General features: G+C 38.3%; 7 protein-coding genes across 12 annotated transcripts; 4 read left to right on the top strand and 3 right to left on the bottom strand.

The window, feature by feature from the left end:
* Positions 1–9298: 9298 nt before the first annotated feature.
* On the top strand, positions 9299–40484 carry LOC126606787 (uncharacterized). Its single transcript, XM_050274180.1, has 2 exons — positions 9299–10491; positions 39119–40484. Exon 2 carries the CDS (start codon positions 39323–39325, stop codon positions 39995–39997), a length of 675 nt encoding a protein of 224 aa, XP_050130137.1. The 5' UTR covers positions 9299–10491; positions 39119–39322; the 3' UTR covers positions 39998–40484.
* On the top strand, positions 31056–33974 carry LOC126606778 (3-ketoacyl-CoA synthase 20). The gene is made up of 2 exons (XM_050274168.1): positions 31056–31928; positions 33044–33974. Exons 1-2 carry the CDS (start codon positions 31149–31151, stop codon positions 33827–33829), a joined length of 1566 nt encoding a protein of 521 aa, XP_050130125.1. The 5' UTR covers positions 31056–31148; the 3' UTR covers positions 33830–33974.
* Positions 34427–45812, bottom strand: LOC126606779 (armadillo repeat-containing protein LFR-like). Its single transcript, XM_050274169.1, has 8 exons — positions 45578–45812; positions 45056–45225; positions 44668–44810; positions 44307–44560; positions 43817–43922; positions 43593–43731; positions 35007–35152; positions 34427–34890 (listed from the first exon to the last, which is right to left on the bottom strand). Exons 1-8 carry the CDS (start codon positions 45762–45764, stop codon positions 34635–34637), a joined length of 1401 nt encoding a protein of 466 aa, XP_050130126.1. The 5' UTR covers positions 45765–45812; the 3' UTR covers positions 34427–34634.
* A 17764-nt stretch (positions 45813–63576) lies between these two features.
* LOC126609173 (F-box protein CPR1-like) lies at positions 63577–64595 on the top strand. Its single transcript, XM_050277164.1, has 3 exons — positions 63577–63597; positions 63909–64328; positions 64434–64595. The coding sequence occupies exons 1-3, from the start codon at positions 63577–63579 to the stop codon at positions 64593–64595; spliced, it is 603 nt and encodes a 200-aa protein (XP_050133121.1).
* Positions 64596–69075: 4480 nt separating this feature from the next.
* LOC126608980 (F-box protein CPR1-like) lies at positions 69076–72113 on the top strand. Of its 6 annotated transcripts, none has more exons than XR_007618051.1 (3): positions 69076–70437; positions 71089–71163; positions 71608–72113. XR_007618051.1 is itself a non-coding variant. In XM_050277001.1 (2 exons), the coding sequence occupies exons 1-2, from the start codon at positions 69609–69611 to the stop codon at positions 71103–71105; spliced, it is 846 nt and encodes a 281-aa protein (XP_050132958.1). In that variant the 5' UTR covers positions 69076–69608; the 3' UTR covers positions 71106–72113. The 6 variants fall into 6 exon arrangements, 1 of the variants encoding a protein (XP_050132958.1); XR_007618050.1 differs by having other exon boundaries at positions 71089–71306; positions 71616–72113; XR_007618047.1 differs by having other exon boundaries at positions 71089–71306.
* Positions 72114–87951: 15838 nt separating this feature from the next.
* On the bottom strand, positions 87952–90155 carry LOC126608982 (uncharacterized). The gene is made up of 3 exons (XM_050277003.1): positions 89233–90155; positions 88903–89092; positions 87952–88795 (listed from the first exon to the last, which is right to left on the bottom strand). Exons 1-3 carry the CDS (start codon positions 89692–89694, stop codon positions 88215–88217), a joined length of 1233 nt encoding a protein of 410 aa, XP_050132960.1. The 5' UTR covers positions 89695–90155; the 3' UTR covers positions 87952–88214.
* Positions 90156–90532: 377 nt separating this feature from the next.
* On the bottom strand, positions 90533–91030 carry LOC126609172 (uncharacterized). The gene is made up of 2 exons (XM_050277163.1): positions 90886–91030; positions 90533–90801 (listed from the first exon to the last, which is right to left on the bottom strand). The coding sequence occupies exons 1-2, from the start codon at positions 91028–91030 to the stop codon at positions 90533–90535; spliced, it is 414 nt and encodes a 137-aa protein (XP_050133120.1).
* Between the last annotated feature and the right edge of the window lie 35658 nt (positions 91031–126688).

Here is a 126688-nt window from a genome sequence, read left to right as displayed (position 1 = left end):
TACAATCTTTGTTCATGTACAATTCCAACGTTTAAAAAGCAAAATCCAGGTTATTAATAAACCACCATGATGAAAAAGAAAGGATCTTAAGCATCCTGAAGCTTACCCCAAGTCGGGATATCGAGAAACTCGTCGAAGAAGGTAATGAACAATGGCATAGCTACTGTTGGGGCATCGAGACTCCACGATCTTGGACTGAGTTCGAGATCATGACTGGGAAGGTCTTAAGGTGGTGGTCTAGTATGTGTGGTTGTTGCTCCGAGAAAGGGAGAGAATAACAGAGAGAGATGAGAGAGGGTTAGCCATGAGAGAGTTTGAAAGTGAGGGCTTACAGGGAGAGAAATGAGAAAAGAGAGGGAACCGGGGACCAAAAATAGGGGTGGGGCCCACATGGCACACCCAACAATACCAAAAAGCAAACATTTAAAATAAATACCCTAACCAAAGTGAAATAACAAAATTGCCCTCGATGTTTTGTAAAATCCGGGATGGGTCGTTACAACTTCAATCTTCAGACTTTCGAAAATTTTATATATTTCGTACTCTCAAAACACAACTCGGAATTTGACAAATGAAGAATGAGAGAAATAGAGTGGGGAAACCCTATTTCTCAAGAGTAAAAATGTCACATCCCTGCTCGAGGTCCACCCCATCCCGGGCCCGCTCCACTACCGTAGCATGATATTGTCCGCTTTGGGCCCTGACTATGCCCTCGCGGTTTTGTTTTTGGGAACTCACACGAGAACTTTCCAGTGGGTCACCCATCCTAAGATTGCTCTCGCATGAACTCGCTTAACTTCGGAGTTCTGATGGAACCTAAAACCAGTGAGCTCCCAAAATGCCTCGTGCTAGGTAGGGATGAGAATATACATATAAGGATCACTTCCCTGGGTGATGTGGGATCTTACAAAAAATTAACTCTAATTTTCTATTCTTAATGATAATGGTTTCATGAGTTTATATAGAATCCAAGTACTCCTGTTAAAGAGTTATAACTTTTCATCTACAAGTCTACATCATTTGACAAGGAAATGCACCTAAATAACATAACCTTTCTAAGAAATATGGTTAACACGATTTTTCATTCAATTATTAAAATTCTATATAATATAGAATTTCCAACAATCCCTAACATGAATGAAAAATCGGGAAGAATTTGAGAAAACAGGCGGACAAGAAATGCATCGAGAGATATGTCTTTTGGACTTGAACCTACCCTAGTGGATGTGGAAGATCTTTAAATGTTCACCAATCCCCAACAATCTCCAACAATTCCCAACATGAATACTTATTGGGTTTACTTGGTGACTTAGTGGATGTGGAAGATCTTAAATTGTTCACCGCAGCAGTAAACCAAGACAATAAGCAACACACATCACTAATCCTAATATATTACGGTTCATACAGTTGTGCTCATTTTGGTCCTGAACAAATCCCGGATTCATGAGAGCTTTAGAGAATTTAGCCGTTTCATACTCATAGAAGTGACCAACTTGTACTCTCACATAGGAGACCATTGATTAAGAATAGTCGGCTCTATTCCTCTTATTTATAAGATATCATTGTCATTAAGTATAAATATACACCCTAAAACTTCTACAAACAACAAACTTCTTGCACCATAGGAATGAGGTATATAGTGTGTTAACTTCTTTGAATCATGCCCAACCAGTTTGCCTATTAAACTTAGACAATCTACTAAGTTAGGTTTCCTCCCGGTTGATTCATTAGTTATGTTGGCCTTAGCATCATTCCCCTCGATGATCAACTTACTCTCTAGGCAAACCTTTAATAATTGGTACCACTAAGGTTGACTATCTTTAATGGTGTGCACAATCTATCTTATGAAATTATATTTCATATGAGAGTAGTTGTTTCTCAATTTTAAGTCCTCAAAAGTATATATATGTTGGAACTTTTGTAAGTAATTTGCTAACACTAGGAAGTAGACTTCCCCCGCATTTAAGGTATTTGTAAGATGGTCTCTAACCTTGTCATACCTTAAACAATTACTCATTACAAGAGATGACATTTTGATTGTCTCACTCAATTAGCAAATTACATTTCCATTCTTCTTGTGAAAATCTCATATCTCAAAGATAAATAAGCGACCCCCACAATTTTTTCATAATTGTGGTTAATTCATAACTTTATCGTTGAATTGATCACATTTTGTAGTTTAAGAAGTAGGAAATGATCAAGATATAGACTCTATCTATCATCTTAGGCCTTAATATGCCTCACTACTCAGTTCTAGGCAAAGCACTTCTTGGCTTTCATCCTTAGCCTACTTTTAAATTGCCATGGATGACGGATTTGGAACCCTCACAAAGGGAATGTCATCCCCTTTTGAGTTTAGGCTTTGGCCTATCAAAGTGACTATGCAAAGTATTCTAATACTTTCGAAATGTCATTATTTCCTTCAACATAGGTCTTGACCCCCACAATTTAATAGTCATCTTACTAAGAGGAGAGCAACTTCATCCCAAATAATGAAGCTTTATGCCTTGACTAATGGAACATCACCTCTAATGCCACATGTATGCAAGCTTCTTGTACAACGTCAAGTGGTGATTCATGACAAAACTCTTGTAGAATTACTCGACTTTTTGCCAATATTGATGGAGGCCTCTGATATATATAAAAAAAAAAAATTAATGTTGGAATGCCCATATTCACACTCATATGAAATGACCTAAGAGACAGGTGGTATATACATATCAATTCATTTACTCACACCAAACTATGCTTATGAACTTGCCAGAACCACCAACTACACCAATCGAAAATGATTATATTGATCAAAAGCACCGAATGCCTTTTCATGAAATTGTGTTTAGTAAAAAAAAAATTAAATACCAAACTCGCATCCTTGGCAAATCCTATCAAAAGAGCGCCTTAAAGGCAAACTCAAAAAGGGAAAATGCATAGTGCCCACAAGCGTACTTATCTTCGCATATCGAAGATCAAGAGCTTCCCATGACAAGACATTCTGACTATTGTCATATTTCTGCTTGCCTTCTTGTTACATCAGAACAACCATATGCATGAAGCACGCTTCAAGCATTTGTGGAAGTCTTTGCGGTTTCGGCAACAAACATCATATGATGGCTTTTCACCCAAAGATATGTGCTTCTACTCAAATAACGAAGCCAAAATGATGCTATTCAAAGGGCACCATCACAACTACCGAAGGTTACAATATGAGAAAGAAATATCATCTCCATAACCAGTAACCGAATTGTTAAAGTTTGAATGAACCAAATCCATGATCCTACAATGGAAACGATCGTGCCTTTCCGTACGAACTCAGTTCAAATCATACATGGGTTCTCAATTTGTTTCCTTATCTGGCCGGAGATACAAACTGTAAACTGATCAAAGCATATTAGGAGAGTCGCATGCAGTTTCATTGAGTAACCAACTTTTCAATTTGAAAAGCGTAACTACGTAATTATAATTTTAGTGTTTAATTCCAGACAATTTCCACTCATTCTGAAACTCAAATATTTAATCTTGAATCTAACGTAGACAAAATTGACACAACGAGTATCATAAATGTTTATCTAACCGTGTGTCTCAAACCAGACCAATAAAAGGAAGCCACATAGAATCATAACTACCTTTTCTCCAAATGTGTTTATAGCAGAGCGCGCGCGCGCACACATATATATAGATGTACATCGATTTTAGGAACCTGCGTGCAAATATATTAGAGAAGTGTTTCTTTCTTCCAAATGATGGCTAGACTCATTCAATATCTTATGGTGTCAGTTTTTCTACATTATGAGATTTGTCACTTCCATATCATCCAATTGTTCCATAAAGTTTCTATCTTTAGATTGTTGGAGAAATATTAAAAAATATGAAAATAATGCATGAATTACAATAATGATAATCATAAAAAAAATTCACAACATCAATTATGTATGAGATCTAAACAACAAAAGAGACAGTTAGAAGTACTGACAAACTTGGAGATTGAGGTTTGCATAAATGCAATGTCCTAAAGACATACTTTTGCTCATACTCTTGTGCTTGTAGTTCGGTAGGTATCCGTCTCCTAGAATTCAACAATCTATAATCCGAAGTCGAAGCACTTCAATCTTCGCTCATACTCTTGTGCTTTTAGTTCGGTACTCTCAAAACATGACTTGGAATTTGACAAACGAAGAATGAGAGAAATAGAGTGGCGAAACCCTATTTCTCAAGAGTGAAAATTAACTCTAATTTTCTATTCTTAATGATAATGGTTTCATGAGTTTATATAGAATCCAAGTATTTCTTGTTAATCCAAGTACTTATTTTTAAAGAGATGTAACTTTTCATCTATAAGTATACATCATTTGACAAGGAAATGCACCTAAATAACATAACCTTTCTAAAAAATATGATTAACACTATTTTCCATTTAATTATTAAATTTATATAGTACAATATTTTATATTATAATATACAATTTTCAACAATTACTATCATGGATTTAGCTGGTACGATGTTATGACTCTCTTTCAGTGGCAGGAGGATGTACAGGAAACTCAATGCCCCTTGTTTTACAATAGAAATTCACAATTGAAATAAAAAAATAGGAACTCTGGATGAGTTTTTTATTCTCTTCCAATAATGTGTAATTGTTGAGTGATTTTACTAACTATATGCCAGCTACAAGGAGGTGTGAAGAAAACATATTTCAATTATTAAATGTATCGAGCTAAGTTTGCTCAACAAAAAGAAAATCCATTTGGATTTTAAAGGGTTAGCGTCTAAAGGCTGACATAAGGTTTAGCGTCTAAAGGCTGGCATAACCCCACATTTTAAACTGTTTAGTCCAAGTTTGACCGCAAAGCTCTTTGACTCATATGTGAAGAGGCTAGGGGCCCTTAAGGCATATTCCATAAATAAATATATAAAAATGGATGATGCTTACATTTCTCTTTTGGAAATGAACTAATTTTCTCTCTTGCAAACAATGTATTTTCATCATAATTTTTTTTTATAATTGATACTGTTTAATTCCTTAAGATTCATTTGAAGTTCATCTCTATAAAAGATAATTCGAATATGAGTTTATTTAGTCATCCAATGTATCAAATAAATTATCGGTGAAATGACGAAGTAACATATTCATGATTAATCGTCCAATTATTTGATACATTTGAGTGACTAAAGAAACTTCGGTTCCAATGAGTTTTGTAGGATGATCTTCAAATGAATTTTCAGAAATTGAATGGTTCCAATTATAAAATTCCTACAGTGAAGATACGCTCTTTGAAAGTATGGGAATGAGCTCATTCCCTAAAGGGAGAACACAAGTGTTATCCTTAAATAAATTAAAAAAGCTTAAAAGTTTGGAAAAATTTAGGGAGAGTGTTTGCTCACCACCCTTGAGCGATAATGAGCATTACCACCATATTAACTATCGTTGTTGGATGAATGACATTTCATTTGTGTGCTACACAAATCTCGAAATTTATATTCATCATCATCAGTTAATATGGTGGTAAGTATTACCATCACTAACCAACTAGTACTACAGCCTAGTTGTATTCACGATGATTGTGAGGATGTAGTATATTAGTGTTGAGCTCGAAACCTAATTAGTGGTTGACCCATTGTGTGACATGACACAATCCCCCCTCCCTCCTTCCCTTCCCTAAAAGTAGAATATCACGTATATCAGAAATCATCACATTTATATTTTACATCACCACTTAAGGGCGGTGAATGCTGCCAAATGTATGTCCCATTCTAAGATTAGTCTTTTTTTAAGGAAACCGATGATATACCAAGAGATGGGAAAAGTAGACTAATATATAGTATATATCTTGATCATTTTCTTAGGTAAAAAGTTGTCATTAGGTCCCAACAACATATAGCTCGATCAAGTTAACCTGGATACAAAACATCATCGATTTTGACAAAAATTCAGAATAAGACAACAAGATATACCCGGGCAAAGAAGAAAATATTAGGATCATTTCGTGCAAGTCTTAGTTTCTTGTCTACCATCGCTAACATAAACAAAAATAGGCAAAAGTAGGGCCGACTTTATGTGCTTGCATTTCCCAAACCCTAAGTTTTTGCACATGCGTTATGCATACGCATGCACGTTCCTACCCAGCTGCCATATTTGTTTTTTCCAATACGTAAATTACAAGAGCAAGCGGGAGTTAACTGGTCTCTGGGTTGGATGGTTTTTGGTGAGAAGTTTTGTGCATTAAATTAGAGATGAAATGGTTTAAGTTTGTTGAGTGGACCTATCATAGGAACAGGCCACACAAAAGTAAAGAGAGAGGGATGGAGGTATCGGTGACTTACAGGAAGGTCAAAGGTCGCAATTACTTCAATGTATCCGCCACCAGCCTTCTAACTCAAATCCATCGGGACTTCTTCCTTTGATCTTTCTTTTCACACACCACACTTGGCGATTGTGGTATTCCCAGAAGGCCCTTTGGTGAGAGATAAAATACAGAATTGACCTAGCTCAAATGATTAACTTGATAGTATGTATATAGTCAGCCTTATATTTATAGATATTCGTATGTATATTTATGAGTATAGTTATATATTTATTGAATTTGATCCCACGTACTCACGTAGACAGAGTTATTTATTAGATTAGTTAGTAAAGTACGAAACTGATAAAATATATGCACGTGTATTGTTCAGCAACTTTTAAAAAAAAATAGTGAAAACTTCATCGATTATTTAAAATTTAAAACTTTTTCTCTTAAAATATTTATTTAGTCTATTAATTTCAATAATATATATATGTATATATATAAAATAATACATGAATTTTACACAAATAATTTAAGGGAGTAGGATTCTTTCCCTTTTTTTTTCCCTCCCCTTCCCTCCTCTCATATTTGAACGGTCACGGTTAAGCCAAATCAACATTTTATATTAATTTTTTTATAGAAAGAGAAAGACAAAATAGAAAATGTGAGAGGAGAGGATGGAAGGGGATGGAAAGAGAAGGGAGAGAATCCTAGTCCTGTGGATGTGTGAAAAAGATGTATTACATGTAAAGTAAGTACACACATAGTAGGTTTAGCTTAAAAAATAAGAAAAACTAACGAAAAGTCCAAAAAAACTTTTGTTTTAATGAAAAATAACAAATAAAGGTGTAGTGAATAATATCAAAAAAATGTAAAAATGTGATTTTTCGTTAAAAGTGAATAATATCGAAAGTGTTTCGTTAAAACTCCCTTAAAAATATCTATTTTACCGAATTATTTCAAATTGTACAAAGAATAAAAGCATTATGGTGGTCCAGCACGATTGACTGCTAATTAATCTAGCACCAAGATAGTCATCAGTTTAACCACATGATAGACCAACAAGTGGGAGGCCCTATTGCAAAAAGCCTTGGAACAATTAGTGGTGGAACCACTCAACATAAATTTTATTTAATCTTGTAGAGTTCTAATAGAATTTTAACATTCTTCAACACGCCTCTTCATGCAGGGGCACTCTTTGAAATCTCGCCTCCGAATTTCACTGTTTAAATTTGGGTAATTCATATTAAGCAAATTTATTTTATTTAAGTCAATTTTAGAATTTTAGTACTAGATACCAAAGAAGGAGAGTTGGATATCTATAAACTATCTAGAGCAAGGGAAAAGAAGACAAGGGACCTAAACCAAGTGAGGTGCATCAAGGATGAGGATGGAAAGGTTCTTGCTATAGAGAACGCGGTTAAAGACAGATGGAGAGGTTATTTTCATAATCTTTTCAATGAAGGACATGAAATGAGTGCTTCTTTAGGGGAGTTGAGTAACTCAGAAGAGTGTAGAAACTACTCTTTTTATCGTCGAATCCGGAAGGAAGAAGTGGTTGTAGCTTTGAAGAAGATGAAGCATAAAAAAGCAATAGGCCCAGACGATATACCAATCGAAGTGTGGAAACTTTTGGGAGAGACAGGTATAACATGGCTCACTGACCTTTTCAATAGGATTTTGAAAACGAAGAAGATGCCAAATGAGTGGCGAACGAGCACTTTGGTGCCTATCTACAAGAATAAGGGTGACGTACAAAATTGCATGAACTATAGGGGTATTAAGCTAATGAGTCATACAATGAAGCTCTGGGAGAGAGTCATTGAGCATAGATTGAGGCAAGAGACACGGGTTTCGGACAACCAATTCGGGTTCATGCCAGGGCGCTCAACCATGGAGGCAATCTATCTCTTACGAAGATTGATGGAAATATATAGAGATGGGAAAAAGGATTTACACATGGTCTTTATAGATTTGGAAAAAGCGTATGATAGGGTCCCAAGAGACATTCTTTGAAGGATTTTAGAGAAGAAAGGAGTACGAGTAGCATATATCCAAGCTATAAAGGATATGTATGAAGGAGCAAAGACTGCCGTAAGAACTCATGAAGGACAAACCGAAAGCTTTCCCATAACTGTAGGATTACATCAAGGCTCATCCTTAAGTCCTTACCTTTTTGCGTTGGTAATGGATGAGTTAACAGGACATATTCAAGATGATATTCCTTGGTGTATGCTTTTCGCAGACGATATAGTGTTGATAGATGAAACTCAGGAAGGGGTAAATGCAAAGCTTAACCTTTAGAGAGAAGTGTTGGAATCTAAAGGTCTTCGCCTAAGCCGATCAAAGACAGAATATATGGAGTGCAAGTTCAGTGCAAATGGAGGCCAAAACGAGTTAGGGGTGAGGATCGGAGATCAAGAAATACCAAAGAGCGACTGTTTTCGTTACCTAGGATCTATCTTGCAAAAGAACGGAGAATTAGATGGAGATCTCAACCATAGAATACAAGCTGGATGGATGAAGTGGAAGAGTGCATCCGGCGTGTTATGTGACCGCCGTATGCCACTGAAGCTTAAGGAAAATTTTTATAGGACGGCAATAAGGCCGGCGATGCTATATGGCATAGAATGTTGGGCGGTGAAACATCAACACGTACACAAAATGGGTGTAGCAGAGATGAGGATGCTTCGTTGGATGTGTGGGCACACGAGAAAGGATAAGATTAGGAATGAGGATATCCGGGGTAAAGTAGGAGTAGCCGAAATTGAAGGAAAGATGAGAGAAAATCGGTTACGGTGGTTTGGACATGTGCAAAGAAGGCCTACTGACGCTCCGATTAGAAGATGCGACTATGGGACAGAGGTTCAGGGCCGAAGGGGTAGAGGAAGACCTAGGAAAACTTTGGAAGAGACTCTAAGAAAAGACTTAGAGTACTTGGATCTAACGAAGGACATGACACAGGATCGAGTACAATGGCGTTCTAAGATTCATATAGCCGATCCCACTTAATGACTTGGATTTTCCAAGTCTCCAACCGAGAAGTTTTCCTCACTCGGAAAATTAAGGGAACACTACCCCAACCTACATGCTCCACTCAGAAAGCTTCAACATACAAGCTTCAACAAAAGAAAATTCAAAGAACTTAGCGAAGAAGGCTTTGGTGTTTTTAACACAGTACGTTGAAATGAAGGAAAGCTTATTTATTGATATCCCCGATAAGCTACAAATATGTACATATACATGAGTCAAAATAAACACACAAGAGGGAGCCTTCACAAAGGTTGCTTAGGAGAAGTCTCAGCAGTCGGTATAGCCCCAGAAAGAGAAGGCACCGGAGGGGGATCATTTCGAGGCTCAGTACTGGACAGAACCCTAGAAGGAGGAGGCATCAGAGGTTGATCATTTGGAGCTTCATTACGCGGTACAGCCCCAGAAGACGAAGGCAATAAATGCCTTTGGAACAAACCCACAAATCTCTGATGATCAAGTAAAACCTGACCATCAGTTTCCTTCATCTGGTCAAGCTTCCTCTTCATGTTTGTAGCATAGTCATGTGCGAGCCGGTGCAACTGTTTATTCTCATGCTTGAGCCCTCTAATCTCCTGTTTGAGACTCATCACTTCAGCCGCCAATGATTCAACTTGGCGGGTTCGAGCAAATAGGCGTTGGGCCATATTAGACACAGAACCTGCACACTGAACACTGAGAGCCAGCGAATCCTTAACAGCTAACTCATCAGACCGTTTGGAAAGTAGTCTGTTATCTTTGGGAGTGAGAAGGTTCCTGGCCACCACCGTAGCGGTCATATCATTCTTCATCACGGAATCCCCAACGGTAAGAGGACCAGTAGGGGAGACGAAGGATGGGCGCCATATGTTGTCTGGGGAAGGCGGGGCTGCCTCTTCAACAAGGTTCAAGTCAAAACGACGGTCGGAGGGGTCAGACATTTTCAAAGGTGTTGAAGAGAGAAGAGGTCGGACAAATCAAGATCTTAGAAGTGCAAGAATGAAGCTTCTACTGGTGGAGATTCAAGTGTGCTTTGGAACTTAATGCCAGCCCCTATAAAAATCTGCACTTGACGGAGCTTCAGAAATCGAAGAGGCGCCTGCTCAGAAATCGAAGAGGCGTTTGCTTTCTCAAAAGCTGGGCTGCTTAGAGATCACGAGGGTTGATCTCAGAAATCGAAGAGGCGTTTGCTTTCTCTAAAGTTGGGCTGCTCAAAGACCACGAAGGTCGATCTCAGAAATCGAAGAGGCGCTCGCTTTCTCAAAAGCTGGGCTACCCAGAGACCACGAGGGCCGATCTCAGAAATCGAAGAGGCACCTACTTTTCCAGCCTTGTCAGCACCTGTCACACGCACACTCAGCTTTGCGGAAATTATGGGCATTCTGTCGAAGACTTTTGGGGAAGTAGAAAACACATGAATCTTACTGTTCAATCACCCACTTCCCACACGCAACAATAGCTCATGGGTACCACAGATAACTTTGCCAAAGTTCTCTGCCAAAGTTGAGCACGTGAAGCTTGCAGCTCCCACTACATCGCTCTGACCAAGAAGGGTAAAAGAATAGCAAAGAAACAGTACTAACAAAGTTTAGACCCATAAATTTTGAAGGTCTAGCTACCATATTATTACCCACAAGGGTAAAGGAACAGTACCACTGCTGGATAATTGGAAAGTCCCTGTGTGTCAACCTCTGTGCTTCGTGGCAAGGTAGACTAGCAAACATGCCCAACCTTTACTCACATTCGAGAAAACACTCCCAAAAAGATTGCTTGCTCCAAAATCGAAGAGGCACCGTCCTCCGAATCTCGAGAGCCAGACTCCCAACATGACTACTTTCTTAAAAATCGAAGAGAGGGTAAAGGAACAGTACCATTGCTGGATAATTGGAAAGTCCATGTGTGTCAACCTCTGTGCTTCGTGGCAAGGTAGACTAGCAAACATGCCCAACCTTTACTCACATTCGAGAAAACACTCCCAACAAGATTGCTTGCTCCAAAATCGAAGAGGCACCGCCCTCTGAATCTCGAGAGCCAGACTCCCAACATGATTACTTTCTCAAAAATCGAAGAGACTGCTCCCCGAATCTTCGAGAGCCAGACCCCCAGCATGATTGCTTTCTCAAAAATCGATGAGGCATCGTTCTCCGAATCAATCGAAGAGGCGCTCGCTTTCTCAAAAGCTGGGCTGCTCAGAGACCACGAGGGCCGATCTCAGAAATCGAAGAGGTACCTACTTTTCTAGCCTTGTCAGCACCTGTCACACGCACACTCAGCTTTGCAGAAATTATGGGCATTCTGTCGAAGACTTCTGGTGAAGTAGAAAGCACATGAATCTTACTGTTCAATCACCCACTTCCCACACGCAACAATAGCTCATGGGTACCACAGATAACTTTGCCAAAGTTCTCTGCCAAAGTTGAGCACGTGAAGCTTGCAGCTCCCACTACATCGCTCTGACCAAGAAAGGTAAAAGAATAGCAAAGAAACAGCACTAACAAAGTTTAGACACATAAATTTTGAAGGTCTAGCTACCATATTATTACCCACAAGGGTAAAGGAACAGTACCACTGCTGGATAATTGGAAAGTCCCTGTGTGTCAACCTCTGTGCTTCGTGGCAAGGTAGACTAGCAAACATGCCCAACCTTTACTCACATTCGAGAAAACACTCCCAACAAGATTGCTTGCTCCAAAATCGAAGAGGCACCGTCCTCCGAATCTCGAGAGCCAGACTCCCAACATGACTACTTTCTCAAAATCGAAGAGAGGGTAAAGGAACAGTACCATTGCTGGATAATTGGAAAGTCTCTGTGTGTCAACCTTTGTGCTTCGTGGCAAGGTAGACTAGCAAACATGCCCAACCTTTACTCACATTCGAGACAACACTCCCAACAAGATTGCTTGCTCCAAAATCGAAGAGGCACCGCCCTCCGAATCTCGAGAGCCAGACTCCCAACATGATTACTTCCTCAAAAATCGAAGAGACACTGCTCTCCGAATCTCGAGAGCCAGACCCCCAGCATGATTGCTTTCTCAAAAATTGAAGAGGCATCGTTCTCCGAATCTCGAGAGCTAAATACCACAGACCACTTTTTTCAAAGTGCTCTGATAGAGTTAAAACATGTGAAACTGGCAGCTCCCACTACCGTGCTATGACCAAGCAGGGTAAAGGAATAGCATTACTACTTGTTGTTAGGGAGACTCCTATATATGTCGACCTCCATCCCCAACGGACAGGCAGACCTGCAAAAATGCTCAACCCTTCATCATATCTGAGAGGGCACTCCCAACGAAGCCTTTCGAAATATTCAGCTTTCTTTCCCCCCGATAATACCTCTGCAAACAAGCTATACTAGAGCAAGAATATCTCATATCATCAGGGTTAAAAGCAAGAGTATCCCATATCATGCTTTTTCCCTGTCTTTTCCTTTGGCCTTGTTTTTACCTGCAAGACAAGGAGAAAGAGAGCAATCAGTTAGCACTTGGAATCAAGCTTCCAGCCAGGAACGGACTGCCTGGAACCCCTTACCTGATTACTTACCTGGCATTGCTCTCGAGTACTCATCTTCAACATCTTATGTTTCCAGGGAAGATTCCGCATCTGCTTGAGGAACAGATAGGGCAAGTGCGAAGGATACAAGGAAGCATGTGGAGACAAGCGTAACAGCACACGTGCCGATACATCCATTACTCTGTCAAAAGCAAAAGTATCCCATATCAGCAGGGTGGAACGTACTCTAGATTTGATGGACTTGTTTTGACCCTCAAATTCTTCAGTCGGCCTTATACTCTGGAGGAAACCAGAAAACCCTTCAGCTCAGTTCAAGAATAAACCTGTGGAAAGTTACTTCTTCAAAAGCAAAAGTATCTCATATCATCTCTTCTCAGTTTTCTTCTCTTTATCCTTCATGCTGCTGCAAGATGGGGAGAAGGTGAACAATCAGTCGGAGCTCTGATTGCTTACCTTGTCTGTCACCTCTTTCAGCAGACCCCCTAGCTCGGCGACTTGGGGGACTCCTACTACATGGTTTGTATCGCGCTTGACCAAGCCTGAAACTACAAGTAAGCTTCAAGTGAAATTGATACATTACCTTGTGCATCTCCACCAGTTAAAGATACCACCCCTGGATGGAAGAAGAGTACTTCCAGAGAAGATGCCACATCTACCTATGAGACAGATAAGGCAAGTCAAGACGACACCACACTCCGATACTTAGAAGTTTCGTGATTACGAGATCATTCTCCCATAATATTTCCTAATGTCATTTGTACTAAATCATTCACTTGTACTCACTAAAGGAGAGCTTGAACCTATGTACTTGTGTAAACCCTTCACAATTAATGAGAACTCTTCTATTCCGTGGACGTAGCCAATCTGGGTGAACCACGTACATCTTGTGTTTGCTTTCCTATCTCTATCCATTTATATACTTATCCACACTAATGACCGGAGCAATCTAGCGAAGATCACAAAAAGCGACCGTTTTCGCTACCTAGGATCTATCTTGCAAGAGAACGGAGAATTAGATGGAGATCTCAACCATAGAATACGAGCTGGATGGATGAAGTGTAAGAGTGCATCCGGCGTGTTGTGTGACCGTCGTAGGCCACTGAAGCTTAAGGGAAAATTTTATAGGACGGCAATAAGGCCAGCGATGTTGTATGGCACAGAATGTTGGGCGGTGAAGCATCAACACGTACACAAAATGGGTGTAGCGGAGATGAGGATGCTTCGTGGGATGTGTGGGCACACGAGAAAGGATAAGATTGGGAATGAGGATATCCGAGGTAAAGTAGGAGTAGCCGAAATTGTAGGAAAGATGAGAGAAAATCGGCTCCGGTGATTTGGACATGTGCAAAGAAGGCCGACTGACGCTCCGGTTCGAAGATGTGACTACGGGACAGAGGTTCAGGGCCGAAGGGGTAGAGGAAGACCTAGGAAAACTGTGGAAGAGACTCTAAGAAAAGACTTAGAGTACTTGGATCTAAAAGAGGACATGACACAAAACCGAGCGCAATGGCGTTCTAGGATTCATATAGCCGACCCCACTTAGTGGGAAAAGGCTTTGTTGTTGTTGTTGTTGTAGTTACAAAGTTGAATTTCTGTAACTAGCCATTAAAAAGTGGTAGACCTCTTGAGGTCACTTTTAGTGTTTTAAGATAGAGTTCGATCTCACAAGTGTGTAGGCTAAAACCATTTGCGAATCAGAGTTGTAACGAAGGAGAAATAAATGAACAAAGGTAGGGGCATATTGGTAATTTGGCACTTCCATATAAGGCAGGCTCCAACAAAGCTAGAGCAACCCTTTTATCTTGGGAAAGTGGACTCACGTGGCTTGACTCGGCTGCTTCCCTGACCTGGCGACATGACTTGTTTCTGGGCATAGTTTGGACGCCATTTTTTGGCGTTTTTTTGGTGAATTGATCTCGGCTACCACTTGGAAACAACTTCTCTCCTCACTACAAACATTTTCCACCCCAAGTTCACGTCGTTTGGCTGCGTTTGTGGCGGATCAAACCTGTGCATTTTCAAGTTTTCCGATGGCAAGCTCCATTTTTTCGACGAGCACCACCCTTCCTAAGACGTTGTCGACGTCTGGAGCAAAACCCCAGCCTTGGATGGGACGTTTGTGGAAAGGCGGTGTCTTTCCCAACCATCTGCGGCATTTCTCGGCCTATTTTGAGGTTTTACAGCCGTTTTCTTACTTCGATACAGGTATGAATTTTATTCCACTCTTCACAATCTACAAATTGATATAATTTAGGAACATTTTGGTGTTTGCCAGATTCCGGCAATTCGAGGCCGTCGGCCACCACGTGTGGCGGCACATGGCTAGTTACCTGACTTGGTCCTTTTAGGCTAATTTTAATATCCTAAGTCAATTTTTTATATCCATTAGTGTAATTCTGTTGTTTAAACCTAATTCTGTTAAATTGCACAACTGGCTTATCGTCACGAATTTATAGTATGTTATTGTATGTAATATTTGAAGACCTTAGAATGTTACGAATAAAAAAATTCGATATACAGATCCTATGGATTAGGTTACTAGAGTTGTTGATCATATCGTTGACCATAAATGATGATCGACTTTAGTACATAATGTCCCGAATAATTTTTAAATATTGAAATAACATTACTATATATCTGATAGAGAGTGGGCCCATCTTGGTCAGCGAGCCTCCCGAGGGATGTGTGCGAGTGGTACCTTACCGAAATTTACGGGATTATTAAACTTTTGGACTTACTTGGTTAATTTGCATTGAGGGACCATATGGTTATTTGTTTGCCTATGGTCTTGCCTGATTAATTCGTATTGAGGGACCATACACATTATTGGGGGTAACCCTGCTTAGTTAATCCGCATCGGGGGGTCATTGCCTACCTGGTTACATTATTTCCATAGGTGGTTCCACCTGGTTAATCCGCATTGAGGAACCACACTATTGGAGGCATGCCTATGGTCCTAGCTTGTTAATCCTCATTATAGGGTCATTGCCTACTCGATTACTTACTTCCATAAGTGGTCCCGCCTAGTTAACCCACATTGGGAGACCACACCTAAATGCTTATGGTTCCGCCTGGTTAATCTACATTAGGGAACTATACACATTCTTTAGTGGGATTCCGTTGAGTGGCCTGGATACCCTGTCTCGCCTCGATTCCGTTAAGTGGACTGAAATCACATTATATTCAAGATTCCATTGAGAGTTCTGGATACCCTACTTTGCCTCGATTTCATTAAGTGGTTCAGAATCGTATTTTATTCGGGATTCCGTTAAGTGGTTTGTATACCTAGTTTCACTCAATTCTGTTAAGTAGTCCAGAATCATATTCTATTTGGGATTCCGCTGAGTGGTTTGGAACTAGATCCCTATAAATCTTCACAAGTTCTTTTGAGTCGGCTTAGAATGCGGGAACATAGGAGTTGTAGGCTTTAATTGAATTATGACGCTCTAGGCTTAGTTTTCCATGTTTATGAATGATATATTCGAGAACTTTTATGGTTAATTTAGAAAGGCCAATGGATATCTGTGTGACTCCGTTGAGAATTCTTGTGGATTTTTTTATAACTTTATAAAGTATAGTTTATGAATGATATTATTACGATCAGATTGGTTGATTTACTATCAAATTGGTTGATCAACGTGGTTAAAGATTAATATTGTCCATTGTGGTTCTTTGGAATGTTATATGTTATTGATTGCAGTATTGTGTTAAAAAACATTGTGATATATGTGATTGGTGAATGACAATCCTGGTTGTCATATGTTTTCGTTATATAGGTTGGAATCTAGTGAATCATGCTCGTCAAGTTCTAGAAATGGAATGATTGTGAAACTCTATGCTTTCTGTTAGAAAGTGCCATAAGAAACATTAACACTCCTCTAGGAGAACTATGAATGGCTAGATCCCTTCTTAAGGTACATAGGCAGTCTAACACAAAAGTTAAATGCAGTCAAGAAATAAAAAGAAAATACTATGTTATTGGACCATTGGTAGATTTTGGTCATATCTCGAGAGCGAGATATGATAGTTGAATAGGTATTGATGACATCACATATCGATCCTGAGCATATCTTGGCAACATAAGATTCAATATATACAATTTGAATGATCATGGTCAAGGTTGTTTAAAATTGGTATGGTAATTCCTTCGGATCGTCAGAAGGATCTTGCTTTGATAAATATGTTAAAATAAATAAGAGATTTTCCTTATTATAGAAAGATTTGTCAGAATAGAAAAGTAACTAAATAACTTAATCATAATGGAAAATTTATATTTTTAAATGAAACAAATATTATTTACAACTAATTATAAAATAACTAGCTCATGCCAACACTATACATATATGAAAGGACAAATAAGCCAAAATGTGGGTTAATGGCTTGAACAAAATATTTTTATTTTATTTTATTTTTTTATTTATGGCTTGAACATAATTGATATTGTGCTTTAAGGCGTTGAGCCCTTGCATGACGATGTGAGTTCAAACTCCATTGGTAGCTAATTTAACATCTAATTTAACAAATCTATACCAAAAAAAAATCGCATGTTATTGGGTCCTCAAATGTGCCTTGGTGTTGCGACAATGTTCAACTAGACCAGGAATGAACACCACATTAATTAATTAAACTAAAGATCCTAGTTGTAAATGATCACCATTATTAATAAGGGAGGGGAAGATTAACCCATAATATTTAGAGTATATTGTCGTCTAACTCCCTGAACTATTACTCTAATTGAAATTAACCCTCTGAACTATTTGAAATAAGCCAATTAACCCCTTATCAATAAATTATGTCCACTACTCTGCCAAATTCAAAGGCAAATTAGTCTTTTTATTATCACTTCTTACATGTCACTTATAACCACCAATAGAATTATGACAATGTGAAATGGTCCGTTATGTAAACATGTGGTTTCTTTTATGTTTCTTATTATGCTATAAGTTTTTTAATTATGTTTCTTATTATGCTATATGGTTCTTTAGTTTATTGGAGGTTATAATTGACAAGTAAGATTTAATAATTTGCCCTTGAATTTGACGAAATAGTGTACAGAATCTAACTGCAAGGGGTTAATTGGTTGATTTTAAGTAGTTCAAGGGGGTTAATTTACCAAAAAATAATTCAGGGGATTTCAATTGGGGTAATAGTTTAGGGGGTCAAACCGTAGTTCATCCTAATATTTATGTATTCACTAGTACAGATTCAATGTACTCACTAATGAGTATTCTATGTACTCATTTTCTGATTTGACCCAATAAAAAAATCACTTGTTCCTTGATGTTTAAAACCCAAGAAAAATTAATAACATGTCCATTGAACATGTGTTGAAATATTCCTGAACAAAACCAAAAGGTGAATACTCACTGGTGAGTACCAAAGTATTATCCAAGACTACATTAATATAATATCTTAATTAATTAAATTATAAATACAAATTGTTGTAGTCATAATTTACTAAATAATTATGGAGGCCAAAGAGAGGTGGTGTGGCGGCATAGAGAAAAGAGAGAGATGTGTAACTGTGAGGTTTGTTTTATTCCACCTTATTGTGCATTTATTTATAGTAGTACGAAAGGTAAATTCCATACCCCAATAGGATTACAACTCTAATAGGATAATATTTAGTCTAAGAGATATGGTAGAATCCCATAAGGATATCCTAGATATATTAGGATTTACACAATTATATTCATAATCTAATAGAACTGCAATACTCCCCCTTAAGTGTGTAAATACTCAAACAAATGGTGCATTAGGACTTCAGCAATGAAGTAAGTACAGTTGATGAAGTCATCGACACAATGAATGAATGTGAGTCTCAAAACAACGGAAAAATGCATAAAAGGTAAAACTCACAAAACCTCGCTATGGTAAAACCTAATGTGGGATAAAAAACCCATAAACTAAGGAGAAAAGTGAGAAGTTGCATTAAGTCAAAACTATACGTCTTCTGGACACAAGTAGAAAAGCTCATAAAGGTATGACCAACCCAGGATGGGTGCCTCGTCAAAACCTAGTTAGGTAGCAAAGATCAAGTGAGTATACTTCTAGATACTCCCCCTGAGTTTAACAGAACTTTCAAATGAGAATTACAAGCATTGCATATGAATAGTTAAGAAAACCAATTCCTCAAACAAGCTTCTGGAAGGTTGACTTCGACAGTGATGTCGTGTAGAGGTCGACAAAGTTGTCTAGGATCAACTTGCATGACTTCAATCTCCTGATGCTTTGCTGATGTAGATGTAGACGCAATATGTCTTGGTGTTGACTTCGTGGATGTATCATGTCTTGGTCGAGTTGATACATGCAGCATAGTCTTCATGGATCGTCATTGGGACTCAACGATGGATGAAAACAGCAAGTACTTCAAATATGATCAACAAGAGCTCTCAACCATGTCTCACGTGTGCATAGTGAAGTAAGGTGAGTCTTGGAATGGTTCGAAGATTTTGCAACTAAGGTCATATCGTGGATCTCCAAGATATTGCGATATCCCTAACGATAAAGACATAACCATTTGAGGATGTGCCTTGTGCGAGTTTGATAAGTAACCAACATCAACATAACAAACAAGGCAAGCATTATTTCGAGGATCAAAGGGATCATATCCATTCGGGATGTGCTGGGATTAGCCCAATCTGTAGTACCTTTAAGGTAGCGAAAAACGCCTTTAATACCAATTCAGTGGCTGCGTGTAGGTGCAGTGCTGCACATTTACCAATAAATCAACAATGAAGAAGATGTCCTGTCTAATACAATAAGTTAAGTACAACAAAGTGCAAAGTTGAACTCAGATATGGAACTTCGGATTCCATAACCTCTTTAAGGATCTTATTTGCATATAGCGTATGGATACTCAAAAGGTAACACATTCGGGGTGTAGTTCGACTAGTAGACCAAAGTACTGTCAGAACAACGCTTGAACTTTAGGTCAAGGTATAAACGAGTTTTCCCAAGATCCATCGTCTGAAATTCCGTCTTCAGGTCTAAGGTAATTTTCTCAAGCTCTTCCAGAGTCTTAGTTAGATTCATGTCATTTGACATAAACTACAACTTTAGAAATTCTAAATAAGACTTCATAGTTTAACACGCAATGGCATAATTCATATCCTTAACTGATCAAATAATCACTTAGACAGGTATACCACATCCGTCGGATTGCTTCAATCCATAAGTGAACGCCTCCAACAAGTTAAGAGGGTGTTCCATGGTTTGGAATTATTTGAACCAGTCCATGTAATTCTTTGGGAATTAACATGTCAATCTCCGTATCAATATCCCCATGGAGAAAACACTAACCACATTTCATAATGTTGCAATCAATCATAAGGCGTTTGAGAAAAACCTTGCGTCTTAAGGCATGCATCATATTGCATTATTTTATTCATCTCATTACGCTTCATTTCCCACTAGTAACACAACAGCGTTACCTTGGGCAGTGTAGGAACGATAAGTCTAAAACACACTTTGGTAAGGAATTTAACCTGGATTGTGATTTCATTGTCCAATCAGTTCAACGTTGTCACTAATCAACGGAACACGATTCGATATCATCACTTTTCATTTAAGTCAGTACCTACTATATAAGTGAAAAAATCATCGATGATAATCTTATTTCAATTCCATTATCTTATCCAAACTAGTATACTAGACCAAGAGCTTCAAGTCTCGGGAGTAATCCAGATTAATCTCGTAAGATGGAAATGATTTGAGACAGCAAATGAGTGTGGATTCATGTTGTGCCGTGATCTTCCTCTTTTAGGGAAGTGAATCAAATGAACTGAGTGATCTGTCATGCTTCATGTTGAGGTAAATTGATTGGCTATTTATCGGTGTATCGAACCCTCCAACAGAGGCGGCCAAACCATCATTTAGAGGTAGCACATCCTTCAAGGATGTTAACTCGACGTCCGTTAAGTACGTATATCCTTGTAGGCATGTTTGCAGCTGGGATATGATCTCGTCACTTTAGCTAGATCAAAGGAATGCGTCTAGAGTAACATTCTGAAAGCTAGAATACTTGCAGGCATGTTTGCAGCTGGTATATGATCTCGTCACTTTAGCTAAATCAAAGGAATGCGTCTGGAGTAACATTCTGAAAGCTAGAATACATTGCACTTGCTTATCACACTTGTGCAGTACGGGGATTAAGATAAGACATAGTAGGCAACGTTAACGTAAATTCATGCGGTTATATAGGAATGTTTGACGTTATTATCTCCCTCTAACAGCGGGAAGATTGTCTCATTGAAGTGATAATTCGTAAAATGAGCAGTAAAGAGATCGCGTGCAAGGACTCTACAAGAGCTAGTGTGAAGGAGAATCATAATCAACAAAGATTCACATCCTTATGTGAGGACCCATATTGGTACGTTGCGGCGGCGCAACTTGGCACATGGAATGCATACCCAAATGCGTAAGTACAAAACGTCATGTTCACACCCAATAACCAACTGTAACGTTAAATAAGTTGGGTGGTAATGTGCCTTAAGACGGACCAACATAGCTGCGTACAAGATTGCATAGCCCTAGATAGAAACTGAAAGCTTGGTGCATTCACCAAGGTTCACTTATATTGCGTTTTGTGATCACTCTGCGAGGCTGTTTTGGGGTGAACATGGGAATTCGATGTTCAATTATAAACTTAAAATACGTGCAAACTTATCAAAAACCTTCGACATCAATTCTCTAACATTATCCAGCCTTCTAAACTTTATGGGATAATTAGGGTGGTGAACCCTTATAATCAGCCATGAGGTTTAGGAGCAATGTGTGTGGACAAACATGTGACCAGTTTGTCGATTCATGAACCAAAACCAAAAGTATTTATATGGTTTGCATTTTGGTTGGATTAGTCCACATATATTCCCTTAAATCCACTGTTAAAAGAAGGTAATATTGTATCTTTGATAGGGATGATATAGAAATCAAATTTCCCAAATTAGCGGGCTTGGCAAAGTGTGCTTGTAAGCACAAGATCCTTTTTGCGGGTAAAGAGATGTGTCATGGCTTCATTGTTCAACCTAAGTGTCCTAAACGGTTGTGCCAAAGCAAGTAAACTGCTCAATCACCAGGCTCTAGGTCGGCCACATGTGGGTCTCCAAAACTAGGTCGGATTTCTTTTGGAATTTTTGAGATGAACGATTCCATGTACTAGTAGACGACAGTAGGTCGTTGTGACAGTGCATCCCCAAGTCATTCGACTGCAGGCGATGTATATATATGTTGACAATTATATGAAAGAATGCATGTATATATATGTTGACAATTATATGAAAACTTATGCAATATATATAACATAAGGAAAATATAAATGTAGGGGGTTTATGCTTCATGGGGAATGTTTTCATGTTTCATGGTCATTTCAAATATCTTAATTTATTTTAATAGAACCCGATTCGCAGAAAACAACCGAGCCTTTGAATTTTGTAGAAGATCCTTCTCGGAAAGCCGAAATTGCATCTTCAATGAGTTGTATCACGTTGAACATACAAAAATTAAATTGAATCAATAACATGTAGATTTAATAAAATAATAAATTAATCATAAAAAGTATGATTAAAACATACTACTCCCCTGATTGAATATCAAACTCTCTTTAGCGTAGCGTTAAGAACATGCTTATAACGTGTTGTAGGCATAATTTACTGAACAATTATGAAGGCCAAAGAGAGGAGGTGCGGCGGCATAGAGAGAAAAGAGAGAGATCTGTAACTATGAGGTGTGTTCTATTCCTTTATTTATAGTAGTAGAAAGGTAAATTCCTTACCCCGATAGGATTATAACTCTAATAGAATAATATCTAGTGTGAGAAATATGATAGAATCCCATAAGGATATCCTAAATATTTTAGGATTTACACAATCACATTCCTAATCTAATAGGACTGCCAAAAGGTACTGTTTTTATTATTGCCACTCCAAAACCTCATTGTACATTTTAAATATTTAATATTTAAAGAAAAATATAATTACGAGGATTGCACAATAAATTTTTAATGCTGCTAAGCTCATCCCTTTGTCTTATTTTCTCAAACATAACTTAAACATTTAGTTGATAAATTTTCCCTCTTGCAAAATGACCTTGAAGGACCTACACAAAGACTTATAAACAAAATTAAAATTGAAAATGCTAAAAATAAGAACCCTAAAATCACCCCCCGTCGAGAGTGTGCCATACTGATTAAAATTTAGCGACTAAAAATGGATTTGTGGTTGTTCTGCAAACTTTGAAATTGGGTGGGTTCTGGGTGTTGGGGGATGGTTTGAGATCTGCGGGTGCTGGGATTTTTGGGGGAGGGGGGATGGTTGTGTGCTGGGTTGCCGTTGTTTTTACCTTTAGGTTATTTTAGATGGGTGATAGAAAAAGTTCACAAAAATTGTAAGATTAAGGTTATTTTAGGAATAATGGTGGGTGTGGAGATGGTATTTCATTACTTATACTTTTAATGGTGGGTGACAAAATAAGTTGAGTTGAGAGATAAGAAAGGAAGTGGGCATAGTAACACTCTAAACTTTTTGAACTGCGAATAACAAAACATATCCTAAATTGTTTGAAGTGCTACACTCAATGGCGGAGTCAAGAAATAGCTTTCAAAAATCAATCGTACTTCCATTTAAAGATATATTTCAAACTCAAATCCCAAATCTCACATGCATCCATAGCTCTCACTCTAACAAGGAACAAGTAGAGAATATGAAAATACATAACAAATTTCTCTAGCACCAATATGAGTGATTGCTCAAAGGAGAACAAAAAAATAAGGCAATCCAAAGAGAACACTAAAGCAGCAACTACTGCCTCCTCAAAATAGTGCCCCATGTTTCTCACTCTTTGCGTCTGCTTCTCTTTCAAAATGGTAGACCCGACCATGCTCTTTTTCAATGGGTGAGCAGAATGCTTTCTCTGGTGTGGCTCTCATCTCTCTCCTCTGCTCACAAATTGGAGCTGTTGACAAACAGCTCTTCTCTCTTCTGCTGCTGCTCAAAACCAAAAGGCATAAGAAAAGGCTCTACCTTCTCTCCTATTATAAAACCAAAGTCATCAACCTTTCATTTTCTTTATTCTTCAAAAAACCAAAGCAATGCCTTTTCCCATTTTTTCTCTACTTTGCACCAAAAGAAAAAGAGTGGCCCAACAAACTTATTGGGGTCAATGAATCCCATTGCACCCACCTTGGCTTCGTTAGTGGCTACATTTACTATCTATTTGTATTATTTCTCTAATAGAGTAGGGTATACCAACATGTGTGAGTCCTATTTCTACAAGAGAGAGGTACAAATAATTTATATTAGAAGGTAAGAATAATATTTTTGAACCTGAATATCCAGCTTCCGAGTGAAGTAGCTCGTGGTATTCCTCTCTCTCCGCTTTGTCATAGTAGGTTCTGATTTCAATTTTTATTGAGAACACTTTGATATTATCTGGTGGTTTATGTGTGAGAATGTCATTTTTATTTCATGTAAGGCAAATTATGCAATGCCTGCGATAAAAAATGGACGATTATCCCGTATTATAAATGTAGGGGTGTGATATCCACACACCCTCTTTTACTTCTCTCACACCTTTTTAGTTTTCGACCGTTGGATCAGATGAATTGAAGAAGATCAACGGACATAAATTAACAAGGGGTGTGTGAGAAGTAAAAATGGGTGTGTGGATAGCACAACCCTAAATATAATTCAAAATGTAACATAATTATTGTTTTTTTTTTTATTTTGGTAATGTTGGGAGACTAAACTTTGTAAATTAAATGACATGGAAATTATGATTAAATCATTACTTAAGTGTTGATTAACATGCCTATTTTTTAGTGGTGAAACATTATTTAGTTTGCAAATTTAGTCTACCTAACATTACATTTTTTTTTTTGGTGATGCAATTATATAAACCAGCACTTAAGGAAAGAGATTAGTTGTTCAAAATATTGGGATTAGTTGTGGGCCTATACTACATCAACTTCAACTATTCGAACCATCTATTTTTAAGTTGCACCTCATGGATCATCCTTACAAAATATTAGTCAAATCAATAATATTTGAGGCATTTAATTTAGTTCAAAAAAATTGACGAACACTATGTTCCGATAAACATTGAAATATCATGGTGACAATTAAATACACAAATGGTTTATGATTGAACTGTATTTTTGTAAGAATAATCTATGAAATGAGACTTACAAAATAAACGTTTTAGATCGTTAAAATTCGATGTAGTGTAAGTCCCATTACTAATCCTTAATTTTTTAAAGAAATGAAATCCCTTCTCTTACAAGATTTGTAAATGAGAATATAACTTAATTCTATCTATGTTTTCACTCTCTCTCTCTTCACTTGAACTAACCGAAAATACTTTTAAAATGTGAGCGTGAAATACGAAGAAGCTTGCATGTAATTTGCGTGAGTTGTATGGTTTTACAATTCCATCAGTGTCGCACTATATCCCTACTTCTAGAAGTGTAATTAACCCTAAGAAAAAATATTTCCTCAAAAAAAAAAAAAAAAAAAAAAAAAAAAAAAAAACCAATGAAAAAATATATGTATTATCTGTACATATGATCAAGGTTCTAAAAGATATTAGACGCTAATCGGGCGGTGGGTTGGGGCCTAACTCCTAAGCGGAGTCTAGGCGGATTTAATTAAATATATTATATTTCGTGTAAACAAGTATATGTATACTTAAAATATATACAATTTCATCATAAACTACAAAATAGAATGACATATATATTATGAGCTATTGAAATATAATGAAAACATAAGAAACAAGCATATAATGTGTGTTCATTTAAGTATTCAATATGTCTTTTACAATTTATTGAAAAAATAAAATAAAATGCAAAATGAAAGTTACCTCTAAGTGAGTTGCAACCTAGGCAGGTCTTGACGGGTTAGGCGGGTGCCTAGGCGGGCACCTCACTAGGTCTAGGCATCCTTTCTTAATTTTCAAACGCTTAAGCATTAATCAGGGCGGTGACCAGTCGCCTAACGCCTAGACGGGGATTTTTAAAACAGTGCATATGATTATAATTTATATAATGTTCATGGACTATTTTATTTGAGAGAAAGAGAGAGGTGCGGAAAAGGAGGAAGAGAGAAAAGGATTTGAGGAATTTTGTATGTTTAAGTTCTTGTGCCTTTATTTATAGTAAACCGATGATGATTCTTTGCCTTACAAGTTACACAATCTTAAAAGAAAATGATCTTCTAGTATCCCAATTACTAATAATTTTAAAAATCACACGTGCTAGAGGTATGTTCATAACATATAAATGTATATATGTAAAGGATGTGAATATTATTTATAAAAAAATGTTTAATTTATTCATTATGTTGTAGGCATAATTTACTGAACAATTATAGAGGTCAGAGAGAGAGGGAAGGTGCAGCAATAGTAGAGAGAAAGAGAGATGTGTAATTGTGGGTGTATTCTATTTCACCCCATTGTGCCTTTATTTATAGTAGTATGATAGGTAAAAACCTTTCCCTTAAGGATTACAACATTTAATAGGTAATCTACTCCTAATAGGAATATAAGATACATTCTCATATCTACTAGGATTTACACAATCACATTCCTAATCTAATAGGACTGCAACACTCCCCCTTGAGTGTGTAAATACTCAAGTAAATGGCGCATCAGGTCTTCAATGGTGAAGTAAGTACATTTGATGAAGTCGTCGGCACAATGAGCGAATGCGAGTCTCAGATCAACAGAAGAATGCATAAAAAGGTAAAACTCACAAAACCTCACTATGGTAAAACCCAAGGTGGGAGAAAACCTATAGACTAAGGAGAAAAGTGAGAAGTTGCATTAACTCAAAACTATACGTCTTTTGGACACAAGTAGAAGAGCTCACAAGGGTATGATCAGCCCAGGATGGATGCCTTGTTAAAACCTAGTTAGGTAGCAAAAATCCAGTGGGAAAAAATGCTCCTAATCGTAGGGAAAAAGAGTACATTAAGATCAAGTGAGTATACTTCTGGATACTCCTCCTGAGTTTGACATAACTTCCAAATGAGAACTACAAGCATTTGTATATGATAGTGAGGCATACCAATTCCTCGGACAAGCTTTTGGAAGGTTGACTTCGGCAGTGACATCGTGTAAAGGTCGGCAAGGTTGTTTGGGATTGGTTTGCATGACTTCAATCTCTTAATGCTTTGTTGATGTAGATGTAGACGCAATATGTCTTGGTGTTGACTTTGTTGATGTATCATGGTTTGGTCGGGTGGATACATGAGGCATAGTCTTTATGGATCGTTGTTAGGACTTAACGATGGATGAAAAATAGCAAGTACTTCAAATATGCTTAACAAGAACTCCTAACCACGTCTCACTTGTGGCGTAGTGAAGTGAGGTGAGTCTTGGAATGATTCGAAGATTTTGCAACTAAGGTCATATCATGGATCTCCAAGATGATATCCCTAACAGTAAAGACATAACCATTTAGGGATTTTACCTTGTGCGGGTTTGATAAGTAACCTGCGTCAGCATAACAACAAGACAAGCATCATTTCGAGGATCAGGGGGGTTGGATCCACTCAAGATGCGTTGGGATTTGCCCATGTAGTACCTTCAGGGTACGTCTTTAATACCAATTCAGTGGATGCGTGTAGGCAAAGTGTTGTATCTTTACCAAGATCAACAACAAAAGAGATGTCTTGTCTTAATACAATGAGCTAAGAACAATGAAGCGCAAAGTTGAATTTAGATATGGAATTTCAGATTCTATAACCTCTTCAAGGGTCTTATTTGCATATAACGTATGGACAATCATAGGTATACTCAAAGGTAATACATTCAGGGTGTAGTTCGACTGGTAGACCAAAATATCGTCAGAACAATGCTTGAACTTCAAGTCAAAACATAAACAAGTTTTCCCAAGATCCTTCATCTCAAATTTCATCTTCAGGTGCGAGACAGTTTTCTCAAGATCTTCCAGAGTCTTAGTGAAGTGTATGTTAACGACATAAACTGCAACTTTAGCAATTTGGAATAAGACTTCATAGTTTAACACGCAAGGGCATAATTCATATCCTTGACTGATCAAATAATCACTTAAAGGTGTTTGTTAACGACATAAACTGCAACTCTAGCAATTTGGAATAAGAGTTCATGTTCACAAAGTAAATGGTTTACTAAGGGGATTCGGCCAACAAGGCCATCCATGTCAAAATTTTGTTCTTCCAATGGTGTTTGGTGGAGCAAAATTAGTCTCACGTCTTGACTACTTGAATGGTACTCCTTAACAACATTGGTAGGGGCACGAACAGGTGCATAACCAATGGTCTATTCCATTAAGACGGAAACAGATTATGTAGGGTTAAGGTTCGGGAATATTTTCCCTTATTCTTGAAGTTTTTAGGTCTTAGGTACCAAGGATCATGCTTCATACATGATGTCATACCTTGGAAGGCCTTGCTTCTACCATATGTTGTAAAAAGAAACTCGAAATTGGATTGTGAGAGAATATGTCATTCGGTGTATCGCTGCTGAAGCAATGCATCACCATTCAGTAGACTTTGACCGAACTAAGTCGAGCTATTCGGTAGACTTCAGTCGAATTGAGTCTATACCGTTTTTTCATGTTTGTGGTAGTAATCATATCCGAGAATTTGGTAACCTTTCGCTATCTACACTGCTGCTTCAGGGGCAAGTTAGAAATAAGGAAGGACGAGAAAAGTATTCTCCAGTCAAAATTCAATCAGATTTATAAACTTCAGAATTGTACTCATTCAAGGACATAATCATGATGTGCTTTAGGCAATGTTTTTCATGATTAAGTGGTCTATAGAAACGAGTTAAAGAGCCATATAATCCTCGTTCAGGAGGTATTTCCATTTGTAATGCATTGGGCATAAGTTTTCAAATAAAGATCATGGCGGAGGCTTATTCAACTCTTCCCTGCCATTGTTGGCTTCAATGGTTTCTCAGCTTCTTGATATTCAAGTGGAGATTTCACGTCTTATACCCCACATAAAGTGGTTTCTATTATAAACGTCCAAATCAGGAAAATCAAACTTGTGACGGTTCGACAATCCACTGAAATGGAGGGAACAAGATTGTGATTGGTGCTATGGGAATGAATCATCCATAAGCATCAAAGTTAGAACGTTCGAGTTCTAAGACATGGTTGTCATGAAAAAACGTCGGGTTTTCATGGGTGTATTGTTTTATGAAATCTTCGGGTTTCAAAGGCACTAGATTTGAAACTACAAGTTCAATTTAGTTTATGAACGTTTAGTTCATAAAATAAAGGTTCATGCAAGAACACAGAATGCAATATACAACTAAGTGTAGTAGATTTGAGGTTCTTCAGGAACTCAAGTGTGAATGCTTCAAGACTACGAAAGTAAGTCAACGGTTCAAAGTATAAAAATAAATTATTGAATCGTTAATGTCCAAAAGTGATTTTCAGGTCAATAATTTTGGATTCATTATCAGATTAATGGACTGTATGTCACTTTTAATTAATTCAATAGATCGGGACCATTCGGGGTCGATCGTAGAAGCAAAAATAATAATAACATTCGGGTTAAAATTATTTAAAATGCTAAATAATAGCGTTGGGTCGAAAATACCATAGCCCAAAAGATAGGGCTGGGTGCTGTGAGCCAAAGAAGGGGCTCGGGCTGTGTATGGCTGCAAAAGCAACCCACGAAATGGCCTTCAGGCCATTGGCCGAGAGCATGGAGCCCAGCAGCAGCAGCTGTTAACTCTTTAGGCTAAAGAAGGGGCACAGATCAGGCCCAGCAAAATGCTGGTCTGTGGGTTGGGTCCGAGGCAACTTAAGCCCAGCAGCCAAAGGTGCTGGCAAGCAGGTCGAGATTGGGGCGAAGCCCAGTGAGTTCACGGGCCAAGGGACACAGGACAATGGGCTAATATTTGCTGGTTTTGCGCTTAGGGACTGCAAGTCCTATAAACAGAGATAGGCTGAAAGGCCTAGTGGTCTGGATTAGCGCAGTAAAGCCCTAAGGCTGCTGCCGTGAGGGGTCCAAGGTGTCCGCGGTGGTGGTGCCGCAGGTACCCATAGTTTTTCGACAGAATTAGGGTTTGAAAACCCTAAATTTCTTCTAATTTATTTTAAATAATTTGACTTACAAATTCCACATAGCAAATATAATTGCGTAGTGCATGAAACAAATATATGAACATATACAATATATACATCGAAAGGAAAATATAAACATAGGGGGTTCATGCATCATCGGGAATGTTTTCATGCTTCATGGTCGATTCAAATATTTTACTTTATTTTAAGCATACCTGATAGGCAGAAAACAATAAAAGCCTTTGAATTTGTAGAAGATCCTTCTCGAAAGCCGGAATTGCATTTCTAATGCGTTGTATCACGTTCAACATAAAAAAGTTAAATTGAACCAATATCATGTAGATTAATTCAATAAAATAATAAATTAATCATAAAAAAATGATTAAAACGTAATACTTCCCTGATTGAAGAATAAACTCTCTTTAGCACAGCGTTAAGAGCACGCTGATAACGTGTTGTAAGCATAATTTACTGAACAATTATGGAGGCCAAAGAGAGAGGGAAGGTGCAGCAATGTAGAGAGAATAAGAGATATGTAATTGTGGGTGTATTCTATTCCACCCCATTGTGCCTTTATTTATAATAGTATGATAGGAAAAAATCTTTCCCTTTAGGATTACAATATTTAATAGGTAATCTACTCCTAATAGGAATATAAGATACACTCTCATATTTACTAGGATTTACACAATCACATTCCTAATCTAATAGGATTGCAACACATTATAATTTATACCCATGGTTAAATTATTACATGTAACCACTATAATTAATTATCTTGTTGGCCGGTTGGGTAAAGAAATTAAAGATCACACCAAAAAAAATTCACCAAAAAAAACATTAATACTATTAAAAGAGCTCCAAAAAAAATTAGGAGGGAGAAAAGCTACGTGGTTCACCAACGAGTGAGAAATTATTGAGATTACCATGGCATCAATTGACACGTGTACCCATGATGTGTACACTGTTGTGTAGCGTACGCATATACTACTACTGTAGACCCTGCAAAAAATGGCAAAGCAGCAAATACTCGCCAAGAAAGAGGGCAACCTTGGTAATTTGCCCCAAAGAAAGTCCGCCATTTTTCCGGTTGGCAAACATTCAATGCCCCCCCGCGGTTCACAATTAAAAGTTCGTTGGGGTAGTTGCATCCTCCTCCTCCTCCTCTTCTCGTATCAAACATTATATATACATATAAGTACTCCTCAATTTCTCCACCAAAACCTCATAGAAACAGTTTGAAAAACTTCCCCTTCTGTGAGTTTGATTAGTGTAGTGTTTCTGAGGCCAACATGGCGGCACAAAGCCAGAACCAGAAAGGAGAATCGAACTCGGGACCTGAGTCAGCGGGAAGTCGCAAAACTGCGCTTCCTAACTTTCTTTTATCAGTGAAGCTCAAATATGTCAAGCTAGGGTACCACTACTTAATCTCCAACGTCATCTACCTCCTACTAGTCCCTCTCATCGCCGCGGCCTCCGCCCACCTCTCCACGCTCACCGCCAATGACTTCCTCCACTTGTGGCAACAGCTCAAGTTCAACTTCGTCTCGGTCACCTTGTGCTCGGGCCTCATGGTTTTCCTAACCACCGTATACTTCACCACCCGCCCTAGAAAAGTATACTTGGTGAACTTCGCATGCTACAAGCCCGAGCCGGCCCGCACGTGCACACGTGAGATATTCATGGAGAGGTCGAAGCTGACGGGCAGCTTCTCTGACGAGAACTTGGCCTTTCAGCAAAAGATTCTCGAGAGGTCCGGCCTCGGGCAAAACACATACATGCCCGAGGCCTTGCTCCAGGTCCCTCCAAACCCGTGCATGGCGGAGGCGAGGAAGGAGGCGGAGATGGTGATGTTCGGAGCGATCGACGAGTTGCTGGAGAAGACGGGGGTGAAGCCTAAGGATATTGGGATTTTGGTGGTGAACTGCAGCTTGTTCAATCCGACGCCGTCTCTGTCGTCCATGGTTGTGAATCACTACAAACTTAGAGGGAACGTTGTGAGCTATAACCTTGGTGGGATGGGCTGCAGTGCTGGCCTCATTTCTATTGACCTGGCAAAGCAGCTTCTCCAGGTTTGTTACTAACTCATAATTTTCACTGCCTTTTTGCATTTCATCTTTGCTTAGTTAAACTAATACTTCTCTTAATTATCACCGACTATGGATGCCTGTGTTTTATACATGATGACCAATTCACATTAGTACACTAGGTTATAAATGGAATATTACTAAATCATCTTTCTATACCTTTAAGGATCATAAGTTAAAGAGAAGTGTTATTAGCATGTTTAAGATTGCTTTTTAGAATGTTTAAAACTGTTTTTGATTGCGTTTGACATAAAAGCTAAAGGCGTTTATGGATTATAGAAGTGTTTCACTACAAAAACACTTGTCAAATACTTCTTAATGAATTACTTGAATTCTTACCACTTTTAATCGAAGCACTTGTGAACATAAGTGTTTCTTACAAAAGCAATCCCTATATCCAATTTTTTTAACTCTCGTGTGGATAACTAGATTTTTTTTTTCTTTCCAAAGTGGACAAATAGCTAGATTCATTTGCATACGGACACCTCACTTGTACAGATATATTTCACCGAAAAAAAAAATAGAACTATTATTGACATTTAAATATATAAAATTTTGGAATGCGCAATTCAATATTTAGAGAACTATAAGTGAAAAGTAAATATGTCAACTAAAAGTGGTCGATGAATATGCATGTGTTCATAAATACATGTAACAACCAATTAGACCATTCATAAATGAGTAATGGTAGGTAGGGATTAGATGGAATGTCATGCGGGATGTCATAAAAAGTACGCTTTCTGCAGGGCAAAATAAATGGAATTGGATCCTATCCAGATTTACTATAGGATTCTCACATCTTAGTCATTTATTGTGTATCGTGCAATTAAAAATCATCTAATTTTTTTATTTAAAATTAAACACAAATAGTATCTGACGAAAGTTGGCCGACGATGTACGATGAACGGCTAAAATGTGAGGATCCCTAGGATCCCCACAAAGTGAATCTGAAGAGGACCCTCTTCCAAAATAAATAGATCAACTGGAACAGAAAAATAAAGACGTACGAAAAATTAAATTTATTGTTACTTTTTTTATTTGATTGACACTAAATTAGGTAAAATCGTGTCTAAATTTGTACTTAACATGTTGTGTAATAGGTGCACCCCAACTCTTATGCCCTAGTTGTAAGCATGGAGAACATCACTCTCAATTGGTACTTTGGAAATGACCGCTCTATGCTTCTCTCCAACTGCCTCTTCCGAATAGGCGGCGCTGCCATCCTCCTCTCCAACCGGTTCTCTGACCGCCACCGCTCAAAGTACCAACTCATGCACACTGTCCGCACTCACAAGGGTGCAGACGACAGAGCATACAGTTGCGTATTCCAAAAAGAGGACGACACAAAAAGAATCGGCGTATCTCTCTCAAAAGACTTGATGGCTGTGGCCGGAGAAGCCCTAAAAACCAACATCACAACTCTTGGCCCAATAGTCCTACCCATGTCAGAACAGCTCCTGTTTTTTGCTACTTTGGTGGCAAGAAAGGTGTTTAAGATGAAGAACATCAAACCCTACATCCCGGATTTCAAGCTGGCGTTCGAGCACTTCTGCATTCACGCCGGAGGGAGAGCGGTGCTGGATGAGATCGAGAAGAACCTTGAGCTTAGCGACTGGCACATGGAGCCTTCAAGGATGACGCTCTACAGGTTTGGGAACACGTCAAGCAGCTCACTGTGGTATGAGCTGGCCTACTCGGAGGCCAAGGGAAGAGTCAGGAAGGGAGATCGGATGTGGCAGATTGCGTTCGGGTCGGGGTTCAAGTGCAACAGCGCAGTGTGGAAGGCGCTGAGGACTGTTAAACCAGCGAAGGAGAAGAACCCTTGGATCGATGAGATTCATGAGTTTCCTGTTGAGGTGCCTAAAGTGGCAGCCCTCGTTTCTTAACTAAATCTCATATATTTTGCGGAAGCATGTTGTGTGAGTTAATTGTGTGTTTCTGTACGATGGTATATTGAAATGTAATTCTTTCACAATGTTGTTGGCTGTTACATACAATTAAACAAAAATACAACAGATTTGTGGACCAAAATATAGTCTCAAAATTGTCCTACAGTAACACAGAAATCAACAGGGGAAAATGCTTACCACAAAATTTCGACATTCCTATTAAGTCGCAAGGGAACAAGACTCGACTACTGCATTATCTTTGACAGTTCCGGTGTTCTAGTTTACGGATATCTAGTTTTAGCGAAATCTTCCAAAACATTAAGGTAGAACAATGTCTAACTGAGCAAGTGGAAAAAGAAGGCTGCCTAATTCCAAGATTACAAAGAACGAAAACTGTAACCTGCTCTACCTTTAGAGGTTAAGTAAACGACCATAAAATAACTTTTCTTTGGGAATTACATCAAACAAACTCCACAAATATAAACCAGAGTCCCTATCTAACAGGGTCGAATGAAAATAAGCAACCGAATAGAGTGCAGGATATCAGACACATTCTATATAGTATACAACAGAATCAGAGCAGAAACATCCGTATACGCTACACCAGTTTAGTTTCTGATTCAAAAAAACTAAACTTCCATATTACAATAGAGAGTATCCGAATGGGATTACCACTTAAGGATCTGACTAATATTTTCTTAAGACAAGAGTTACAAAGATTAGATCCTAGATTTACTTCTTAGCAGACGAACAACCAAATACATTTATAAAGAGAAAATTCATCATCAGACACAATTCTTAGTTACATGCCCCAAACACCACGGGCTGCTGCCACTTTGCTGTTTGGTCTAGATGTCAGTTCATACAAAATCCTGGCAAAGGTATCGGAATACCTGGCATCTGAGAATACTATTTCAGCAAATGCATTCTCATAAGCTAGCAGCAACGCTCGGTTCTGTGGCTCAGACACAAGGCTTTCCAATATCATCGCAGCTTTCCTGCAAACTTCGGGAACTGGATGGGGTTGCTTGATAACTTTTAACAGTCGATCAATGGCCCTGAAATTGTTTCAGAATAAAATGTCATCTCAAGCAACAAATTTTGATTTTCAAAATGCTGATCAAAATGAAATGATTCAGTATTTTGGATTCTTTTTTAGTGGAAGAGCCCTTACCATCGCTCACTGGCGAGTTTTAGCCTGCAGTCCATATTCACTTCAGCAAGGTTGTAGAGTGCGCCAACTGCAGCCGCTTGGGCCCCATGCACCGTTTGTGCATCTACCGATGGTAAGCTCATAAGATCAACCAATCTCTTGTGTATCTGCAGTGTTCACTCAGCGTCATTACAATTACACCAACAACAACAACAACAAAGCCTTTTCCCACTAAGTGGGGTCGGCTATATGAATCCTAGAACGCCATTGCGCTCGGTTTTGTGTCATGTCCTCCGTTAGATCCAAGTACTCTAAGTCTTTTCTTAGAGTCTCTTCCAAAGTTGTCCTAGGTCTTCCTCTACCCCTTCGGCCCTGAACCTCTGTCCCGTAGTCACATCTTCGAACCGGAGCGTCAGTCGGCCTTCTTTGCACATGTTCAAAATCACCGGAGCCGATTTTCTCTCATCTTTCCTACAATTTCGGCTACTCCTACTTTACCTCGGATATCCTCATTCCCAATCTTATCCTTTCTCGTGTGCCCACACATCCCACGAAGCATCCTCATCTCCGCTACACCCATTTTGTGTACGTGTTGATGCTTCACCACCCAACATTCTGTGCCATACAACATCGCTAGCCTTATTGCCGTCCTATAAAATTTTCCCTTGAGCTTCAGTGGCCTACGACGGTCACACAACACGCCGGATGCACTCTTTCCATCCAGCTCGTATTCTATGGTTGAGATCTCCATCTAATTCTCCGTTCTCTTGCAAGATAGATCCTAGGTAGCGAAAACGATCGCTTTTTGTGATCTTCGCTAGATTGCTCCGGTCATTAGTGTGGATAAGTATATAAATGGATAGAGATAGGAAAGCAAACACAAGATGTACGTGGTTCACCCAGATTGGCTACGTCCACGGAATAGAAGAGTTCTCATTAATTGTGAAGGGTTTACACAAGTACATAGGTTCAAGCTCTCATTTAGTGAGTACAAGTGAATGATTTAGTACAAATGACATTAGGAAATATTGTGGGAGAATGATCTCGTAATCACGAAACTTCTAAGTATCGGAGTGTGGTGTCGTCTTGACTTGCCTTATCTGTCTCATAGGTAGATGTAGCATCTTCTCTGGAAGTACTCTTCCTCCATCCAGGGGTGGTATCTTTAACTGGTGGAGATGCACAAGGTAATGTATCAATTTCACTTGAAGCTTACTTGTAGTTTCAGGCTTGGTCAAGCGCGATACAAACCATGTAGTAGGAGTCCCCCAAGTCGCCGAGCTAGGGGGTCTGCTGAAAGAGGTGACAGACAAGGTAAGCAATCAGAGCTCCGACTGATTGTTCACCTTCTCCCCATCTTGCAGCAGCATGAAGGATAAAGAGAAGAAAAATGAGAAGAGATGATATGAGATACTTTTGCTTTTGAAGAAGTAACTTTCCACAGGCTTATTCTTGAACTGAGCTGGAGGGTTTTCTGGTTTCCTCCAGAGTATAAGGCCGACTGAAGAATTTGAGGGTCAAAACAAGTCCATCAAATCTAGAGTACGTTCCACCCTGCTGATATGGGATACTTTTGCTTTTGACAGAGTAATGAATGTATCGGCACGTGTGCTGTTACGCTTGTCTCCACATGCTTCCTTGTATCCTTCGCACTTGCCCTATCTGTTCCTCAAGCAGATGCGGAATCTTCCCTGGAAACATAAGATGTTGAAGATGAGTACTCGAGAGCAATGCCAGGTAAGTAATCAGGTAAGGGGTTCCAGGCAGTCAGTTCCTGGCTGGAAGCTTGATTCCAAGTGCTGACTGATTGCTCTCTTTCTCCTTGTCTTGCAGGTAAAAACAAGGCCAAAAGAAAAGACAGGAAAAAAGCATGATATGGGATACTCTTGCTTTTAACCCTGATGATATGAGATATTCTTGCTCTAGTATAGCTTGTTTGCAGAGGTATTATCGGGGGGAAAGAAAGCTGAATATTTCGAAAGGCTTCGTTGGGAGTGCCCTCTCAGATATGATGAAGGGTTGAGCATTTTTGCAGGTCTGCCTGTCCGTTGGGGATGGAGGTCGACATATATAGGAGTCTCCCTAACAACAAGTAGTAATGCTATTCCTTTACCCTGCTTGGTCATAGCACGGTAGTGGGAGCTGCCAGTTTCACATGTTTTAACTCTGTCAGAGCACTTTGAAAAAGTGGTCTGTGGTATCTGGCTCTCGAGATTCGGAGAACGATGCCTCTTCGATTTTTGAGAAAGCAATCATGCTGGGGGTATGACTCTCGAGATTCGGAGAGCAGTGTCTCTTCGATTTTTGAGGAAGTAATCATGTTGGGAGTCTGGCTCTCGAGATTCGGAGGGTGGTGCCTCTTCGATTTTGGAGCAAGCAATCTTGTTGGGAGTGTTGTCTCGAATGTGAGTATAGGTTGGGCATGTTTGCTAGTCTACCTTGCCACGAAGCACAAAGGTTGACACACAGGGACTTTCCAATTATCCAGCAATGGTACTGTTCCTTTACCCTCTCTTCGATTTTGAGAAAGTAGTCATGTTGGGAGTCTGGCTCTCGAGATTCGGAGGACGGTGCCTCTTCGATTTTGGAGCAAGCAATCTTATTGGGAGTGTTTTCTCGAATGTGAGTAAAGGTTGGGCATGTTTGCTAGTCTACCTTGCCACGAAGCACAGAGGTTGACACACAGGGACTTTCCAATTATCCAGCAGTGGTACTGTTCCTTTACAGTTGTGGGTAATAATATGGTAGCTAGACCTTCAAAATTTATGTGTCTAAACTTTTGTTAGTGCTGTTTCTTTGCTATTCTTTTACCTTTCTTGGTCAGAGCGATGTAGTGGGAGCTGCAAGCTTCACGTGCTCAACTTTGGCAGAGAACTTTGGCAAAGTTATTTGTGGTACCCATGAGCTATTGTTGCGTGTGGGAAGTGGGTGATTGAACAGTAAGATTCATGTGCTTTCTACTTCACCAGAAGTCTTCGACAGAATGCCCATAATTTCTGCAAAGCTGAGTGTGCGTGTGACAGGTGTTGACAAGGCTAGAAAAGTAGGTGCCTCTTCGATTTCTGAGATCGGCCCTCGTGGTCTCTGAGCAGCCCAGCTTTTGAGAAAGCGAGCGCCTCTTCGATTGATTCAGAGAACGATGCCTCATCGATTTTTGAGAAAGCAATCATGCTGGGGGTCTGGCTCTCGAGATTCGGGGAGCAGTGTCTCTTCGATTTTTGAGAAAGTAATCATGTTGGGAGTCTGGCTCTCGAGATTCGGAGGGCGGTGCCTCTTCGATTTTGGAGCAAGCAATCTTGTTGGGAGTGTTTTCTCGAATGTGAGTAAAGGTTGGGCATGTTTGCTAGTCTACCTTGCCACGAAGCACAGAGGTTGACACACAGGAACTTTCTAATTATCCAGCAATGGTACTGTTCCTTTACCCTCTCTTCGATTTTTAAGAAAGTAGTCATGTTGGGAGTCTGGCTCTCGAGATTCGGAGGACGGTGCCTCTTCGATTTTGGAGCAAGCAATCTTATTGGGAGTGTTTTCTCGAATGTGAGTAAAGGTTGGGCATGTTTGCTAGTCTACCTTGCCACGAAGCACAGAGGTTGACACACAGGGACTTTCCAATTATCCAGCAGTGGTACTGTTCCTTTACCCTTGTGGGTAATAATATGGTAGCTAGACCTTCAAAATTTATGGGTCTAAACTTTGTTAGTGCTGTTTCTTTGCTATTCTTTTACCCTTCTTAGTCAGAGCGATGTAGTGGGAGCTGCAAGCTTCACGTGCTCAACTTTGGCAGAGAACTTTGGCAAAGTTATCTGTGGTACCCATGAGCTATTGTTGCGTGTGGGAAGTGGGTGATTGAACAGTAAGATTCATGTGTTTTCTACTTCCCCAGAAGTCTTTGACAGAATGCCCATAATTTCCGCAAAACTGAGTGTGCGTGTGACAGGTGCTGACAAGGCTGGAAAAGTAGGTGCCTCTTTGATTTCTGATATCGGCCCTCGTGGTCTCTGGGGAGCCCAGCTTTTGAGAAAGCGAGCGCCTCTTCGATTTTTGAGATCGGCCTTCGTGGTCTTTGAGCAGCCCAACTTTTGAGAAAGCAAACGCCTCTTCGATTTCTGAGATCAACCCTCGTGATCTCTAAGCAGCCCAGCTTTTGAGAAAGCAAACGCCTCTTCGATTTCTGAGCAGGCGCCTCTTCGATTTCTGAAGCTTCGTCGAGTGCAGATTTTTATAGGGGCTGGCATTAAGTTCCAAAGCACACTTGAATCTCCACCAGTAGAAGCTTCATTCTTGCACTTCTAAGATCTTGATTTGTCCGACCTCTTCTCTCTTCAACACCTTTGAAAATGTCTGGCCCCTCCGACCGTCGTTTTGACTTGAACCTTGTTGAAGAGGCAGCCCCGCCTTCTCCAGACAACATATGGCGCCCATCCTTCGTCTCCCCTACTGGTCCTCTTACCGTTGGGGATTCCGTGATGAAGAATGATATGACCGCTGCGGTGGTGGCCAGGAACCTTCTCACTCCCAAAGATAACAGACTACTTTCCAAACGGTCTGATGAGTTAGCTGTTAAGGATTCGCTGGCTCTCAGTGTTCAGTGTGCAGGTTCTGTGTCTAATATGGCCCAACGCCTATTTGCTCGAACCCGCCAAGTTGAATCATTGGCGGCTGAAGTGATGAGTCTCAAACAGGAGATTAGAGGGCTCAAGCATGAGAATAAACAGTTGCACCGGCTCGCACATGACTATGCTACAAACATGAAGAGGAAGCTTGACCAGATGAAGGAAACTGATGGTCAGGTTTTACTTGATCATCAGAGATTTGTGGGTTTGTTCCAAAGGCATTTATTGCATTCGTCTTCTGGGACTGTACCGCGTAATGAAGCTCCAAATGATCAACCTCTGATGCCTCCTCCTTCTAGGGTTCTGTCCAGTACTGAGGCTCCAAATGATCCCCCTCCGGTGCCTTCTCTTTCTGGGGCTCTACCGACCGCTGAGACTTCTCCTAAGCAACCTTTGTGAAGGCTCCCTCTTGTGTGCTTATTTTGACTCATGTATATGTACATATTTGTAGCTTATCGGGGATATCAATAAATAAGTTTTCCTTCATTTCAACGTATTGTGTTAAATACACCAAAGCCTTCTTCGCTAAGTTCTTTGAATTTTCTTTTGTTAAAGCTTGTATGTTGAAGCTTTCTGAGTGGAGCATGTAGGTTGGGGTAGTGTTCTCTTAATTTCCCGAATGAGGAAAACTTCTCGGTTGGAGACTTGGAAAATCCAAGTCACTGAGTGGGATCGGCTATATGAATCTTAGAACGCCATTGTGCTCGATCCTGTGTCATGTCCTTCGTTAGATCCAAGTACTCTAAGTCTTTTCTTAGAGTCTCTTCCAAAGTTTTCCTAGGTCTTCCTCTACCCCTTCGGCCCTGCACCTCTGTCCCATAGTCGCATCTTCTAATCGGAACGTCAGTAGGCCTTCTTTGCACATGTCCAAACCACCGTAACCGATTTTCTCACATCTTTCCTTCAATTTCGGCTACTCCTACTTTACCCCGGATATCCTCATTCCTAATCTTATCCTTTCTCGTGTGCCCACACATCCAACGAAGCATCCTCATCTCCGCTACACCCATTTTGTGTACGTGTTGATGTTTCACCGCCCAACATTCTGTGCCATACAGCATCGCCGGCCTTATTGCCGTCCTATAAAATTTTCCCTTGAGCTTCAGTGGCATACGGCGGTCACACAACACGCCGGATGCACTCTTCCACTTCATCCATCCAGCTTGTATTCTATGGTTGAGATCTCCATCTAATTCTCCGTTCTTTTGCAAGATAGATCCTAGGTAACGAAAACGGTCGCTCTTTGGTATTTCTTGATCTCCGATCCTCACCCCTAACTCGTTTTGGCCTCCATTTGCACTGAACTTGCACTCCATATATTCTGTCTTTGATCGGCTTAGGCGAAGACCTTTAGATTCCAACACTTCTCTCCAAAGGTTAAGCTTTGCATTTACCCCTTCCTGAGTTTCATCTATCAACACTATATCGTCTGCGAAAAGCATACACCAAGGAATATCATCTTGAATATGTCGTGTTAACTCATCCATTACCAACGCAAAAAGGTAAGGACTTAAGGATGAGCCTTGATGTAATCCTACAGTTATGGGAAAGCTTTCGGTTTGTCCTTCATGAGTTCTTACGGCAGTCTTTGCTCCTTCATACATATCCTTTATAGCTTGGATATATGCTACTCGTACTCCTTTCTTCTCTAAAATCCTCCAAAGAATGTCTCTTGGGATCCTATCATACGCTTTTTCCAAATCTATAAAGACCATGTGTAAATCCTTTTTCCCATCTCTATATCTTTCCATCAATCTTCGTAAGAGATAGATTGCCTCCATGGTTGAGCGCCCTGGCATGAACCCGAATTGGTTGTCCGAAACCCGTGTCTCTTGCCTTAATCTATGCTCAATGACTCTCTCCCAGAGCTTCATTGTATGACTCATTAGCTTAATACCCCTATAGTTCATGCAATTTTGTACGTCGCCCTTATTCTTGTAGATAGGCACCAAAGTGCTCATTCGCCACTCATTTGGCATCTTCTTCGTTTTCAAAATCCTATTGAAAAGGTCAGTGAGCCATGTTATACATGTCTCTCCCAAAAGTTTCCACACTTCGATTGGTATATCGTCTGGGCCTATTGCCTTTTTATGCTTCATCTTCTTCAAAGCTACAACCACTTCTTCCTTCCGGATTCGACGATAAAAAGAGTAGTTTCTACACTCTTCTGAGTTACTCAACTCCCCTAAAGAAGCACTCATTTCATGTCCTTCATTGAAAAGATTATGAAAATAACCTCTCCATCTGTCTTTAACCGCGTTCTCTGTAGCAAGAACCTTTCCATCCTCATCCTTGATGCACCTCACTTGGTTTAGGTCCCTTGTCTTCTTTTCCCTTGCTCTAGATAGTTTATAGATATCCAACTCTCCTTCTTTGGTATCTAGTCGTTTATACATATCGTCGTAAGCCGCTAACTTAGCTTCTCTGACAGCTTTCTTCGCCTCTTGCTTCGCTTTTCTATACCTTTCACCATTTTCATCAGTCCTCTCCTTGTATAAGGCTTTACAACATTCCTTCTTAGCCTTCACCTTTGTTTGTACCTCCTCATTCCACCACCAAGATTCCTTTTGGTGTGGGGCAAAGCCCTTGGACTCTCCTAATACCTCTTTTGCTACTTTTCGGATACAACTAGCCATGGAATCCCACATTTGGCTAGCTTCCCCCTCTCTATCCCACACACATTGGGTGATTACCTTCTCTTTGAAAATGGCTTGTTTTTCTTCTTTTAGATTCCACCATCTAGTCCTTGGGCACTTCCAAGTCTTGTTCTTTTGTCTTACTCTTTTGATATGTACATCCATCACCAACAAGCGATGTTGATTAGCCACGCTCTCTCCTGGTATAACTTTGCAATCCTTACAAGTTATACGATCCCCTTTCCTCATTAGAAGAAAATCTATTTGTGTTTTTGACGACCCACTCTTGTAGGTGATCACATGTTCTTCTCTCTTCTTAAAGAAGGTGTTGGCTAAGAAGAGATCATATGCCATTGCAAAATCCAAGATAGCTTCCCCATCCTCGTTTCTCTCCCCAAAACCATGGCCACCATGAAAACCTCCATAGTTGCCTGTCTCCCTGCCCACGTGTCCATTTAAATCTCCTCCTATAAATAACTTCTCCGTCTGAGCAATTCCTTGCACCAAGTCTCCAAGATCTTCCCAAAATTTCTCCTTCGAACTCGTATCCAACCCTACTTGAGGTGCGTACGCACTAATCACATTGATAAGTTCTTGTCCTATTACAATCTTGATTGTCATGATTCTATCTCCTACCCTCTTGACATCTACAACATCTTGTACCAAGGTCTTGTCCACGATGATGCCAACACCGTTTCTCGTTCTATTTGTGCCCGAATACCAAAGTTTAAACCCTGAGTTTTCTAGATCCTTTGCCTTACTACCAACCCACTTAGTTTCTTGTAGGCACATAATATTTATCCTTCTCCTCACCATAACTTCCACTACTTCCATAGATTTTCCCGTTAAGGTTCCTATATTCCACGTTCCTAAACGCATTTTGCTCTCTTGAACTCTACCCTTCTGTCCTAGCTTCTTCACCCTCCCCCGTCTAATAGGATCAAAGTACTTCTTTTGTGTGTCCCGGGTAAAGTTGATAGGAGCATATGCTCCCAAACAACTTTGAGTGGAGTCGTTCGAAAAGAAGTTTCTATGGCCCCCTTGCTCATTTAACACTGCATCCGGGTGCCGATGGAGATACAGCGACCCTTGCTCACTTATCACTGTGCTCAGGCCACACAGCGCGCCACTTACGGGTGACGCCCTAGCTTTAGCGCGATTTTGTTCTGGATTCATTTTCATAAGGATTCGACGTGATCATGGAGTGCCGGCTGTCGACTACCTGACGCCCTCCCCCTCCTCCTTTATCCGGGCTTGGGACCGGCCATGTAAGACATAGGCGGAGTTGTCATTACAATTACACCATATTTGCAAAATGTATAAACACTTTTATAACTGGGTAATTTCTGAATATTAACCTGCGGAATAAAGGGAAGAAGGAAGGGTTCATTATCCGGGTTTATGACCAAACGCCCAAGTAACTCAGCTGCAGCACAATGCCATGTTTTGATTACAGATCCCAGCATCCCCATGATGGCTTGAACTGCACGTTTTCCTCTGTTTGATAGAAAATCAATTAATTTGTAAAACAGACTGATAACAAAGAGAGCTTCAGCTCGAAAAAGAAGATCACAATTCTTACGTTATCTTTATGTATGATGGCTTTGATGAGCTGAAAATTCCAAGGTCAAGCAACGGAGCCAAATTTACAACTGTCTCAAGAGCATTTGTCACAAGTTCCTCATCCTCTGTTAACATAGGAAGCATTTGAGTCATTTTACTCCAATATCACAACCACAAAAGCATACTGGAAGGTTAAAAGGTATGAAGCTCAATAGTGAATGAAGCATACTAAAGTCTACAAGATTTACTGCCAGTAACGTACTAAAATAAACCCATCTTTGAAATTGGAAAGCATATACGATCTATACATCCTTAACAACTGAACTACAAGAAGACAATAACACCAGAGAGTTTGTAATTGGATGTTACCTTAACTTTTTAAACATTTATATCACATGCACAGACAATTATACCGGAAAAAGAATTTTAGAGTTGAAACAAGAAATTATACCCTGCAGACGGACTGCAGTGAAGAAATAAGTAATGCCTTCCAATATAACGCTTTTCACCTGTGACATAATCTTCTATGCACTGGAACACTGTTTCCAGGCAATGGCGATGTTGGGCCATAATGACTTCATTTTCTGGCATGAAAGAGAAGTTGCGAATGATATTTGACGCAGCAACAGCACACTGCTGTCTTTCTGCTCGACCTTCTTCATCTAGGTTAAACAGACCATCTTCATCATGCCACCACTCCAAAGAAGAACGAATTTTGGTCACAGTACTCAGCACTGATGCTTCTTGAGTACCGGATCCCAAGCTGCCACATGAATATTTTCCCACAATCAGTTCCTCATATCAAAGACAACTTCAGACACTGAAACCGCAAATTCACTCATGAGAATACTATAAATCTGTAGAGCTTACCCAGGATGCGGGACATTGCCATTTGAACCCAATGCCTCGTACTCATTTCCAAACCCTGTCACAAGCAAATTTGCACCCAGAGTTCTCACTCTCGGAGCCTTTACATGTTCTTTTGGAAGGGCTATATCACGCCAATCATCAATCTGTTATTCACAGAATCCCGACAACATGGCATCAAATGTCAATAGATATTGGCTGGAACAAGATAGTTCACAACTTGGGGAATGCTATTCCACACCCAATTGGTCATCTTCTCTCGTCTGTGTGCGTGTTTTTAAAATAGTAATACTATTGAATTTGAAGTGCTAAATGACCAACTGAGAGCTGCTTAAAACTTGAGCATAAATATAACTATACAAATCAGAAAGCAAAAGAGTTCAAGACATACAACACCGAGTAGAGCATCAAGCAAGCCGGGAATCTTTGCAAGAGGGGTTGTGTCTTTGCGCATGTCATCTTTTTCTTTAAAAGAGAGTAACGTGAGAGTGTTCAATGCCCATGTCAGCTCACTCTTCAAGCCGCTTTGAAGCGCCAGAACTATCCTCTTATTGTTCAGATCTGCAATACAGATGATAAGTATTGACAAGAATGTCGACTCCACAATGCTCGAAAAGGAACTTTTCCCTTCGCGCTACTGATAACAGTTCCAATAAGTATCACAAGAACTTTGACTCCCATTTCGTTGCCGACACTGGTACCGGAATTATTAGCATTACTACAGCTCACCGATCTCAGTAAAGTTCTGAAAAATTGGTACTTCGCTTCGTTTTTTTGTTTTCATTTATATTTCGGCAATTCGCTTTAACCCCAAGAACTTAATAATTACGAGTATCTAAGAACTCATGGGAAAATTGAAACTTTCCAGAATTTTAGATTGAAATGTGAAGTGGTAGGGTTTTCATAAACTGACCGGCGAAGGAACTGTGGACGTGGAGGGAAGGACCAAGGAGAGTCGACGGAGCTACCGTGTCCGCGGCGGCTGCGGCAGCAGCTGCAGCGCTGTTTCCGCCGCTTCCAAACGGGCGGCCTCTCTTCGCCGGCGGCTGCGAGGTTCCGCCACCTCCGCCACTGGACTTGCCTTGCTCCCTCTTCTGCATCTCCCTCTCTCTCTCTCCGGTGCCTGGTCTGGGATCGGATTATAATTTTAGGGCACAGATTATAAATTTTGACCCGGATCCATCCCCGTGAAATTGTTTGGGCTTAGGTGCTTCTTGAGTTATTAGTGTGGGCCTTGACCCACATTAAAATAAAAAAAAGTACCCACGTTTGCAGTCTCTTTGCGCTACTTGACGTTTTTTCTTACATACAATCAATAACTGTTGTAGATGTTTTTGGATTCTAATTCTGTAAATCGTAGATAGATTTGGTTACTTGTTATTCTTTTTGTTTTTTTAATATAAGATTGTATTTACTTGGAGGACAAGTAAACCTCTCCTCAAAACTTAAGGGGGAAGTGGTCAAACTCGAATTTAAGAGGATTTTAAAAGACTTTAAAATCCTAGTGTAGTCGATTAAAATATTTTAAGGAATTTTAGAATTCATGCAAATCTAGATGTAGTCCATTGAGATTTTATTAGAGATTTTAAAGTTCATCCAAATCTAAGTGTGTTAAAAAAAATTAAGATTTTGAAGGATTTCAATAAGTTGTGGATTTTGCCAGATTTGAGAGCAACAAGTATATATAGCCAAGACTAAAAAGAATCAAACCTCACCCCTAGAATTTCAAATCTTTTTCCATATGGGCAATCCTCAAATCCGCAATCTGCATACACCCAGATTATGCAAGTTGTCTACAACCCCGCAATCCGCATAAACCCAAATTATGCAATATGATCAATTGCATTTCAAACCCATTCAAATGCTATCCAATCTTTCTGAATCATCATTGCATCCGGAATTGTAATTTCATACCCAAAATTTTCATTCAATGATTTCTCCTTTCAATTTTAAGATAGCGGTTGGCAGTTCAGTGATGTTTGATGATATCAATTAGATTGATGATGTTGTCTTTCCAAGTCGTGTGATGAGATGTTGAAGAAGGGGCACAAAGACGAAGATGTTTTTTAGTGGTATGGAGAAGGCGGTCGTCGCCGATATAGGTTGGAAGAAGAAAGATTTTTTATTGTATTTTTTAATTATGTTTTAATAAGAATTAACAGTGTTAATGGTCTGTTAAAGACACGTATTGAAAAATTAAATAAAGAGACACAACCGAGACATGCATTTCGGAACAGCAGACCCACTACCATTGAGTAGCGTAGGGCAAGGGGAAAATATTTTTTCTCTTTTTTTATCAACAAAAAAATTATATGAAAATTCACCACAATCCACCAAAATCTACAAACCAAATCCATTCAAATTCTTTAAAATTCATATAAATTTTGTAGGAATCAAATCCTCCTAAATCCTATCAAATCTATCACTTTTAAAATCCTATAAAATCTTTTAAAATCTTAGTTTGGTTGCACCCCATAAACCCCATATGCATAAATGATCTCAATTCAAAACCCTTTTCAAGATTTCAGGCAAACAATGTCAAGTTTTCCACCGGAGCTCGTCGTCGACATCCTTTCATGGCTTGCTCCGGAGGATTTGATACGATGCATGCGTGTTTGCAAAGCTTGGAATGCTTTCATCCGCGGTGAAAACTTCATCAAATCCCACCTCCAACGCTCCATCCAAACCAACTCCACTCGCTTCATTTTACTCACCTCATCTGATTCGGTTTTATTTTCCTTGCCTTTCGGCGGCAAGGAGACGTTCGGGTCAGCCGTCAAGATTGTGCCCGCGCTGAAAGATACGGGGATCTTGAGATTGGGCTAGTCTGTTAATGGTCTGTTTTGCATTCTCAACAAAGAGAATGGGGGCTTTGCTTTGTGGAATCCATCCATCCGAAAGTTGAAGAAGATTCCGCGCAGCACACTTGAGCCGTTGCCACCCCTGGTTTCGGGGCATTCTGCCTTGTATGGATTCGGGTATGATTCCGCTAATGCTGATTATAATCTTGTGGGAGTAATAGAGTTTTACAATTTGAAGAATGTTATTGTGAGTTCTCGTGTTGAACTTTATAGCCTAAAATCTAACTCATGGAAAAGCATCCAAAACATGCCTTGCGATGGATTTAAAGTATATCCAATTTGTTCACGTCGTTTATTGTTTATAAGTGGTGCTCTTTGTTGGCTGATGCATAATAATACAAATCGGTTGATAATTCTATCCCTTGATCTTGCAAGTGAGAAATATCGCCAATTTCCCACCCCATATGTTGGGAATGGCCGCATTTATCTGCTTCTAGATGTCTTGCGAGGCTGTTTATGTTTTTGTGTTAATTACTGGAGCGCCTGACATGATGTCTGGATTATGAAGGAATATGGAGTGGCAGAATCTTGGACTTTTCTTTTTTCTGTTGAGATGGAAGTTCTGCCTATGGGGTTTGATTTACTTTGCAAACTTTTGGCTTTCTTAAAGAATGGTGACCTGGTTCTTTTGACGAATCACAATGGTGGTATTTATTGGTATGACTTAGAGGAAAAAAGTTTCAAACAAGTTGAAATTCATGGTGAACCAAGTACCTACATAGCAACCGTCTGTGTGGGAAGCCTTTGTCTTCTTGATGGCGATTCTGTAGTTGCTAAGAGGCAGTAGCAGGTTGGCTCTACCTTTAAGAAGAGGAAATATTCGAGGAGAGTTTAGGCTCTTGATGTGGTAGTCAATGCAACAAAATATGATCAAAACTAGGAAGGATAGTGGTTAATTGAGCGGCAAGGGTGAATTTTTAGGTGCAGTTACAAACTTACAAGTATGCCAACTTATGCATCTTCCTTTAGACAATGCTTATTGTGAGCGTTGCAATTAATATTTTTCTCTTTATGGTTACACTTTTAGTTGGTGTGTCCGTTTGCAGGTTTGTTTTCAACTTATATCATTATGATTCGGCTCTATTTAGGTAGTTCAAGTCTTTCTTCTATGTGTAGCTAGTCCTCTGGTGTAGGGTTGATCATTGCACTAGTAAATGGAAAATGTTGTTTCAACTTGCCTTCAATTGATATACATGTTTGGCATGCATCATGTTGCATCAGGAGCTATCTTTGTTTGTATTTTTCTCCACTGCTACCATTTGCTTTGTTTTGCACCTCGAAAAAAAGTGCGAGAAATAAGTGAAGGATGGCTGATGTCTAAATGTAGGGAATGTATCCACCACAAGTAAACATTAGAATGACATGCCTTGTCTCTGGCTTGTATGTTAACGCAGTTTTGGTTTTAGGAGATAAGGTAGCACCCACAAATTGTCGAAAAATGGGCTCCATGTAAAATTTAGGTTTGAACTAAACGATCTTTGATTATTTTTGGATCAAGCCCTCTTGACATCCAATGTAAATCTTTCCCTTTTTGCTTCGCATCTGGCTGAACGCTAGCTAGGGAACCATGCCTGTTTCCATTTCCAGTAATTGTTGGCGTAAGGTGAATTTGGTTGTGCAATTACAAGTATGTGAACTTAATTAGTCACTTTTTAGACTAGGCTTATTATCTTTGTAATGGATACTTTTCTTTTGGGTTTTTATCATGGTTGGTCCCAGAAATTAGACCTTCCAATCAAAATGGTTCCGGAAATAAAAAATCCATCAATTTGGTCCCTGATAATGTGTCTTGCAAATCATTTGGTTTTTCCGTTAGCTTTCTGTCAAATTTTTCTGTTAGTGTACTGATGTGACACACTTACCTATCCTTCTATCTTCATCTCCATTAATCTAATTGCAGTTTTGTAACCGACCATATTTTAGGAGAGTACTGCGTAGACATAGGAGAGGACATGCTGTTTGCACTTAGCAATGGCGGATAATGTTTCAACTATGTTGCATTTGATAAATCATTTAGACCTCATTTATGGACCACCCGTTCGTGATCAATTTTGAAAGAAATTAACCAAATTAAAAATCGTTTAATTGTTCGACTCACATTTTTATAATTTCGGTGTTAAAATAAAAAGCGACCTAGAAAATAGATGGTTTAGAAGTTCCAAATGAGAAGGTTGAAGAAATTCCAAATGAAAAGATTGCTCGGATTCCTCTTACAGCCTCGTAATCAAATGCAATGACCATTTCAACAACTAGGCTACTCTTTTCTTTGTGAATCTTTTCCTGCGTTTATCAAACTAATTTTCGATCCTTAACGAGGTATCTAACCAAGTATCTAACGGTTTAAAATCTGGTTTATAGAATTATAGGAAGCCTTAGAAAATACTAGAAAACCTATGATGTCTTTCTTCATGTGCATTATTCATTTTGCTTTAGATTCCATTGCTAAAATTATATGCGATGACTAGAGAGACTCCGGTATTGCCATCACGACTTTAACTTGAACCACACCTCTTCCTCCGCTTGATGAAAAATCAATTCATTTATGGGAGGTCAAGCTAGAACAATAACTGGTCTTTGTAGGTAATGTTTTACAACAATTAAAATTCAGATGCACAATGCACTAACAATGTCAAGTTTCCCAACGGAGCTGGTCGTCAACATTCTTTTGCGGCTTCTGCCAGAAGATTTGATTCCAAGCATGTGTGTTTCCAAAGCGTGGAGTGCTTTTATGGGCGACCAAAGCTTCTTCAAATCACACCACCAACGCTCCATCCAAACCATCTCCACTCGCACCATTTTACTTCACTCATCTGATTTGGTCTCGTTTTACTTGCCTTTGGGCGACAATGAGATGTTGGGGTCAGCTATCAAGATTGCACATCCGTTGAAATAATTGGATGCTCCATTAATGGTCTGGTTTGTGCTCTCAACAATAACCGTACAAGTATTGCTTTGTCAAACCCGTCAATTCAAAAGTCCAAGAGGATTCCCCTCCCAACCTTTGAGCAGCAGCAACCATCATCAGATAACAATCGATGCATAATTCTAACTCTTGATCTTGCTAGTGGGGAGTATCAGAAGTTTGAGACCTCGGTGGACGAGGATGACAATTCTGTAATAATATAAATGGAGGTTTTGGCTGGCTGTCTATGTATTTCTGTAAAATGGTTGGTTTAGACATGACGTTTGGATTATGAAGGAATATGGAGTGATAGAATCTTGGAACCCGTTTTATTCTACTGAGCATGAAATTATGCCTTGGTGGCTTGGGTATTGCAAACCCTTGGTGTTCACGAAGAACGGTGAAATGGTTCTTTTGAAGAAAGACTATCTTGTTTGGCTTGATTTAGAGGGAAAAAATGGCAACCGAGTAGAAATTGGTGGCCTGCCACTTACCTTTGAAGCAATCATTTGCATAGGGAGCCTTTCTCTTCTTAATGGTGATCCCGTGATTGTTGGGAGGCAGCGGTAAGTCCCTTCTACCTCTAATAAAAGGAAAATTTCAAGTAACAGTGAACTAAAGTTACAAATTACAAGTATGTGAACTTATGCTCCTTCCTATGTACTAGCCTACTAATCTTATTGATCTTTTATCTTTGTAATCAATCATGTTCAACTCATATTTTATGGTTTGTCTTCCCCTCTGTTTTCTAATCACTTGAGGTGTTCGTTGTTGATATTTCACGCGTCTATTGTTTAGAGGATTTTTTTTCAACTCATAATAATGTCTTGGTTCGTTGAAAATGCAAGGGTAGAGAACACAATGCTAGTTCATTTGTTAGTTTGCAGGCTGGTTCTCAACTCGTTATCGCTATAATTCACCTTTGTTTTACTAGTCCGAGCCTGTTCTTTATATGTGATCAGTGTTCTAGTGTCCGTACATATTTTAGGACAGTAGTGTGCAGACATAGCTTAGGAGTTGATGTTTGCACTCAGCAATCACATATGTTTTAACTGTGTTGGATTTAATGTATCATGTTAGCCAATAAAGCCATGCAAATCACAGGATCCTATGCATGGTTAGTGATACTTTGATGACTATGGCTGCCCTGCATTTCAAAATTTCGGATTTAGATGGTTCTGTGAATTAGTTGTTATGCTTTTAGACCCCTTCCCTTTTCTGAGAGGACAAACCTTGTATGATAAAGTATTATTAGGATGAATGAATATAAAAGTGCTTCCTTGTACTTAAGACATAGAGTTTGATAGTGGAATACCGATTATCACTGCTATAAGGACCCTATCAAATGAAGAATTATTATTAAGATGGAATCCTTATAGTAGTATTATTGGTATTTTGCCATTAAACTAGAGAAGAAGATTAAGTGAGTATTCAAGTTGGAAGAATCTAGATTGTTTTCAATTGCAATAAATTGAAATTAGTGGGTTTGAAGGTAGAAGTGATGAGACGGATACCCAATCGAAAACTGCATCCTGAATCTCGAACTAACCATTTTGGAGCGGGAATCTAACGACCGATTCCGAACCACAATTTCAGTATTCCTGAATTTCATGACTCCCGAAATGTTTTTGGTATTTCAGGGTTTCCCGATACTGAACCTACATCAAAATCCAAATCATCTAGATTGTGGGTGCAAAAATTAAGGGCCAAGTAACTAGTCATTTCCCATGCATCCTAAACATTGGGGGGGGGGGCTAAAATAAAGCAACATAAAAGGAACATGAAGTGAGATGATAGGACTTGGAGCCCAAGCATTTTATGCCTACAAAATCCTAGAATCCCACCAGAACGAGGGGAGAAAAAAGAAAGAATGATCAGTTGATCATTTTAAACAAAGGCTGACTTGAGCGTCAGAGTATTTTCTTGTAGGTCCCCCTCCTCTCTTATTGATGGCCATCGGAGATGGTGTTATGGGCTTCTTAACGTGATTACAAGATTTACTTGTTGGAGATTGGAGGAACCAAATTTTTCCGCTCCAACGGTTGACATTGTCTGTGGGAATTACACAAAAAGTCACATTGAGGAGCAACAAACACGATATAGTTCCAAGTGACAATGGGGGCATGAGTCAGAGACACCAAATGGATAAATTTTATAATTTCTTTTACAATTCCATGAAATTTATGACCTTTTGTCATTACACTTCGTGCGGTAGCACAAGAAGAAAGGCATTCGTTAACTTCCGAATCTTTACACAAGAATTTCCACTAAAATGTCTTCACAAATTTCAAGTAATTCAGAGTGGTTAACCAAATTTGGTGTTGTTGTATGTATTAGCATTTAGTTATGATATGGCTCACAAACAATCAGAGCGGCGGCATGATTTTAGCGATGACATGTCTTTTGTTCGGTGTGACAAAAAGGGTGAAACCCTTGCCAGCAGTTCAAATGTGGGCCGTCAAATTGGTTGATTTTTCTCCTATTATCTCAACAAGACATTGGAGCTACTTTTAGCATTTGATAGATGAGTCCAACTAAATTTGTTAAGCCTCTAATATGCCGAAAAGGAATCACTCACATTGTTATTGAGTACAGAATAGGGAACAACTTGTTGGTAAGCAGTTGAATGGGATCAAGGACCTTTGACAATGCAAAGTGTTGAAAGTGAAACTAGGCTGAAGTAGCCGTAACTCATTTTCAGCAGCATATGAGCCTTTTCCCTCTGCGGTTCCACTCCACTTCATTGTTGTCTAAATCGCAAAATGAGATGATTGGTTAGTCTCAAGCTTGGAGCCATTAAACAATGCCAAATCAAATGAGCTAATAAAGCCATTAGACACCAATTGAAAATGGAGCATGAGCTAAACCCCAAGCAGGAAAGAATTTCTTTTCTCTTTTATTATCTCAAGGTCATGGCATGAAGTGTGCATTTTTATCATAGCATGTAACAAAATGGTCTGTTAAGACATGTTACTATGGATCTTCTTTAATACAACTTAAGATGAGGGAACAAGTTGCATCCCTTCATAGTTTTCAATTTCACAAAAGAAACTTTCTGTTGTAAAATGTTCAAAACTTTCCAATATCCTAAATACATATCTAAGTTTTCAAGTAGGAACGTATGCAGTCTTACAATTATGCAAAAGTCATATTTGTGTAGTAAATTTTTAATAACCAACAGAGAGAGGCAGGAACTCAAAACAACAGTGCTGCTATCTCTAGTCTGGGTGGTGTGCGATGGTTGTTATAAAAAACATTTACCAAGAGCGAAAATAAAATTATTCACAATTCATGTTTTTATGTATTGTCTACTGAATGGAGCAGATCCAATGGAGGCAAGCAACCATCATTCAAATGCCCAATCCTCACACGGAGCATTATATGTAGGGCATTGTCAAGAGTTATCCGTGGATGAGAAAAGGAAAGAAGCAATGGGCATCTGTTCAATAGCTTGCATAATAGGGGTAACCAATATTCAACTCCAAGGCAAAACAATGGCGGAAGGCCGAATCATGACCAAGTATCATTTCCATGATCGAAGACCGGACTTATGGCACAAGTTAAAGCCTCCAATCTTAGATATTTGCGTGAAGGGATATTTTTACTGATTCTAACATTGCAAGTGTTAGAGGAATTCCTTAGTCACCTAACAAGATAAGACTTTTCTTAACTGTGTTCTAATTTTGACAATAACATCATGATAACAGGAAATCAATGCTATTCATAGGACACACTCTGTTTGGTATATCAACTTAAATGAAAGTTATATACATGAAACTGCATGAAACCATAATATAGAACTATTCCAGACACTGACTTGCAAACAATGTGAAAGTTGACGCAGCTGCTTTGCTTTTGCTTATGGGAGTCGAAGCTCCAATTTGAATATACAAGTTCCCCTTTTATTTCTCCTTTCTTAGCTCTCAGTGCATGTCAGTATGTAGAACTTGATTCAATATGTGTTGAAATGCAAGAACGCAGGCCCTCATTCCTCACTTGAACTATATTCATTACTCATTAATATTTGGATCTGGACTCGTTACTTGCTGATACATTTTAGGGAAGATACACTCTAATGCCTCACTTGAACACCAACACGTTTGGTGTATTTTTTAATTCATGTTCATGTATTTCATAACCTTGGAACGATGCTATCAATATGTATATATGAATATGCAGAGTTGAATTGCTCTTCTATACAGGAGTACGCACAATTCTCATGAAGGGACAAAACTTCTAAGCAAAAGAAAAACACTCTACATCAACTCCAGCGGAGACGAAGTTGCATGGAGGAATGTTCGACCACAAAAATTATAAAGGCAAGACGATAATGATCGATATGCCACCCCGGATCCCCAGTGTTGTGAATGAAAGAAAGCTACATCGCCATGAAGATTTCCCTTGTGCTTGAACGTTATTGTTGGCAGAATTCAGCATGCGGATGTTTAAGGCACGACAAATATGGGTGCTGCACCAACCCACTTATGTGCTAAGGTCCAACTTTTTTCTATTATTACTATAATGATTGCTTATGAATTGCATGATTTATCATGAACTGGAATCTATAAATTTAAGACCGAGGATTGAAGATATAACATTAAGATAAAGTCTCATAATTAATATTGAAAACCCAAGATCGAAGGGGTTGAGACCAAATTAAGATAAAAAACACAAGATTGAATGGGTTGAGACCGAACTAAGATCGAAAACCCAAGGTCGAATGGATTGAGACCAAACTAAGATCGAAAACCCAAGATCGAATGGGTTGAGATAGAATTAAGATCGAAAACCAGATTAAATGGGTTAAGACCGAATTAAGATAAAAAAACTCAAGATCGAATGGGTTAAGACCAAATTAAAATCGAAACTTAAGACCAAATGGGGTCCAAGGGCTCAAAATCGAACACAAATTTAGATAGCAAAACACAAAGATCGTAAAATGGCCGAATGCCCAAGACCAAGGGTCCAAGACCCTAGACCGAATTATGGCTAAGGCCCAAGACCGAGTGTTGAAAACCCGAAACCCATGGTTGAATATCATATAATTATACTACAGGTTAAACTATGATTGTATGACCATGGTCAAATATCATGCGATTATACTAAAGGTTAAACTATGACCGTATGATCATAGCCAACCGTATGATCGTAGATGAAGGCTAAATTATGATTGTGTGATCCTAACCCAAGGCTAAACTATAATCGCAACCGAAGGCTAAACTCATGATGAAATTTCAAGTCACATGATTTTTTGCAAAGAAATATTTTTCCTCTACAAACTAAGATGATTTGTGTTTGCAAAGAAAAAAGGGGGCATTTGTGGGTGCAAAAATTAAGGGCCAAGTAACTAGCCATTTCCCATGCATCCTAAAAATTGAGGAGTGGGGCTAAAATAAAGCAACATGAATCAACCACTACTAAGGAACATGGAGTGAGATGATGGGACTTGGAGCGCAAGCATTTTATGCCTATAAAGGCCTAGAATCCCACCAGAACAGGGGGGGAGGAAAAAGAAAGAAGGATCAGTTGATCATTTTAAACAAAGGTTGACTTGAACGTCAAAGTTTTCTTGCAGATCCCTCTCCTCCCTCATTGATGGCTAGTGGAGATGGCGTTATGGGCTTCTCAATATGGTTACAAGATTTACTTGTTGGAGATTCAAGGAACCGAATTTTTCCGCTCCAACACAAATTGAAATTCAAATCATCCGAACCTACATTAAACCCAAATTGAATCAGAGACAAAGAGACATTGAATTGGTGAAGATTGAAGGTTGAGAGAAAGCCAGAGTGAAGACATAGTCAGATCCACATCTTCTTCTTGACCCGTGCCCCTAATTCGAAACCCCAAGCCCCAATTCGAAACCCCCACACACAGAGAACTGTTGGAGAGAATTGGAGATAGTCTCAGAGAGAGAATCGCAAGAGAGAGAGTATTGGTTGTGTGTGGTGGACAGAGGGTGCAGAGTCGAAGACAGTGTGATCGTGAGGTGGGGATGAAGTATGAGGTGTAGGGGTGGCCGGAGTGGAAAGAGTTTGTTGGATTGAGATTGTAAAAGGGTTTGTGGCTGCTAAGCTTCAAATTCAAGACGGATAGACAGAAAGAGTCTAAGACTCTAACTGAAGGCAGAGATGAGAAAAGCGAAATGAAATGATAGAGAGTGAGTACGGCTAGAAGGTAGAGATGAGACAAAAATTATTCTGAACCAATCCACCGGGTGAAATTAACCCTAACTAATAAATAAACAAATAAAAAAATTGATTCCGTACAGGATTCCCAAACCAATGCATAGCTCAGACCGAATCATGTACTAAAAATTTTGGTATCTATTTGCTATGGAGTCCTGAAATTTCAGTATTATCGATTTGAGAATTTTTCAATATGGGATCATAAATTTTTTTTGTTTGATTTGGGACTTTTGGAAAATATTTCCTGCCCTAGACGGATCTATTGCATTGTATTTAATTAAAAATCAAATCGCTGAACAATATTTTCACGTTACGTTCTATTCACAAATCATTTATTGCTCAAATATGCTCATTCTCCAACATCTCCATTCAAATACTCGATGAACATGTAAGCCATTCCATTCTAAAAGAAAACAACATATAAACCCTAGTTAGAATGAGCTCATATAGGAGCTATATAAGCATTATTTGCGATGATTGTAATCACTGTTATTTACTTAGATGTCCAGTACAAATAGAAATTAGAAAGAACGACATGTTTCTTTTCTGACTTGTCACAAGTTCTAGCAATATATTTGAATGCCTTTATCGTTGATTATGATTACGAATATCTTTGTTCAACCTCTACTTCTTGATTCAACAGATTAAAAAGAGAATAAAAAAAACCATAATCCTTAATTCAAACTGAGCATACGAGTATTCTTGTTTGATCTCTAATCCTTGTTTCCATTTAGCTTCCTCTTGCAAGCTTGTTGGGTTTTTAGTATCTCATAGCAGTTTGTGCTTCTGCAGATACGTGGATTGGATTATAACGCTGCTTCTCTTTTGCTTTACTCTTTGTTGCCAAGGCAATGTCTAACTTTCTGGAGTAGTATGTCTTGGACTCTGGGTGCCAACTGATTTGGATGCATATTGTTTTTTTCTTTCATGGAATGAATGTTCGCGGCAAAAGTATGTGCGGAAGTTATTGATCTTTGTAGAGTGTAGTCTGCATTATCATGGAGAAATGCTGGGTATGCAAAGAGAATATGAGGCTGTTTCGAACTGTCAAAATGACGCCAAATTTCACAAATTATATGTCATCTGCTATCCCGATCGCTCTTGTTTCGATTATTGGTTGATTATGCTGCAATCAGTTAAAAAGTTTGAGCAGGATTATTATTCAGACGAATAACTAAATGTGAATTTGTAAGACATTACAGATTGTTTTTTTTTGGGATCTATAACCCAAAAAGTGCTGAAATTGTTCATGCACACGTTAAAACAAAGTGGATAGTGCAGCTGGTGTGGGCAGTGCACTCGAAAGTAGAGATTATTACCCTTTTATTAGAAATTATTTCCTCTCAATCTTTTATTGGTATTGTATATATAAGTATCAGCGACTCTGTATTTTATGAAAAATCAAACAGAAATATGTAGAAAGATTAACAAATTAAGTGTGCGGAAGAGAACTGAAGGCGGAGGAGAGGTCTCGGTCTCGGAGTGGGAGAATCCACCAAGCTCCTTTGCGTTTCTAATCCGGCATTCGAAAGTTTGAAGGCCCTTGGTTTTTTTATTTTTTAGGGTAAATTACATAGTAATCCTTCAGGTTTGAAGTCTATTACAACCTCATACAACATCTTTAAAACATTTTACTTTCATACCTCACGTACTATTTTATTTCAAAATAATAACTCCGTTAGATTTTCCATCTGTTGATTCGTTAGATACTGATGTGACTGCCAAATGTGTGCCACGTGGCAAATTTTTTTTTTTTTTTTTTTTTAATTTTAAAAAACCTGAATCTTCTAAATTGAAAAACAATTTAAAAAAAAAACCAAACACAAAAGCTGAAACACACCTCCCCGCAACACCTCAAACCCAGAAACCTTATCCCCCCACGACCCATGCACCTCCCTTCCACCACCTCCTCCTCCTCCTCCTCCTCCTCTCTTCTCCCCCATCTTCATCTTCTTCCCCCTGCAACCCACCAAAAAATAAAAAATAAAAAAAATAACCCCTTCAGTTCATCCTCTCCCCTCCTCCTCCTCCTCATCTTCCTCCTCCTCTCTTCTCCCCCATCTTCATCTTCTTCCTCATGCAACCCACAAAAATAAAATAAAATAAAAAATAAAACCCCTTCAGTTCGTCTTCCCCCCTCCTCCTCCCCTATCTTCTCCCCCATCTTCATCTTCTTCCCCCGACCCCTTACCTGCAACCCAGAAAAAAAAAAAAAAAAAAACCCAGATCTCGTCTACGCTGTCATCGCTGGGTTCGTGAGGTGAAAATGGGAGGAATGAGTGTGGATTTAAGGAGTGGGGTGTGTAGAGGGTGGGGGTGAAGAGGAGAAAGGGCTCGGGGATGGTGGTGGTGGGGTGGGTTTTTGGATGGGAGGGGAGGTGAAGAGAGTGGAGGAGAGGGAGGTGGTTGGAAGGCTTGGGAGGGAGAAGAGGGGTGGGGAAAGGTTGTGGGGGTGGGTTTTGCGTTTCTAAGGTTTTTTTTTTAAATTATTTTTTTTGCCACGTAGCACACATTTGGCAGCCACATCAGCATTTAACAGATCAATGAATGAAAAATCTAACGGAGGTATTATTTTGAAATAAAATAGTACGTGAGGTATGAAAGTGAAATGTTTTAAAGATGTTGTATGGGGTTGTAATAGACCTCAAACCTGAAGGATTACTATGTAATTTACCCTTTTTTTTAAATAAATACAAATAAATTGAAATATTTTTAATAATTATTTTTTAATACCTGTTAGACGACAAAAGTTGGCAACCACGTCAGCATAAATGTGAAACTCACATTTTATCATGCCATTACTTAATGAATCATTTTCTCATTAAGATAACAAACAAATTATTTTTATGATTCGGCTTTTTAGCCAAAATGGTCCCTGAGATTTGTATAACACACCACTTTTGTTCCTGAGATTGTCCAACATCCATTATTTTGGTCATTCCGTTAAAAATTCCGTTAAGTATTATGGAGATCTTGGCTGGAAGTTTGGGTAATTTTCAAAGCTTCGTAACTCAATTGTTTCTTAACCAAATTCGACCCATAATATATCAAAATGAAGATACGAAAGTGTAGAACAAGATTATACCTATTTGGAAGACAAATGGTTGCTGGAGATGGCAAAAAAATAGTCTTAAATGTGACTATTCCACCGGAAAACTGGAAAACTCGTCGGAAACTGGGTAAACTTTAAACGTTCATAACTTCTTCAATACTCAACGAAATTGAGTGATTCAAAAATGAAAATCATACTTCTCAATGAGACAAAAAGAATGGTACCTTTCTTGATGGCTAATTCGCTATGGTTTGGCCGAAAACGGCTCGAAAGTGGCTAACTCAAGACCAAGATAACCACTTTCAAACCATTTGTCGGCAAAACCATGGCAATTTAGCCATTGAAAAATGTACTATTCTCTTTTTCGTGTCGAGAAGTATGATTTTAGTTTTCGAATCACTTGATTTCGTTGAGTATTGAAGAAGTTATGAACGTTTAAAGTTTGCCCAGTTTCCAACGAGTTTTCCAGTTTTCCTGCAGACCAGTCATCTTTCAGGTTATTTTCTGGCCATCTCCAGCAACCATTGGGCTTCCAAATAGGTATAATCTGTGTATTTGTAGTCCTAGTCTTTCTCTTACCGTGGATGGTTTTTGTTGTTGTTTGGGCCCAAAATAACAGTTTGGGCCGAGGGAGGTATCACTTTCGGCCCGGGAAGACGTACGGCGAGAAAGTCATGGGGGCTTCAGCTCATGGGCTTCTAGGCCTAGATCGGTTAAATCAGAGTGCAAGTCGAGTCCTAATACAATAGGGACCCTCGACGAGATCAGTAAAACTAGAAGGCGAATCCGGCTCAGTTAAGGACTAGATTCGTAGTCCTAGCAGAAATAGGACTGATTGAGGTAACGTTAATCCGGAGAAGGAAACCTAGTTCGAATAGGATTAGAACTCGGGCTCGGTGTTCTGCTACTATAAATACAAGACATTCAGCAATGGAAAAGCCTCACAAAAATCAATACAAAATTGCCCTGCGCAAACTCTCACAACTTGAGATCTTTTTCTTTTCCTTTTTCGCTGACACATCTTCCGTTGGCATCAACAGCACTGTGGAAGCAACCGGTGATATCTTAAGTCGGCATAGATAGCTCTGTCACCGTAGAGTCGGTCGGTCTCGCAGTATCTTCCGTTGGCATCAACAGCACTGCGGCGAGAACGGTCGACTGCCTATCCAAGTCTCGGTCGAGAAGGGTTTTCGAATCCTTGTTGGTCGAGGTCATCTCATTAGCCCTCTCGGCGAGGTGAGGTGTTACAGTTATTACATTCGGCACATTGTAAGCCGAATTCGGTTCGTGAACTTTGTAAGAAATAGCAGCCTTGTCTTCAGGCTCGAGAACCCAAGAGGCCGAGACGCGTTCCTTTCTCGGCCGCAATCGCAAGACGCAGAAGTCAGTAGCGCGACCCAACGCAGCATCATCAAATTTACTCCTCGGCCGAGCCTCGGCCGACGAGTTGGCACGCCCCGCAATCACCGAAGGACGTAGTTAGCTTAGAATATATTCGGCCTGCGCGCCACGTAGGCTTTGTAATTTCTAGGGTCAACAGTTGTATAATAATGGGGTTTTTTACCTTTAGTCCTTTAAGAAGATTGACATTTGATAAAAACTTGGTGGTAGATTACATATTAATTATAGTCCCTTGATGTGTCTTTAATTCAAATTAATTAATGTGTTTTTTATTAAATGTCTACCATTAAATATTTAAATTCATTAATATATATTTTTTAATTTATTTTTTTACTAAACTTTTTTTAATTTATTAGTTTTATTTAGCATTCTTCAAACTTGAAAACCTCAATTAAGGTACCTAAATGTTAGTATCAATATGTATTATATTGAATTAATGTACCAAAATTTAGTACCGAATATATGTATCAAAATGTATGCACCGAAATGTATCATATTGGATTAATGTACCTAAATGTGTGTACCAAAATGTATGTACTGAAATATATTATATTGAATTAATATACCTAAATGTTTGTATTGAAATGCATGTACCCAAATGTGTGTACCTAAATGTGTGCACCTAAATGTATGCACCGAAATGTATTATTATGAATTTAATGTACCTAAATGAAGAAGATAAAATACATCGAAATATATTGTATAACAAAAATTTGTTTATCTGATGTTTACAACAAAATATATTACGATGAATGAAATAAAAATTAGAATTATAATGAAATATAATTAATGCATTAAAAATATGAAGAAAAAGAGAAATAATTAAAACATCAAAATATAATTAATAAATAAGGTGATTAATGTGTCAAGGGACTAAAATAAGATTTTGATCTTATGTCACATCCTGGGCTCGACTCCGCAATAGCACGATATTGTCCGCTGTGGGTCGCGACCACCCCCTCACGGTTTTGTTTTTGGGAACTCACATGAGAACTTCCCAATGGGCCACCCATCCTGGGATTGCTCTCGCTTGATCTCGCTTAACTTCAGAGTTCCGATGGAATCGAAAGCCAATGAGCTCCTAAAAGCCCTCGTGCTAGGTAAAGATGCGAATATACATATAAGGTTTATAGGATCCTGACCCCTGGGCGATGTGGAATCTTACAATCCACCCCCCTTAGGGGCCCGATGTCCTCGTCGACCTCACCCTTGGGCGATGTGGGATCTTACAATGCACCCCCTTAAGGGCCCGACGTCCTTGTCGGCACACATCCGGCTAGGGATTGGCTCTGATACCAAACTGACACACCCCGACTCGGGCTCCATAATATCCCATGCTCGACTCTGCAGTAACACTATATTGTCCACTTTGGGCCTCGACCATGCCCTCACAGTTTTGTTTCTGAGAACTCACATGAGAACTTCCCAGTGGGCCACTCATCTTGGGATTGCTCTCACTCAATCTCGCTTAACTTCAGAGTTCCCATGGAATCAAAAGCCAGTAAGCTCCCAAAAGGCCTCGTGCTAGGTAGAGATGAGAATATACATATAAGGCTTACATGATCCTCACCCCTGGGCGATGTGGGATCTTACAATCCACTCCTCTTAGGGGCATGACGTCCTCGTCGGCACACATTCGGGCTGGGATGTGACAATTTGGTATTAGAGCCATTTTAATCCCACTTTGTTTTCTATAACTCAAAAGTCATTACTTTACTATCTGAAATTCAAAATTGGCTTCACTTTGCCCCATGAAACTCAATTTTGATATCAGTTTGCCCTTAAACTTGAAAGTTGTCTCTGTAAAACTCAAAACTCACTTCACATTGCTTTAGATATTTTAATTTCTCATGTGAGTTCAATTTGAGTGAGCCAGGCTAATCAATTTTTTTATCTCCTCCATTATTTTTAAACTTAATATTCTCTTATTGTTAATGTAAATACATAATGGAGATTTATAATTAATTTTATTGCACATGTTACGTAGTCATATTGGGTGTTGGTCCCACATGTTTAGGAGAAGACCTATGAGGGCGTTTGTTGCGCCGGACTATCTCAGAATGGACTAGCTTTAAGGACTAAGCTAGACTGGCTTAGACTAGACTAAGCTGGACTAACTTAGTGAAGCATTTGGTGCAGTGTTGGACTAAGAAGCTGGATAATAACAAATTCTAATATTATATTATTTAATATATAAATTATTAATATTTTATTATGATCTAGGTGACCGGAGATGACAAGGAGTCTATTGGGAGTGGTTGTTGAGCATGATGAGGAAGAGAGAGGATAGTGTTAGCTAGTCCCATGGTTATTGGGGGGTCTCGCTAAGACCTTTTAGTAAAGGGTTTTGTCCATGCTAGTCCCCTTTAGTCTCATTAATGTTAGTCCCAGCATGGAACAAACACAATATTGGACTAACAGCTAGTCCAGTCCAGTCAGTCCAATCCCACTTAGTGAGGGCAAACAAACGCCCCTATAAGTTTTAAAGAGTCCACAAGTCAAAGTAAAATGAATTTTGAGTTTCAGGAAGTAAAGTTATGACTTTTAAATTACAGGTGACAAACTGAGATTAAAATGAAGGGTAATACTTAGGAAACCAAATTTTTATACCAAATTTGTAAACAAAATGATGTATCACCAATAAAAAAACAAACAGATTAACTGACACTTAATTAATAATCCAATAATTTATCACCACATCATTTGATTTATAAATTTAATTTAAAAATTTGGTCTCTGTTGCTTTATTCTAAAATGACATTTCAAAGATGGATGTTAAATTATTTTAGAATAATGCAAGATTTTAACATCCATCTTCAGATTTTAACATCCATTTTCAGGTTTGGTCCCTCCCAACCTTTGAGCAACAGCAACCATCATCAGATTTGAGGACGCACACTTACTTTGGATTCGGGTACGATTCAGCTAACGATGACTATAAAATTTTGGGAATTGCTGAGTTTTTTACTTGGAATAATGTTTCTGTGAGTTGTGAAGTCAGTGTTTATAGCCTAAAATCCAACTCATGGAAAAGGATCCAAAACTTGCCTTGCAATGGTTTTGCTATGCATAATAGTGAGATTGTGTTTTGGAACGGTGCTTTGAGTTGGTTGATGCGAGGCAAATTAGATAACAATCAATGCATAATTCTAACTCTTGATCTTGCCAGTGAGAAGTATCAGGAGTTTGACACCCCAGTGCATGAGAATGGCACTTGTGTGATCGATTTGGAGGTTTTAGGTGGGTCTCTATGTATTCCTGTAAATGATTGGTGGTGTAGACATTACGTTTGGATTATGAAGGAATATGGAGTGGTAGAATCTTGGACCCTGCTTTATTCTATTGGGCAGGACAATATGCCTTAGTTGTTTGAATATTGCAGACCTTTGGGGTTCTCAAAGAACGGTGCAATGGTTCTTTTGAAGAAAGACGATGAAGCGCTTGTTTGGTTTGATTTAGAGGGGAAAAATGTCAACCAAGTCGAATTGGTGGTCTGCCACTTACCTTTGAAGCATCCATTTGCGTAGGGAGCCCTTCTCTTCTTGATGGTGATCCCGTGATTGTTGGGAGGCCGCAGTAAGTCCCTTCTACCTCTAATAACAGGAAACTTTCAAGCAACACTGAACAACTACCGAAGTAGGGCATCACCATTTGGTAGGCCTTGACCGAACTGGGTCGATCCATTCGGTGGACTCCAGCCGAACTAAGTATATATCGTTCGGTAAACTCTAGTCGAACTAAGTCTATATTGTTCTCTCACGTTGTGGTAGTAATCTGATCTGAGAATTTGGTAAACTTCCGCTTTCTACATTGCTGTTTTAGGGCTAGTTAGAAACATGGAAGGACAAGAAAAGTATTCTCCAGTCAAAATTCGATCGGAGTTATACACTTCAGAATTGTTCCCATTCATGAACATAATCATGGTGTGCTTCAGGCAATGTCTCACATAATCAGACGGTCCGTAGGAGCGAACTAAAGAGCCATGGAATCCTCGTTCAAGAGGTATTTCCGTTTGTAATGCTTCAAGCATAGGTATTCGAATAAAGATTATGGCAGATGCTTATTCAACTATTCCATGCCATTGTTGGCTTCAATGGTTTCTTAGCTTCTTGATAATCAAGTGGAGATTCACGTCTTGTACCCCACTTAAAGTGGTTTCTATTAGAAACATCCAAATAAGGAAAATCGAACTTGTGACGGTTCGACAATCCACTAAATTGGAGGAAACAAGATTGTGATTGGTGCTATGGGAATGAATCATCCATAAGCATCAAAGTTAGAACATTCAAGTTCTAAGACATGGTTTTCATGAAAAACGTCGGGTTTTCATGGGTGTATTGTTTAACTTTGGGTTTCAAAGGCACTAAATTTGAAACTCCAGGTTCAATTTAGTTTATGAACATTTAGTTCATAAAAGAGAGGTTCATGTAAGAACACATAATACAATATGCTGATTTAAGTGTAGTGGATTTGAATTGCTTCAGGAACTCAAGTGTGAGTGCTTCGGGACTACGAAAGTGAGCGAACGGTTCAAAGAAAAGAAATAATTTATTGAATCGTTAGTTGCCAAAAAATGGACTTTAGGCCAATAATTTTGGATTAACTATCAGATTAATGGACTGCTAGTCAATTTAATTAATTCAATAGATCGTAACCATCCATATTTGATCGTAAAAGCAAAATAATAACGTTCGAGTTAATATTAGCTTGAAATTTTTTGCTTCGAGCCAAGCGATAATAAAATCATAGCTTGATAAGCGTTAACCAATAACATCCCAAAAATTATAGAAGTATGGTTATGAAGCGGGAATGCCAAAAAACAGGGCATTGGGTTCGAAAAAAATGCAGCCCAATTCGGTGGGCTGGTTGTCGTGTGCAAGGCAAGGCCTTGAAGGGCTTAGTGGGCCTCGAGGTAGGCTGCCAAGGCAGCCCATGTATGGCTACAGGCCACGGGCAGAGATATGGGAAGGAACCTCGCAGCCCAAGCTGCTAGTTTTTTAGGTTAAAATAGTGTTGGGGGGGGGTCATGGGCCTAGCACGAGGGCTGGCTTCGATTTGGGCCATGGAAAAGCAAGCCCAGCAACACAGAGGTTGCAGGTGAGTGGGGCGAGGCATGGTGGAACCCAACAAGCGAAATAAACTTGTTGCATATGGGCCGTGGCATGCGGGACAGAGCCCAGCAACTCAAATGTTGCTGGTTTGGGCCAAAGGGCACAGAGCAAAGCCCAACAAAGGCTGCAGGCCGTGCTGAAGTAGGTTGGAGGGATTGCAAGCCCACAATAAACCCTACTAGGCCGAGGCCTAATGTTCGTGCACATGTAGCAAGCAAGAGGGCTGCTGCCGTGATGGTCCATGACGTCAAACAATGTCGTCCCAAGGTGGTAGCGTGGCTGCAAGCCAGCTAACTCGACTTGGTGCTAGTGGCAGCACGGCCCGGCCACGCAAAAAAAAAAAAACCCATATTTTTTTCAATTCTAGGGTTGAAAACCCTAATTGCTTCAAAATTAATTTCAATGCTTTGACTCACAAATTCCACATAGCATAATTGTGTATTGCATGAACAAGTATATATATATATTGACAAAATATATAATTGGAAGGAAAATATAAATATAGGGAGTTCATGCATCATGAGGAATGTTTTTATGCTTCAAGGTTTTTTCAAATATCTTAATTTATTATAAAGGAACCTAATTGGTAGAAAACAACTAAGCTTTTGAATTTGTAGAATATCCTTCTCGGAAATCTGGAAGTGCATCTCCAATATGTTGTATCACGTTCAACACAGAAAAAATAAATTGAATCAATAACATGTAGACCAATTTAATAAAATAATAAATTAATCATAAAAAAAATGATTAAAACGTAATACTCCCCTAATTGAAAAGCAAACTCTCTTTAGCGCAACGTCAAGAGCGTGATGATAACATGTTGTAAACAAAATTTATTGAAGGATTATGGAGGCCATAGAGAGAGAGGTGCGGCAATAGTAGAGAGAAAGAGAGAGATGTGTAATTGTGAGGTTTGTTCTATTCCACCCAATAGTGCTTTTATTTATAGTTGTATTGAAGGTAAATTCTTTACCCAAATAGGATTACAACTCTAATAGGATAATATCTAGTCTAAGAGATATGGTAGAATCTCATAAGGACATCCTATATATGTTAGGATTTACACAATTACATTCATAATCTAATAGGACTGAACATAAACAATTATGTATTTTTTTAAGGGTAAAAGACTGTTTACTACCCTCATGTTTCGTGGTTTTCAACATTTAGTACATCATGTTTTTTTCGTCTCAGAGTCATACCTAAAGTGTAAATTTTGGGACAGTCTCATACATCTGTTAGTCAAACTGTTAAGTTTTTCGTTAACTGTGACGTGGCGCACTGACTGGGCGCCACGTGTCATCCACGTTTTTTTTTTCTTTTCTTTTCTTTTCTTCTTCCTTCTTCCTTCTTCTTCTTCTTCTTCTTCCGACTGTAACTTTCTTTTTTTTTTTTTTTTTTTCTTCTTCCTTCTCCTTCCTACTTCCTTCCTACTTCCTTCCCTTTCTTCCCCTTCTTCCTTCTTCTTCCTTCTCATTCTCCTTCTTCTTCCCGAATCTGGGGAAGCTTTTTTTTTTTTTTTCTCTTCTTCTTCTTCTTCTTCTTCTTCTTCTTCCTCCGAATCTGCCCAGATTCAGTTTTTTTTTTTTTTTTCTTCCTCCTTCTCCTTCTTCCTTCCCCTTCTTTGTTCTTCTTCTTCTTCCTCCGAATTTGGGGGAAGATGAAAGTGTTTTTTTTTTTTTTTTTTGAGGAAGAAGAAGAAGAAGGAGGATGAAGAAGGGGAAGGAAGAGGAGAAGGAGGAAGAAAAAATTGCAGTCGGAGGAAGAAGAAGAAGAAGAAGGAAGAAGGAGGAAGAAGAAGAAAGAAAGAAAAAAAAAAAAAAACAAACTTCCCCAGATTTTGGAGGAAGAAGAAGAAGAAGAAGAAGAAGGAGAAGGAAGAAGAATGAAGGAGGGGAAGGAAGAAGGAGGAAGAAGAAGAAAGAACAAAAAAAAAAAACAAACTTACCCAGATTTCGGAGGAAGAAGAAGGAGAATGAGAAGGAAGAAGAAGGAAGAAGGGGAATAAAGGGAAAGGAAGGAGTAAGGACGGAAGAAGTATATGGAATAAGAAAAAAAAAAAAAAAAAGAAAAAAAAAAAGTTGCAGTCGGAGGAAGAAGAAGAAGAAGAAGGAAGAAGAAAAGAAAAGAAAGAAAAAAGAAAAAAGAAAAAAAAAAAAAAACGTTGATGACACGTGGCGCCCAGTCAGTACGCCACGTCATAGTTAACGAAAAACTTAACAGTTTGACTAACGGATGTATGAGACTGTCCCAAAATTTACACTTTAGGTATGACTCTGAGACGAAAAAAACTTAATGTACTAAATGTTGAAAACCACGAAACATTAGGGTAGTAAACAGTCTTTTACCATTTTTTTAAATATAAGTAGACATTTATTTATATCTTATATAATAAATTTAATTAAAATTAAAAAAAAACTGTCTAGGCTCGATCTAGAAACCTAAGGCCTAGACGCTTAAGCATTAGATCTCTGCCCATCACCCGACTAGTTCCTTTTAGAACCTTGATTGTCACTTTTCTCTAAATTTTAGCTTAAGAGTTCATATATAGCTAGTCGATTAGAGATGCTCTACCGTTAACATTGCAATTTTTAGTGACAACCTCTTATTTCGCAATTGTTGCCATACCCGAGGGGATATGCAATAACCCTTCATCATTTATTTTTAGTTTAGCAAACAGATATTCATGCTCTCTTATTAATTTTGACTATCAAATTAAATAAATTATATGTAAAACAAACAAAAAGAAATTGGAATATAAGAAAATTAAAAAGGAGTGTGTCTATTATTTTTTCTAAAGTATAATCATCATTTAGTTAATAATATTTTCCTTCATTTGTAAAATAGAAATCCTAAAATTAATTCTAGTCAAATGTGAATTTAAACTAGTATCTGCTACCCATTGAAGTTGAAAGTGAGTAATGTTTGACCCTCCTCTTGCTCTGTTGTTCTCCCAAAAGAGGGATCTAACCCTAAACCCAGATTCCATAGCTGATTTCTTCGGATTGTTGGTCCTCCTTCGAACTTTTCAAGTTTCGCCTTCTTCGCCAAACAGGGAAGAAGAACCCTGAAGCCGAATTCCACAGATGAGCTCAAAACCCAAAACCCAAAACCCAGAAGAAGAAAACCATGTCAGAGTCAGACTTCCCACCGGAGATACTGTTCGACATCCTTTCTCGCCTTCCGCCCAAGGATTTGATTTGAATCCTCTGCGTTTCCAAATCTTGGTATGCCATCATCCACGACCATCACTTCATCAAAGCTCATCTCCAACGCTCCATCCAAACCAATTCTGCTCGCACCCTTTTACTCCGATCAAATTCCGCTCTTTGGTCAGATTTCTATTCGCTGTCATTCAACGGCGACGAAGCGTTCGGGACACTTGTGCCAATTGAGCGGCCCTTGAAAGGCCCTGGCGACTACCTTGAGATGTTGGGCTGCTCGGTTAATGGTGTGGTTTGTATTCACGACTGTGAATGTACAGATGTTTGTCTGTGGAACACGTCAATTCAAAAGTTGAAGAAGATTCCCCTTCCAACGTTGGAGCATCAGCCACCATCATATTCCAACAGGTACACTCTCTTCGGGTTCGGGTATGATTCAGCTAATGATGACTTTAAAGTTTTGCGAATTACGCAGTTTGAGAACAGAAAGAGAGAGTCTGTGGATTCCCAAGTCGGCGTTTATAGTCTAAAATCTAACTCATGGAAAAAGATCCAGAGCTTGCCTTGCCATGGGTTTTCTGTTCATAGGCGTGAGATTGTTTTTACCAACGGTGCTCTGTGTTGGCTGATGCGGAAAGATAACAGTCGATGCATAATTCTAATCCTTGATCTTGCCAATGAGAATTATCGGGAGTTTCACACCCCAGTGGACGAGGATGACAATTCTCTTATGAATTTGGTGGTTTTAAGGGGCTCTCTCTGTGTTTTTGTTAATAATAGGAGCAGTAGACATGAAGTTTGGATTATGCACGAGTACGGAACGTCTGACTCTTGGACCTTGCTCTATTCAATTGGTGTGGAAACTGGCCCGGAAACTGTGCCTTGGTGGTTTGATCATTGTGAACCTTTGCGGTTCTCAAAGAACGGTGAAATGGTTCTCTTGAAGAAAGGTGAGGGTGCGCTTGTTTGGTTTGATTTAGAGCAGAAAAATAGTAACCAAGTCTACAGTGGTGGTCTGCCACGTCTCTTTAAAGCAACCATTTGCTTAGGGACCCTTTCTCTTCTTGATGGTGACTCCGTCGTGAGCGAAGAAGGTGGGTTTAACTAAAATGAATCATGCCCTCAAAAATATCTTGTTTCTCTACTGTAAGTTGGAACCTTATGAGTAGCTAATGTCATGCTTCAATTTCCTGCATCTAATGGCTCATGTTCATGGGTTGTTCTGTTTGTCTTCTTGATTGATAAATCGTTTTGCAATATATACACGAAGCCAATGATTTCTGGGGCTTAATTGCAAGAAATAATCTTACCATTGCATCCTGATCCTGTTTTGATCTCGGTTCAGATTTTCGTTTGGGAGATGCATCCTTATCTTTCTTTGTTTGAGTATTCGTCTACTGTGATCATTGGAGTTTGTATATATAAAAGAAGGAGCTACATGGCAAAAATGGATAGAAATAAAGCAACCTCAAAAGCTGTAAAATGATTGCTCAAAGGCTAAATTTTTTGTTAATTAGATATAGCTATATACTTGAATGCTTTTCTCGTTTGATTATGATTACAAATATCTTTGTTCAACCTCTACTTCTTGATTCAACAGATTAAAAGGACGAAAAAAGAACTATAATCCTTGATTCAAACTGAGCGTACGAGCATTCTTGTTTGATATCTAATCCTTGTTTCCATTTAGCTTCTTGCAAGCTTGTTGGGTTTTTGGTATCTCATAGCAGTTTGTGTTTCTGCAGGTACTTGGGTTGGATGATAACGCTGCTGCTCTTTTGCTTTACTCTTTGTTTCCAAGGCAATGTCGACTTCCTGGAGTATGTCTTGGACTCTTGGCGCCAACTGATTTGGATACATATTGTTTTTTTTTTTTCTGACTTTCATGTGAATGAATGTTCGTGGCAAAAGTACGTGCGGAAGTTATAGCCTGCAATGAACATGCATAGTGAAGAAATGCTAGGTATGCAAAAGAGTATGAGGCTGTTTAGAACGGCCAAAATGAAACCAAATTTCACAAATTGTATGTCCTTTGCTGTTCCGATCGCTTTTGTTTCAATTACTGGTTGATTTATGCTGCAATCAGTTAAAAAATTTGAGCAGGATTACGAATAACTAAATGTGAATTATTACAGATTGCTTTTTTGGGATCCATAAGCCAAAAAGTGCTGAAATTGTTCATCCATATCAGCACTGTTTGAAAGTTGTGGATTTTGTTTGCATTGTTTTCTCTCTGACCTGATTTCATTTTCATGAATTCCAAGTTGACCAGACTTCCAAGTTGCGCACAACGAATAAGCATGAAATTGAAGTACGAGTATGGCCGAAACTGAGGGTTATGCCATGGGACAAACAAGGGACTCGCATATTTTGTGCCCGAACCGGAACAAGATGCTACGCTACTGGTGGCAGAGTCAACGGAAAACTTCGAATTTTACCTCAAATCCGATTCAAATTTAACGAAAATCAACGCCGATCTTGAGGGAACTTGCCTCACCTGAGGTAGAAGGGGACGCACTTGTGGTGATTGCAGCTTTGCAAATAGAAAGCGAGCAGGAATCTTCGCAATTTGGGAATGTCAACAAACAAGGTAGCCCATAGGTTGACTCGACTGAGTTTAACGCTGGAAAATTCTGTAACTCGGTTTAAGGAATCCTTGATTCTCTCTTTGAGGATAGCACTTAAGTCATTTTATTCTAGTGCGGACGTTCTTTTCCCCTTAGTCCGGATGTAAATCTCTGACAAGATTTTTATCGAGATCCATTTTATACACACTATCTTCAATAGTTGCATTATATATCAATGTTGTAGCTTTCTACAAAAACATGCAAAATTTACCAAGAAGACAAGTAAACATGAAAAAGAGAGTATGTTGAAACAGGAAGTAACGCCGGTCCTCATTGAAATCGCCAATGTTGACCAGCCGAGTTGCTTTGCTTGGTTGTTGGCCCAAACTAAAACAGAGAGAGCTTATTCCCTGAAACCCAGGCTCCATATCCGTAGCTGATTTCTTCAGAAGAAAAATGTCAGACCTCCCACCGGAGATACTGTTCGACATCCTTTCACGCTTTCACCGCTTCCGTCCAAGGACTTGCTTCGGTTCCTCTGCATTTCTTTAGTTTGGGTCGCTTCATCAAAGCTCATCTTCAACGCTCCATCCAAACCAATTCCGGTTGCACCATTTTACTCAAGTCACGCAACGCTCCTCCGTCAGATTTCTTTTCATCGCCTTTTGACGACAGTGAAACGTTCGGGACAGCCGTGAAAATTGAGCAGCCCTTGAAATGCCCTGACGACTCCACTACAAGACTGGGCTGCTCAACGAATGGTGTTGTTTGCATTTGCAACTACGAGACAATGTTTATAGCCTAAAATCCAACTTATGGAAAAGGATCCAAAGCTTGCCTTGCAGTGGATGCTGCCTTCAACGTTACTGCACTCTACTCACATCAGCAAAGCATCAAAAGATTGAAGTCAAGCATATCTGATTCCAAGACAACCTTGCCTACCTATTCACAAAGTCACTGCTGATGCAGTTTGTGATAGGTTCCTGTTTTCAGGTAAAACTGGATTTGTACACTATAATTATAGGTACGCTAAATTTGACTTACAGCTCCAATTACCACCACAAACAGTGATCACACTGTTTTTCTCCTCTCAATTGTTCGTTTAGTGTTTTATTTATATTTTATCTACATGTGGATGCCATTTGAAGCATTGTGGAAAGAAAGGGCTGTTTTCCTTGCACTGTCTTCTACTTATTACTAGATCTTTCTGGTTATTACTGTTATTTCCACCTGTTGTTGACACAATATCTTGCGTATCAAATTTTCAATTTTTACAAATGTAGGATATCGGCAGTAGAGTTGAGCCAAAAGGATAAAGGGGTAAGTTTCAATAGAGGAAGTTGGATGTTATTTCTAGCCTTTGGGATGAAGTGATAGTTACTATTTGTTGAATACTATTTGTTGAAGTTAGTTGCAGTTGGTGGTCACTTGTCATGCAATGTTGTGTTCGTTTTTTAGATAATGGGAACAGGATTTTGTGTTGGTGTTGTGAATGTTGTATGCATTCAGATCCTCTAAGTTCCAAATGTAGTCATTGTGTCCTTTTTGGTTGGGAGGAAAAACAACACCACAAAGCAGGAAGGTGCAAGTAGTTGGAGTTTTTGCTTTAAACTTTCTGTAAACCAAATGCATGTTCGTGCTGCACGGTACAGCTGACCTACTACAAGAAGAGCTTTTTTACGGATGGGCTAAGATCCTCTCCTTCCAACAAACGACTTGATTGTTGCCTAGCTTGCCACAGGGAACAAAGGTCTAAGGTTGTTGCGAGTTGCGACGGCTAGCATCCATTGTATTCGTCAAAAATGTTATAGAGATTATAAGAGGAGGAGATTTGGGAGTGACAAAGAGGCATTCTTGTGGATTTTTTGAAAACTCAAAGTTTGTCCTGGTTTCTTCTCTTTATTGTAATTTTGGTTGAAATAGAATTCACAACTATAAATCTATTTCGTCTAGTTGCTTTCAGTTTCTGCTTTATTGGAGGAGGTTGGTTCCTATTTCTTATAATGTGCCCTGGATGATATACACACACACACATATATAATGCCCCTTGACTTTGTACACCTCATTATATTACAATTAATATTAATATTTTTATAGTTTTGACATTAATTGTTTGATATTTTATGAGATTTATAATCCTATAAAATTAAAATCCCCCATTATAATACTATTAGAAACGGTTACAATAAAAAAATTCAAACATTTTGATTGAATAAATGGATAAAAACTATGCAAAAATAAGAAATAATAAATGGCAAAAGAATGTATCCATAGTGTTAAAAAAATTGGTACATTTTACAAAAAATTGGTACATTTCACTTATAATAAAGTGGTACATTAATAAATAAGAATAGGTACATTATAAATAAATTAGGGTATAGATAAAAGATTAAAAAATTATGAGTACAAATGAATTTCCTTTTAAATATAGGTGCTAAAAGAAATTAATACATGAATACAAAATAAAACTAAAAAGAAAATACTACAAACTTAAAAAAATGTTGCAAATTAAAAGTGGGTACAAACTAAAAATATAAATATATGATACAAAGTTTAGGCATAAAACATAAATATACTATATGTAATTTTTCTATATTTGATTAAATATACAATGTCACATGACGGTATACACATGAGCATAAACACAAATAAAATTTTAAAAAATATAGGCACAAAAAGAAACTAATATATGGGTACAAATTAAAAATGAAAAAAAAAATTGGTACACACTAAAAATAAAAATAAATGATAAAAAAATTTAGCCATAAATATAAATGTACTAATTGTAACATTTTTAACACTAAAGGAATATATTTAAAAATAAAAATATTTTATTATTCAAATAATTAATGATGTTATTAATACCCAAGGACCTTGATCAAAAATTGAAAATGAATAGGATTTTAATCAATGGAGTAGCAAAAAGAAGGATGTAAACCTAATAACTTTGGATGCGGTCCTTAATTATGAATATTCTTTGATTGAAACCTTGTTGATTTTTAATTTTTGATCGAGGTCCCTGAAATTAATGTGCTAATTTATTTCTATGTACATTACTATATTTTTTAAATTAAAAATTAGAAATTTTAGTTGTTTATATAAATGAGATTTTAAATAAAAAGCCATAATTTGTGGGATCAAAAATATTAAAATATAAATATACTATTGTGTGTGTGTGTGTATAAACATGGGTACATTCGTCAAAATCACCAAAAAAAAAAAGATATTAGGCTTAATAACATTAGTAAATTTCTTCGATTAAACTTGACATTGATGCATTTTAAAATCAAAGAAAAAAGAATGTACCCAAACAAGGTCATCTCTCAAAGTAAGACTTTTGTTGAAGTGTACACATCTTTGGTCTCTCGGTTTCAAGGGTCACCAAACAAGGTCATCATTATCTCAAGGTGTAAAACAGCTATCTTGCCTTTATTTAAGGGAGTTGACGTGATTAGCTTCATAACCAAGTGTTTGGTGTAATCTTCTTGCTTTAAGGATTGGATTAAGCCTAGGTTTATTCGGTCACTAGGGTTTCCCAATTGGTTACTTGTAGCCATCTCTCTCTCCTTTCTTCTCTCATATATACTTGGTCTCTTGTACATTGAAACATATGAAATATATTACAATTTAAATCAAAAAATCAATATGGTGTCAGAGCAAGTTCTTTTGTAACATGTCCCTGCCTATTCTTTTCTTCAAAGCATGAACTATGGCTGAAGAAAGTTCTATGAATCTTGAGGTTGAAACTTCATAAGGTATTTCCTCAAATTTTTCAGATGTTTAGGTTAACACCTATCAACGTTTATGTTCATTTTTATTGAACTAATTCAATCGTGCCTTGGTCTCGAGCTGTTTCATTAGCTCTCGGTGGCAAAGGAAAATTAGGATTTGTCAATGGAAGTGTGGATGTTCCAGACAGTTCTTCCCCCACATATGATTCATGGCTTTGGAAGGACCACATTGTCATGTCTCTGCTGCTCACATCATAGAGAAACATGTTGCCGAGATTTTCAGTTACTCCAATTCCTCACAAGACCTGAAGAAGGCATTGAAGGATATGTATGGAAATCAAAATAACTATGCTCGAGTGTTCCAACTGAAGAAAGACAATGCTAGTATTCAGCAAGAGGGGAAAGCTTTTTTTCAACATCTTGGGAGTCTCAAAACCATGTGGAATGAGTTGGATGTATACCTTCCACATACCACAGATCCTATCATTCTTCTAAAACAAGCTGAGGAAGACAGAATTTACTAGCTGTTAGAGAGTTTGAGCTCTGAGTATAAAGGTCTAAGGAGTCACATCCTGATGAGTCAAGAGTTGCCCCATTTTCAACAATGTTTGTGCTGTTATTCAACGAGAAGAAGTAAGGAAGAAAGTGATGAATGCTGAATACGGTCCAAGATTGACGGAGACTCAAGCATATGCCTCAAATTATAAGCACTCAGAGGTCAAGGTATACAATGGCATAAACACACACCTAAAGTGCAAATATTGCGATGTTGTTGGGTATGTGGAAGAGAAGTGTTGGGAACTCTATCTTGAACTCAAGCCTAAGTTTACAAAAGATGGGAAAATGATACCAAGGTCGTCACAACAATCTCACTTCTAGGCACAATTTTGCTACTGCTTATCCTTCTCCTACCATGCCACAAGGATCCGTAGAGTTCACGACAAATCCATTGACCCTTATCAATGAGTTTGCAGCTTACCTGCAAGGTAAGGGACATGGGGGAGCTTCATATGGTCAAAGTAATCAAGGGAGCAACCACACAGCTATGTTGGGACAGTTTGCCAGTTTTCTTGCTGGAAATGAGAAAGTACCACATGATGAGGCACACGGTATTCTCGAAGCATTCTCTACTGCCCTATTAGCTAGTGTTGAAAATGATTGTTGAATAATTGATTCAAGTGCCATTGATCACATGACAAACAAAGTCACAAATTTGCATAATTTTAAATATTTTCCAAGTCCTTCTCATGTGTCAGTTGCAAATGGAAAGAATGTCCTAGTTTTAGGCAAAGGAGAGATCAACCTGCTTTCACACAAAGCACCTTCCACTACCTTATATGTACCATATTTTCCTTTTCAACTTTTGTCAATTGGAAAAATCACAAACACCCTAAACTGTCGTGCTATTTTCTCACCAAATAATGTGATGTTTCAGGATGTTCTCACCATGAAGATGATTGGTGAAGGGTTCTTCATAAATGGACTTTACTACCTATGCAAGAATTCCTATTTTAATCAGGCTCTTCAAGCTAAATCAAAGTCCATAAAGGAAAACCAAGTTTGGCATAGGAGATTAGCTCATCCTTTTGAGACCATTTTGTCAAAATTGTTCCCAAATTTTTGTAAGTCACATATTACTTGTGATACTTGTCAATTTTCAAAATTTACTAGGCTACCTTTTGGTAATTCAATATCTAGGACAAGTAAACCTTTTGAAATAATACACACCGATGTATGGGGACCAACAACTGAATCAATGGAAGGGTTTAAATACTTTGTTTTATTTGTTGATGATTTCTCTCGAGTTAGTTTCTTATATATGATGAAATCAAAAAGTGAAGTGTCTACTATTTTCAAGGATTTTCATATGCATGTTAAAACACAATTTCAATCAAATATTAAGGTTTTAAGGTCAGACAACGGCACTAAATTTCTATCCAACAACATAATTCAATACATAAGGGCACATGGCATTATTCATCAAACAAGTTGTGTAGGAACCCCACAACAAAATGGGGCAGCCGAAAGAAAAAATAGAGATCTCTTGGAAAAGACTCGTTCTCTCATGATACATATGAATGTCCCTAAAAGGTTTTGGTCATTTGCCATCGTCACAGCTACTTATATCATCAACTGACTTCCAAGTCAGGTGATCGGGTTTAAATCACCCTATGAAGTACTTAAGGCAAGGAAAATCGATTTGACACACCTCAAGGTGTTTGGTTGTGTTTTCTTTGTTCACATCCAAGCCCTGAATCATGACAAACTATATGCTAGGGCAACCAAGTGTGTATTTTTAAGGTACTTTTCCACCCAAAAGGGATATAGGTGCTTCAATTCGGTCACTAAGAAGTGCCTAGTGTCAAAAAACGTGAAGTTTGAATAAGACTGTCCTTATTTCACCCACAATGGAGCCACTACAAGTCAAGGGGAGAAAGTATTTGACATATTTCCACTTCCTCAAAATTTTAATAATCCAGTGTTGGAAGAGAGCTCAATAATGGCAATTTAAGATAATGGAGAAGCTCAAGATGACACGAACACTTCCAGAGACCAAATTGGCGGTGAAAGAGACATACACATTCATATCATTCTCAACCTTCAAACGAGTCTCAAATGATTAGCAAAAATCCTTCTCAAACAAGGAAACCTCTAGCGAGGTTGCAAGACTATGTGACTTACGCTTCACGGTACCCTATCACTCAAAGAATCAGTCTTCATGGACTCTCCACAACTCGTGCTGCTTTCCTTGGTGAAATTGATAAGCATTATGAGCCAAGAACCTTTCAAGAGGCCACTCTACTCCCACTGTGGAATCAAGCCATGGCAGAATAGCTTAGAGAAATGGAAGAAAATCACACTTGGAGCCTAGTTTAACTTCTTCTAGGAAAAAAGGCTATTGGAAGTCGTCGGATTTACAAAACCAAGTTCAAAGCTGATGGTTCCATCGAGAGGCACAAGGCTCGGCTTGTTGCTCAAGGTTTTACTCAAACCTTTGGAGTAGATTATAATGAAACATTTGCCCCTGTTGCCAAGATGAACATTGTGAGGGTTTTACTCTCTGTGGCAATCAATTGTGGATAATCTCTTTATCAAATAAACGTGAAGAATGCATTCCTTCACATAGAATTATAGGAAGAAGTGTATATGTAGCCTTCTCTAGGCTATGATCGCAGTAAAGGTAATGTGGTATGTAAATTGCACAATGCAATATATGGATTGAAACAATCTCCACGAGCTTGGAATGCCAAGCTAAGTTCAGTGCTGGAAAAGGCTAGTTTTTTGTGAAGTAATGCCAATTCCTCATTATTTGTAAGAACTAGTACCAGTGGGAAGTTGGTGGTCCTTATTTACATTGATGATCTCATCATCATGGGAGATTGTGCCACTAAGATTGAAGCTCTAAAGCTATCACTACACCAAATTTTTGCTATCAAAGATTTGGGGAGGTTGAAGTACTTCTTGGGAATCAAAATGGCAACATCTTCAAAGGGGCTGTTTCTACATCAACGCAAATATGTGATGGACCTTCTCAAGGAAGCTAAAATGCTAGACTTTAAACCTGTTATCACACATGTTGATTGTAAACTAAAGCTCGACATTGATGGAGAAGCTATGCATGATGTGAGCTACTATCAAAGATTGGTGGGCAAGCTTATTTACCTCACTATCACTCATCCAGATATCACATATGCAGTGAGCTTGGCTAGTCATCTTCCATTATACATCATCTCAACATTGTTAAGAGAATCCTACAATATCTCAAAGGTTCCATAGGGAGAGGAATTATCATGCACAATAATTATTCCACTACCATTAGTGGATACACGGATGCAGATTGGGCAAGGAATGCAATTGATAGAAAATCTACTACAGGCTATTGCACATTTGTTGGTGGAAATCTGGTCACATGGAAAAGTAAAAAGCAACAAGTTATCGCTCGCTCCAACGCAGAGGCTGAATATCGAGCAATGGCTGCCATAGCTTGTGAATTAATCTGGCTTAAAAGTCTCATTTCAGACTTAGGGTTTCCTAGTTCTACTCTTATCTCATATACACATCGCTGCTAACCCTGTGTTTCACGAAAGAACCAAACATATTGAAGTGGACTGCCATTTCATCAAGGCTCAAGTTCAAACTCAAGTCATCCATACAATATTCACATGAAGCCATGATCAACTAGCATATCTTTTTACCAAGGCACTGTCATCGGTTCAACTTCATCATTTTTTGGGCAAGCTTGGATCGATTAATATCCTCGATCTAGCTTGAGGGGGAATGTTGTAGTGTACACACCTTTGGTCTCTCGGTTCCTAGGGTCACCAAATCCTAGATATAAGGTCATCATTATCTCAAAGTGTAAAACAACTATCTTAAGGGAGTTGATATGATTAGCTTCATAACCTAGTGTTTGGCGTAATCTCCTTGCTTTAAGGATTGGATTAAGCCTAGGTTTATCTAGTCACTAGGGTTTCCCAATTGGTTAGTTGTGGCCATCTCTCTCTCCTCTTTTCTCTCATATATACTTGGTCTACTGTACATTGAAACATATGAAATATATTACAATTTAAATCAGAAAATCAACAACTTTCAATCGAAATGCTAATATATAGTTAAATCTTCTTGGTAGGTATATTTAATTCTCATTCAATTTCGGAGTACTTATGCAATAATTAGCAGCTGTAATCCAAATCTAACAAATCTTGAACCTCAGTAAATAAAGTCATTAATTTTTTACAGGCTGCATTTTTGTTGATCTGAGTCTTATTTATTTTTACCTCTGCATACATCATTTATGAAAGCCTAGTGATCCCATGCATGCTTTCTTCTGAGGCTCCTCCGGCTAAAGCTAGCTGCTACTGATGCTGCCGTTTCATTCATTAACTAATCTCAATGCAACGATGCTTTCAATTTAATTTGGTTTTCTGATTCTCTAACACTTCATTTAATATTTCCTTCCTCAAATGGTTCACAAATTTATCCTCTTATGAACAATTAATTAGGGTTTTCTTTTCCATTTTCTTCTTTCATGTATTAAATTTTAGTCGGTAAAATAAATGTAATATAGGCTCGCAGGTCACTCGTCATTGCCATTAGGTTTAGGTTTAGATTGGCGTGAATAGTGAGTTCAGCAGCTGACTCGTCGCGTGGATTAGCCCAAATCATTCAACTCCATATAAATATATTGTTGCCAAAAATAAGTTGCATAGTAAAATGAGAACTTTCATGAAAAGGGTTTGGGCTAAATTTATTTTAACAAAAAACCATCATATAACTTTATTTAATGAAAAATACTTACTTTTTTTTAAATTTTTTTAATAAAAATAACAAAAGAACTTAAATTTTAACGAAAAAGACATAATTTTAATATTAAAAAAATAATTTAGAAAAAAACGTACATATTATTAATGAAACTTACTACACTGTTTATGAAACTTAATGATACTACACTGTTTATAAAACTTAACGATACTATACTGTTTATGAACCTTAACGGTACTACATTGTTTATGAAACTTACTACACTGTTTATGAAACTTAATGGTACTACACTGTTTATGAAGCTTAACATGTACTGCATTGTGTATATACGTATATTATTTCTTTTGCCTTAAGTAGGTACGAGTGAATTTTACATATATCACTTATATATATATATATATTATTTATTATACACATGACAATACACAGTAGCAGATCATAGTACTAGACGTGTGTTTGTGTTATCTTGCTTTGTCAAAGGCTAAGTTTGTGAATGGAAGTGACATGTTTTGCAATGCAAGATTAAAGTTAATTCCAAGTATTGTTGAAGGATATTGGATGGTCAAGCGCGTATGATGTTGGAACAAAAGTTTGCCTACAGAGGAAGGTTGTATCCTGTAATATCTTAGGCAAGCCAATTTCCTAGAGATTGATGCAGATATTTAACCATCATTTGTGGTGAGGAGTATCATCTTTACTAATCATCCTTGATTTTTATCAAAGACTTGATCACTGCAATGACGAGGAAGAGAGGTTTTTGGTTTGGTTTGGGGGGGGGGGTTATTGGTGGGAAGCGTTGGGCCAATGCTTTTTATATATAATTATTAGGTGGTTTTTTATTATAATGCAAAGTTTTAAAGTCATTTTATTAGTTTTTCTTAGTAAAATCCATCTAGAAAATGTTAAGCCAATCAAATGACATGATGAACATGGGGTGTAGTCAATTTGGATTTCAGAGGATTTTAATGGACATTTTAAAGTGACAGATTTCAAAGGATTTTAATAGATTTTACAATTCCATATGGATTTTGATAGATTATTACGGATTTCTATTATAAATTTCTATGGATTTGTATGGATTTCTTAGGATTTCTTTTTTGACTCTTTCAACATAAATTCTTTTCTCAGTGCACAATCTGAAAAAGACATAAGCATATGTATATTGATATGGAAATATAAACCAATCAACTATGTCTTTTCTTTCCCTTTCCTCATTTGAATTGTGATTTCTTTACGAAAAATAATTTTAACTAATCAAAACAAGTAGTGCTTCTTAAATCAAATGTCTCAAAATTAACCATTTTCCTCAATAATTGATTAGCTCATAATGTGTTATTCATTCTAAGTACAGTTACTAATATAAATAGGCTTTGGAAGATGCTTGCACCCTTACACTAACATGATTACACAAAAAAAAAAACAAAAAAAAAACTGAAAGCTTGAATTGGCAATAAGATTCTTAGTAGTAATTTTGAAGAGTTCAATTAACATGGTAAAAAATTAACACATTCAGATAGAACGCATAATCGTTACAAGAACTGCTAGTAGCTATTAACACTTCCATTCAAAGCATTACAAGACTATTACACAGTCCAAAATAAAGGAAATAAAAAATTTAAAAAATATTGTACAATTCAAAAAATTCAAGTTTGCAACTGGGACGGTGACAGATGAATGTGAAAAGATATCAGGTTGGCAGGTTCTATGTCTGAAATAAAATGGAGAGTGAGAAAGAAAGATCGAGTTGTAGAATGGAGAGATAGAGAAAGAGCGAGGGGTTGAAAAGAAATCCTAGCAGTGGAGGTAGGATTTTGTTATGCTTATAATTCATTCTCAAATCCTACAAAATCACTTATTGAAAGAAATCCTTCAAAATCTATGAATTTTTTAAATATCTATAGATTTGCATGGACTCTATAAAAATTCTTTAAAATCTCAGTTGACTACATCATAATTCTAAAGTCTTTTAAAATCATTTAATTGACTACCCCTGTATTTGAATGAATTCATTTAAAATCTTTTAAAATCCTAATTTACTACACCATGTTTCTAAAGTCTTTTAAAATCATTTAAATCCTCATTTGACTACACCCCCTTTATGTAATTTTGTGGTTATTAATGTTGATTTGGAAAGCAAATCTGCCAAATGCAAAACCTATTGGTCATTAGTATCCGGGTTTTCCGCATAAACCATGTTTTGACCATTATTTTGTAAGTGGGATTAATTAATGTAATTGTTTTGGTCCAATTGTAATCCCCTTCTCTTTTCAACTATTTCACTTTGTCGCAAATGAATAGATGGACCTTGACCAAAAATATGCTATAGTCTATTCAATCAAAATAATTAAACTTTCATCAACGGCCATTTCGTATATATTGGTTTATCCAACTCAATGGTAGGCACTGTATATGAGCCCTCAGTCTCTACTTCATTAGAGAAATAATAAATAGATCTCAGGCTACACGTAGAGGATAAAAATAGCAGTAAAAATGAGGTATACGTAAATTAATGGATACATCATTTTATCACAATGATGAAAAACAATCATTCCTATGCACCCTGTTACAAGTTCAATCCTCACTAATCCCATTTCCCTAATGCTTTCATGCCCTATGTGGGGATGCACATAAACCCCCTTTTGCAAATATCGTATTAATGGATTTTCTTTCTTATTTTTTTCACCTTAGCAGTTTATAAGGATGCTATACATGTTCCCTTGGAAATAGGTGGACTTTATTGGATGATCCCCTAAATACAAAATAACCAAGGAAAAAAAAACCAGTTATTTAAGTAGGTCCTTCGAACTTAAATAATTTTTTTTGTCGAATTCGAACTTTAATATTAAGTCATGAACCATTAATTTCTAAGGAGTTTGATTGAGACCAATTTGTCTTCAGCAACGTGGACTTTAATTATTGGTAATGGTCCACAAAATATATAGTTGGCATGACAATACTGATTGTTTTAAAGCTGGTTTGAATATACTTTTAAAATAACGAAAATATTTTTGATGAAAATGTTTTTAGAACTAATCATTTGTAAAAATGCAAGTAGATTATGGAAAAACACTTAAAGTGCTTCCTGGAAGAAGTACATAATTGGTGCTTCTTGCAGAAAGCACTTTAAGTGCTTTTGGAACCAAAAAATATTTTCTCTAAAAGCACTTTAAATCATTTTAAAAACACATCCAAACGAGCTCTTCGTTTGTAATAGCGTTTCATTTGTGAATCAAATACAGATTTTGTAGTAAAAAAAAAAAAGAGCCAATTAATGGTGGTAAAAGAACTTGTTGATTTGAAGCTAAAAGCCAAGGAAGAAGCTTTCAAACACCATAGAAATCATCTGTCCCCATTAAAGCGATGGAAGCTATCTTTATTTAAGATATGGGAAAATAAAAACTTACTTGTTGAGATATTTATTTGTGGAGCAACAAAGCACTACGGACCTAATACCATTTGGAATCACAGTTCTCTTTCAGAGTGACGTCAATTTATATTCTTATTATGTTTTTGTGATTGCGATGGATCGTCTCATTGTCTAGTATGGTATGTGTACACAACGTTACAAGAAATCACAGTTTATGTAATTTTAATTTTTACCATTAGTATGCGTCATCCGTTGTGGACACTTGTCATACATTTACGTCCTTAAAAAGGTAGGTCCTGAAAACGAGAGAAAATAAAGAAGAAATTAAAGGCTGCTTGCATATTTTTCTTTTATAAGTAGTCAGCTAGCTAGAAATAAAGTGCTCTAGTTTAGTTCAGTACAAATATTGAAACATAGTTTCAACCAATATGATATCAAGGATCGACTTAGGCTTCAGTTAGTAACATAAACGAGCGACATTGATTCCTTCAGTTTGATTTTGTCTACATATTTCCCTTCACAAGAAATTAAGAAATATTCTTATAACTTATCCAATTATTACAACGAACTTTCATACTATACATGGAGAAGTTTTGAGAGAGATGAAACTAATATTAAAGGACTAAACCAATAAGGAAACGGCAAGTGTAAATCGCTTTTGTCAAAGGGCTCCATATCATGGGAGAAATTTTTAATTGCGACGGGAACACAAGTGGTAGTAGTACACCACGTGTTTTAATAGAAGAGGTGAAAATTTTTATTTTTTAAGTTATTAACTTTTTAGCACACATATCTCATTATTTGTATAATAACATATGATGTACCACTTCGTATACCGATCACACTAAAAAAATCTCTCATTTCATTGAGGATAAAATGCATGAATCAAGACGGCACGGCAGGGCAAGGCGGTCCCACAACTCAGATATGGCAGATGATGATTGGATAGAGTGAAAGGGCCCTGCAGTTTTCATGAACTCTCATAGGGTTTTGGGTTTGTACACTCAAATTTTGTGCCAAAAAAAAATATATTTGCTCGTCATCTTGAATTTTGATATATGCGTAGAGAAAAAATTTTAAAAATTTAAATTCAATTATAAATATGATGATAATCATTATTTTTACTTGAAGGTTGTGAGTAAAATACATTCATGTTGCATTAATTTGAATTTGCTCAAATCTGTTCGCTTGGACTTTATAACGCAATAGCATTACCTTCACTTAAGGGTACTCACCAAAATAGAACAGAAAAAAAAAAAAAAAAAAACCTAACAGCATATAACCAAAAAATATCCTAATCCTGCATCCAAACAGTGGAATCCACTACTGAAAGCTGAGCATGCAGGCACCTTATCCCGATCTCCAAACACTCGATTTCGTGTGGTCTGGGCAAACTCGGGTGAGAAAATGAAACTCCCAAATTTACAATAACAAGCAATCTCTTTAGGGGGAAAGAGAAATAAAACGGGTTGGTGGGGAGAGAAATGAAAAGGGTGGGTGGGAAGTTGCTTTCATGAGGGTATTATTGCAATTATAAAAGTTATTAAAATTTAGGGGAAATTTATTTTTTTTGCTTGTTGCGCAGCATCAGTCTTATCACCCAAAAAAACATATTAGGAAAAAGGAATATGGACCCCACAACCACAACCCCCTCCTTTGGCCTCTTTTGAGATAGCATTGTACCGACCCTACCCACTTCTTAAAATATAAGATTTAATGAGTAAAGTAATAATATGATCATATTATTTTACAAAACATAATGGATTAGAAGAGTCCCACCACAAATCATTTTGGAGCAATACTTATTTAATTTCCACCAAGAGGAACATATCCTTTAATCTTATTTCTAATTTCTAAATATAATAAGGGAATTTTTACCGATTTTGTGAAGTACTAATAATAAATCTCAATATCTCATCATAATAATTGTTGCAAAAAGCACACAACAGTAATCATAAAGGAACACTAATTTATGTTGAAATCGTATCAAACAAGTAGCATGTTAGTTATCAAACACTTTGTATAAAACACTTCAAGTCCAATACTTGAAAAAGGTAACTTGGTAATTTGAGAAGGATATAAAAAGAATTTTACAACTAAAAATTAATTAGACAATGACAACTCTCCTATTGAGTTTTTAAAATAGTTATATGTTTCATCAGAAAAATATAAATCACGGTTGAAGGTGATTTTAAATAGAATGAGAAGTTCTAAATTAAATGTCATTATAGTATGTCAGGAAGGGATCAATGTTTTGAATTTGAATTACATTCAAACAAAATTTTGATTGATCTAATTTAATAACATAAAATGTTAAACTATTTAGTAAAAACCATTTTATTTTGAAGCCCCAAGATGAATAAAAAGATGCTCAATAAGGTAATTACACAAAAGCAGCAGCAAGCAGCAAGCACTTGGTATCTTTGTCTCACCCAAGTTCCATATGCAACATTCTCCCAGAAATCCAAATACACACGAAAATTCTCAACAGTCAGTCAATGTCTTGCACGTGTTAAAGCTTGTGAGTCGTCTGATAGAGAAATTTTTAGTTGTGACAGGAACACAAATGGTACATCATGTGTTTTAATAAGAATAATGAAAAATTTTATTTTTTAAATTATTAACTTTTTAGCACACATATTCTACTATTTATTTAGTAACACATAAAATCTCTTTTCCCCGGTGGTCGCGGATAGATTCGGTTTTCACTATTTTCAACACTCGCACCAACAGAAGCGTTTTGGACACTCCAAAATTAATCGAATTCCTCCCAGAGAGGGAATATCACGAAATCCTATTCAATATTTTTCATTTTTATTATTTTATTTACTATTGTTAATACTTTTTTTGTTTTTTTCAACAATTTATATTATCTAGAATAACAGAGGAGTTGAATTTAATCTTACAATATACTAGTAATAATATAATTCAAATTTATCATTTACAACGTCATTCGCAAGAATCAAACTTAACACTTCTAATTTATAAATGAAGAAAAATACTACTAAAAAAGGAGTGTACTATCCACACATCATTTTTTACTTCTCACACACCCCTTGTTAATTTCTGTCCGTTGATCTTCTTTAATTAATTCGATCCGACGGCCGAAAACCAAAAAAATGTAAAAAAAATAAAAAAGGGTATGTGAATATCACATCTCCTAAAAAATAGTACTTAGTTCCTATTAATATTTAACCCCTCACAGCCATCCAGACTCCACGAGCCCTCTCTCCTGCCGTCCTCTCATCATCAACCTTTATGTCTACACCTCTCTCTCTCTCTCAAACTCTCCTCTTTAATAATTTACTTTCTTTCTTTCGAAAAAAGCAAAAATATACCCTAAAAAGATGGAAAATCGAGAGAAGAGACTCTCATGCTCCTTTGTTCCCCTTTCAAGAAACCGTCGCTGCACACAATATTAACCTCAAAATACTAAATTAATTTTGTTCAATAAATAAGTTTGTAATTAAAATATTAAAATTCTTTCAGCTCTCTTTCCCATCTGTACTGTAAAACTATCTAATTTTAAAGTTTTCTAATAAGTTCACCAATGAAGAAAAATTAACTAAATTCAAATTCAAATTCGTACAGTCATTTAATAGTTAATTAATTAATTACTCAAACATTTATAGAGTGTGCACATCAACTATTTGAAGGTGGTATAAAAGTTATCCCGAAAAATATTAACAATGTTTTTGTTGGTATTTAAAACTATTTTTATTACATAGAGATGATGGTCCACAGATTTATATTTGTGCCCTTGCTAACAAAAAAAGGAAGGGAAACTTGGTAAAAGCACAAAGTTAAAAAGCCTGTACCAGTACCCACTCCCACTCTACTATTCCAACTCCCATTTATATATTTTCTTTCTTCTTTTTTTTAATATTTATATCCATTTTTTGCCGGAAAATTTAAAAATTAAAAAACAAATTCCAAAATTTGTCTCAAGGTTTCTCCTTGAGCAGCGATGCCAACCCGGTAACTATCCTCGCCCCTCTCTCAACGCTCTTCGGCTTTATCGCCGGTGGCTGCCACGCCACCGCCACCGCCACCTTCTCGCCTGGAACGGAATTCCCGGCCGGCGACGGGACTGGAGTATGGCTCTCAGGCTGCGATGTGCTTTCACCGAAGATCAACTCGAGTTCACCGCAATCGCTGAGATTGTCGGCCTCGGTCGGACCGTCAGAGATTACCACTTGGGTCTCCGACGCGGGAAGGGTGCCGTTTTCGGGACGGTGAACGGCATTTCGGGTGTAAGGAGAGAGCCACTTGGCGCGCATGTACTCGGCTTTCCGCCACGGAGGGAAGTGCATGCCTTTCTTCTTCAGGCTCTGTTTGGCTGCCTCCGATACGATGGAGACGATCTGGCCGAGACGGTCCGATTTTCCGACGAAAATGTAGGGCAGCGATTGGAGGACGGCTTTGTAGACCCCAGTGGATCGAGCGACCTCAAATTCCGATCGGAAATCGATGTCAATCAACAACCTGTCGCCCTCTACCATCACATCGATATACTCGTACTCACCTGAAGTCCAAAACCCACAACCAAATTTATTTATTTTTTTAACCTTTTAATTGCATTTTTTTATATAATCTGTTTGGATGCTGAGAAAGTATGGGATTTTAAATTACCGGCAGGGAAAGACGACGACTTCTCCCATTTCGATTTGCAGGTGGAGGATTCGTAGCCAAGGGATTGCAGTCCGTCGGCGACGATCTTCCTCAAATCGTCTTTTTGTTTGAGATTCTTGTTTGCTTCGACGATCCTCGCCGTATCAGCCAGGAGGTTTCTCTCCGAGACGCTCACGCATGGAATCAGACTCTGATAAACAATAATTAAGCAAACAATCAGTCATCCATATTCATGTTCTCTGTTTGGTTGCCAGGAAACCGTGAGAAAATGCAAAAACAATTTACTAATCAAAAAGTGGAATTGAAGCGACGGTTATCTTAGTGTTATACCTTTAAAATATCGGAGGCGTCGCCACCGAACGAACCGGAGGAGATTGAATCGCCGAAGCCTCCACCGAAGATATCGAGCTCGTCGTCGGAGCTGTCATTGCTGTTACCGTGAAAGCAATTGCAGCGGTTCCGGCCACATTTCGGCGGCGGCTGCTTCTCGTTGCTTTCTTCGATGAAATTCTGAACCATCTTCGCCAAGCAAACCGAGCTCGGCTCGAACTCGGCCACAGCAGCGACGGTTGCTCCATCCTTGCTGGTATTGTAGTTCTGCTGCTGCGACGGCGGCTCAGTAGCAGTCGGCTTCTCCTGCGCAGAAGAGATTCTAAGCACGCTCGGGAACTGCCGGTCAAAGAGCCTTCTGAGCCGCGATTTGAAGACCGGTTTCATCGAGTCGACCCGGGCCGGCTCGATCAAATTCTCGGAATCGATTTCAATCGGTTGGATCTTCATCGGAAATGGCATATTTGGGGTTCTACAAAATACCGAGACACTGACGCACCGTCCTACCAAATTTCTCAGTTTTTCTGCTCTAATTTCAGAGCCTGATTAAACTTTGGGATTCAAAAACCAAAATCCACAGAAAATTTATACAGAAACTACAACTCAATTCAGAAATTAATGCTTCCTCCTTTCATACACATTTACTCTCCTCTTACACTACCTAAAAATGCTCAAAACTCGAACAATGTTAATTTGTTTTCCCGGAAAAAATTGGGCTAAAAGAGTATGGCTTCCGATGATGGATAATCGTGGAAAATGTGATGGCGATGATCGGAGATACGAACATTTCGTATGCATATGTGTAACAAGGTCGCCGGAATATTCATTTCCCGGCGATCTATTCCAGCCGGCGACGGTGGTTGTGGTGGTTGTGAGCTGAGGAGGAAGAAGAGAGTGGGAGGTGGGTTTTTGGGAGAGTGAAGGAGTGGTGAGATGGGTTTTGGGCACTTTATAGGAGAAGCTGGGAGCTGACTAGGATCAGGTCTGCCATGTATGGTGTTACGTGGCAGGAATTATCCAAAAATTGTAGTTTCCAGCGTGGCGCGGAGAATAGTAAATTTACTGTCTTACCCTTCCAACCCCACTTTTTTGAGCTTTGAGCTACTTAACTCCCCCTCTTTGTTTTCTACTAAACTAATAACGCCCTTTTCTTTTTTATTATTTTTTTTAACAAGAAAAAGAACAAAATTGGATTTTAATTTTCACTTTATGACAACTGTCCATTAAAACGAAATTAAGCATTTTATTTTTGTATTGTTTTTGTCAAAGAGTAGATATTATTAAAGATAAATTGGAATGTTTACATCCGACGCCAGAATATTGAACAACCAGTCCGGCTCAAAGCCAATCCACAATTGTTGCCCTCCATACGCATGGCAAAAGAAGCCACATGATGCGCAACCTCATTACAGGCATGAGGAGAAAACAAAAACTCAACAGAACACACTTGTTGTCGAAGATGAAGAATATCCCATAGAATACCCTCCATTGATGCCTCCGAAACCAAGACACCATTCAGCATCTTCACCAAAACCTTTGAATCTATCTCCAACTGAACACGCTCAAATCCTTTTTCCACACAAGCCCTCAAAGCCAATCTCATCGCTTATGCTTCCACCATCAAACTAGAACCACACAATAAGTCTCCCATACCTCCTGCACATTGAAAAATGCCAGCAAAATCCCTTGCAACCCATCCAATACCACCCCTATTCGTTCGCTTACACCAAGCCCCATCACAATTAACCTTAATAGTTCGAAAATGAGGCTTAACCCACCTTTGCTGCGCCACATCCATACGAACCTGCTGCCTACACCTTCACATATCAGTAACCTCCTGACTCTTCGTTATCTCCCCCCAATGCAGATGCAATAAATCCAAAGCAGCACGTGGGTCACACATTGCCTTGTCAAAGACTACACTATTACAACATTTCCATATCCTCCATAGTCCACATACTACCCATCGTACCAATTGGTCCGACTCCTTCTCCTCACCATATCTAGTGCATAAACCCTTCCAACACTGCATAAAGTCAGCACCCTCCACCATCCCTACGTCCAACTGCAATGGAGAACCGAACCAAAGCACACGTGTAAACGAACATCGAAAAAACAAATGAACTAGTGTGTCATCCTCCTTTTCACATAAAGGACAACAATTCTCTAGTTTTATACCCTGTTTCTTTAAGTTAGAGCGAACTGCTAAGACATTTCGACATCCCTTCCAAATAAAATGACGCAGCTTAGGTGGAATCCTCAAACGCCATACTTTCTTCCATGTAGCATCCTAAATAGTATCACTGCTCGATTAACCAATACCCCACGCCCAAGCTCCCCATTCATAGACATTTCTTGAGCAACTAAATACCCAGACTTCACCGAGTAAATCCCATTCCGAGTATAATGCCAAATAAGACGATCATCACAACCAAACTAACTTAGCAGCATATATAAAATCAATCGAGCCTCATCTGAATTAAAACACTGTTCCACCAGCTTCATCCTCCATATCCCCCCTTGAGCCACAAACTCTGAAACCATTGTAGGCATGTGAACATGTCTTGATAGAGGCTTAAACGTTCTCGGAGTAGGTAAACAAGGATCTAATAACACCTTAACACTTCTGTCATCCCCAACTCTCCACCTAAGACCAGCTTTTAAAACTTTCCTACCTTGCAATATGCCCTTCCATCCCCACGATGTTCCTCTACCCACCGCTGCATCCAGAAAAGTAGAAGAAGGAAAATACTTCACCTTCAACACTTTAGTAAGTAAAGAATCCGGTTTACAAATTATCCTCCAACCTACCTTTGCAAGCATTGCCATGTTAAACGCAATGATTTCCTTGAACCCTAAACCCCCCTAAGGACTTCTTTTTAGCTACTCTATTCCATGCCATCTAATGAATACCCTTCTTAGTCTTCTGGTTTCTCCACCAAAATCGAGCAATGACCTGCTCAATTTCCTTTGCCAACTGAATTGGTAATTGAAAACACGACATTGTATAATTAGGCAAAGCAGCCACTATGCTTTTAATTAAGACCTTATTCCCAGCTACAGACAAAAATTGCTTAGCCCACCCACTACAAGAAAACTTGGCTTTTGTGACGACCAACATTCGTCACATAAATATGAAAAATCATCACATTTGACTATATGTGACGAAATTTTAGCGTCACAATTGGCGTCACTTATACAACGTCACCGATAGTTTATCTGACGAATATTGGAGTCGTCACATATTTTCCTTTTACATGATGCTTCTTCCGTCACTTATTATTCTAACATGTGACGAAATTAGCGTCACAAAATACAAAATTCAGTGACCTATGTTTTTCATCTCATATCAAACTTATAAGTGATGCTTTTTGGGTCACTCAATATGATCCCAGAATTATATAATTACACTAAGTGACGATGAAATCGTCACATATTATTTTGATGGGTGAAGCGGCTTATGTCACATATGTTATAATCAAATAACTATTTAGGAATAATATTTGAGGAATCCATTACTTATTTTTGTTTCATAATCTAGAATAGCAACTCATAACAATTATAAGGTAATACTTCCCATTTTCATTAATTAATAATTAAACCACATAAGTTCAAATATGTTCAACAACTATACATCCAACAAAATAACATAAACATCCCAAAATCAATCTAACCCATGGTGACCTATCTTAATAATAGCAATTTGTGAAGAAGGGTACCAAGGCCTATACATGGGCTGTTTAAGGTACTAACTAACAAAAGAAAAGTCTAAGACACATTGAGGTGCTAACAAAAAGGTCTACCATGTGCATACTTAACTAATACAAAAGACATAACTATCAAAATCATTCTTCTTCCGAGTCATGTTCTTCCAGTTCAGGATAAACATTTTCACTAGATGAGTTATTACCACCAGATTCCTTCGAGTTGTTGGTTTACCCTTAACTTGCAGCCAAAAAAGCCATAATTTTTTATGCCAAGGTTTCATCATCATTTTGTAAATCCAACTGAGCTCTCAATTGTTCATTTTCCTATTGCCAAGAAACCATATGATAGAATCTTGATCTGATATCTCATATCAGTTAACTCAGAACTTGAAGCCATAGAAGAAACACAGCTATAGGTATCCGTACGAGGGAAAAGACCTACACCGTTAACAGATTTTCCCTTCCTTCCAAGGTTCTTAGCCATGATTCTAAATTCATCTTCCAATGGTACTTGTATGGAATCGAATATAGTACCCTCAGGCGCTTTTTGGATTAGTTTCTCCCTAACTTCATCCTTCTTTTTCTTCATGTTATCCTTTCATATTAAAATACAAACAAATAAGTTTCTTTTGTTTCAAACAAATCAACCACAATATGCTTAAGAAAACACCATGTAAATACTTGGATGTGATCCTGAACTGATATAGAAGCAAACCATTGGGTATAAACTATCTTTACATATGATTTCGTAGTTTATGCTTCAATGTGTTTTACATAGGATTAGGCAACATACAACGTATAACCTTTAAAGTAGTTTATGTTTGAATGTATGTTAGGTATAACCTTTCATCTTCTAGCTAGTTATATTAAGTTTTTTTTCAATTCAATCTTGCATGTTCACTTTATTTGTGTTTCCTAAGTTGTATCATGTCAATTTTGATTTTTTTTAATCTCTATCTGCCTTAAAATGACACAAATGATAAGTCCGTAAATGACTTACATATTTGTCCCGGGCAACATCATTTATCCACTGACCATTCTTGTCTTTATGGAGAGCCCCCCAATTGTCAATCACAGATAATGGATTTTCTTTTTGCTCAATAATGCAGAAACATACATTAGAATATGTAAATTCCATAATGAGAATAATAAGTAATTTAATTTCATTATCATCTGGGCCTTCCTAGCATGTTGGATAAATGGCCTTGCCCCTCCTTTGTGGTGATACTTCTGTTTCTTCCTATTAACAACATTTTGCTTTGAAAGCTCGTACATTACACATTTGGTACATGACATAAAAAAGAAGATTTAGTTAGCTATACATGTGTACAATTTGGAAAGTTTCAAGCTCTCAAACTTGTCATATATAACGTCATGTATTTCAGTTGTACATATTCATTCACCTTAGAGTGCTATCTCACCTCACCTTCTATATTCTCTTGGTCAACAATGTTAGAAACATCACAAGCTAAGGAGAGAGAAACATATAAACACCAAGCTTAAGTAAATTGAATGGAAGATACTCTTTCTTCTACCAAGGGCATTTGGCTAGCACAGTTAGTCAGATGAGTATATGATAACCATTTTCAAACATTAAATCTTAACTCCAAATTACCTAAGTGTCAAGAAGTAACAATCAACAAACTTCAGATTTTAACTCAAAATGATCTAAGTGTAAAGAAGTAACAATCAATTTAACCACAAGGTGAAATTCATTAATGCAAGTTAGGATATTTATTTCAAATATGGCTATTGAAACTATTAGACGATATGGGATGACTGATGCTTCATGTAACTGATGTTGCATGACTAATGTTGCATACATATGGGGTGACTGATTATTAGACGATATGGGGTGACTGATTATTAGACGATATGGGGTGACTGATGCTGCATATAACTGATGTTGCATGACTGATGCTGCATACATATGGGGTACTGATTATTAGATGATATGGGATGACTGATGTTGCATATATATAGGGTGATAGATGCTGCATACTGACTAATTATTAGACGATATAGGATGACTGATGCTGCATATTGACTGATTATTAGACGATATGGGGTGACTGATGCTCCTTATGACTGACATTGCATAACTGATGCTGCATATGACTGATGTTGCATACTGACTGATTATTAGACGATATGAGGTGACTAATGCTGCATATGACTGATGTTGCATAACTGATGCTGCATACTGACTGATTATTAGACGATATGGGGTGACTGATGCTGCATACATATGGGGTGACTAATGTTGCATATGATTGATGCTACATACTGACTGATTATTAGACGATATGAGGTGACTGATGCTGCCAGATTTTATGTTTCCTTTTTCCATGGGATTCTCTATTAAGTTTAATCCCTTAATTTGAGGAAGATTGACATCTAGATGACTTGTTGATAGTTGTGTGCTAGCTACTTGCTGCACTCCCTTAATTTAAGAAATGACATCTTTAGGGTTTTCTAGGTTAGTAGGATTTGCCAAGGTAGGGTTGCTTGTAACCTTCTACCTCATTATATATCCCCCCTTGTACATTCAATCATCTATGAAAAATACATTCAAACAAACTTAAAATTTCCACAGAAACAGAGGTTATATTACCTTTGCCATATTCCTAATTCTAACCTAATTAAATAGGTGTTTTAGTAGATTTGAAAATTACAAGTAAAAAAGTGTGTGGCTGTATAGCCAAGTAAGCTAAGATACATAAATCATATCCTAACAAAATATAAATGTTATAGACAAACAACATGAGATCTTAATCACGCTCAAAGAAACAAAATTCATTTAAAGCTTAGAGGTTCTGACTATAAAAATTGAATTTGTAGAACACGACAAGAAGTCTTCATGTTGAAAGGATTTGTTTCTAACTTGGATTTATACTAGAAAAGATTGTATAGAATACATACCAAAAAGAGTGTAGTATTGTAAACATTATCGCATAACCAATCCCAATGACTCTTTGGTCTCCCATTCCATATCATATCATTTGGAAGCTTAGCTTGTCCTCTCGCAGGTGTTCCACATGACAAGTAGTGTACATGCAACTGGTGCCTAAACTGAGAGTACAACTTTGCCATATTCTTGTCAACATATTCCATAATCTTCGGATGGGATAAGTCCACAACAAATAATACCTATTGTTAAACATAAATATATGCAAGTGAGTGCTTGAAATTACAATGAATAAATTGAATTAAATTCAAAACACATAAGCAACTTCTCTTGCAATTTCTTCTTTTCTGAAGTTGAGACCTTAAACCATCTCTCATAGCAAACCGGTGAATAAGTCCGAACAATATTCCCTATCTCGGATGTGAAAAAACCTGACACAACTGGATCACTTGGAACTTGATGTTTAAAATCAAAGATGATTGGCATCTTCAGCCCGTTATTGGCCTCCGAAATATCATGGACGCCTTTCTGACATGACTTTCCACGAGTCATTTTTTTGCAAAAACAATCAAAATCTGTCTTTAGAAATATATACGTATCTCTAATCAATGTAATGTGTTGTTTAAAACTAGGTTAATAAGGAAAAAGTAAATAACTGTAACTACCTTTCTTACCTGGGTTAGTGTTTGTTGGCGAAGGTGCAGGTGGTGATGGAAGAGGTGTTACGTGCATTTAGTTTCAAATGCAAACTCTTTATAATATTCATGTCTTGTAAATCCATCCATGCCTTAAGGGTATCCTTCGACTTCCTCGTATTCAGCAATGTCCCAATCAAACAGTCAAATATATTCTTCTCAATATGCATAACATCAAGATTATGCCGAATCTTCAATTTGGACCAGTATTCCAACTCGAAAGAATACTCTTTCTTGTCCAATTTAATTCTTCAGCATTTAGCTTCTTCTTCTTATCTTTATTAGTACGATGCTTGCCAAGTGTACGAGGTAAAAGGGAATCAAGTTGATCAAGTATGTCATCACCTGAGAATTCTCTAGGACGATATCTCATCTCTCAGTGACCATTAAAGAGTTGAGAATTTTTGCATCATGAGTGATTCATAGGTAAGTAACGGCGGTGCCCAATATGACAATACTTGTCTCTCAACTTAGTGTAAGATCCATCCTCATTGCACATTGGATATGCCAACTTGCCATGAGTGCTCCAACTTGATAAATTTCCATAAGCTGGGAAGTCGTTAATGGTCCACATAACAACTGCACGTAAATTAAATGTACTCCCAGTCATCTTATCATGGGTCGGAACACCATTTTCCCACAGTTCCTTAAGCTCATCAACCAATGGACGCAAATAAACATCAATTTCATTTCCAGGTGCTTTTGGTCCAGGAATTAATAAGGTCAGAAAAGAAAAAGGTTTTTTCATGCATTTCCATGAGGGCAAATTATATGGAAATACAACAATTGACCACATACTATACGACTTACTTATATATGAATAAGGAGTATACCTGTCACTCGCAAGGCCCAATCAGACATTTCGTGGGTCTCAAGCAAAATTATGGTACATTTGGTCAAATTATTTCCAAGCACTCGAGTCTGCTGGATGCCTCATTATGTTCCCATCGTTGATTCTTTTCTCCTTGTGCCACCTCATGTCTTCACTCATATGTCTCGATATGAACAGCCTCTGTAGCCTTGGCTTAAGTGGAAAGTATCACAATACTTTTCTTGGAACTTTCTTCCTTCGCTTATAATGACTATCCTTATACCTTGGCTCATTACAGACTAGACATCTATCTTTCTTTTCATGTTCTTTATAAAATAGTGCATAATCATAGTAGCAAGCATGTATATTTTCACACCCCAATCCAAGACTTTTCAATATCTTCTTTCGCTCACGAAATGAGTTAGGAGCATTGTTAAGCTGGGGACACATCTTCTTCATCATTGCTAACATCTTATCAATTGCCTTGTTTGTCATGTGGTTGTCAACTTTGGTGTGAATCAACTCCACGACGTATGCCAAAACTGTATATTGCTTATATCCAAGGTATAGTTCCTTTTGAGTTTCACCAAGCAACATCTTATAAGTATCAACAACTGTCTACGCATTGGTCATATCACCACCCCACCTGATATCTTGGTTCCCCATTGTATCATCATCATCATCATCATCATCATCATCATCATTTATTCCTTCAAAGACATCCTCAATCATATTAAACATGTTGACATTAGAGTTACTGGTTGGCTCATTGTTCGTAGATACCGAAGATTCTCCTTGCACTTGTTGGATATGCTCCCCATGATATATCCATATATCATAATTCATATCCATACCAGAATTCAACAAATGGAGATGAACATCTTCAACTAAGTGAAAAAATGTGTTATGGCAAACTCTACAAGGACATGGTATTTGATTATTCTCGTTCATATGGTGACAAGCAATGTCAATAAATGACTTGATCCATTTTCTATATTCAGAACTAAGGCGATCCCGACTACGAATCCATTGTCGATCCATGAAATCAGATCACTTCAATCCTAGTATTGAGCTGCATACTCTGACATATTTCAATAGGTTGCCATAATAGAAAATACATATATATGAATATATATGTAAAATTGTTAAGATAGACGTATAATATAACAACAAAAAACGTCAAAAAGCTCAATTGAAAAATTCACATATCCCAACTCAACAACAACTAGATGCTAAAACAAACCTACTAAAAAATAGAGAAATCATACAAAAATCACCATGCTAGATACTAAATTTGCAATAATCTAACAGAAAAACCACCATGCTTTCAGCATATACATGCACAATACTTCGTATTCATCATTATTATTCAAATGCAATGATTATTTGGCTAGCGGTAACATTAATAATATGTCATTGTAAATTGCAAGCATTCAAGACAACATACCAACTTGGAGCTTTGGTCTTGTACTTAAGTAATCTTGACCTTGAGCACCTTCAATCCTGAAAATCATGAAAGTATAAAAATTTCATATATGTACAAAGATAAATGTGCATTAGAGTATAGTTAAATGAGAGCGCAATCATAAGGTGCTAGATGGAGTCCACTCTACAACTCTTAATCCATCATCTTAAACTATCATATTCACCTTTTCCCACCTTTTCTTTTCATGTCATATAAACACTCTTTTTTCCCCGAATCATAATGAAAAACTGACGCTGCCTAACTGATGCTGCATAACTGATGCTATATATGACTGATGTTGCATACATATGGGGTGACTGATGTTGCATATGACTAATGCTGCATATGATTGATGCTACATATGGATATTAGACGATATGGGGTGATTGATGCTGCCAGATTTTATGTTTCCTCTTTCCATGCGATTTTCTATTAAGTCTAATCCCTTAATTTGAGGAAGATTGACATCTAGATGACTTGTTGATAGTTGTATGCTAGCTACTTGCTACACTCCCTTAATTTAAGGAGTGACAACTTTAGGGTTTACCGAGTTAGTAGGATTTGCCAAGGTAGGGTTGCTTGTAACCTTCTACATCATTATATATCCCCTCTTGTACATTCAATCAATCTATGAAAAATACATTCAAACAAACTTAAAATTTCTAGAGAACTCTACGAGTGATTTGCGGAGCTCTACTTGTGGGATGTAAGTAGTTTTAATCATTTCTTATATTTATATGCTACCAGATCTCCTACCATCACCCATTTTCAGCTAGCCAAAACACAAGAAAGTACACATCTAAAGAATTCCTAGCACAAGTAGCTAGTAAGAAACGGCACGAAGATCATTGTATACCCTACCCAAAAATTTTCAAGGCGAACCTAGTCTTGACTCTTGACAACACCTCTCTCAAGAAAGACAACACGCAACTTAATTGTTACAGACTTCCAACATTTGAACGAAAGAAAAAAACAAAAAGATAACACTTAGTCAGGGGACTAAGAAAAAATATAAAAACATATATTAACCATCAAGACCAAAATTTTGACTCCAAAGAGTAAAGAAGAATCAAGACTGGAACAGAAAACTCACTTCTAGTATAACTCTCCCTGAAGCATAGAATAATTCACCAACAATAGGATCTTTAGCCAAAGAAGATCAGAATCTGGGGAACAATTAAAGAAAAAAAAATCCAAAAACAATTAAAGAAATATAGAGAAACAAAGTACCTTGTTGTCAACTGAAAGAACTTGAGAAAAAATAGAACTTCTCTTTCCCCAATTTGATGTTGTTATGTCAAAGAGATAAGAGATTTAGTGAACGAGAATCAAAGGGTGGGAGAACGGCTGAGGGAGGGAGACGAAGGAAAGGTGGTAGTCACCGTCGCTAGCAACCACCAAGTAGCCGGTCGTCGAAGTTAGGGTGAAGGAGTAGACGAAAGGGTGTTGAAGATTGGGAAAAAATGAGAATAAATGGATAGGTTTTGTTATTTAAGGGTTTTGATAATTGCATCTATATTTTTTATTTTTAATTCAATATTTTATGTGAGGAATGGCTAGGTGGCCTTCCCTCTTCTTATGTGATAAATTTAACATTGCGTCACTTATTAAAGTTTCGTTTGGCAGTAAACTTTCCCGCCCACTTTTTTGTGGTGAATCCAAAAGTATAAGTGACGCAAAATATTTTGGTGTCCTGAAAAAATCTTAAAGTGACGATTTTTAAAAAAGCGTCACTTGTTTTACCTATATGTGCTGAATTTTCACGCGCCACAAAAAATTCGGTCACTTAATCCATGTTTTCTTGTAGTGACCCATTTATTCTGTCGTCTAATCTATTTCGAGCATCTTCAAACACTTTCTTCCTTGATGCCCCAAAATCTGCTTGAATACCCAAGTACTTCCCAAAGCCTTCCTGATGGCGAATACCCAACTCCTGTGATAACATACTCTTCAAACGTTGGGAACATCCCTTACTAAAATGCATCGAGCTCTTATCCATATTAACAAATTGTTCCATCCTTTGATTTTTGTTACATTTTTTCTTCACCAAAAGGAGTAAAAGGGGTTGTGTCCAACGTGAGTACAATAAGATTGGACACATTTTGAATAACGTATTTTTACGATTGGCAAGGTACGATGGGACTATTCACGTATACGTGAAACTGAACTACAGATTCATAAAACTGCATATTCGTGAACATACACGTATTGGATGAGAAGTTTTATCACAAAAGAGGTCTCGTTCAACAAACGGCCTATTTGTAATGACCAAATTCAATGAATCGTTTGTGTAAACCATTTATCTTATAAATCTTTCATCAGAATAATTGTTGGTTTCTTTAATTTCACATGTCAATAGTGAATAAATTTGATTAGTTACTGTTATTTTGTGGTTTTAGTTCCTTTTTTCAATTCCTTAAAATGATGAGGATTGATTAAGTTAGTAAAGATCGTTCTTTTTGTTATATCAAGGCCTAAGTTCGAGTCCCACTTCCAATAATCCCCCTAAATGAGCGATTTGTAAAAACTAAACAATGGGCTAAACTCCCTCTACAAGTTCTCAAAGAGATTGCGGTATGCCCTAGTCTTGTGATGGGGTAGCCTCCCCTCCCCCCTAAATTTGTGGGTAGCAAACAAAAAACGATGTATTTGATAAATAAAAAAAGTATCTGAAACTGTAAAGATGCTTGATTAAAATTAAGTACACCTAAACATTAGACAACCAATATAAAAGTGTTTCAATACCATTGCTTGGTCTTATATAGATAAGCAATGATTAAAATGACAGATTGGTTTATTTATTTTATGAAAGCCTAGGCGTATAAAAGAACAATCACTTGGCCCCATCCTTCTTGTTTCTTATATAAATACAAGTAATGGAGAGAGAATTTTACATATATACTTAGTTGTGAAGATAAATGTTCTTAACCATTTAAGTTATAAGTTTTGTAAAATAATACAATAAACCTAAGGAGAGATACGGCAAGGAGTCTATAAATACTCCTTGGCTCACTTATGCATCTACACTAGACCAAATCTATACTCCTTGGCTCACTTATCACTATTTGGTAGTATTATTGTAAATTGTTCTCTAATTTATTGGATTTTATTCTATCATTTATAATCTATTTTATTTTCAAAAAAAAATTCGCGCATTTGCGCATTTTCCTTTACATGAATGTGCTAATTGATTTTTTTAACACAAATAGTTCTTTTTATTTGGTTTTGTTTGACCAACAATATACGTAATACGCAATTGATAGATTGCTCTGGTGATTGAAATTTTCTTTTTCAAACTTTGGCCATTTATACTCACTAGTAAAATTCTTTTGACAGGTCCAACTCCAAGAAGTGATGGTGATACAAAAGAGAAAAATAAACGATGTAATGAGCTAAAAGTCTCACAATTTGCTTTAATTATATATTGTAATAATTCAATCCGTGATTGACCATTGAAAAAAATGAAAGAATTGAACCGTTAGGTCGATAGAGCTATATAAATGTTTGAAAATTATGAGGTATATTATATATATACACGACCCTTGTATTGTACGTAGGTGTGGTCAATTTTCAGGAGAGTTAAGATAGGATGAGGACACAAAGTTATAATTTTTGTGTACAATTTAGAGGGGAGTACAATCAAACTGACAAGTCATGGAATTAAAAGCCAAACGGAACAAAGATAAAATCCGCATGCAAAGGGGTGGGTATAAAAACCGTAGAATCGCGAAACTGAATTGAACTGTGATAAAATAAACTATATATAGGGGAGAGGGCTGGCCATAGTGTTAGGGCTTTACCCTACACATGGCGGCATCTTATTGGCCAATGTTTATGGAGAAATATTCTCAAGATATTAAATAGGAAATAATATCTTTAGATAATAGAGTAATTATCCCTAATTGATTTAAATTGGGATTACTTACTTGATTAAAGTCAATCTTTAATTGAGAATGTATTAAAAATAGGATTTGGGTAATTAATCCTTATCTTTAATGCTTTGACTTTTCCTTGCCAAGGGGCAGGTGAGCTATGGGCAGTCGTATTCAGCTGCTTGGATCTTCAGGGGTTTGAACTGCGTGTGGGAGTATCTGAAGAGCTTGCCCATTTAATAAGGGCAATCTTGGCTTTCTTGAGCAAAAGTCCACGTGTCGCCTTTAGAATTTTTGGGATTATTTTAGCCTCCACAAATGCTCCCAGAAAAAGGGCAACAGGTGTAGAAATCCCAAGTTGCATGGGCTTGTAGAATTGTTTCCCAATTTGAACTTGATCCCCTTCCTTGATTTGGAGATAGATTTCTTCCAGGAAAAGGAAACCACTTGCCCCCAATACCTATTTAATTATGCCTTAAGTAGGGGATTAAATAAATCTGGAGAACAATCATCATTCCAACAAGGAAGAAAGAAGCCAGAGGAAAAAAATTCCCCCTCCCCTAGCTTTCTTCTTCTCTTGTCTTTGCAAAGAGTCGTCTCTCATTGTTGTTCGTCTTCTCTGTGCCGTACCAAGGCAAGAAAAATTTGAATTTTCTTCTTCTTGACTTTTTGGGAATCTTGGAAATCAGATGAGAGAGGGAGAGACCAGCGTGGGCCGGCTCTCTGGTGTATATGTCATGGGCCTGTTTGAGGGGCGTTAGGTGCGAAAGAAGGAGGGGAAAAGAGGCGTTGGCCTCCCCCTAAGTTGGGTTGTGTTGCACGAGAGAGAGGGTTGGGCCATGGGGCCTGGTGTAGGGGTGTTGAGCTCTGCGGTTTTTTACTTTTTTTTTTTTTCGTGAGCTGCCTTCTAAATATTTTTTCTTCGCACTTTTTGTAGGGACTTTGAGATGCCTTCTTCCGATCGCAAAAGTGATCAGGATCCTTCATCTTTGTACAGTCAAGGTGGGCTACTTCAAGGCTACACATGTCAAGATCAATTTCGACGAGTTGTTTTGGGATTTTCTTGAGACGTACAAGCATGTGATTCCGTCAGGGGTTCGCATCAAGCAGGTGAAAGATGATATCGGCCATGAACCATGCGGCGAGGGTGCCACTGCTAGGAAAAGGGCAATCAAATTCCATATGTACTACTTCGTGGTTGGATTTACTTTTCCTATGCTGTGCCTTTTCCAGAAGGTGATCTGCTCTATGAAATACATGCCTGCTCAGTGCTCTTCGAATGCAGTTGGTTCAATAGTGGGGTTCTTAAACTTGAGCAGGTTCTTTGATTTTAGCTTGACCATAAATGAGTTCTGGTACTTCTTTGAAATCGGCCACAAAGAAGGCATGAGGCAGCTGAGGTCTCGCCATAAACTGCTTGATGCTTCCTGCAAAGGTGATCATGAGTAGGCGAAAGACACCTTAAGGTTAGTGGAGTGTGGGAGTCTGAATCTTGTCTTGAGCTGCGTGTTCCGACTGTCTTTATCAGTGGTAAGTGAACTGCTTCATTCCTGGCCTGCTTGAATTTTTGTTGAGCTGCTTCATGACTTCAGTTTACTGATTGTCCTTCTTACTTTTATGGATTCAAAATTTGGCTCAACTTCAAGAACTTTGGTGAATATGAAAAAAGTGCACATTGCCTTGGGCATTCCTGCTGAGTACCGTGAGTGACGCTGGTTGTTCAGTTCTCTTCGTCAAGAGAAAGGAAAGCTGCATTCGAAGGAAGAGATAAAGCGGATAAAGGTTAAGGCGCTTGCTTGCCCGATCACTGCTGTAGAGTCTGCTGCCAATGAAGGTGGAAAAAAGAGATTTTCCTCACCTGTTTGTGAGCCTTTGGCCAAGAAGAAGCCAATAACTACTTATATTGCTCGCTAGGGCTCGTCTGCTGTTGAGAAGCTTGCCATCGATTTAACTTCTCCTAAGGGGATGAAAAAGATCGTTGAGTATGAGCCTGTGAAACCTGTTACTCCAAAAGTAGCCACGTCCAATTCTGAGAGGATTGCCCAGTGAAAAGGTTTGGTGATACCCCTGGTGTCTGGGTTTGTGTCGAAGCGTGCGTTATGAGCTAAGTCCGGTTCGGGTTTTGAGAGGTTTGCTGTTATGAAGAGTTGAATGTGGATTCTACTAATAAGGATGCACCTGTGCCTGCAACTCATTCCGTTGCGATTCATTTGTTTGCTGAGAATGGGAAATATGCTCGCACGGGCAGTTATGAGAGATCCACCGAGTCTGAGGCTGAAGAGTTTCCTAAGGTTTGTTCGCCGTTGAAGGCTGACCTGCTTGAGGACGTTAATGTACGGGCCAAGTCATCAGCTTAAAACTCTTTTACGAAGCGTCTTGCTTACTCGATGAGGTCCTTCCTAATTGCTACAATGCACAAGATTTTGATCATGGCAGCTGAGTCTATGCGTGTTGATCAGGATGTTGTCAAGTGTGCTAAGGAGGCCAAAGTGGTGCTGACGGCTCAGCTTCGCTCGGCTGCTGAAAAGATCAAGAAGTTTGAATTTGAACTCGCTTTGAAGGGGTATGATGTCTTTGCCCTCACTTTTATGCAGTTGGAGACTGCTCATCAGGAAGTCACCCATTTGAAGGCTAAGTTTAGTGCGACTCAGGTGATGTTAGAAGCCGCAGAGAATGATGTCAGTCGTGTTTCATCAGTGGTCAAAGACCTTGAGCGTGTTAATTCGGATCTACGATCTGCTTATTTTGCTAAGGACGAGGAACTTGTCTTCATGCATGTCGAAGTGTCTTGTCTTAAGGATGTTGCCAGTAAGCTTGAGTCCAAGGAAGTAGATCTGCAAGGTGCGCTGTTTGCTAGAACCTAAAAAATGAACTGGGTAAGCTGCAGAGTGCTCACACGGGGCTTGTTGACGAGAATGTGCAGCTGAAGAATAAGAAAGCCGGTCACGAAGTTGTAATTGCTTCTTGTCAGGCCGATTTCTACAAGCTTGGCTATGTAGACCATATTCAGGGTAGGCCGTCGGATTATGAGTTTTCCAAGAAAGACTTCGAGACTTTCTTTATTTCTCCAGTTGATCTGCTTGACTTCTTGTTTGAGGCTGCGTTTGTGGAGCAGCTGACGATCAGGCAGTCCAGTTATGGTTGGCTGAGGATGAGTTGATGAAAGCTTTGGTTGCTAAAAGTGGTGCGGTTGCTGATAGTGTGGCAATTGAGGGATCAGTGGTTGCATAAGTTGTCGATGAGTAGTCTTTTTACTTAGACTTAGGAATTTTCTTCTTTTCCTTTTCGCTCTGCTTTATTTGAACTTGTTGGCCTTCAAGCCGACTTATTAATTTTCTAGAAATTTAATAAACAGCTTTCCTTGTTTTGCTTCATCCTTCTATTTTGCCATGTCTTTTGTAAAACTTTACCGTCACACGAATGGGTGGGTGAGCTACCTTAATGAAGTAGTCAATCCCATGTTGTCACTTAGGTTCTGGTTGTTGTACTTTTATGCGCAAACGGAAGCAAATTCTAACAAAGTACCAATATCAACGTCGTAGTTGAAAGCTAAAACAAAGAATCTCAAACTAACACAAGATTTACGTGGTTCGGCGTAAAGCCTATGTCTACGAGCGAAGCACGGCGAGGAATTTCACTAAATGAACAGAGATTACAAAAGAATTTTTAAACTCTCACAACCCAAATCCCACAAATTACAAACCCTAAACCAAACCAGTAGAGAACCCAAAACTAACGGGGAAGATTCTCCCAAATTGCTCTCTAACTCACAAACTCACAAATTGACTCTCATCAAATTGCCACACGAATGAGCCACACTAAATACACTAACCCTAAGGTTCTATTTATAGTGCATAGGACTTAGGTTATGTTTGTACCATACTTAACCAATCCCAAAACTACTGAGCACCGGTCAATGTTATACCGTCAAGGACCTAGAAGAGTTTCCCTACAACTAGGAGGCTAATCATAGCGCGACACGTGTCGACATCAGAAGCCAATCATAGCGCGACACGTGTCAACATCAGAAGCCAATCACAACACGATATGTGTCAATGTCAGAATGAAACTAAAAACTCTCTTCTATAAATAGAGATCATTCTCTCACAATATTTCCGAATGTCATTTGTACTAAATTATTCACTAGTACTCACTAAAGGAAAGCTTGAACCTATGTACTTGTGTAAACCCTTCACAATTAATGAGAACTCCTCTACTCCGTGGACGTAGCCAATCTAGGTGAACCACGTACATCTTGTGTTTGCTTCCTTGTGATCCATTTACTTACTTATCCACACTAGTGACTGGAGTAATCTAGCGAAGGTCACAAACTTAACACTTTCTGTTGTACCAAAGTCCTCATTGATTTTTTGCATCAACATTTGGCGCCGTTTGTGGGAACGACACTTATTCCCACTCTCTTCAGCTTTGTCAAGCTGGTTTCCACCATTCGTACACTCTTTTTTGACCAGGCATCCTTCTCCAACATGGGGAGCGAAGGAAGCCACAACACATAGACTGACACCCCTCTTGCACCTAGTGCGAAGCAACGAAAGAATGAAGGAAAGATGGGTTGCTTTTCAAGCTAAAGTTGATGAGCTAGAAACTCAAAACAACAAGATAGCAATGAAGAATGAGGTCCTCCAGGAGTAGTATGAGAAACTCTTTGAGATGCTCCATGAAACTATGCATACTCAAACACGCGAGCTTGTTGCCCCTGTGGACATTAACCATCATCTGGGTGCCTTCCAACACGGAGGGTCACCTTCCTTCGACATGGGTATCCTTGATGAGGAGCAAGCTAATCATCAAAAAATTGATCAACACAAGACTTCTCTCAACCCAGCTGCTTCGACCCGAAGCAAGAGAAGTGGAGGAAGACACCTCCTTGCAAAAGGGTTGGAGGGATCGAAAGCCGTTTATTGTGACTGTCGAGACTTCCTAAAACGTCGAGAGAATCCCCTCCACATATGCTCGAAGATCAATGACCCAAGGGTTTCTAAAAGACTCAGTCCCCTCTCACGACCTAGGCTAGTTGCCAATCTAGGGAAAGAACGACATGTCCTAGAGGAATATGAAGGTACAGGGGACTCTGAGGTATTTCGACAGACTCTCCCTAGAAGTCAGTACGGCGAGTCCAAGGAAAAATCACACGCTCTTGCTCAAACTTTCCTACTTCCAAGAGGCAATGGAGACTTACGAAAGAGAATCCCAGTGGTATATGACTCCACTCAAGACCCCCTTGTCCTACATTTCATTGAGGAAGTAAACAAGTTGAAGGCCGAACGTCAGGCCGAGATACTTGACTGGAACTAACCCAGGCCTGACCGTCTCACAAGGAGGATCCTTGACACCCCCTTCAAGCGAAGACAAAACAAAAGCTTGGTTTATAACTCTATACTGGAAGGGATGACCTATTTGAACACCTTAACCTCTATGAGGCCACCATGGCATATCGGATGCACACCGACGAAGAGCGATGTCTTCTTTTCCCCTCCACCATTTCTTGCAGAGCTCTAAACTGGTATTGCCGTCTTCCACCTGAGACAGTAGACTCATTTGAGGAACTGAGGAAACTATTTGTCTCTCAATACATCTTCCAGACTGATCGCTTGCATTCTAAAAATGACTTGTACACTATTCGCCAGAAGCCAGACGAGTCACTACGAGAGTATGCTGGTCGTTTCAGCTATGAGTATTCTCGCTGCGTTAAGGCAGATGACAAGACCGCCCTCAAGGCCTTTACGGTAGGCCTACATGATTGTTTCTTTAAGTACATGATCAATGCCGACACTTGGAAGACTTACTCTGAGGTGATGGCACATGCTTATAACCATGCCTCCGCCGAGGCAAGGACATATCAAGGGAAACCCCTCAAAACCACCCTTTATCAGCAAGTAAGGAGTGGAAGCCAGATCCAACCAAATGAGAAGACCTCGACTTTCCAAACGGCAGCAGTGCCTCCCCCTGCTTTACTTAATACTTTGCCAAGTTAACAGACATATCAATCTCAGGCAAAAGGAAAGATTTCTATCCTCACCAGTCTCATTTTAGTAAAAGGAGTAAGGGATACTACCACGATAACCAAGGGTATTGCCATGATAATCCCTGACCCCAGGCAGTTAACACAGTGGGTTAAGCACGTGTCAGGACAACCCCTACCCCGAGGTATGAGGCATACACACCTTTGAACACCACATGCATGGCCATTTACCTCAGCATAGCACACTTGATACCGAAGCCAAAGCTGAGGCACCCGGATTACAAGCCCACGAAGAACACGGGCACATTTTGCTGCTACCACGAGTATAACGGCTATGACGGCAAGAAACGTATCACCCTTCGTGTATCACCCTACTATAGGGTTTTGTATCGCACTTGACCAAGCCCGAAACTACAAATAAGCTTCAAGTGAAATTGATACATTACCTTATGCATCTTTATCGGTTAAAGATACCACCTCTGGATGGAGGAAAAGTACTTCCAGAGAAGATGCCACATCTACGTATGAGACAGATAAAGTAAGTGAAAATGATACCACACTTCGGTACTTAGAAGTTTTGTGATTACTCAATGGCTTGGATCTTGCAAGTCCCCAACCAAGGAGCTTTCCTCACTCGGGAACTTAGGGGAGCACTGTTTGTACCATACTTGACCAATCCCGAAACTACAGAGCACCGGTCAACGTTATACTGTCAAGGACCCAGAAGAGTTTCCCTACAACCAGGAGGCCAATCACAGCACAACACGTATCGACATCAGAAGCCAATCATAGCGCGACACGTGTCAACATCAGAAGCCAATCACAACATGACACGTGTCAATGTCAGAATGAAACTAGAAACTCTCTTCTATAAATAGAGATCATTCTCTCACAATATTTCCTAATGTCATTTGTACTAAATTATTCACTAGTACTCACTAAAGGAGAGCTTGAACCTATGTACTTGTGTAAACCTTTCACAATTAATGAGAACTCCTCTACTCCGTGGGCGTAGCCAATGGGTGAACCACGTACATCTTGTGTTTGCTTCCCTGTCCCTATCCGTTTACTTACTTATCCACATTAGTGACTGGAGCAATCTAGCAAATGTCACAAACTTAACACTTTCTGTTGTACCAAAGTCCTCGCTGATTATGTGCATCAACAGGTTACAATAAGAATCCTAATAGGAAATAAATCCAAACCCTAATCTAATAGGTAATTAAGAAAATCTCTCCACCAAGGAAACTAACTAAGAAGTCAAAACCAAACCCAAATAGGACACCAAAACCAAATAGGTAACACAAACCTAATTTATTGCATCATCCTAATTTTGAGCCAAAAACCTAACAGTAGTCTCGGCTTTGATGCTCAAGGAACTTTACCTGCAAGAGGAAAAAAATGCAAGATTTCTAACTTATGAGCCGATGACCGAACTCATAGCCTCCTTAGGAAGCAGGTGAGTCCATGTAACTGCTATAGTTGTGAATCTCAGCTTTAGCAGTTGCACAAGCATTGGCCATTTCAGGGCATGTTGCGAAATTTTTAGCTTATAGAATCGACTGCCAGACACTTGCTTCTCGTAGAAAACAGAGGAAATCCGTGTAGCTGCTATAGTCGTGAATCTCAGCTTTGGCTACACGAGCCTTGGCCTTCCCGGGACGTGTTGTGAAATTTTTAACTTATAGAGTCAGCAGCCGGACACTTGCTTCTTGTAGAAAGCAAAGGAAATCATCGTAGCTGCTATGCTACGAGCCTCTGTACTTCCTGTTGGATTTGCGCCTGGTGGGACAGCGAAGCCTCCGGCTGCCTCTGATACTAACTTGCTGGTCCATATTGTTTTTCTGCATGTCCTGATCGTTTATGCCACGGTCGCGGTGCACGGGGTTCATTTTGTACTGCTCGCTGCCACGCTAGTGGAACTTGAGCTGGACTGCTCTTGTGCTCTCCTTGTCTGTCATGTGGTTACCTACACCGGTGTCTCGTAGAAGGATCTCCTTATAGGCTTAGCCTCGTGTGGACGATTCGCCTGGAATGTCTTGAGTTCTCGTAGGAGTGTGAACCCAACCTCGAATGCACATTGACTCGTGAGTCGAGTCAGGAATGAACGCTTCTCTGTGCATCTAGGCGGGATAAGACATTTTCTCGAGGGCCCAAACGAGAGTGCACACTACCTGTACACATGGTTCATGGCGAGTTGAATGGCTCTTTACCGAGATGTCGCTAGAATGAGTCACGTTTTTCTACCCTCATCTTGCTTTGGGACACCTTGTCGGGGTGCTCTGCGTCTCCATGCGCTTAAGAAGCTGGTTAACCAAGGTGGTCTACTGCGCGAAGGCGCTTGTTAAATTAACGACCTACTAAGGCAAGTGATGCTTACTATTTGGATTGAAAGTGTTTGGATAATGGGTGTCTTCATGTGTGGTGGAAGTATAGTGGACTGCAGGTACAAAGCTTGAGCCTAAAATGGGTACTCATGTAGAAAAGTGGGGTGAAAATAACTCTGAGTGGATTGCGGGACCGGTGGTCAGAATCTAGATTGCCAGAGGTGGCCTCGGATTAGAATGGGTTGCGGGTCGGAGGGTGGGCCAACCCTGCTAGGTGGCTAGGCCTTGCATATGGGCACGCTGGGCTTGTGCTTATGGCAGCTAGCCTTAGGCCTGCGCTGGCTTATCTTAAGCTTGGGCTCGATTAGCAGTCATGTAGGGTTGAGTTACCTTTGCAGCGAGCTGGGTCTAGGTTGCTACAGCCTGGGCTGCTAGCTAGGCTCTAGCTACCGCGATTTGGGCTGCAGTAGTCTAGGCTTCTTGGCCTCGGCCTGCTTCTCTGTGGACCTGAGCCTTCTGCATATGGGTCAGTAGATGGATATGGGCCTTATACTTAGAGTTTTGGTGGTCTGTGTGTTGTAAGGGCAGTAGTGTAGGAGCTTGGCCATGGCTTTTGGGTCCCGGCGATGGCTTGGCTCGTGGTGGTAGGGCTCATCTTACCATTGCGTTGAGCCTTGAGGATCACCGTCTCGGGGTTATGTCTTCGTCTCCACTATTCGATCCAAATCCTTGTATGTACGAGGTTCCGTTCGTCGTGGTTTATGAATTTCCTACCATTGTATCCTTTCTCTAGAGATTGATCAATAAATTTTTCTAGGAAAAATTAATTGAAACAACGTGTGAGAAATTCAACGTAACAAAAAATTCAAGAAACCAAATGCAAGAGGCTTGTTCGAGTATTTGAATCAGCTCTTAATGAAAGCACCAATTTATTGATGCAAATTTCTGCAGTCTTCAGTCTTAACGAAAATGCACCTGCAAAACAATTAACACCTTTGATCAAAGACCTAAGCCTCACGAGCCCACGAGGTGGAGGGTTTAGTCCAATGGATCTCCAATGCCTAAGTCAGTTTCTCTAAGGAGAGTAAAGTGTTTAGGGCTTTTTTTAGGGTAGCAAAAGCTTCTCAAAATTGGTAGGATATAGGGTATATATACGGGAGAGGGTCGGCCATAGTGTTAGTGTTTTACCCTACACATGGCGGCATCCTATTGGCCAATGTTTATGGAGAAATATTCTCAAGATATTATATAGGAAATAATATCTTGAGATAATGGAGTAATTACCCCTAATTGATTTAAATTGGGATTAATTACTTGATTAAAGTTAATCTTCAATTGGGAATGTATTAAAGATAGGATTTGGGTAATTAATCCTTATCTTTAATGCTTTGACTTTTCCTTGCCAAGAGGTAGGTGAGTTGTGGACAGTCGTATTTAGCTGTTAAGACCTTCAGGGGCGTGAACTGGGCGTACGAGTATCTAAGGAGCTTGCCAATTTATTGAGGGCAATCATGTCTTTCTTGAGCAAAAGTCCACATGTTGCTTCTAGAATTTTTGTGATTATTTTAGGCTCCATATAACTGTTCATACCGGTTCCAATTCTTGTTTTCATGTTAGTAGAACTGCTTAGAACCAAACTGAACTGTAAATATTTCTTAATTAATTAAATGTAATGGTTGTATATAGATGTCACTAAATGAGAGGTAGAAACCAAACTAGTTTCACCTAGTGCAATTGTATGAAAGGATTTCTCGATTAGGTTTTTCACTCCACGGTTCACCAATTGAGATAAGGCACATATTTGACATTCAGGTTTCAATTTCATTTTTTTTTTAGTAGAATGATCTTGAGGTATTTAGTAGCATCCTACTTTTTTCTCTCTTTTTCTTGGGCCTTTTTTAATCTCTTGATAAGTCTTTTTTGGGCTTAAACTATTGTATTCGTACTAACATTCTTACTGCATAGTGAATGTATTTGTGTATGTGAATGTATATTTGTATTATGGATGTATATGTACATTAAATTGTTTCTTTTTCAATTTGCTTGGTGTCAAGTACATTTGCATTTTGATTTATTGTTTGAAAAGCATCTCTTTGTTTGTAACTTTATATAACCATTTTAGAAGTTGTGTTTGAGTGGAAGCATGCAAAAAACAAGAAAAAAAAAAGTAAACCTTGAACACTATTTTTTATTTGGTATTCACATGATTTAGCATTCGGGGTCATAAACTGGCATAAACCAAACAGGAACCAATGTAAATTGAACCGTACAGTTTTAGTGATAAATCTAAGCGGAACCGCACCAAACCGAACCGTTGATATTTTTCAAATAAGGTTCCATTTTGAGGGTGAAACCGCACCGAACTGCACTATGCCTACTCCTAAGCATGCACATCATATGTCAACCAATCAAAGGACGAAGGAAGGGCCTGTAAATTTCCAAGTTGAAGATGATGCTCTTGCGGAGAGATTCTTTAGTATGTTGGAACTGTCCGGTACACAAAGTGTCATAATACAAGTGGTTGGATATTTGAAGAAAAAAAATCAACCATTTATATTATGATATTTGATGTATCAAGCCATATTTCCAACATACTAAATTCTTTTTCGCTCTTGTGACATGTCTTCCTCTTTGATCAATCACTTGACACTTGTCTTCACGCATTGGTTTTTTCTTTTTCCTTTTTTATGATTAAAACATATAAGGAGTTTGTTAACTCAGTAGTTAAAATCATTCAAATTTACATTTGGATTATAGAGTTTTGATTCATCTCTCCAACAATCGCTTGTATTTCAAGAACAAAATAAAAAAAATCATCTATAAAATGATCAAAGCATTATACTATGGACCACATGCTTATTTAAAACCACTTCAAACGGCATGCATAGTCCTGAAATATATTTCTATTGTAATTAGTAATCCCAATTTTAGTCCATATGGTTCTAGTTAATAGAGTTAGGTTTTTATCCATGTGTTTCGGGTTAGAAACTTCCCCCTCTTCTAAATTATTGTAATAGTTTTGAACCCTCTCATTCCCCTAAATAATAATATCTTTTTTTTTAAAGGTCCATATAGTTCTAGTTCACAAAGTTACCATCATGGTTCGAAAACATTTAATTTAAATTTTTTGGTCAAAATTGATTGACGGAAATTAATGCTACAAAAATTAATAAATTTAGAATATATGATGACACAACCATTTGGAATCAAACTCGTTATTTACAATATTTGAAAACACTTGACTTACAAGTGAAGATAAATATTAGGGTTAATTTCAGTTTACTACCTTGAAATTTCTTGGTTTTCAACATTTGATACATGACCTTTTTTTTCATCCTAGAGTGCTACCTAAAGTTATAATTTTGGGACACTTTTATACATCCGTTTAAAAAAAATTAGAAATTAAAAAATAAAAAAATTTAATTAAAAAAAAATCTAGGCCTTTTCCTAACCATCCCTCGCTCTCACCCAGCCGTCCCTCTTTTCTCTCTTCTTTCCTCTGCGCCCACCCACCTCTTGCCTCCTCCTCGTCTTTTCCTACTCCTTCAGGGTCGCGTCGTTCTTGATTTCCCGGATCGCCGACACTAGACCGCCGTCCACGCCAGCGTTCACGGCGGGGACATGCATAGAAGCGTTGCCGGAGATCAATGTGCAATCGGGGCACTCCCCCTAGAAAGTGACAGCTAAGGACTCGGGCTTGGCCAAAAGGCAGGCAGCGTGCCAAGGAGTCACGTAGGTCTTGTAGGTAAGCTTCTCGGCATCGGGCGGAGTCGCCTTGCAAAGCATGCAGACGCCGTCTCCATCACAGGGAATCTAGCTAACCCTTCCTCATTTCTCTTTCCGTGGCCATTGCCCACCCCACCCATCACTCACCCGCTTCTCAAAACTATCTCCCCTGTGAATTTGCCTCCGTCATCGTTTTCACTCCCTGCCTCGCTTTCAGCCTTGCCTGCTCCATCACCGAGAGTTTATTCCACTTTGGCTTCCATGTGCACGGTACCCGTGACCCACCAAAAACCCTAGGTTTCTGTTGACCTTAAAAACTACCAAGCCTACGTGGCGCGCATGCCGAGTAATCTATAAGCTAACTACGTCATTCGGTGAATGCGGGGCGTGCCAACTCGTTGGCCGAGCTCGGCCGAGGAGTAAATTTGTTGATGTTGCGTTGGGTGCGCGGTTGACTTCTGCGTCTTGCGATTGCGACCGAGGAAGGAACATATGTCGGCCTCTTGGGTTCTCGAACCTGAAGACAAGGCTACTATTCTTACGAAGTTCAATATCAAATTCGGCTTTCAATGTGCCGAATGTAATAACTTGTAACACCTCACTTTGCCGAGAAGGCTAATGAGATGACCTTGACCAATAAGGATTCGGAAATCCTTCTCGACCGAGACTTGGATAGGTAACCAACCGTCATCGCCGCAGTGCTGTTGATGCCAACGGAAGATGCTGCGAGATAGGCTGATTCTGCGGTGACAGAGCTATCTATGCCGACTTAAGATATCACCGGTTGCTTTCACAGTGCTGTTGATGCCAACAGAAGATGTGTCAGCGAAAAGAGAAAATAAAAATCTCAAAGTTGTTGAGAGAGTTTGCGCAGGTCAGTTGTGTGTTGAATTGCAGGGGCCTTATTTGTTGCACAGCCTCCTCTATTTATAGCACTGGACACCTTTAAAGTCGAGTCAAAACCCTACTCGGAGTAGGTCTTCTTCTCCTAATCAAACACCAACTCGACCAGTCCTATTTTCTCTATGATTGTGAACCCAGTCCTTAATTGAGCCAGATTCGCTTTGGGTTATTAATGTTGGAAATGTGCCCTAAAGCCAATCATATGATGATACTTTACGGACATTTCACATGTTAAACTAATCTAGTTTAAATATAAAGGGCAAATATTATTGTTTGAGCCGTCTCATATAAATGTTATATGCTTAAACGATAAGTCCAAGGAATATGTGATTGGGAGAATGCAATCTAAAGAAGTTAGATTCATGAGACCATTCTTTCGTAGACACATCCTAAACGTTCCTGATCATAGGATTGCCAATTGAGCATTGACAGTCCGTTAGGATCAGTATGTGCCGTGTCTTCTCTCAGGGAGAGTGAATAGTCTCGAGTCATTGGTGTGTGTGACATCAAGACAAGTACGTAGGTGCTCAATAGAGAATGAGTCCACTGAACACGATCAACGAAGAGTTCTCATATTCATGTCACATGAGAACTCATGGTTGGGATAATGCAAAGTAGTCCTTTGACCTGAGGCATCATAGTTGTCTTGTGGTTAAGTCCTTGATCTTTGATTATGTCAAAAGTCACTCCAAAAGGAGGGTGTCCACGGCATAGTTGGGGTTAAGCCACTTAGCCATGGAGGAAAGTGAATGCGCAACAAGGGATCTCTAACCTTCAAACCGTTTGAGGGAGAATACTCTATGATATGATTTAGAATCTCTGGCCAGAGTATGAATGAGATTTAGGAAGTCGTTCCAAATCACATTCAAGGTAATCATATAAGCACATGAATCACATTGGATAGTAGACATGAATAAATAAACTATCAAACCAAACAATGTGGTCAAGAGTATTGTATTAGAGAAAGACCGTATTGCATTTGTAATCCTAAACTGAATAGGTTCTCCACCTCTTCTGATTAGCTTGGGTAACCATGATATGCTGCTAGGTATCACTCATGGTTTGTGGAAGCCCTAAACGTGTATAATCACTAAAGGGAGAATTGAAAGTAAGTTTCAATTCACAATCGATGTGAAATGGTTTTAAACGCCCACTGCCTCGCTAAAAGGAACCTAATGGATCGTACACCGTGTAAGGTGAAGATTGAAGAAACAATGGAGATGAGTAAGAATAATTAAATGGTTTAATTATTTATGGCAATGATTAATTAATATGTTAATTAATCAAACGAATAAGTTCGTTAAAGACCTCGGGATAGTTTTGGACCTTAAAGCCCAATGGGCTTCGAACGTCAAGCCCATTGACTTAAGTTGTATGACAATTTAATGAATAAAGATTCACAAAGGCCCAAAAGCCCAAATTCCCTATATGGCCGGCCATGTTAGAGAGAATGGCCTTTTGGTTCTTTAGGTCACTTATTTGAAGTGACTATATAAAGGACTTTATAGCCTAAATTCATTAATGGGTTCTTTTGGAGAAAATTGGAGAGAACATGTCTCTCCTTTTCTCTCTAGGAGGCCGGCCCCCTTGGAGGGTGAATCTAGCAATCCCACTACTCCAAGGTCACTCATTTCTTCTCCAATCTCTCCTTGGTGTGGAGACTTAGAGGTTCTCAATTTTGGGAACTTGGAGAAACCTTTTCATCCATCCAAATCCATAGATTTTAGATGCAAGGAATGAAGGCCCTCTCTTTGGGTGATTAGCCTTTGCTTATGCAAAGAGGAATCTACAAAGGTAAATTTCAACTCACTTTGATTTTGAGTTGAGTCTTGGTTCACCAATCTACTAGGCTTTGAATTTCATGGTTAATGTTTTGTTTTTGAATGCATGCAAGCATGATTCCGCCTTTTAATTGTTAAATGCATGCTATAGATGTTATTCAAATGAACATGTTTTCACAAAATCATCCTTTAAGTGGTATCAGAGCCTAGGTCTAGTAGTTGGTGAATCCTTTTGGGTTTTGTGGTTCATAGTTTGTGATTTAAAAGTTGTAATATGTTACTAGCTTTATTCTTGTTTCTTTGAATGTAAATTTTGCTAGAAAATTTGTCATCTCAAATGTTGTAGATGTAGTTCATATGAGCATGATATATTGGAACTAAAATTTGGTGCCATGTTTTTGGGAAAATTCGGCCAAATCCAAAGGGTGTTTTTTTGGGTTCTTGTTTGACTTGTTAAAAGTGTTTTATGGAACCCCTATGTACCCTACTTTGGTTATATGTTATTTCCCTAAAGTTTGAATGGTTTTGGAATGTTTTTGGGTGAAAAATGTTTATGGAAAATTTTTGGAGTTTTTCATGAATGTTCTTCATTGTTCTTGACATTTTTGCCAAGAACAAAAAGTTTTGTGTTTTGATTCAAAGTTTTGATTTATTTCATAAAGTTTATGTTTTATGTTTTTCAAATGTTTAAATGTTTTAGATATTTGTTTAAATGGTGTAAGAGATGTAAGAGATATTGGTGGGTGTGTAAGGATTAATTTCTTTTCACACACACCACTTGCACCACTTGCATGCTTTATGTCAAAACTCACAAATCAACACACACATCACTCCATCTCCTCTCAAAACCGGCCACCCTACATGTAGGGTACTTTTGGGGCTTTTATGCAATTACATAAAGTTTTGATACTTTTGTGTATTTGCACTTTGGCCCAAAAGTTTACGTTTTTACGTTTAGGTCCAAAAACGCTAAAGGACAAATTGTTTTGCTCCTTTAATGAAGTTTTTGCATTGTTTAAATTTTGGGATCTAGTGTAATTACATGAAGTAGTGGACTTTTGTGTTCTTACAAAGTGACCCCAAAAGTTTATGTTTTTGCAATATTGCCCAAAGGTTGTGGTAATTGCATTTTGGCCCAAATTAGGTTGAGAACAAAATTGTTTTGTCTCTTTAAATGAGAATTGGATTTTCATTTCATTTAGCTCCATTTAAATCAATTTTATGGATACAAAAACCAAATGAAAATGTTGCATTCTATTTAATTAGTTAAAGTGTTAATTAATTAAAGGATGATTATGAACCTAAGCCTAATATAATTGAGCTATGTGAAAGGCCGTTTCAAATTTGTTTGAACCACGGGAATGTGTAGATTAGATTTTGGTTGTAATTTGATTTGATCAAATGTTGTAAAAGGGCATAAGCCCTTCTTTACTTTAAGGTAATTTGTTTTATGCAAATGTTGTAATGAGCATAAGCTCACCTTTACTTTGAAGTACTTCTTTCTTGCTTTATTTGATATGCATGAAAATGAAGTAGTTGGGTCCAACGCCCCTAAGACAACATGCCTTAATGTGATTAAACGCGTAACTAAAATCGATCACCATCCCTAGACCGAGATTCAACACAAGGCTCGTGTTGAATCTAAACAAAGGTTCATAGTCATCCTAATGCCCTAAGGCAACTATATAGTCCATCAATGAATGCAAACCTTATGTTAGTAGTATCATATACTCTTGCTTTAAAAACCGTTTTATAAGCATAGTGGGAGTATTATATACAACTAAAACAATCAAATGGACCAATAGTTGTAATAGGACCAAAATTGTTTTAATAGAGATTAAAATGTATGTTTATATGTGATGAGACCTAAAACCCTCAACCAAACCATTATTAAGTTGATAAGCGTGAGAGTGCTTTGAACACTCTTTCGTGGCCTTCCACCGTGGTAGGCTCCAATCGTTTATGACTTGTACACCGCCTTCACCCTATCATGGGGGAGTGCAAAGTGCATGCTTATACTCAGGAGGAGTCTATATACATACTTGATGAGGTGAGTGTAGGCAACGAGGATGGCCAACATCATATCATTGTGAGGCTATTCTTGAACCCCTTCATGAACTAAGCATGGTGGGAATGACTTAACTAAGTGCAATGGAGCCAACATCATATCATTGTGAGGTAACATTCTCTAGAGGCCAAATAAGATGGGTACTTGCAAGTGATGCAAATGAGTAAGCGTACTCTCTCATTATTATTAATGCTAGCCAACATCATATCATTGTGAGGTGGGCTTGGTAGTAGTGAGTCTCCCATACCCTACTAAGAGTTTCCTCCAAAACTCTCGAATTCCAATGAGGGATATGGAATTTGCCAAAAATAGTGGGTGGTGCTATTTGATTTAAAGACCCGAATCAAATGGCTTAAAATCAATCAATTTATATTCGTTATGTATTTATTTACCAATATATTTGCAAACGCTATCCAACACTTGACAAATAAAAGCCGAAAGCTTTAGTTTCCGGACTTGGTACTACAAAACCATAGATTGTCTTTAATGGCTTGTAAATGTACCTAAGTAGTCTCATCCTCACAATCTTCCTATTGATAATGTATCACTGGAAGAAAATGTTAGATAAGTCTATCATAAAGAGGACAACACTTTTAATGTCATAATTCTTCAATTACAATTTGTTGTATGAAGAAATAAGAGTTGCTTTGAACAACCCTTAATCAATGCAAACATTAGTGCTTGTTTCTTTGTTACATGAACAAGGAACTTTAGAAGAAAGCACAAAGGCATGGACACTTAATGTGCCATGATTCTTCACTTACAAATTGTTGTATGAAGAAATGAGAGTTGCCTTGAACAACTCTTGAAAGTTTGTAATTATGTTTAGAACATAATGGTTGGTTGACAAAAATAGTCCATCAACATGGACTTATGATGATTTTGAATCATTGAGTGTTGAAGTGATAAACCACTTAATGAGACGGAAACTAGGCAAGGACTTCACCTTTGTGTTCCTATCCTAATGGTTCACTAAGTTTATTGTAAACTGTAAGGTGAACAATAAACACATACTCCCCAAAATGTTTGATGTGTATAACACAATTGAAATAAGTTTCAAGAGAGATAGTGGGAGTTTAGGGACCATGACTAATGTAGTCAAAGGTGAAAGTCAAATAAAGAAGATAAAAATAACTCAAAGGGAACAAACTTTCTTTATGAAAGGATGGACATTGGAAGGGGTATTTGCAAGAAATGTCTTGCAAGTGTCAAGAACACACATTTCAAAGGTGTTGTAAATTGTTCTTGAATAGTTCAAAACAGTTGGTTCTTCTACTTGAATGCTTGATTCCGTATTAGTAACTATGTTTTACAATCGTTGTAAAAGTGTGACTAATAAGAAGTAGAAGATATATGAGAGAAGAAAAGGTACTTCACATTCGGAACGTGAATAAAATATAGATCTCTGCGAAGGCAGATAGTACTTACTTCCTCATATGAACTACCAAATAAATTGGAAAAACCAAAGATTGTCTTTACATTCCAATTTTAAGGAATTTAATTCCATCACTATAGTAGAGATGGATGAATGTTTTGTTTGACAAAACATTGTTCTTTATTAATCAATGATTGGATTATAGTAATCTAATTGATTGTCTCTATAGTAGAGATGATATGGTAGTGTTAACTGTTTAGAATATAACGATGCTTAAAACCCAAAAGGTTGCAAGGTAGTGACTAATCTCAACTAAATTGTGATACCTCTAAATCATAAATTACGAGTTGGTCAAAGATGGATGCTTTGGATCGTTAGATCCGGATCCAATACCTTCTTGTTAAAATTGTATAGAGGTGAAATGTTCGAATCTTTATTCTTTTGGAAAGAAGAAAGAATCACAAAGTTGTTGAGGTTAATTCACTTAGATGTTAGTGGCACTTGTCCACAACATAATACTACTCATGTTATATGACATTCACCGAAGATCACTCTCGGTTGGACTATAGTTTATTTTGAATAAACACAAATCCGAATACTTTGCAAAATGTTTCAAAGAATTCAAGTAATGTAAGTTGATGAGTAAGACGTCTAAAGTATTTACCTCCTTAGATTTGATCCAAGATAAGGTAACACTTTAGAACAGTTTCCTTGAAAGATATCAAGGAAAGAAGCGTCATAAGATAATAAATTTCTCCATTAAGGAGAAGAACGAACTTAAATAAGATTTAGTTCGTTGGATGTTATCTATTACCCATATATAGGATATATACTTCTAAAAACAATATGATTGTCAATTAGAAGATCTTCCAAATTTTTCATAACTCCATAAGATGTAGTTGGAAAGAAAGACAAATCTTAAGCATGTTAAGATTTGGGGTTGTGAGCTAATAAGCAATATTTGTTTGATAACAATCTTGTGGGATATCCTTAAATTAACTTTTGGATATCGCTTCTATAAACCAACTAACAAATGTTGTTTTGTTGGGTAGTTCATTGTAATCCTACAATGTGATTTGCCTAAGAGCAAATGAACGAAAGACAGAACTCAAAGAATGGGTTCTTTGAGAGACAAGAAAGTAATCAACAAATATAAACAACCTAGTTCCTATACCAAAAGCTCCAAGGTAGTCAAGAAGGATTTATAAACCGTCTCAGTTGAATGGTTTGAACTTTATGACTATGTCATAGAGTTGCACCTCTTAATTCGAAGAAATAAGAATGAAAATCCTTATGACTACATTGAGTGTATATATGATATATACTCAACGAAATGGTAAAGTACCATTTGACCCGAAATAATGAAACCTTCATAAGCTAATTGGTAGCTTAAGGTAACTACAATCAAAAGGATGGTTGACTTTGAAGAAACCATTTTTGACGTAGTCATGGTTTCAATTAATTCGAAGATAGCTAGCTACAACTAAATGGTGATTCAATGTTTGGACATAATATGGGTTTCCGAAACCATTATTAAGATAGTCTTGATAATATATGTCTAAAACTATAAATCACAAGACATATAAGTTGTAGAGATCCATCCATCATGAATCTTAGCAAGCTAGTGGGAGCTATATGCATCTTATGAGAGAAAGTTCAAATTGTTTAATTTCTCATAAAGATGTAAATGAACATTTTGTTTACTAGGTTTACAAAAGATTAGTGGGAGTTAATCATGTTCCTAAAATTTAAATATATATGATATATTAATTTTGGAAATGAAAAGAATACTTCTTCGTTAAAGTTATGACTTTAAAACATTATATGAAGATAGAATGTATATGGGAGTTAATCATGTTCCTAAAATTCAAATATATATGATATATTAATTTTGGAAATGAAAAGAATACTTCTTCGTTAAAGTTATGACTTTAAAACATTATATGAAGATAGAATGTATATGGGAGACATAGTCTATATACATGGGCTGTAAATCTATAATGATAGATTTTAGGATATAATTGGATTATATCAATCCCTAATAATAGACAAGAGATGCTAGGAAGTTTCTCATATAATGATAAACTTCAATTAGAAGGACGATTCTAGTGACACTAGCAAGTTGCCCTTCTCAAAGGGAACGTAACCTTTGACTCCCAAAGAAATAATGCGTAAATAGAATCCTTTATGCGTAAGCAGAAAGGTGATTTATGTATTTCATATTGTATGAAAAACATTGATATGAGTTGTACCTAGAACGGTACAAGACGATATCAGTGAAAGCCCAGGATCAGAACCATGGCAACTGTCAAGTGAATCCTTAAGTATTTAAGAAATACTAAAGGATGGATTCCTCAAAGAAATGAGGAAGAATTAGAGTAACGTAATGGAAGCGTAAATGTATTAGATTGTGAATCTAATCCATCATTGGATGTTTCTTCATTATGAATGAAGAGATAAACAGATATCTCTTTATTATGACTAAAGAGATATTTGGATGGAAACATTAAAGTAATGACTTTAGTGTGTTCCATTATGAATGCAAAATATATTGCCATATAGAAGTTTACAACACTGTTGTTTGGATGGGAAGGTTCATTTATGAACTCTCTATTCGGTTCCAACCAGAAAGTGTATCTAGTGTATTGACACTATGACACTAATGGGGCGATAGCTCAAGCCAGGGAATCAAGGTCTCATCAAAGTCCGAACTCAAATGAGAGACTGAACCACATGATTGAGAATCATGTATAATGGTGACGTCGTTATTCTCAAGGTTGCTTCTATGGATAACATATAGATATCCATTGTCTAGGCCTACTATTCAGCCATTTATGAAATGACTACAGAAGAGGTATCATCACTGATGACAAAGCTGATTGGCTCTAGTGCAAGTGAGAGATTGTTGGAAATGTGCCCTAAAGCCAATCATATGATGATACTTTACGGACATTTCACATGTTAAACTAATCTAGTTTAAATATAAAAGGCAAATATTATTGTTTGAGCCGTCTCATATAAATGTTATATGCTTAAACGATAAGTCCAAGGAATATGTGATTGGGAGAATGCAATCTAAAGAAGTTAGATTCATGAGACCATTCTTTCGTAGACACATCCTAAACGTTCCTGATCATAGGATTGCCAATTGGGCATTGACAGTCCGTTAAGATCAGTACGTGTTGTGTCTTCTCTCAGGGAGAGTGACTAGTCTCGAGTCATTGGTGTGTGTGACATCAAGACAAGTACGTAGGTGCTCAATAGAGAATGAGTCCACTGAACACGATCAACGAAGAGTTCTCATATTCATGTCACATGAGAACTTATGGTTGGGATAATGCAAAGTAGTCCTTTGACCTGAGGCATCATAGTTGTCTTGTGGTTAAGTCCTTGACCTTTGATTATGTCAAAAGTCACTCCAAAAGGAGGGTGTCCACGGCATAGTTGGGGTTAAGCCACTTAGCCATGGAGGTAAGTGAATGCGCAACAAGGGATCTCTAACCTTCAAACCGTTTGAGGGAGAATACTCTATGATATGATTTAGAATCTCTGGCCAGAGTATGAATGAGATTTAGGAAGTCGTTCCAAATCACATTCAAGGTAATCATATAAGCACATGAATCACATTGGATAGTAGACATGAATAAATAAACTATCAAACCAAACAATGTGGTCAAGAGTATTGTATTAGAGAAAGACCGTATTGCATTTGTAATCCCAAACTGAATAGGTTCTCCACCTCTTCTGATTAGCTTGGGTAACCATGATATGCTGCTAGGTGTCACTCATGGGTTGTGGAAGCCCTAAACGTGTATAATCACTAAAGGGAGAATTGAAAGTAAGTTTCAATTCACAATTGATGTGAAATGGTTTTAAACGCCCACTGTCTCGCTAAAAGGAACCTAATGGATCGTACACCGTGTAAGGTGAAGATTGAAGAAACAATGGAGATGAGTAAGAATAATTAAATGGTTTAATTATATATGGCAAGGATTAATTAATATGTTAATTAATCAAACGAATAAGTTCGTTAAAGACCTCGGGATAGTTTTGGACCTTAAAGCCCAATGGGCTTCGAACGTCAAGCCCATTGACTTAAATTGTATGACAATTTAATGAATAAAGATTCACAAAGGCCCAAAAGCCCAAATTCCCTATATGGCCGGCCATGTTAGAGAGAATGGCCTTTTGGTTCTTTAGGTCACTTATTTGAAGTGACTATATAAAGGACTTTATAGCCTAAATTCATTAATGGGTTCTTTTGGAGAAAATTGGAGAGAACATGTCTCTCCTTTTCTCTTTAGGAGGCCGGCCCCCTTGGAGGGTGAATCTAGCAATCCCACTACTCCAAGGTCACTCATTTCTTCTCCAATCTCTCCTTGGTGTGGAGACTTAGAGGTTCTCAATTTTGGGAACTTGGAGAAACCTTTTCATCCATCCAAATCCATAGATTTTAGATGCAAGGAATGAAGGCCCTCTCTTTGGGTGATTAGCCTTTGCTTATGCAAAGAGGAATCTACAAAGGTAAATTTCAACTCACTTTGATTTTGAGTTGAGTCTTGGTTCACCAATCTACTAGGCTTTGAATTTCATGGTTAATGTTTTGTTTTTGAATGCATGCAAGCATGATTCCGCCTTTTAATTGTTAAATGCATGCTATAGATGTTATTCAAATGAACATGTTTTCACAAAATCATCCTTCAATTAATCCTGCCGAGACTCCTTATTGCACCAGGACTCGACTCGTCCTGGGTCATGACCTAGCCGTCCTAGGTTTGGAGGCCCACGATCCATGATACCCTTGTCGTAAGGCCTCCCGGGCCGAGAATGATTCTATACTCGGCCCAAACTAATATTTTGGGCCCAAACAATTTCATCTTTGCAAAATATAAACCTTTTTCTCTGACAAAAAATTGGGGAAAAACAAATCTTTTTCCATCTGTTTGTTTTTCCTAATTTTGGGAATCAAAATCGAAAAAGTAAATTGAATTTGTATAAAATTGAAGAAATCATATTGGGGTTTTGGTTTAGCGGGAGCAGAATTGGGCAAATGTGCGGTTGCGTCCAATGAGGGCTAGTGGTTTTAAGAGGGAGTTGCAGATCTTGAAGTTGTGAGGGGAGGGAGAAGCCATGGCCGAGTTTGGGGTGGGCGCAGAGGAGAGGAGAAAAGAGAGAAGGATGGGAGGGAGGGCTAGGTGGGGTGGGTAGGATAGGCCCAGATTTATTTTTTTTTTTTTATTTAATTTTTAATTTTTTAAAGTTTTTTAATATCCACGTGATGCTCAGTTATTGTCTATGTAGGCACCACGTCATTAGTTAACAGAGATTTTAACTGAAAACTTAATGGATATATAAAAGTGTTCCAAAATTATAACTTTAGATACTGCTCTAGGATTAAAAAAACTCATGTATCAAATATTGAAAACGAAGAAATTTTAAGGTAATAAACTGAGATTAATCCTAAATATTATAAGGGAAACTTCAAAGAAAGTTTGGAAACTTTTTTTTTTTGGTAAATTCGAATTTTATTAAAAGAGCGAAAATAAAGACAGAAGGAGAAAAGAAAGACGACAAACGCTAGCAGTTCAAATAGAACTGCAAACAGCAAACACGAGATGAGAGAACGGAAACTTCAAAGAGGGACATTCAATCTAAGAAGTCTCCACTTCATTAGAATATGCAAGTTATCTGGAGAAGGCTTTTGGATGGTCATGAATTATGACCATAAACTTGTTATGATATTTTGGTTGCCATAACAAAAACTGGTCTAGTTTGGTCTAGGGAAATAGCGTCCCACTGAGTATAATGTGAATCCTTTTTCATCATTGTTCTTTC

This window comes from Malus sylvestris, chromosome 16 (genome assembly GCF_916048215.2).
Source record: "Malus sylvestris chromosome 16, drMalSylv7.2, whole genome shotgun sequence".
Lineage (NCBI taxonomy): Eukaryota > Viridiplantae > Streptophyta > Magnoliopsida > Rosales > Rosaceae > Malus > Malus sylvestris.
This window is presented reverse-complemented; position numbering and strand designations above follow the sequence as displayed.

Excerpts from the sequence above, each read along its gene's own strand:
- LOC126609173 (XM_050277164.1), top strand. The coding sequence starts at position 63,577 with ATGAATTTTGAGTTTCAGGAA. Across the intron at positions 63,598-63,908 it reads TGAATTTTGAGTTTCAGGAA|GTTTGGTCCCTCCCAACCTT; the intron begins GTAAAGTTATGA and ends ATCCATTTTCAG. Across the intron at positions 64,329-64,433 it reads GTGGGTCTCTATGTATTCCT|TTGTTTGAATATTGCAGACC; the intron begins GTAAATGATTGG and ends AATATGCCTTAG.
- LOC126609172 (XM_050277163.1), bottom strand. The coding sequence starts at position 91,030 with ATGGATGTGGCGCAGCAAAGGTGGGTTAAGCCTCATTTTCGAACTATT. Across the intron at positions 90,802-90,885 it reads CATTTTTCAATGTGCAGGAG|GATTTGAGCGTGTTCAGTTG; the intron begins GTATGGGAGACT and ends GTGTGGAAAAAG.
- LOC126606778 (XM_050274168.1), top strand. The coding sequence starts at position 31,149 with ATGGCGGCACAAAGCCAGAACCAGAAAGGAGAATCGAACTCGGGACCT. Across the intron at positions 31,929-33,043 it reads TGGCAAAGCAGCTTCTCCAG|GTGCACCCCAACTCTTATGC; the intron begins GTTTGTTACTAA and ends GTTGTGTAATAG.
- LOC126608982 (XM_050277003.1), bottom strand. The coding sequence starts at position 89,694 with ATGCCATTTCCGATGAAGATCCAACCGATTGAAATCGATTCCGAGAAT. Across the intron at positions 89,093-89,232 it reads ACGCCTCCGATATTTTAAAG|AGTCTGATTCCATGCGTGAG; the intron begins GTATAACACTAA and ends ATTGTTTATCAG. Across the intron at positions 88,796-88,902 it reads GTCGTCGTCTTTCCCTGCCG|GTGAGTACGAGTATATCGAT; the intron begins GTAATTTAAAAT and ends TTTGGACTTCAG.
- LOC126606787 (XM_050274180.1), top strand. The coding sequence starts at position 39,323 with ATGTCTGGCCCCTCCGACCGTCGTTTTGACTTGAACCTTGTTGAAGAG.
- LOC126608980 (XM_050277001.1), top strand. The coding sequence starts at position 69,609 with ATGTTGGGCTGCTCGGTTAATGGTGTGGTTTGTATTCACGACTGTGAA.
- LOC126606779 (XM_050274169.1), bottom strand. The coding sequence starts at position 45,764 with ATGCAGAAGAGGGAGCAAGGCAAGTCCAGTGGCGGAGGTGGCGGAACC. Across the intron at positions 45,226-45,577 it reads CGTCCACAGTTCCTTCGCCG|ATCTGAACAATAAGAGGATA; the intron begins GTCAGTTTATGA and ends TCTGTATTGCAG. Across the intron at positions 44,811-45,055 it reads TTGATGCTCTACTCGGTGTT|ATTGATGATTGGCGTGATAT; the intron begins GTATGTCTTGAA and ends TGTGAATAACAG.